The 108,224-nt window shown below is 51.0% G+C and overlaps 2 protein-coding genes across 4 annotated transcripts; one reads left to right on the top strand and one right to left on the bottom strand.

The window, feature by feature from the left end:
• Positions 1-18,117: 18,117 nt before the first annotated feature.
• Positions 18,118-27,347, top strand: FSCN1 (fascin actin-bundling protein 1). Its single transcript, XM_034065419.1, has 5 exons — positions 18,118-18,988; positions 24,013-24,169; positions 24,560-24,681; positions 24,924-25,091; positions 25,182-27,347. Exons 1-5 carry the CDS (start codon positions 18,166-18,168, stop codon positions 25,382-25,384), a joined length of 1,473 nt encoding a protein of 490 aa, XP_033921310.1. The 5' UTR covers positions 18,118-18,165; the 3' UTR covers positions 25,385-27,347.
• A 1,741-nt stretch (positions 27,348-29,088) lies between these two features.
• On the bottom strand, positions 29,089-107,216 carry RNF216 (ring finger protein 216). 3 transcript variants are annotated; one of them, XM_031042425.2, is made up of 19 exons: positions 107,094-107,212; positions 106,660-106,841; positions 96,798-96,901; positions 92,708-92,833; positions 91,052-91,182; positions 89,125-89,964; positions 87,090-87,166; positions 83,590-83,692; positions 82,566-82,730; positions 81,114-81,228; positions 80,704-80,843; positions 79,739-79,789; positions 78,657-78,794; positions 77,103-77,251; positions 76,578-76,656; positions 43,610-43,707; positions 41,019-41,241; positions 32,738-32,807; positions 29,089-32,226 (listed from the first exon to the last, which is right to left on the bottom strand). In XM_031042425.2, the coding sequence occupies exons 4-19, from the start codon at positions 92,772-92,774 to the stop codon at positions 31,907-31,909; spliced, it is 2,766 nt and encodes a 921-aa protein (XP_030898285.2). In that variant the 5' UTR covers positions 92,775-92,833; positions 96,798-96,901; positions 106,660-106,841; positions 107,094-107,212; the 3' UTR covers positions 29,089-31,906. The 3 variants fall into 3 exon arrangements, with proteins under 3 accessions (XP_030898285.2, XP_030898284.2, XP_005141710.2); XM_031042424.2 differs by lacking the exon at positions 96,798-96,901; XM_005141653.3 differs by lacking the exons at positions 96,798-96,901; positions 106,660-106,841 and having other exon boundaries at positions 107,094-107,216.
• Between the last annotated feature and the right edge of the window lie 1,008 nt (positions 107,217-108,224).

Below are 108,224 nucleotides of genomic sequence, written 5' to 3'. Positions count from 1 at the left end.
GAGCTCTCCTTTCCACTCACTTCTTCCATCCCCCCCTGGAACAGAAGCCCTTTGCCCGCACAGGGATGGCATCTGCACACTGTGGGGAGAGGAGGGAAATGACCCTTGTGGCTTTGGGGCTTGAATTCCTGCACATCCCCTCCATCACTGCTCCAGCCGTGCTCTCAAGCCTCCGTTCCTGTCCTCCTGCTGTCGTGACAGCCAGAAAAGAGGTGGAAACCCCTGAAACCAGTTGATGTAAATCAGCGCCCTGCAAAAGTGCAGAGGTTTCTAGAGCTCTGCCTTTCCCCTCCCTTCCTGCTCCCCAAGGGGAAGAGGGAAAGGCGCTGGCCACATCCCCTATTTCGCAGGCCCGGGGACCATCCCAGCACCTTCCTCTTTTCAGTTCACTCCTTGCAGCATCAGCTGTAATGGGAATGAGCAGGAGGTAAAATCCAAGCAGGAGATCCAAGCCCATCTGCCCCTTTGGAGATGTCTGGGGGCCTCATGCAGTCCCCAGCTCTCCCTTTACAGGGACATGTTCAGCATTAAAACCTGCAGCAAAGCAGCCCCTGACATTTTCCTCTCTCATTGTGCTGCATCCCTGGTGCCAGCTCATCTCCAGCGAGCTGCAGACTCTCCTCTCCCCCTTTAAGCATCCCTCCCCACTCTCATACATCCCTCCCTGAGGTTCCTGCTCCTCCGTATTGATCCTCAAGCTCTCTGATTTATCAGTGTCTTTTGCAGACAGATGAAAGCCTTTCCCTCTGCAGGCCCCCAGGTGTAAGGGACCGTTCTCCGCTGATGTGCTGCATCCGCATGGATGGGCTGACAGTGCATCAAGCATCTCCCCCATCTACAACAAAGGTGAATCATTCTATTGTATCGTGCTGGAGAACTGTACAAATTCACCACTTTACACCTTTGGGGCATCAACAGACAACCTGTGCCAGGTTGGGCTGAGGCTGTTGGAAAGGGCACAGCCCTGCCCAGGTAGCAGAGGTGGCAGAAGGGGACCCATGCCTGGTTTGCAACCTGCTGTCCCTTATAACAGGACTTTGCTGGAGGGGTTGAAGCCCAAAGGGGTGATTCGTGTTCACCCATTTCCCCATCAGTGCCTGTCCTCGCTGCCCAGCTCCATCCCTCTGTGCTCCCATGCCTTCCATAGCCCCTTCTTTGCATACCCCTGAGCTCATCCCTCCACCAACACTTCCAGATCAGGATACTGGTCCCGGGGTCCCCCAGTCCTTGCAGGCAGCAGGAGACCAGGGCTTCATTCCCAGCCATGCAGGCAGCCAGACAAGGAGCTGCTAGCCAGTGCCTGGGCTAAGAGCATCCTCTATGCTGGCCCCAGCAGCCATCCCACCTTCCCTGCGCTGAGCTGCTGGTCAGGAGCAGAGCAGAGCCTTCCCTTCCCCCTCGGTTCAATGTGGGGCTGGTGCTGGCTCCGTTAACCTTGATCACAAGAGCCGGAGCCTTGCATTGTTCTGTGCCCAAGGTCATTCCCCAGCACAGCGATTACAGCAGCACAGCCAAGACCCCCTGGGTGATGCTGTCTGTGGCTCCCAGCCCTCCCTGGGGCCACCCTGTGCTGCTGCCACAGCCATGGGGCAGCTCTAAGCTAAACCCCTATTGAAGACACAAACCTCTGTCCCTATTGAAGAGCCTCCCTGCAGGGTTTGAGAGCCCTGCCCCTCCAGCCAGGCCTGGTGTCAGCTTCGGGGGATGTTTCCTCCAGCTAAAAACAGAAGGGGAAGAGAAAAAGCTGATTCTCCCTGGGCTTTCTCTGCAAACCTCAGCCCTCTGGTCCCGCTCATCCCACTGCATCCCCCCACCACCACTGCATCACCCCTCCACTGGGATGCAGGACCTTCCTGCAAAGGATGCTTCATGGGGTTTGGTTCCCTGTGCTGGCAAAAGGCTCCGACACAGTGTTCCATGGTGCTGTGCCGAGCTGGATGGGGTATTTTCAACTGCTTCTTCATGACTTTGCCAATTGATTTTGCTCAGTCGCTGACAATAAAGGCAGGAGGCAGCTGGATGGAGTTTTCTGCTCGTACCGTGCCTAGGAAATGAAACAGATCCTGGGCTGCCCAAGCACGCCGGGAAGTTCGCTTTGATCTCTGCTGGGCTAATGGCATTTTCCATCTGGGGGCTCAAGCCTTTGGAAGAGAGACTTCTCCCACCTCAGGGAGAGCACTGCCTTTGTTTTCATGTGGGGAACGGAGGAGCAGAGAGCAGGATGCCCACTGGTCAGGTTGGTTCTCCCACCCCTGCCAGGTCATATCAAGCACTTCTGACACTGCGAAATTGCTCTGGGTTTGGGGGTGTAATTCCCATTTTTCTCCAGCAATACAGGTTACATTGGCTTATGGATAAATGGAAGAGAGGGAGCTGAGATGGTGCCTCCTGGAGCACCCCTCCATCAACCTGCACCCAGCTCCTCTGCCCGCAGGCACAGGGATGGATGCTCAGGGTGGGTGAGGCAGGGCTTGCCCATTCCTAGAAGGAGGGATGCGGATGGCTCTGGACTCCATCCCAGCCCCATACCTGCCAGGGCTGGCCCTGGGCTCTGTTTGCACAGCCAGGGCTGAGCCCTGACGCAAGCAGCTCACCCCAGGCAGGGAGTTGGCAATGGAAGAGTGGGACCTGCTCTAGTCAATGCTCCATCCACTCCCCGTGCTCCTCTGGGTTAAATAAACCCTCAAGGGTGATTCAGCATGTACCTGTACCCGTACAGAGCACTCAGCCTGTCTGCAAGTCACTGCCAATGTAACCCTGCTCCCATCCATCTCTTCCCTACCTTGGCAGCGGAGGAGGACCAGGAGGTTGTCACCCACCGCCAGGCACAGTGGGCTTGTTTCTGGTCCCCATGGCAGGGATAATGGTGGGGTGATGCTGCTCATGATGGGCAGTTAGCATGGGAAGGAGATGGGTGATGCTGATCCCAACCAGTCCCTCTGGTCCCACTCTCACTGAGATCCACAGCAAACCTGGGGGCAAACCGGTGAGTTTACAACAATATCACTCCTCTGATAACATCCAGAGGCCACGCCACACATGGGGGGCAAAAGGAAACCACCACCACAAAGCCTGTGTGCAGAGGCACCGATCCCCATTGCATTGTATTAGCTTCTCAGCCCATTGCCCCCCAGGTTTCCATCCCTTGCTCCAGACACTGTTTCCATGTGTGCTTTGTTTGGCTCATTTCACACATTCCTGACAGCAGGAGATAAGATCTCAGTAGAAAGGAAACAACAGCAGTGGGTGCCATGTGCTGACTATCCCTCCCTGGCACACTAAGGTACCATCCTCCCTCCTTGCCAGCTCTGACCTGGGACTATCGAGGACACCCCAATGTTCATCTTCATCCCACCACAGGCCGGTTTGTGGGATGGAGATCTGGAAGAAGAAAGCCTGATGGGGCTCAGGTGGTGCTGAGTCATCAGGTGCCAAGGAGGACAGCGGAGCTCTGCTCTGTCCTGGTGCCAGGGTCCCTCTGCCACCCTTGGGTGCCCGCTCTGCTGTCCCAGGTGGGTGATGTGGCCTGGGCAGACACAGGCCCTGCTGGGCTGCTGGAGGTGTTATCAGCTCGGAGGGTATTTGAGCAATGCACTCGAGACCCATTAAAACCCTAAGGACTTGCAGGTGACTCCAGAGCAATGGCAATGCCTTAGGAACTGCCCAGCTGCCCTCGCTTCCCCTAAGGGAGCCTGTGCTGGCACACACAGGTGGTGCAGGAGCACATCTCTCCCTCCTCCAGCCCTTAATGGCAAATGGGGTTGAGATTTAAGCATTCCTGCTCTCTTTCCTTTCCCAGGCTGGAGCTGGAGCCATGTGGGGTTGCAGAAGTGGCTTCCAGACCTCCTCTGGTGCCGGAGCACCAGAAGAAACCAAGCAGATACAGGGCTATGGTGGGGCTCAGAGAGAAAAGGGGCTGAGACATTGAGGTTTTCTACAGCTTCTAAGCCCTTGGAACAGTAAAACCAGCAAGCAGAAAACCCCTTGGGCCCATTCCCATGGCTGTGAGATGGCTGCACAGCACCTTTCACTCTGCGAGCCCTCGATCTTGTTTTGCAAGAGCTCAGCGGGGGGCACAGGCAAGAGGAAGAACCCAGGGAATGAGGAAGCCCTGAGCATGGGGCAGCTCCAGCCCCACACAACCTGGGTTTGGTGCTGGGAGCAGCCTGGCAGGGCAGGGGGGTCCCTGCTTCACCCCAGCATCACCCAGCTGGGTCCCTTGCTCAGAGCTGGCTTGGGGGCTTGTGGTCCTATGGGGCTGGGTGAGCCATGGGACTGGGAAAGGTTTTTCCCTGTCTGTCCAACACAGAGCACATCACATCCAAACCTGGATCCCTTCCCTCCGCCTTTCCCTCTGCTGTCAGTGAAACAGGGGTATTGGGATGGCACAGGACCCCAATCCTCACACTGGGCACATCTTTTAACCAATGCAGAGCGTGGGGGGGACCAAACCACCCAGCAGTTCCCAGCACAGCACCAGCCTGGGGAAATAAACCTTAAATGGCAAAACCTGGCCCTGTCTCTGCGGAACCAGACAGAGAAAGGCAGCGGAAACAGGAAACCAGAGAGCAGCTGAAGCCAGCACCATGCATCGCTTCACAGACCTGAATGCACCAGCAAACTCCCCCTCCTCTGCCCCATCTGGGTGGTGGGTGCCCTCTCGTGGGGTGGGTACCATGGATCATGTGGCATCCTGGATCATCCAGCACCCCCAGATCATCCTGTACCTGCAGGTCGTCCTGCATCCTAGATCATCCTGTACCTCCAGATCATCCTGCATCCTGGATCTTCCTGCACACCCAGTCCCAGGACAGGATCAGGGAGGGAAAAGGTCCCTATATCCCCTCCCTTGTGCAGCAGCTCAAGCAATAAGGATGGACAAACCCCCCCTGACTCCCCACTGTTAGTTTTGCATGTGAACTGCAGCAGATGCCAGGGCAGGAGCTGCTGAAGTGCTTCAAGCCTGTGCTTGCTTCCAAGATAACTCCGAGCTCAGCAGTGAAAGTGCTTCTGATCCAAAACATCCACACACTGTGATGGAAAAGAGCTTGGATCTTCACCCATTCCCTTGGGATTTTGAGGACCCCTTTGAATCCAGCTGCCCATTAAGGGGAGCCACCAATCCACCAACAGCCCAAGCCTCTCTGCAAGGTTGATGTCCCCTATGGGGTTATGTGCAAAGGAGCTCCCACAGTGCAGGACAAGCCCACCAGCATCATGGGTTTCCTCCCATAAATCACCAGTTTCCCCCAGTGAAGCCTGTGCTGGTGCTCAGTGTGCTGGGAGCTCCCACTGTTTGCTTTGGCTGGTTTATTGGCCATCCCAATAAATAAGCACATTGCTTGCACTTGGATCTAATCACATCCTGATAGCAAGCGGGCAGCAGGCTGTCAGCGAGCCACTGAAGTGAAGAACAAGGTCCTTCACCCAGCTGCTCCCCATGGATTCATGGCTCTGGGATGGGAGAGAGCTTGGAAATCTGTGTGATCCCAACACCAGGACTCGCTGTGCTCCATTTCTCAGCCCATAAGCACGCTCCCAGAACCCTCCTTAGTGTGACATCCCATCAAAGCATCCATCCTTGGGGAAACTGGCTTTGCAGGCATGCTTTGGGCCTTGCCCTCTTCCTCCCCACCTTCAGACTGAGCAGTGGGAGCTGAGATACCAACACTATTGGGATACACACAGCAACTCCCTTTGCTGCGAGGGAAAGGCTGCAAAGGGAAAGGCAGAGGGAGAAGTCTGCACACATCAAAAAGGAATCATCTCAGCAAAGTCACGACGATATAAACCATGCAGACAGCTGCCTCCCTGCAGCTTACAGAGGAGATGGGTTCCTCCTGTGCCAGGACCGGTTCCTGAGCTCGCCAGCCCGGTGGGGATGGAGCTTCACCCACAGCCATGGACTGGGAACTGGAGAAGAAGCATGGAAAGAAGCTGGAAACTGGCCCTGGGTGGATTTAATCCCATTTGATTTCCTCTTCTGTGAGCTTCAACCAGCCTTTTCAAAGTGTTTCCATTCCTAAATGAAAGTGATGGTTCCAGCATGGGGGAATCTCCTCATCAAACAGGGAAGCACCAGTCCCTTCATCTTCCTCTGCTACAGAAGTCCTGAGGCTTAATTAAATAGGACACAACCATCCCTGTTGGACAGACACCTTAATCCTGTAATTCCAATGCTGGGTTTGAACAGCAGAATGGGGCTGTGGGACCAGCAGAGCAATCAATCACTGCAGCCATCCAGGGTGGTTGGCTTGCACCATCAAAGGCAATGCCACCACCAGCAGTTGCCTGTTGTCCTGCATCACTGGGTACCTCCGAGCTGCTTCCCATTGCAGGATAACCACATAAAATCAGGCTCTTGAGGACGGAGACCCCACAGGCTGCTTGGGAAGGGTTTCCTCACCTCTAGCCCATGTCTCTGCTGTGGGAAGTTCAGATGAGGATGTCTCTGTCAGTCACTGTGGCCATAGTGGTCCCTTCCTCCCCACCTTGCCCAGTAGCATCACATCTAACTTCTCCAGACAGGTAAGGGGAAGGGAGGGTTCCCTGCAGCCCAGGTACTGCAGATGCTCAGCACATTAAGGCAGATGAGGCTTTTCCAGCCCATCACCGTTGGGTCTGGAGCTCAGGTCCCCCCCATCCCACTCCCACCCTGCTTTACCTCCAGTCTGTCACACACTGGAGGGGTTGAGCATGACAAAACAAGGTGAAAAACTTCTTCAAACCCCTTAACCATATCTCTTCTGAGCCTCAGAGCTTGGAAAGAGCCCAAGCTCCTGGTCCTGAGAGAACCTCATTGTCCTTCCAATGCAGGCAGCAGAACCAAGCCATAGAACAAGGACCTCAGCCCCTTCTCCATGGTTCTACCTCTCACCAGCAGCAACCACTGCTCAGGGAGGTCGGATGCTGGTTTTCCCTATGGGTTATCCTGACCTGGGGTTGAGCTGCCTCTGCCCTCCAGCCAAACCCCATTGCAGCAGCAGCCAGGCCGGGTGCCCACAGGTACCAGGCTCCATCACCCCATTCCCACAGTCCCAGCCTGCACCTCCTCCGAGGCGGAGCGGAGCCTAATGACAAGCAAGGGATGGTGCCCCACCTGCAGAAAGCCATGTTTGGAAGGACACCTGGGGAAGAAGCGATTCCCATGGTGCTGCTCTGTAATTAGCATTAATTACTGGGGCTTGGGAAACCTCTTCCCCAGTTACTTCAGGCAGCACCTGACGGAAACTGTGGGAATCCCATCCAGCTGAGTCAGCCACTGGGATGATGGGGCCCTGTGGAGTGCAGGGATGAGGCCCTGGGGTCCCTCCCTCTGCCCCCACCCCAGCCCATAGGGATGGGGTTTGGCTGGGGGGTTAATACACCAAAGGACAACCAAGGCTCATCCCTGTCACCCTTCCCAATGAAGCACCAAGGTCCTTCTGGGGGGACATCCCATGGCTGGAGGGGCTCCCATATGCTGCCCCTTCAAGCATCCTTGCTTGCCTGGCAAAGCAAGAGCTCATTGCCTTGGGTATTTACCTCTACCCCTGTTCATCGCTGTCAGCAACACCCCGAGGTGTTATTATAGACCAAGGGAAAATCCACCCCAAAAGCCTAACCGCAAGCAGCCTCTCTGTCACCACCAAATGGCAGGGTACCACTGCCTGAGTCACCTCAGCCTTCCCTATGTATCTCTATGTATAAATACATTCATTAGTTGAATGAATCAGGACATTTCATCACCCAGAGCCACTTCGGAGTCATCTCACCCTGCCCCAGTGACTCCTCGGTGGCCTGGGGACACATCCAACCTCCTTCCTGTAGAGGAAAGCTGCTGCATCCTCACCCCCAAAGCAGCACTGTTGGCTTCGGAATAGAGTGATAAAACCAGAAGGAAAACCCCCTCCACACACACAGGGGCTGTTTTCCCCTTGGCTGCTTGCAGTGGAACACTCCAGCATCTTACATGGGTGCTGGGATGAGCCCAACCACCACCCAACGACACAGAGCATCCCAATGGGGGTCCCAAGGGCAATGCCCGGATATCCCTTTACATTCCACACGCTGCGACTCCCAGGGGTGGTCACGGCCCCCCTATGTTCCACATGGGATCCCTGTCCCTCCCCAGGGACTCCAGCATCCCCTTTCACCCTCCCACTTGACCTAACCTCCTGTCCATAAATGGAGAGGTTTGAGACGGTCCCGGGGTGGAGGAGGAGGAGAAAAAACAGGAGAATAATGTCAAGAATGCAGGACACAACGTGAGGAACCCGGTCCCGGCCCCACTGCGGGCTGGGGGCTATGGGAGCCGCCGCCGGGGGAGCCTGGCCGAGCCCCCATCCTCACCCCATAAACCACCCCGGAACTGGAAGGAAAGGTGCTATTTTTGCTTCTCTTTCTGTGCATTTCTCACCACCGGGGACTTTCCGATGTGGGGCTGCCCCGTTTCCACTTCAGCCCCACGGAACAGAGCGGTGCCCACCCCTCCACCCCCCGCGGGGTGTCCCATTGCAGCGATGTGTCCCTTGCAATGCCATCACCTTCATCCCAGCCACACTGGGATGGATGCGGGTGGCCCGGATGGTGCCGGTAGCCCCGGCTGGCACCAAGGGCTGAGCCTGCGCTCGGAGCCAGCTCCTAGAACAGAAAGCGAAAACATTGGGGTGCCCATGCAGGGGAGCCCATCCCTGCCTCCAGCGTCCGACACGGCTCCCCATCACCCTGTCCCCAACCCGGCAGTGCCCATCCCTAAGGTCAGGGTGGGTCCCTTCGGGTTCTCCCGGCTCCTTGCTCCGGCGGCTCGCTGGAATCCTCCATAAAAGGCAAACCAGGCGCAGGTAGCGCTGCCAAACTGAGTCATTCCCAGCCCGGCTCACGGCTCCGTCAGCAGCGGTTTCCTCCCCTCCGCACGGGGGGGGACACAGGGAGGAGCGGCACCGCCTCGGTTAACGCCGTACGGAGCGCACCGCAAGCGCCGCTGCTGGACTTGGGGTGATGCTGCCGTGGTCCTATACTGGAGCCGGGGGGGGGAATGCACCTCTGGGGCCAGGGGAAAGCTCGGTGCAGTGGTAGCCGGTTGGTGAGGCTCCTTCTGCACAGAACCTGGACCGGAGGCATGGGAGTGTAAATGCACCTGGGAGCACCTGGGGTTTGGTGGATGAAGCTTGTCTGCTGCCCTTGTGACAGGCATCAGAGTCCATCACTAATAAAGGACCTCCAGAGCATAGGGACTGACCGGACCCTGATCCTCAAGGCTGGCCCATCCTCCCCCAACCATACTTAGAGTAAGACATGGGGCATCTCTGGGTCCTCCTTACGCCACCTGCATGGAGGAAGCAGGGTTGATGGCTCAGCTTCACCCCAGGCGGTTTAATAACCCCTGGAGAAATGACCGGAGCTCAGCACCGCTCATCCCTAACGGGGATTGCCCGCATGAGGCATTCACCAGGATCACGGTCACTGGAGCGAATGCCCCGGGGCCAAGGGAGGAAACAGCGTTTTCCGCTATCAACCCAACCAGGAGACATCCTGGGTGTGGGTCCCGGTGCATGTGTCACCCACACATCCCTTGTCACCTCACCATGGGGACATGGTAGTGCCCTGTGCTTCACAGCCTTCCCCAACCAAGGGGCTGGGAAGGGATCAGGGTGGTGCCATCGTTGCCTACACAACAGGACAAGCACCCCAAAACACACACAGGAACGCAGCCAACCCTACAAGATTTCAGCTGGGTTCTCACTCCAGAGCAATCCCAAATCTCAGCTAAAGAAACCCACCCCGGATGGGCAGTCCCAGCCAGCAGCAACACCAGCAACACACTGAGCATCCATCCTGCTCCCTGAATGCCCCTTTTGCAACTGACTCTCCACGTGGGGCAGAGGAACCATGGAGCTTCACTCAGGAGCATCACCCCGACCCGGCTGATGGCAGCGGGCCCTGGGTGTTCTGGGTTTCACATGGGGTAAATGATTCACCCCAGTCATAAAGGACCAGGGGAATGTTCTGGTGATGTCTGACAGTATCAAAAGTGCATGTAGGGCCACAAGGTGCAGTGTGCTGGGGCGAAGGGAGCCCCAAGGGGTGGCCAGGGCCGCTTTGGGGGAGTTTGTGCTTTGCTGGTGCAATTCTCCTGCATGCTGTGGGGAAGAGCAGCTGGGGCTGCACCATCCTCATGTCCCACCAGTGGGAATGATGCTGAGAGCGTTGTGTTGGGTCAGGGGCACCCACAGCCTCTGCTGTCCCTGTGCTGGGTACCCCAGTGTGGATCAGGCTGCACTGGAGCGAGCAGCTGCACCACCATGAAATCACAGCACAAGACAAACCAGACCGAGCAACCAGGTTGGATTCCCCTGTCAGCAGCACAGAGCCTGCAGCCTCCCTGGAGGGGCTCAGCACTGAGCACCCAGTTCCTTTTGCTGCGATGCCGGCTCCCACCCTGCCCTCAAATCCTTCAGCACCAGCCCCAGACCTCTGCAGAGCCTCCTTTGTGTTTGATGCACAAGTGATGCACAAGACCCGGGACCTGCCCCCAGAGCCCCTCAGCATCCCAGAGGGGCTCAGACACGCTCCTGCGCTCGCTCCCTCCGCTGCTTTGTCCCTCTCCACACCGTTCCCCGTGCCCGAGGCTAACGGGGGCTGCAGCAGCCGCTGCAGAGCACGGCCGGGCTGTGGGTGGCACTGTTGGGATGCGCAGCGCTGCAGCCGGGACACCGCATGCGGGGTGCGGGCTGCAGCCGAGCGCAGGAACCCCGCACCGTGTGCCCCTGTGCACCGGGATGCAGGATGTATGGGATGCAGGATGTATGGGCATGGTGCGTGCTGCACATGGCATCGCCGTGGGGTCACACGTACCGAGGCATGCACGCGTTGGGAATCACGTGTACCGGCATGCATGCTGCACATGGGGTTGCATGCGCCGACATGCACACAGCACAAGGAATTCACACGCTGCACATGGGGTTGAACATGGCTAAGTGCACACAGCTCGTGAAGGCGCATGTATGGGCACACCAACATGCGTGTTTCACGTGGGATTGCATGTACATACCATATGGAATTGCACACACCGACATGTGTGTTTCACATAGGATTGCATATACATGCCATATGGAACTGCATACACCAACATGTATGTTTCACATGGGATTGTATATACATGCCATATGGAATTGCATACACCAACATGCATGTTTCATATGGGATTGCATATGCAAGCCATATGGGATTGCATACAAAAACATGCATGTTTCATATGGGATTGCATGTGCAAGCCATATGGGATTGCATACACCAACATGCGTGTTTCATATGGGATTGCATGTGCAAACCATATGGAATTGCACACACCAACATGCATGTTTCACATGGGATTGCATATACATGCATATGGAAATTGCATACACCATGCCATATGGGATTGCATGTGCAAGCCATATGTGATTGCATACACCAACATGCATATTTCACGTAGGATTGCATGTACAAGACATATGGAATTGCATACACCAACATGCATGTTTCACATGGAATTGCATGTACAAACCATATGGAAATGCATATACCAACATGCATGTTCCATGTGGGATTGCATGTACAAGCCATATGGAATTGCATACACCGACATGCATGTTTCACGTGGGATTGCATGTACAAACCATATGGAATTGCACACACCAACATACATGTTCCATGTGGGATTGCATGTACAAGCCATATGGAATTGCATACACCAACATGCATATTGCACAAGAAACAGCATGCTGCAGATGGGATTGAACAATGCAAAGTGCATGGAGCACATGTACCAAGGCACAAACTGCACATGGAATCACATGCACCAACATGCATGTTGCACATGGGATTGCATATGATCCCATATGGGAACCACACACACCAACATACACACTGCACATGGGATCATGCACACTAAGGTGCATGCTTCACACAATCACAGGTACCAAGGTGTGCACAGGATTGCACATAGCAACAGGCACATTACACACATGGGAGTGCACATGGGATAACATCGCCCGACACACACTGCACATGGGATTCCATAATCCTACATGCATGGTGCCCATGGGAATGCACAAAGTGCACAATGCATGATGTACTCTGCACATAGGATCACAGGTACCAAGGTGCACACAGCACATGATGCTGTGCATGCCAACACTCACTGCAGAAGGAGCTGCACACAAGTTTCATGCTGAAGATGTGCCTAAGTACTGACCACGGACCCCATCCTGCTCCCGTTACCCCCACACACACCATATGGTCCCTGTTTCCCCGCAAAGGCCTTTGCTTTGGTCCTGCACATCCACCCTCTTCCTGCAGGGCGGCTCTGCACAGGGGACCCAGCGCAGGAAACCCCATCTCTGGGGCACAGCCCATGCCCATGGACCCACTCTGCTCCCCATGGACCCCAGCCCCACAACACCGGGGTTCATTCCCCTCCTCTCCTCCACCCCCAGCCGGGAAGCTCCCACTAGGCTGATCCCTGTCTTGGGAGGGGGTCACCATCCCCTTCACTAAGAGGGGCTCCCCCTATATCCCCCATGCGGGTGAGCATCCCCCCTTCACCCCACAGCCGAGGGGCCCCCGCGCTGCAGCCGGATGCCGAGCCCCGGGGCCCCTGCGCTGAGGTTTTGGGTTTCAGCCCCCACCTCCGCGTCCCGCTCGGCATTCCCGCATTCCCACATTCCTGCCTTCCCGGGGCCTCCCGCAGCCCTTCACCCGCGGATGCAGCCCCTGCGATGGGACATGGGGGCAGCGGTGGGATGGAGGGATGCGAGAGGTGAATCTCCAGCCCTTCCAGCTCCCATTGCCAGCGGTTTCACACCGGGAGCCCCCCTCGGTTTTCCAAGCCTGCAGTCGGATCCTGCAAATGGGATCCACAGTTGGGGTCCCCCCCCCACCTTTCATTGAGTGCCCCACAGGAGGGGGGAGAACCTCTGCTTTCAATCCAGATGTGGTTTTCCACGTGGCAAGCACAGCTGGGCCCCCCCTGCCTCAGTTTCCCCATGTGCACAACTCCAGCTACACTGGGGCCCTGTATGGATGCAGCACTAAAGGGCACGGATGTAGCTAAGGGGAGAAATGAGGGGCTGCAAGGACTCATGGCTGTCCAAGAGGAACACATCCTGGCCTGGGACAATCCCCCCTTCCCTTCTGCAGCCCCCCCATAAGAACATGGCCCCAAACAAGTGCAGGGAGGTTTCTGCTCACCCCACAGGCACCATCCAAGGGGTGCTGCTGTGGGGGGCTCACAAACACATGAGAGAGCACAGTGGGGAGGGGGATATTGACCCGGTTCACCCCTTCCCACCAGCTCCCATAGAGGAGCCCCATTCCCTCCTGCATCCAAGACCAGGGGACACGGTGCCCCAAGGAGGCAGAGATGATCCAGCCTAGCCCAGCATCCCAGGAAGCAGGGGAGGGCCGGGTGGGAGGTGCAGGGCTAATCCCTGAAGGCCCCATTCCTAATCCTGGCTAATGGGCTGTTTTCACCATGGACAATGGAGTTATCCATCTGGAAGGGGATCTCCGGCCCAGGAAGGCACAGCTGGTGTGGTGAGGTCCCCTCCTCCAGCCTCAAAGCACTGCTTCCAGCCCATTCCCTAGGCCAAACCCCCAGCTCCCCCCCACCCCAGTGCTCCCCACTGCAGCTATGGGTGCAGCTATGGGTGCAGCTATGGGTGCATGTGCTGCTGCTGCCCTGCATCCCACCCCAGGGTGCTCCTATCCCTCCACCAACAACCCCCTCACCTCCTCTCCAAGCCACAGCCTGCAAAAACCCCCTCCCTTCCCCTCTCATCCCTTTATGGGATGCCCTGGGGCTTCCCAGCTGGCTGTTGTTACTGCTCCTATTGCTGCTGCTACCTCCTCCCTGAAGAGATGGGCCCCTTGCTGTGGGAGTGTCAGGGTGGAACCTCCTGCTCCTGTTGGGATTTGGGTTTGGAGTCTCTCCAGGCTGATCCTCAGCCCTCACCCTATGGGAGGTGTTTGCACACAAACTTGTGTGGTGCAGCCCTTGAGGGGATCTGCAACAGCATCCTACAAAGTATCCATGCATCCCTTCCAAGCCTTGTGTCTGATGGCAGCAGTGCTGCACCAGTGATGGAACCAGCACCCCAGACCATGCTCACACCCCCTTTTGGCATGCTGTGGGTTTGGATTCGAGCAGTGCCATTCCTCACCCACCAACCCCTTCAGCAGCAGAGGCAGCCATGGGGTCATGCATTGGGAACAGTGCACTCCCTGCAGTGGGATGCATGGATGCGGGCACGGCCCAGCCAGGAGATGGGAGCAGAAGGAGCTGCTGTCGCAAGCTGAGTCACCTGCTCCTCCTGGCGCTGGGTTATTTTGGAGCGCTGTGTGGGCAGATGCTGATAACTCACTTTCTGCTTCCCTGCGGATTCCTGGCTCCGGGATGCGGTGGGAGACAGAAACAGGGATGTGCACTGGGGCTGATGGGCGCTCATTGCACCTCTGGGTGCTGGCATCACCCTCCTGCTGCCATGGACTGACCCAGACCTGGAGCAAACCTCTCTCATCTGGGCACTTCCATGGGTGCCCCATGCCCAAGCAGAGCCCCAGGGACCATCACCCCCACCACTGAGGTTAATCCCCACCACTAAAGCTTTCCCTACCCAGCCCATTCTCCTGCTGGATGAGCTCCGGCCTCCTTCCCACCTCCGCAGGGTCCTCAGGGGGTGAGGCTTTCACTTTAGCCTCTGGTAATGTAAAAACCACACCAGAAAACAAAGTGGAGCAGGAAGAGAGGGACAAACAACACAGACCCAGACCCGGCTGTGTGTGCTTTCCTGTCCCCTTCCTTCGTTTGTTAGAGCCTTGCCTGTGCCCAACACCTGAACTCCTTGGAACAGGGAGTTCCAGCATTCCCATCCCTTACTGCGCTCGGGATGTAATCAAATCAGGCTAATGGGATTAACCCAGCTAATACAGCACTGAGCAAGCACCACAACCTGTACCATCCCCTCTCCTGATGGCCACAGGATACGGGACACACCTGAGCCTCAGTGATGCTCCACCGCTATCCCTTGCTTCCATGCTCTTAGTGCTAAACAAGCCCTCTCGAGGCAGCATCCCATAGGAAAACTGCCCCGGAGCGTGATCCACTGCTCCGAGCCCCTCTCTTGGGGCCGCCCTTTGTTCTCCCCTGTGCTGTGCTGCTGCTGCTCTGTTAAATGCAGCCTAATGCAACTTTAATGAGGCCGAGCGCCTGCCAACTGTTGGGATTGCTGCTGCTGAGCCTCTGCTCAGGGCCTGCTGCATATGGCAGCAAGGCCGGGGTGTCCCCATGGCCCCCCCATGGCAAGGGACACACTGGGGACCCTGGGAAGATGCAGCCTCCAGGCAGGATGCTGGGGCCTGCACTTAGGGTCCTGTGGTCCCCATTGCTGGGTGGTTTTGGCACCAAGCTCACCCCATCGTGGCGTCACCAGACCCTGTACTGGTTGGGGATGGAGGTGGGTGGGGAGATGGGGGCCACCCAGCAATGTAGTCCCCAGTCTCTGCCATGCCCCTCCATGGGGTGAAGTGGGTACCTGTGAGTACAAGGCAGCTGAAGCCACAGGATACCCACACTCCAAGGGGTGACACCAGCTCCACACACCCCAAGACAGCCATACCCCAAGGGGCTCTGTGTGTGTGTGTGAGAAGGATGGGGACAGCCCAGAGCATCCCCTGGGTGCTGCACCTCATCTGGTCCCTCTGCCTCCACCTGCCCCGGCACCCAGGGATGTCCCCATTGGAGAACACGGGGATGAAACAACTCATTGCACCCCTGTATCTCTTCACCATGCCCCCTCCAAGCCCCTTGTGCCTGCTGCTGGCACCAGCCCTGCAAACAGCTCCGTGTTCAACCCATTTCATGACCTAAAACCCCCAGGATCACTCTCAAATGATGCCAATCAGCATCCAAGGGCATCCAGGCGAGCACGACAATCCAAGGGCATTCCCAAGGGCATTCCCAAACCAGGGACACCCCATCCATGACCAAGGTTTCCTTCTCCCTTTTGGAGCCAGGCTTTATCCGAAGCCCCAGCGGGTGATCCAGGCGGATCCTACAGAGGGGGGGACACATCCCTGCTCCCAAGAGCCCTTGTCCTGGATGCTGTGCGCTGGGATTGGGTCTCCTGCGGGAGCGACCTCAGCCGCGTTCAATCACAGCCGTGCAATGCAGAGGGGGAACCCAGCGCCCTCCTCCTGCTCCAGCACACATGGATGCGCTCGGAAGGCATCAATTCGGCCGCTGCATCCTTATCCCGGTCCCGCTGTGCACCGCAGGGATGTGTGGGGATGGCTCAGACAGCGTCCAGGGCCCTCCCGTGCCTGGTGCATGGGGGGCAGGCAGGATGCCCACTTCCATGGGGCAGGCAGTGCCAGGCTGGGGATGTCAGCGCAGCGCTGCGGGCGATGGGGACGGAACAGGATGGGGAATTCTATCCCTGGATAATTGCGGGGCTGTTTCTCGCACAGAAAAGCCGTTTCTTTCCCGGCCTCGCCACCATCTGCCTGCTGCAGATCCCAGCAGCTGCTCGGCCTCATGGCCGGGTCCAAGAGGAGCAGAAGGGGGTTTGTGAGGCAAACATGGATGTGAGGGAGCTCGGAGGCTGTGGGGTTGGGGTTTGCTGCTGTTGCTGTGTCTGCATTCACAAACCCGATCACAGAGCAGGGCTGGATGAGGCATCCAGGCAGACAAACCCCATCCCAGCAGGAAGCTTTGCCTCAGGGTGGCTGTGATGCACCAGAGGCTCCAACCAGTACGGCCAGTGCAGAACCAGTGGAGCCTGAGGGCATCGAGAGGTGGGAGCAGCCCTTGTGAAGCCAGCCCTGGGTGGGCACTGTGGCACCCTCCAACCCACCCATGCTCCAGCTCTTCCCTTGTCCCACTGTGGTTGGGGCAGGTTCAGGTCCCTGATCCAGCTGGAAACCATCCCCAGTGCCCCCCCCCCCAAATCCCTTTTCCTCCTGTTTCTCTGTTTCTGCCCCTTTCCCTCATTTCTCCTGCTTCAAGAGCTCCACATCCGCTCCTGCTCCTCTGTGTTCCCATGTTATAGACAGCAGAAGCATCCCTGTCCCTGAGGAGCAGCACAGGCAGCTCTCCCCAGGCTGGTCCCTTCCCATCTCGGGCCCAGCCCTGCCATAGGTGCCATGGACCCACACGTACAAAGCAGCGCTGCTCACCTACACCCCGAGAAACGGCCTCAACCCCCCCTTGCACAGAGAGCCCTGGTTTGCCTCTGGCTTTGCCGCAGGAATCCAGGTTCCCAAGGGCACGGATGCTCCAGCCTGGCTGGTGCCTGGCACAGGGCGTTGGGATGGCTCAGAGGTGATGGGGGCATTGCTCATCCTTCTTCCCTTCTGCCCTAGAGCCCTGCCCTGGGGGCACGGAGGGGTGCAGGGGGGTCTGGCAATGTCTTGGAATGGGATGGGGATCTGGGATGCAGAGGGAATTCCTGCAGTGCAGGAGCAGGACTTGCAGTTCAAGGGGTGTCTTGCAATGCTGGGGGTGGGCTTATAATGGGGGGGGGGGTCCTGCAATTCAACTGAGCTCTTCCTATGCATGGAAGGGTCTTGTTATCCAGTGAGGGTCTTGCAGCGTGCAGGGGGGGTCTTCTATTCAAGGGGGGCTTTTGACATGCAGGGAAGGATCTTGCCATGCCAAGGGGTCTGGCAGTGTATGGGGGTGGTCCTGCAATTCAAGGGATGTCCTGCTGTGCCTGGAGGGGTCTTGTCATGCAGTGGGGGCTTGTAATGTTGGGGGGTCCTGCAGTTCAAGGGGGCTTTTGTAACACAAAAAAGGGTCTTGTGTAGTGAGGAGCTGCAATAGGGGGTGGTCCTGCAATTCATGGGGGCTTTTGTAATGCGGGGAGGGTCTTCCCATGCAGTGGGGTGCCCAATGGGGTATCCCAATGGGGTGTCCCGATGGGGTGTGCATGTCCTGCAGCTGGCGGGGTCCGGATGCACGGTAATGGTGTGGATGCAGCAGCACGGGGGGGGCCGGTGCGGGATGCTGCGGGCGGGGGTCGCTGCGGGGGGCGGCCCCGCCGGGCTGCGGGGGGCAGGAGGGAGGCGGTACCGGGGCGGCCGCGCTATAAAGGCGGCGTCGGGGCGGGCGCGGCCGTCGGTGGCGGCGGCAGCGGCAGGGGCAGGATGACGGCGAACGGGACGGCGGAGCCGGTGCAGATCCAGTTCGGGCTCATCAACTGCAGCAACAAGTACCTGACGGCGGAAGCGTTCGGCTTCAAGGTGAACGCCTCGGCCGCCAGCATGAAGAAGAAGCAGATCTGGACGCTGGAGCAGGACGGGGAGGACTCCAGCGCCGTGCTGCTCAAGAGCCACCTCGGCCGGTACCTGGCGGCCGATAAGGACGGGCGGGTGAGCTGCGACAGCGAGGAGCCGGGCCCCGACTGCCGCTTCTTGGTGCTGGCTCACGGCGACGGGCGCTGGTCGCTGCAGTCCGAGCCCCACCGCCGCTTCTTCGGCGGCACCGAGGACCGGCTCTCCTGCTTCGCTCCCTCAGTCTCTGCTACCGAGAAGTGGAGCGTCCACTTGGCCATGCACCCCCAGGCCAACCTCTACAGCCTGGCCCGCAAGCGCTACGCTCACCTGGGGCCCCGGCGCGACGAGCTGGCCGTGGACCGCGATGTGCCGTGGGGAGTGGATGCCCTCATCACGCTGCTGTTCGTGGAGCAGCGCTACAGCCTTCAGAGCTGCGACCACCGCCTCCTGCGCTCCGACGGCCGCCTCGTCCCCGCCGCCGAGCCCGGCACTGCCTTCACCCTGGAGTTCCGCTGCGGCAAGGTGGCCTTTCGCGACGGGGAGGGCCGTTACTTGGCCCCGTCGGGACCCAGCGGCACCCTCAAGGCCGGCAAAAGCGCTAAGGTCGGCAAGGACGAGCTCTTCGCCCTCGAGCAGAGCTGCCCGCAGGTCGTGCTCCGGGCAGGCAACGACAGGAACGTCTCCACCCGGCAAGGTAGGAGGGGATGGGGGATACATGCACACGAGCCTCGGCCGCCCCCCTGCATCCCTCGGGCATCGCCTCCTCCGCGGCCCCTGCACTGACCCGGGATCAGCACCTCCGGGTGCCCCCCCTGGAGCGCCCCATCTCGGCAGCATCCCCTGCCTCCAACCCCATGGAGTGCCCCTCTGCATCCCTCCGCCATCGCCTCGTTAGGGGCAACCCTCTTTGATTGAACCCCTTCTTACAATCGTGCCTGCACCCCTCCTCTGAAGTCGTTGTCTTCCCCAGCACCGCTCCAGCATCGCCTGCCTGGGCCCCCCTCCCTCCAGCACCCCCATTCCTGCAGCATCCCCTCCGCCCTGTGGGTTGGAATGGCGAGGGGCCTGCCCTGGGGTGCAGAGATGGATGGGGGGCTATAGGGGAGTGAATGGGGTCTTCCCTTGCCGTCAAGGAGGCAGAGCAGCCATCCCTCGCCTTCCTACCTGCGGAGCTCATTGTTCACCCAACAAAGCCTCCTCCAAACTCCCCCTTCCCCTCCTTCCCCTCGCGTCTCTGAGCTTTGTCCCCTGCAGATCAGGGCCTGCAGTGCCCCCCATGGGGCTGTGTTCTCCGATGGGAGGGGGCTGGATGCGAACCCCCCCCCTTGGCCTCAGCATCCTGCATCCACCCGCACAAAGGCACCGAGCCCTGTCCCCTCCGCTCACTGGAGAGGCCATGGAGGGCACCCCCCCCCCCTCCCAGCCCCATAGGTGCTTGTGCAGGGTTGGGGGGGGCAGGTCCCTGCTCCGCGATGCTGGAGGTGCCCTGGGGCCCATCACCGGCGCGCCGGGTCAGGCCGGCGCACGCCGGGTGCGGGACGGGTGCGGGCACGTCCCAGAGCCTGGGGGGGGAACGGGGAGCGGGGAATTCCTTTTGTGTCCATGGAGCACCCCAAGGCCGCAGCTGAGCCCGAGGGGACCTGAGCCCCTCTGCTCCTGCCCGAGGGGAACCGGCTCCTTAGGGAGGAGAAGACCCCGCAAGGATGAACCCTGGGGCCGTTGGTGCAGGGGATGGAGGAGGAGGAGGAGGATGGAGGATGGAGGAGGATGGCGATGGCGGGAGGCTGCCGCAGCGCCGTGGGGGAAGGGCTGTGCAGCCCTTTGTCACCGGAGATGGGGAAACCAGATGTGGGGGGAGATGTGCGCGGTGGGGCTGCGATGGGGGCACCCCATGGGTGGGAGCTGCTGCTGGCGGACCCGCCGGCTTTGTGTGATGGATGGGGGGGATGGGAAGGGAAGGGAAAGGAAAGGGAAGGGGGGGGATCCAAATCTCCCCAGCAACAGGGGGCTCTGGGCTGTGCCCGGCCCCTTTCCAAGCAAAACAGAGCGGGGAGGGCTGCGCTGGGGCCGCACATCCTTCGCTTCGAGCCCGTTCTGGCTGCAGAAGCCGTTTCCACACAGTTCATCCCCCCCCCGGCAGCTGCTGCCTTCCCTTCTCCCGCCGGGAATGCGCCTTGTCCCAAGGTTATGGAGCAGGCAGGGGAACAACAGCGGCCGGAGGAAGCGGCTGCAGACAGCCCTTGCCCCCGCCGCGCTGATAAGCGCTGCTGGCAGATGTGCCGATGGCTGCAGGGATGCGGGATGTGGGATGCGGGATGTGGGATGCAGGCAGGAGCAGCTGCGCTCGGCGCAGGCTGATGGGAAAGGGCAGCTCACGGAGCCGGGGATGCGGTGTCTGTGTCCCCAGTGGGGGTGAGGCCATGAGGCTGCTGTGGCTCCCCTGGCTGGGATAGCGCTGCCCCATGAGTGCCGAGTCAGCTCCTGGCTCGGAGCCTGCTCCCAGTCCCTGGGATGGCGGCGTCAGCATCCCACGGAGCACCGGGGACCGGGACACGGCCAATGCCAGGATGTGGGGCACGAGGTGGGCGCCAGCCCCTTCCAACGGAGCCGAACCAGGGCACAGGGAGCGCAGCCTCCGCCCGGCTCAATGGCTCCTTTCTAGCCCGGCTGCGGCAACAAAGGGCCCTTTGTGGGCACGAGGGTCCCCAGCGCCTGCCTCCCACCCAGGGAGGAGAGGATGGGAGAGAGGGATCTCGGGAAGCAGGGGGGGGAGCAGGTCTGGGCACGGTGATGGGAGCTCTGCTCCCAAGCCAAGAGCCCTCATGGCACAGGGGGGTGGGTGCTGGCTGCAGTGGGGCTCATCTCGGGGATGCCAATTGCTTGGGGGGTACCACAAAGCCACACGAAATCCATCAGGAATGAGGGGTGGGTTTTCCAGGGAATCCATGCGCCGTCCCCTTTGTGAGCCCTCTGCAGAGGAGCTGCTCGGTCCTGGGCTGCTGCTTTTAGGGAAAACCAGGCTTGGATTCATACCTGGATGCAGCAAAATCCCATGCAGAGAGCAGGGAAGGGATGAGTTTGGGAGCACGTGTGAGGCAGCAGTGCAGGGATGTGGGTGCCAAATCCTGCCCATGAGGGCTTGGATGGGTGGTGGGTGCTGCTGGTGCAGTGAGCTTGGGGTTCATGGGGGCATAACCATGGGGTTTTTGAAAGGGAACCTCTTGGCCTATGGGGAGGTGGAATATGGGAAAGGTGCCAGCTCCCAGCCATGGAAAACCAGCTCCTACTGTGTGGAATTGCCCCCCTGGGCCTGGCCATGGGGCAGCTCCAGCTGGTTGTCCCATGGTCCTCCAGGCTCTTGGCTTCCTCTCATGGAGCATCCCACTGGGTCTCACCAGCATCCTGGGATTGCTCTAGGGCACCTGCATGGGGTCAGTGCAGAGGGTGAGACTTGTACAGCCCATAAATGCCCCTGTGCTGGGTCTGTGGCTCCCCATGCATGGAGGTGGCAGGGATGCTCCAGACTGTGGCTCCTTTACATGGACAAGCTTTGGGAAGCGCATGCTCTGGGGTGCCCAGAACCCTCCATGTGCATCCCCATCCTGGCTGCAGAGCAGTGAGGGCTGCGGGTGTTGATCCTGCAAACCCAAGCGGTTGGCAGTGCTTGGAAACCCCATCAGAGGTTGGGAATCCCTTCCCTGCTCCAGCACGGGCTCCCTCCCCATCCTCCATCTCTGGCTCCATAAGGACCTTGAGCCCATGGGCTTTGTTGGGGGAAGCCAAGGGGACACAAGCATCTCATCCCCAGTCTCTGCCTCCTCCCCAAGACCCCCATAGCATCCCCATGCTGGACATGGGGAGCACCCCACATGGGGGGGGGGGGGGGGGGCACAAACCTGCTTCCCCCCCTCCCCCCAGCTGTAATTAGCAGCTTCATCAAGGTCAGGCTCCAGACTGTGCCTTTACCAGCAGCAGTAATTAAAGCGATTGCATTGGGAGCAATGGTGGGAGAGCAGGGAGGGGATGGACACGGCTCCATCCACAGCCCTGGGCTGCACTATGGGGGGGGCACAGCCAGTGTCCTGTGCCATAGGGACCTGGTTTCTGCCATCCCACCGGCTCTAACCCCCCTGCCCCAGCTCAGTTTGAGCCCTTTGAAGCTGCTCCTGCCCCAGCTGCATTCCTTTCTGCTGACTCAGTGTAACCCAACCCAGGGGGGGTGGGAGACCCTAAGCCAGGCCCTGTGAGGCAAAGCCAAACCTCAGCCCCATGGTGAGAGCATGGACAACTGCCCAGCAATGGGGTTCATTGTGCTCCATGGTGGGGTATTTGGGGTGCAGGGATGGTGTCAGGAGGCTCCCAGTGCTCACCTCCAGCCCATCCCATCCTGCTCCGCAGCACAAAGCATCACCCCCAGGCTCTCCCCATGCTGGTGCCTGCAGGGCAGGGATACCTGCCCCGGGTACCCATAGAGCAAAGCACATCCATCAGGAGCTATGGAAGGTGCTGGAAGGTGCCTGTTGGAGAGGGGATGCTGTGAACAGGCAGCAGCCAAAGGACAGTTCTGAGTGTGGGAGATGAGATTACAGCCAACAAAGCAAAGCCTTCAAAGCCCGAATCCCTTTGGGAAAGGTGGGAGACTGATAATGCAAAGCAGAGGCTGCTCCCTGAGGGCCACTGGATGGGGATGCTTGTTTGGGAGATGGGAAGCTGCCAGGTCTGCAGGATGTGGGGGAAGACATCTCCATTTCTGAGTGTCTGCAGGGAGATGGTCCCTCCCCATGGATGGGTGCAGCTGATGGGACTTACTGGGGGCTTCCCAATGCAGAAGGGTCATGAAGGCTGCAGTCCTGAAGGCATCCCAGTGACCATGTACTGCACAATGGGAAACCTCAGCAGCTGAGAAACTGCAGGGGTTGGATGCATTGAGGGGTTCCTGGCTCTAGGAATAGGCAGATTAGGGCAGAAAGCTGCTTCTGGGGCCCACATCCACTCATTCCCAGACAGGGAAACCAGGGCTGAGGACCATGCCCCCCAGCTCCCTTCCCAAACCCCAGCACAGCAGCTTTGCTTTGGCTCCAGGCTTGTGATTCCCATCCCAAAAGCACTTTTAGGCAGAAATCCACCAAGCTGGAGTGCTCCGGAGGGGATTTGGCTCTGCAGGCCCTGACCAAGCAGGTTTGCTTGGCCTCAGTACCTGTGTGTGGATGTGCTGCATCCACCTCTAGGGCAGATGCTGTCTCTGGTCTCTCTGGTTCCAATGGGGTTTTGGAAGCCAGGGAAAGGCTTGGCTGCTGTGACAATACACAGATGAAAACCAGTGCCACGGTCCTTAAACATGCCACGAATGGGGATTCATAGGTGGTGAAGGTAATGGATTGAATAACCTGCTGTCACCTCCAGGGGAAGAACTACAGCTCTTTCCCATGGGAATGATCTAAGCTGGGTTTACTTGGTGCTTAAATGTGATGGAGAGTCCTGAGCTGGAGCCTGTGGTTGCATCAGCTCAGCTCTGGTTTATGGCCTTAACACTTGAGTAACCAAATGAAACCTGGATTTGAACCCGCAGTGCCAGAGGGAGGATGCACATGAGGGATTCGGGAGTCACCAAAGCTCACGCAGGAACAGGAGCCCCTTTTCCATTGGGGTTCCTGGGATGCAGAGGTGGATGGGCTCCCCATCCAGGACCCCCAACCTCCATCTGCCTCTGCCCCACAGGCATGGACCTCTCTGCCAACCAGGATGAGGAGGGAGACCAGGAGACCTACCAGCTGGAGATCAACAAGGACACCAAGAAATGCGCCTTCAGGACCTACACTGGGAAGTACTGGACCCTCACCTCCAATGGGGGCATCCAGTCCACTGCATCCACAAAGTGAGTCCTGTCCTGGCGTCAGGGACCCCTCTGCATCTCACAGGGGAATCCAAAGGGGATTTTCCAGCCTTGGCTCTCATCCCAAAACACTTCCCGGCAAAAGGAGTGAATTCCCTGGAGAGCTGGGGCTGGATTGGGGCTTTGCCACCCAAGAAGTCCCTGGGGCCACATAATCCTTCCCGGCTGGCTGGGGCTGCTGAAAGGCTTTTCCCTGCAGCTCAACCCTCTACTGACCGAGGCTGAAACCCCAAAGTGCCTTTGGCTGCCTGCCTCCTGCCTGCTTCCCATCGGGATGGCCACCATGACTCAGGGTCTCCCAATCCATCCATGGCCCTTCCCGCAGTGTTCCCCATCCCTTGCATCCCACTGACCACCCTCTATACCCCACAGGAACGCGAGCTGCTACTTTGACATCGAGTGGTGCGACAAGCGCATCACCCTCAAAGCTGCCAATGGGAAGTATGTGACAGCAAAGAAGAACGGGCAGCTGGCAGCCTCCATGGAGACAGCAGGTAAGGGACACCCTTGGGGGACCCCATCCCATATTGGGGTGGCAGAGGATGAATGAGGTCCCCCCTGAGCCAGCTTCCCCCTCCAAGTGATGCTGAGGGATGCAGGCCACGTTTTCCCATGCTGTGGGGTGGGTGGGAAACGGCTGTGGGGCACAGCTCACCCTCCCCACTGCTGCCAGCCATGGAATCCAGGCTCTGCACCCCACAGGATGCACTCACAGCCCCTTTCCCCTCTGACACAGGCGAGACGGAGCACTTTGTGATGAAGCTGATCAACCGGCCCATCATCGTCCTCCGCGGCGAGCACGGCTTCATCGGCTGCCGCAAGGTCACCGGCACCCTGGACTCCAACCGCTCCTCCTATGATGTCTTCCAGCTCGAGTTCAACGACGGAGCCTACAACATCAAGGGTGAGTCCATAGGGATGGGTATCGGGGTGGGATACGGCCACCGGTGCCCCGGTGGTGGCTCACGGGGCCACCTTGTCCCTCTGCCTGCAGATGCCACTGGCAAGTACTGGATGGTGGGGAGCGAGTCGTCCGTCACCAGCAGCAGCGACAGCCCCGTGGACTTCTATTTTGAGTTCTGCGACTATAACAAAGTGGCCATCAAAATCAATGGCAAATACCTGAAGGGAGACCATGCCGGGGTCCTCAAGGCATCCGCTGACACCATCGACGCCTCCACCCTCTGGGAATACTAATGCACTTTAGCTTACCTCCCATTGCCAACTCTGATTCTTCCCCTTCCTCCGTCCTTGGTTTCCTTTTGGGTTTCGTTTTCCTCCTCTCTGTACAAGGATTTTCCGGCTGGTTTGTGCTCCCCTCCTGCTGCAGAGCTGGTGCCTTGGGTGGGAGGTTGGGCTCTGGGAAGGAAGAACTGGAATAGTGCTGGGGCAGCCAATAGGTTTGTATTGACCCCTTCCCTCTGGGTTTGCTGGGCTTGGAAACTGCCCTCCCCCTGCTCCCGGCCCCAAGCATCACCTTAGGTAGTTTGTTTTCCTCTCCTCAGCTGAAGAAAGGGAATAAGATCACCTCTGTGCTTGCTTCTGCCATATCAGCACTGCACCGCCTCAGGCTGTGCTGTCCGTGTCCCCTGGAGCTCCCATCCCATCCCACCCCATTCCAGCCAGGGGCAGAGCCACGGTGCTGGGCTCAGCCAGCTCCCCCCCAGCAGCTTCTCTTTGCTCCTGGCTCATCAGGGTAGGATTCATCTGCAGCTGAGCCATAAGAGGTGACCTTACATATGACAGCATCCCCAGGGCTGGCATGGGATGGCATGTATCCCTGTAGAGGGGCCAGCAAGCCGATTCCCTTCTTCCCCACACACCTGGAAATGAGTTTTGAGGGTGATCCCATCTGGGAAACCTCAGCTTTTCATCTCATGAAGCCCCACACTCCTTGTGTCCTTGTGCTGGGGAGGGGATGCTGTAGCAGGGATGCAGAGCAAGCCTGTGCTGGGTAGGGAGCTTCATCCAGCCCATGGTGGGCTTTGGTCCCTGGCTGATGGAACCTCCCCTGGGTGATGGCTGGAAGCATAAACTGCAGCTTTTGGTTTACAGAATAGAGAAGTTCCTTAGCAAACTTTGCACAGTGATATTTGCTCAGTACCTTGTTTCTTTCCTCTCTTGTCAAATACTGGAACAGTGAAGGGAATCACTGCACACCTAATGCTGAATTGGGAAGCGCCCGTTCCTGTGGGCTCCCCCAGGGAGGGCAGCTCCTGGTCCTGGGCTCTTGTGCCATCACAGCTCAACTGGAAAAGAAAAGAGAAAGACCAAAACAGTATTTTTGTTAGTCTCTATTTATATATGCTCTCCATGGCACTGTGTTACCAGCTGTTCTCTGTACTAGGTCTGCATTAGAGTATAACGCTGTTTGTAACGGGTGATGCTGACGTGTTCGTTAGGGTGTTGAAAGGCACTTTATCCTTTGGGGCCTTCCCGGGGCCGGTATTTGCTCCCTGCAAACACACCAAGGAGCCTTTTCCCCCCTGCCCCACACCAAGGGTGCTCACAGCATCACTGCCGTGCCAAAACCACCGGTCCCTAGCGCCGGAGGCAAGGCAGGGGCTCCTCAGCCTTAAAGCCATGTGGAGGGGGGAAACCCTTCCCTAGGAGCTTGGTGCTATCCCCAGCTGGGAGAGCGAGCAGCCTGTCCCCTGCCATGGGGACAACCCCAGGCCGGGGTCTCTCACCCTGCAGGGGATCCCATTGGGATGCTACCTCGGCTCTGCGCTCGCATCCAGGGGCTGCCTGTGCCCACCCGGGCCCCGCTCTGCCCCTCGAAGGACCGAGTGTCTTGATGAAGCCCTGAGTGACCCTGTGACTTGGCACACACTTTCTGCTGGCCTCCCCCATCCCTTTGCCCTGTGTCACCTCCTCCCTGTCCCCCTGTTGCAGTTGGAACCGTGTAAACCCTGCTTGGGCATCTTCCGTGTGACACTAGGTCAAGCATCTCTCCTGTCTCCTCGTAGCGGGTGTCGTGACTCTGACAAACATCTCACTCTGAAAAGTTAAGGTTTGGGTTTGGGTTTTATTTTGGGGTTTTTTTTGTTTTGTTTTTTCTTAATTATTATTTTTTTGTAAGTGCCATTTGTATAACTTAAAAAGAAAAAAAAGCTTCAAATGGAGAAAGATGAGTAAAAATAAAACCTGCATTCGGATATGAACAGTGTGTGCTGTGTCTGGTGGCTGTGCCTGGAGCTGCAATGGCCTTTCAATGGCATGAGCCTCAGCATGGAGTATCCGGGGGCTAGACTGGTTTGCTGTGATTGAGCTGGCTCTAGAGGGAAGGGAATGGAGGCCAACAGGCTCATCCCCACCAAGCAGCTCAAAGGGATTCTTACCTGGCCAGGAAATGCCCCAAGGGTAAGGGCTGACCATAGGCTATGTGATGGGTAAGACAAGGGGGGTGGCTTTAAAGTGAAAGAGAGAAGGTTTAGATCAGACATTAGGAGGCGCTGGCACAGGGTGCCCAGAGAAGCTGTGGCTGCCCCATCCCTGGCAGTGCTCAAGGCCAGGTTGGACACAGGGATTGGAACTGGATGAGCTTTAAGGTCCCTTCCAATGCAAACCATTCTGTGATAGCCAAAGCTGGCTCAGGCTCCTGGGATGCTCAGAGCAGCCCCAAACCATCAAGCCCCTGTGTGCCTTAGAGGATGGGTGACCTCTGCATGGCTCAGGGACATACACCAGTGAACCAGCTGCCCCTGCAGCCAGCAGTGATGCTGTGACCCTTCAGCCTGGCAGTGCTGGGAAGGAGATGCTTTTTCTCCCTCTGGTTCAGGTATTCCCCCCCCATAGGATGGCCCTGATGGGGAGGGACCTGCTGGGCAGGAAGAACAGTGGGATGCTGGTTTTGGATGCATAGCATGGCAGAGGGCAGTGATGAGGCCCCTCCTCCTTTGCTTGGTGGGGTGGAGAAGGGGAAGGTAGAAAAAGATCTGAGATCTCAGGCTGGAAGGAGGTGGGAAGCCCATCCACAACAGCCCAGCCTGAAACACAGCATCCAAATGGAGCTGGGATGTGCCCCCAGCCCTCTTGGGACAGTCAAAACCAGCCCTAAAACCCAACCAGCGCTCTCAGGCTTGATGCTGGGGCCAACCTCAGTTTTGGCTGTGAAGATGGGGTGCAGCTTATGGAGGGGCTGGGGACCAACTCCATCACCTGTGCCACGAACAGCCAGACCCTTTGCTGCCCTTCCTCTCCTGCAGCAGGCTCAGGGCTGCTGGTAGGCTCATGTTTGGCTTGTACACATCTAAAGCTGGCTTGGGAAAAGCAAGATCTGGGGAAGGAAGGGGTGCCCAGCTCTTCCCTAACCACACATCCCAATGGGCACAGCGGGAAGGGCATTGCCTGGAGGGACCTTCAACTTCAGGCACGGGTTCAAGCAGCACAGCAGGGGTGGAGCAGAGGAAGGATGTTCATTCCTCACTCCAAACAGGGTGGAATGAACGCAGGAAACACGGAGCAGCTCCAATTCACCCCCAGTGACATCCACATGGGCACGAATGAACCTGGCTCTGACACCCATGGGCTGTGGCACCCAGCCTGGGCATCCTTCCCTTCTCATGCTCACCAACACTTCCCTTTGCTTTCAAGCAAGGAGGGGGAAAGCCCCATTTCCTCCCCCCAACACACACATCCTGGTTTCCATTTAAAGCAGTGCCTGGAAACCATTTTCTATCCCATCCACTTTTTCCTCGGGAGCATGTGGAATATATTAAGCTTTTCCTGCAGGGTCCAGTGGGTTTTGCCTTGCGACTTACAGAGTTCTCAACCACAACAGCCCTGCCTGCTCTGCTGCCTGCCATTGGCCCCAGCATCAAGCTGGCACAGTCGGGATGGGAGGAGGAGGATGATGATGATGATATTTCAGCTGGAATAAAAAGCATAGAAGGTAAAAGTCAGAGTGCACAAATTTATTTACAAAATAATTCAAATTACAATATAAGACAGGAACTTTTTACACACTGGATATTAGAATGGTTCTAACTACCAGAAGGTAAAGAAAAATATCCCTTGTTTGAGTTGGGTTCTTTCATAAAACACCTATTTCTGTTCGGCTATTGTTATACAAAGTGGCAGAACATGCACATCTGTACAGGGCTTTTCTTTTACCAGAACGTTTGCTAAGTGCAAATACTAAGTTTCTCTTCTCCCACCTTTAAGGCAAGTAAAACGGAACACTGCAATTATAACCAGAAGTACCTGTTGGGCACAGCAACCTCCCTGGATGGCTTCAGGGACTGCAGGGCAGGAGGGAAATGGGGTGGAGGAGTTGGAGACCAGATCAGGAGGGATTTGGGGGGGGTGCAGTAAGGTTTGGGGTTATTTCCCTTTCTATTTGTATATAAATCAACATAAGCCCTATCAGAAACCTGTGCACCAGACACCAAGCAGAGGCACCTTCTCTCAGACACAGACCAGCTCAAGGCTTTCTCCCCTTACATCCATCACAACTCCAGGTCCATGATGTTTGTGCCACAGCAGCAGAGTAACCTCATGTCCCAACCACAAGGATGGACCACAGACACTTCCCACCTCTGCCTGATGCTTCTCCATCCCTCCTGCTCCACCTCTGTGCATCCCTGTGCCAAAGCTTTACTCCTGATGCTCACACATCCATAGACACACACCAAAGGATGCCCCCTTTGCACAGATGGACAACCCCAACCACCCTGTTGCAGGAGGGAACACGCTTCAGGAAGGGCTCATGCAGGACCTGAGCATAGAAAATCCCAGCTATGAAACAACACAGGATTTCCCTTCGGTAAGGGGAAGGCACCCACTCTTCTATTGACCTGGGTCCATCTTCCCACCACCTCTTAACGCTGTGAACACAGCCGTCCTGCCCCAAATCCAACGGGATGCTGCTCCTGGCTACCACAGGAATGACTTGGTGCAAGGCAGGATGTAAATAAAGCTGTCCCAACCCCAGCTGAGCAGTCAGGAACAGGTTCCTGCAGCCCCAAGGCTGCTCCCAGAGGTAAACTGAAGGAAGAGATGACAGCAGGAAGGGAACACCACTTGGTTCTTAATGCTAGAGAGGCCATGGCACGAGAGCTGGAAGAGAGCACCCCACAGGGTACGTTCAACCCATGGGCAATGCCCAAGCATGGAGATATTGCTGACTCAGCTCCAAAAGGCATGGAAATTCCCTCTGGGAGAGCCTGCTGGGGACAATGGTCCAGCTTATCCTGGGAGCATCCCCCTGACAGCCCTGAGCCCACCACTTGCTGCACTCCCAAGGGGATGCTGTGCATGAAGCACTTACAGAGCTGTAAGCAAGGGATGGGCAGAAGCTGCGAGGTGGAGGCAGAGAGTTTTACCTAAGAAACCCAAATACAACAGGGAATAATGGGAAGGTCACCCAGATGGTTACCAGTAGGACAAAGCCCAAAGCAAACCACCCAGGGAATGATGGCAGCAATGGGATGCGGCAAGCTAGCCCAGCATTGCTGGGAGGGAGGGTTTTATCCATTCCAACCATTTTCTGTTCTAGAGGGGACCTCTATGAGACAGAGCACCCAAAGAGAGGTGAGGAAAGGGCTTTGGGCCACAGCTCCTCCTGCAGCCCAGCACCTACACCCTTTGCTTCTCATAGGGAAGCTTTGCTGCTCCTAACCCCTCACTTCCTAAGCCCACCAATACTCACCTTTGCTGTTCCAAATCAGATTAGGCTCAAACACACCCTGCCCACATGCCATGGCAGCAACCAGCTTCCTGCAACACAGAGCTGCAGTGCACACATCACTACAAGGGTAATCCCAGTTTTCCTGCCCCATCACACAGCACTGCCTGTGCATCTAGCAGGGTCCTAACCCCAGTAGGTTTTGCTATGATGGGCACAGCTTGGCTCTGGGTGCTTCTCCAGCTGTCTGAGAACCATGGCCAGAAGCAGGGGGAAGTTTGGGCTATCAGATGGGAACAGCAAAGCAGAGGCCACGTTTTGGAAGCTGAGCCACCCTCCTGTGGGATAAAAGTCCTGAGCCCTTTCAAGGGGGCAAGTTCAGTCCAGCCAAAGATCAGGGTGCCTGAGTCTTGTCCTACTTGCTAAAGCCCCAGGACAGAACATGGCTCTGGGCTTCCCACTGAGGTCTCAGCAGGGAGATGGCTGCTGCATCCCATTGCCCCACTTGGAGAGTGAGAAATGCTAAGAACACTTCACTGACTTGGTATGGAAAAGTGTGTTTCTGTTGGGAGGTGCCGGTGGGTTACAGGGATGCTGGAGAACATGGGAGCATCAGCCTCTGCAGGCAGAGAGCAGCCAGCTCCTGTTATGTTACTCCTGAAGGTCTTACTCAGATGCAGTCTCCCTCTTTACCCCCAGACCCACTTGTCTGTGCAGCAGCTGCTCCAGCCAGCAGGAAAGTAGGATATTTGGGAAGTCCCCAAGGAATGGCTGCATCCCTGCACTCCACAAAGTGTCATGTTCCCTCCCAACAGCTGCCTGAACAGGCTTTGCCAAATCAAAATCATCTGGATGCCCAACAGAGGGAGAGATCCATTGGGAAATGCAGCACCAAGGCTTGCTGCAGCACAGGTTGAAACGTTTGAGTGCAAAGGTTCCTAGAAGCTCTAGAGAGGGATACAGTGCAAAGACAGGCGACTCAGGGACCCCTGGCAGCTGGATAATCCAAGAGGAGTTGGAGAAGGAAGGGAGGTGATGTTCTAGGGTGGCTTTGCCCTGCAGTGACTATGTCAAGTGCTGTTTGAAGCAGGTCAGAACTGCTGGCGAGGCTGAGGGCCAAAGTGCATAGGCAAGTTGTGCTCCTGCCGAGCATTGAGCTGGGGAAAGTCAAAGTTCACCCTCATGTTGGGTAACGGGGGCACGTAGGGAGCAGGGACCGGGCGGATGTGGAGCGGGATGTTATTGTACAGGGGACGGACGGGAGGGAGCTGGAAAGGAGGGTGCATGAAGGGGTAAGGGCACATCCGGGGCTGATGGAGGTTCTGAGGAACAGGTCTGGGGATGACTTCAATCCTCTGGATTTTCTCCATGGGCTTTTCTACAGGAGGGCCAATCCGCTTGAAGCTGTTCTCTGCAGAGGGGAGAGAGACAAGGACCAGTCACACCACGAACAAGGCTTGCATTTGCAGTCAGCAGCCTCCATCCCTGCACTCTCCTTAAGCAGCACTGCTTGCCCCTTCCATGCTGCAGGCACAGCTTTCCACTTTGGCCCCCTTCACCACACCACAAAGGTTTTGCTGCCCTTCAGCTACTTGGCCAAGTGGAGAGGAGACAAGTCCATGCATCCATCACACCCGGCACCAAGGGAGCTGGACACAAGCCTTGTGCCTCCTCACTGTCACAGCAAAAGCCTGTAGGCAACAGCACTTTAAAGCCAGACAGGTTCCCAGGGTGATGCCTTACACTCCTTTCTGGAGCAGGTTTTGGGTGATGCTTGGTACAGCACAGAATGCATGGAGGAGCCTGCACACAGCCAGGCTGTGGGGAGAATCCAGTGCAGGTGCAGACTTGTCAGGAGCTGGGATCTTTGCTTTCCCATTGCCCTCAGCTTTATACCAAAGCACAGGTACAGACCAACTTACCTCCATTTTTCTTCCTCTGCTCCTCTTCTGCTTCTTTCTGAATCTCCTGGATTATCTTCTCATCGTCTTCCTAGAAATCACAGGAACACAAGAGTCCGTGGGTTAATTCCTGCTGCATCAACCTTGTATCCTCTCAACACTGCCTTTCTTTCCAGCACGTTTGCATGGGGAAATAAAAGGTGAATTCAGCTGAATTGTCCTTATTTGGGGTTGACTTAGATTTAGTCCAAAGCAAGGCTGTGAAGGGGGACTGCAGCACAGAGCTAAGCCTACTCCACAGAGCAGCACCAAGAGGTTTAAGAGTGGTTTTCCTGGGAGATCAGTGCTAAAATCCATTGCCTGGATGGAGACCAGAGAAGGGCAGCCCAGCTCCTCCCATGTGAAGCATTGCTGAAGAGCTGTTAATCTTTTAAATGGCAATAGTCTATTAAATATTTACATTACCCTGGCACTTCCAGAGCTTTTGGCCCAACAGCTGGAATTAACACAACTTAAATCCTGGCTCTAGTAGCTAAACTACCCTGACGAGGCCATTTAGATCTTATCTGTAACTCAGAGGAGGGCATAAATCCCAATATGTTTCTTTAATGTCTATCTAGAGGTTATAAGAAGTATATTCAGACCCACTGCTCACCAAGGACACAAGGACAAGGCAGAAGTGGAAAGCATCATTCTGCTTCTTGTCACCTTTGGTTTTCCCAACCCAAAGGAGCAGCACAGAGACCAAACAATGCAGAGAAGCTTCAGGTAGCTTAAGGATGGCTTTTATGCCACCAGTTACCAGATCAAGGGATGCACAAAGTCCTGTGCAACTCCTGAGCTATTGACTATCTGCTCCCAAGCAGAGGTGTGAAAAATGAGTTTCTTCACTGCACCACAGCATGCAACAGCTATCGGGGTAACAAACATCACACCCACCAACTCAAGAGACAGCTCCCTTTCAGTGCCAGGCAGCAGATGCTGCTGCTGGCCATATGTGTAGCGATGGCAACAGAGGTCCCCCTGGTCTCTGCAGGGTTGCATCTGCTGCTGCTCCGTGTCCATTGGGATGAAACATTACCTGGCACTTTCAGAAAACAAATGGGAATAGCTAAGCTGCCTGGACAGTGTTTGTGCTCTTAATGTTAGTTATTAGGGAAGAAGGCCAAGAACAGGAGCTGCTGGTGACACACAACACCTGCATCAGGCACTGGGATGCTCTGGTGCTAAGGAGCACTTAGTGCTTGCAAACCACCAGTGGGGCAGGAGGGAAACCCCAAGCCCCCCTCAACACACAAGACTCTGCCTCAGTTTATCCATCCTCATTTCAGCTCTGCCCATCCCGATACATTTCTTCCTGAACACTCTTAATGTGGAAAATAGCCTTGATTTTAATGAGTGCTGGAACTCAACTGGAAATACACTTCATGTGTGCAGCTACACTGAAGTTATTTTAAGTCAAGCCAGCTTCCCAGTTCCAATCTCAAGGTCCTGCACGTGTCCAGCATGGGAAGCTTGTGAAGATGTGCCCTTCTCCAGCCTCCAGATAAGGTTTCCCTGGGAGACTGAAGTTATCTTAATCTGCAGAAAACCATCCAGCTCCATACTTGCCTCCCTCTTATTCTTCTGTGAGTCAACAGTTAAAATGAAGACATTCCAGGACATGCTTTTTTCTTTCCCAAGCAGGCTGCTTCCATGGACTGTTAATTACAGCCTATCTATCTCCATAAAAACTGCTGAAGAATGGCTCTTCTGAGCCTATACAGAACTTCTAATTACACCCCAAGCTTCAGACTGTGATGTTCCCTGGCTGGAAAACAACGTGGGCATGCTCTGCAACAAGCACCAAACATCCTCTGCTGCCTGAGCAGACTCACAAAGGGTGGCCCAAAACTTCCAAGACTTCATTTTCTGTTGTTCTCAGACTGTATTTTGCAATGCTGTTGACAACGGAGAGAGCCACGTCTCCCATTTTATTGCCACTTACTGGAAAAGACTTACCTGAAAGGTTTTCTTTAGTTATAGGACAAGAAATGTATCTGAAGCTCAACTGAACAAGATCATCCAATCTCCATCCCTCACACAAAGGCATAAACCTCACCTTAAAGCCTAGAAACATGCAGAAGTCCCTTCTAGCTTCAACAGAAAAGCTTTTACTTTAAGTCTGTGATGAACCCTCTGAAATGGTGCTTTCCAGGGACACCCCATCCTGACACCACCCTCTGTGATGCTGCAGCTCCTGCAAATGCTGCTGTTGATACTGGTCAGTCCTGGTTGACATCAGGGGAATAGGACACATCAAACAGAACAAGATCCTCCTGCAGTGAGGGCTACTCAACCCTCCCAGTTTAAACTGCAGCTGACCTCTACACTAATGAGGATCCACAAAGCCATGTGCCCCCAGGGCCGGAGAGCCAGCTGCATGCACACCAAGGTGATGCTGGCTTCAATTACTGCAGCTCCCAAGGCAACAGGGAACTGCAGAACAGCAAAGCCCATCTGCCAGAGCTCTGAAGTGATGTCTGTCTTGTAAGGACAATATAAACCACATCACTTCAAATACAGCATCCAGAGATCCCTACTGAACTCCATATCCCTTCTTGGTCTTCAAGAGGGGCTACACCTTACAGCACACCCCCTAGATGCAAAAAACATGCCAAGAACAGACCCAAATCAGGATGACAAGTTGCTGACCACTTCTATGACTGTAAATCCCAGCAGAGATATAACAAACTACATAGAATCATGGAATGGTTTGGGTTGGAAAAGACTTTAAAGCTCATCCAGCTCCAACCCCTGCCACTGGCAGGGACCCCTTCCACTGGAGCAGCTGCTCCAAGCCCCTGTGTCCAGCCTGGCCTTGAGCACTGCCAGGGATGGGGCAGCCACAGCTTCTCTGGGCACCCTGTGCCAGTGCCTCAGCACCCTCACAGGGAAGAACTTCCTTATATCCAACCTATTTCTCCCCTGTTTTGATTGAGCCCATTACCCCTTGTTTTATCACCACAGCCCTTGATGAAGAGTTCCTCTCCAAGGACAGCTTCATTACTTCTCTGCTGATAAAAGTGCATTCTCACACTGGAAGGTTAAGGTATTTACATTCAATCCCACATGCTGAACCTTGGCTTTGATTTTTTCTTTGCATCAGGATTCCTGAAGCACTGGTATCCATTAATACAGAAAGAATACCCTGCACAACGTGCACCTTCCTACCCAGGAAGCTGACATTACACTTGGCAAGTGCTGGATACCGAGCTCAGCTCAATACCTGCAGTGTTTATGAAAGACCCACATCCCAAACGGAACAACATAAAAAGCAATGTGCACAGCGAGACAGTTTTAGGGTATTTGTGAAGGGAAACCGGTGCCACAAGTTCTGCTTATTCCAGTTTACATCAATGAGAAGCTATGAGAAGCCAAGGCAGGGTTTTGATTCCGCAGTAACCGGAGGGAGGTGACAGATTCATCTAGGGGTAAAGCATCCACACCGAAGATTAAGCTTTCATTAGCACACTTAGGGATAGCTTTTATGGTGAAAACCCCATTTAATGTCACATGGGGTGGAGGCTGCAGCACGAGCTCAAAAAGCCTCTTGTGTCCATTTGCCTGAGTGGGTTCAAGCCCCTTAATAAAGGATTAGATTATGATTCTAATAGCCCATTCAGTGGCTGCATGGATTGAAGGGACTGATCTTGTCATGTTAACAGTCATCTTCCTGTCAGCTGCCTTGCCTACAGCAACAAAGAAAGATAAAAGGCTAAAAGCAACCCCAAGCCCTGGTGGGTCTCAGCACTGCCCAGCCTGCATGGGTTTGGAGGAAGGATGCTGCTTGCCTCTCCTGAGAGGAAACACACAGGGCAATGCTATAGCGTGGCCCTTCCCCATCCTCTGTTGCATCACGGGAGAAGGGAGGTGGCCAAGAAGAAAATGTAAAGGATCTGAGATGTATTCACCCTTCTCATCTGCAAACACCACAGAAAGCAAACGTGGTTATGAAGAGCAGCTGCATTTTAAAGTGGCAGAACAGGACCCTGCTTTGCTCCACAGCTGATGGTGGAATGCTCTTTGCTGGAACCATCCCCAGTTCTGCAGCCAAAACCACCGATGTTCATCCCTGAGAGCCTGCCCTTATGATCCCACACCCACAAAAGGGTCTCGGCATGGAGAAGGCTTTTCCTTTCATCCCTCTCCCATTGAATCCAGGGAATGCAGTGAGCACGGAGCCAATCACAGCAGAAAGGGTGGCTCGGGTCTGTGGCTGGATTAACTAAAGCGCTGGGCTGGGTTGCTAAGCAAGGCACCTTTTCATGGCCTGTTTCAACAATGCTGCATCCAGCATCCACACAGGGCCCTGCACACAGAGAGAAAGAGCTGCTGGAGAAACAAACAGCCCATCAGAACAGGGAAACACAGCAGCAAAGGAGATAAAAGCTCTGCAAATCACACAGACACAACCTCCCCAAATAACCCCTTCCTCTGCCCTGAACAAAAGTGCCATCCAGGGAGCTTCTGAGAGCTCTCCTTATCTGTAATGATGAAGTGTCACAGGAAAGCTGCTGCCTGCCTCCTGAACCAGGGAAAACAAGAGACCTGGGAACCATTCCTGGGCTGCACAACCCCTCCCCTGCCTTCAGGCTTCACTGTCTCCCCCTCTGTGGCTCTTTTCAGCTCTCTTTTTCCACGTGTGTGTGGCTGCAGCCGTTCCTAATAAACTTGAGCTGCTTTTTTTCACGACGGAGGCTTCCAAAGGACTAAAGGGGTTTTATTGCAAATCATTCCCAGATCAGCTGCGGAGATCCTGAGCAAGAACAGGCATCGGCTGTCTCCGGCATGTTCCTCCATGCAGCAGGAAGCAGGGGATAAAAGCAGGCTGTGTTGTAACTGGAACAGAGCATCCGCAGTGCTGCAGGAAAAGGGGGGCCAGGACGGGGATGAAGCACACGCTGGCGTTTAAGACATGCAGAGCTATTTTAGCAACAGGCATTCCCTGTGAACAGCCTGAATTAACTGTATGCTTATGATTAAGGCATTTTATAGGATGTTAAAAAAGAAGGGTTTAGGGGTGTTTTCCCCCCTCCAAATCCTAAAGGCAGTGCTGTGTCCTTCCTGCATTACCTTAATGCATTTGAAGTTTTACACAGTCTTTGCTCACCATCTTCTTTTTATAATGCTAGGAGGAGGAGTCATTGCAAACACCTTATAATGATTAGTCTTCTGCTTTGAACTTTAATGATGGGCCTTTGGGAGTGTTTTAAGAGTTTACTGAAAACATCTTAAAGTTTAAAGCCAAAAAAAGCTGCTATGTAATATGCTGATAGTCCAAAGAGGAGTATGAAATGAATACATATGAGAGCAGCACCTGGTTTACCAAACCAGGCAGAATGCATTAGCCAAACTGCACCACAGGATTTGTATGTACCAGTTAAAACACACAGAGCTTTGCTATGGATATTTGAGAGGAGGGAAATCACAGCCCTGAGTCCCAGAGCCAATTCTCACTGCTCCATCCTGAGCTTTGTCTCCGGCATTATTGCATCAGCCCCTGCAGCAGCCAGCACCGTCTCAGTGAGCTGAGCCAAGGCGAGCACGGGCTTTGCAGGAGAGGAACATGAGGAGCTCTGGCCAAGTGAGAATCGCTCTTGGCCCGTGTTCATACCCTACAGGGGTGCAGGGCACGGATGAGCTCCAGAAGAAATGCAGTGATTAAGTGATGACTGCCTGCAACCCTGGAAGCTGCTGACCACAGCCCGACTGCAGCTTGTTTCTGAGCCAGCAAATATTGCACCACTGCTTTTAAATCAGACTCGAGCCTCATGACAACACAGGCACAAGATTCTAACTAACCTTTTATGATGGGAAATTGTGCCTGCTTTATTCTCTCAAGATCATTGGAGACAAAGACTTACAGATGCTGCAGTTCCTAGAGGGCTGCCCTTAATCTGGTTTTAACCCAAGTTAATGAATAGGTTCACTTCTGCTTTCGCAAGAATCATTTCAGCCTCAGAAAACGTTAAACACTTGGAAAAGAACAAAGGCTCCCTACTTAAAAATGAATTTTGCTTTAAGTAATGGGGAGTGAGACCCAAACCAGATCCTTCACAAAGGCAGGAAATCATCCAGGTCTGACAGAAAGCTCTAACAGCAATGAAACATGAACAGACAAGACCGTGTTACCGTGACCATGGCACCAGCCTGCTGTGAAGATGGTTCTAAGTTAAGGCTGTACATAAATCTATCAGAAATCACAACAAAAACATCCTGCCACCCTCTGGAAGCCAGGCTGTGGTGTCATACGTGTGGTGTCACACAGAACCTAGTCCAGGGAGAGGAGTGTCTGCTCCTTAGTGATGGGCTGCAGTTTCACAGGCGATGAGACAACCCATCTTCTCTGTACTCACACGTGTGGCTGCAAACGTGTGTAAGCTCCCGGCAGATACTCTCTTCCTATATATACAGCATCAGCTGTCTACTGATTTCAACAGAATAGAAGAAATTGAGCCAAAAGAGGAAACAGAGGAGTTGAGAAAAGTACAAGAACATGCCAATGCAGCAGCCAGCAAAACTGGGATGGGGCAATCCTTTGGATGTGCATCATCCCTGACAAAGGACAAGCCATTCTCTCTATGGCCTCTTGCTCTTCCATATCCCCATGCCAAGATTCAAATTCATTCCCCCTCTTCACACCTACCACGTTAATCCCAGTTTCCACGTCCCATTTGAGCGTGCAGATCACCCAGGTGGGATTGGGTTAGTGTCACTAAGCCCCTCACAGAGTGGGATAACGCACACAGATCTCCATCACTTGAACCTCAGAAGCCCACACCTGAGTTTCACATCACTCCTTGCAGCGAGGAGACTCACCCAACTTCACCTCCCCGGCCTCCAGCACTCAATCAGCCCAAAAGACAAGAAATAACAATAGTAACTGATGAAGAGCAGTGCCAGCTCTTTGCTGACAGTGGGAAGGTTTCTTTGCCACAACATTGGTTCATTAGAGAGCTGGCAAGGGCCTGGTGACAGCGTCCTCTTTGTGCTGCCTATTTATTTCTTTATTTCTAAGTACAGTCCGGGTCTTTTGAGAGGCCTCATGTTTTCTCTGGCTCTGAACAAATGCCAGCACCCAGCACAATCAGCAGCCTGATGGGAACAAAGGATGCCAGCACTGCCGAGCCCTGAATCACATCCTGGTGGAAAGAGAGGAGGAGTGGGACAGGAATCTGAGGAGTGCATATCCAGGTGCCAGAAACACTACAGGGGTGTCTAGAAAGAGAAGTCTGTGTTTAGTTTAACACCTTGCATTGATAGGATAATGCAGGGAATAAAAGCAGGCAAGCAGAGGACTGGGAAATCGGTTGCAACACAGCTGGGAAATCCCCAGGAGCCTGCAGATAGAAGGGAGAGATTTAGAGTGGCTTTTCCTTGCCTTTGTGCAAGCCTGGATTGTGCACATTCCCTGCAGAAAGAGGGGCTGGGAGCAGTCTGGCAACTGGAGCAGCCCGAGACAAAGACGTGTTGGGAACAACAAAGCTCAGACAAGCCCTGGGAAGGCAGATCCACAATTCACTGCCGCTTTGCTGACACAAGGAAATGCAACTCCTGCTCCTACCTACACTCCTGGATCTCTGGTATTGAAGACCTCTATTTACAGAGACACTGCACTAAGTTTTCCCATGCTCATCACAGCTACAAGCTGTATTAAGTTACTACAGCTTCCCTTAGAGCTCAGTCTCTGCTTCAGTTCCCTCTCTGCAGCTGTTGACAACAGCCATGAGAACAGACCCAGCTCTAACTCCTCATTGTTGGCTTCCAGGCAGTTTTCTCCATGGGTCCATCTCTGCACAGGGATTTGCAGAGCCAGCAGCTGGATTTTGGGCAGCAAAAAGACACAACCCCCTCCTTGCCTCCAGATGCAAAGCTGAACCAAACAGCATCTCCGCTGCAAAATGAGTCCAAATAATCCCAATGCTGGCTACTGTGCCTGGTGCCAGCACACGCTCTCCACCAGCATTTTCCACAAGCCCCTGAACAACGCTCAAAGCACTTCCAGCCAAACCCCTTGCCTAACAGGAGCTGTTTTTCCATAAAGCAGCAATGCTCCCTTCCAAGTTGTGGTCAGAAGTGCCTCTGTGCTGATGTAGGCTTCTCCAGTGTGTTTTTTAGCTGCCTTGGGAGAGGAAAAAAGCTGGGCTGCCTAAAGCCAACCCTCTTCCTCTGGTGGAAAGCACGGACTTCAACACGCTGGCATGGAACAGTAGCTGGAATCAGGGTGAAAAAGCATTCACAAAAGTCCTCTGTTACTTACTGTGGGATCTGTCCAGAGAGAGCACTTGTCACAGTCATGGCAGGGAACACCTGGAGACCGCAGGTGTTGGCAGAAGTGGTCGTACCCGTTAATGGCAACCCGGCAGAGGTAGCACATCTGAGCGCCGCAGCGGCAGGACATGCGGTTGCAACCCTCCGACTTAATGAGGCTGGTGCTACACTTGTGGCACTTCCGAATCCGGGCTGCTGTCATTTTCTCTTCTCTGCAATGCAAGAGAGAGGGAAGGGGCGTTTGAAGCCATCAGCCTGTGTTAAAGCTGCTGTTCTGCCATCCCAGCCATGCTTTAACCCCCATCTCCAACCCTCTCCTCTTGCCTCCTACGCCATCCCCATGGCCCACCCGCTGTTCCAAGGAGGTCTGGGCTCAGCTCCACTTGGAGCTGACCCATGACAACTCAAGAACAAATGAAGTGAAAGAACGTCCATCACTGGCTGCATGCTGCAGACCTGATCCTGGTTTCCATGTGAGCCAAAACACCACAGCGCCGGGCTTTGGCTTGGGAGGAATTTAAGCTGCAAGTCAAAGGGCACATGGATGCTTGACTTGGCTGTGGAGAAACAGAGCCTGGGAGATAAAGCTCAGGAAAAGCAAACCCTTGGCTGTCATCTACGAGCTAGTTTTATGTTTGCCTGTTGCTCTGGCTACAAAGCTGCCACGACCATGGATTTTCTTCCCCAAGCCTGGCTGCTACGCTCCAGATTTATTTGGTTTTTGTTAGATTTCAATCAGTAACTGGAAAATAATCCCATCTGTCCCCACAGAGACTGGGCTTTCCCCCTTTCTCTTACAATTCCCTGCATGCATTTTCCAGAGGTTATTGCTTTAGGTTCAAGAGATGGGTTTTAACAGAGCACAAACAGGAATCCAGGACAAAGCACAGCCTTTGTCCCCAGGAGACATCCTGGCAGCAGCCCACGCTCCAGTGCAAGGGCTCAGCTTGTGGCAGTGCTATTTTGGCACAGAACTGGAGGAAAGCCTCAGTCCTTTAATTAAAAGACTTAAGAATATAAGCTGACATCCTAAGGGCCAATTTTCTGACCGCTGGAGATCACGTTACAGTTTAATTCACAACCTACAAGTGAAATCTGATGACAGAAGAGTAAAAGGGCTGTGTTTTCATTGAGGGAAGCACAGCTCTCTGGCTGTGCTGCTCTGGCAGTGGGGAATGATCTTCCTTAGCCAGGCATCTCCACCCAACTCCTTTAGAGGACCTGCAAACTCCACATGTGTCTGGGGGATGACAGGGAGGTATTTTAGAGGAGGATCATAGCAGCAAAGCAGGCACAGCCCCACAACCAGCTCCATCAGCACAGCCGGAGGAGGAGGGAATGGTGAAGTGGGAACATCAGCCTTGCAGCTACCCAAAGCTCCCATGCACTTATACCTGCTATGATCTGCACCCAGGCATTTGGAGATGTGCTAAGAATAGAGATGGAGGGGGGGAAACCCCCACTTGAGATGACTTTCTGAGCTGCAGCTGCTCTTCCCTCCGCTCCTCAACAGGATGCTGCTGCTGCAGATATTTTTTGGGAAGCTTTGAGCAAGGCAGGAAGTTTGGCCTGAGCTCCAGCTGCGCTTCCCTTTCCTTACACAGCGCTTCAAAAGGAAGCTTTTACTGTAGCAGGCAGTGAGACACATCTCTCCCCAGCAATGCTCTGCTAAAGGTTTTCCAACTGGTATTTTTCCTTATTAGGGACATGACAACTCGCTCCTCCTCAGTCCTCTTTCCTATGGGGAAAGGAGTGGCAGGGAAAAGAAGTCACAGCAAACGTGTAAAGGTTTTGTTCTCAATTGGGGATTGCAGGATGAGCAAGCAACAGTCATTCAGCCTCCCAGTGGTGAGGCTTTCCAACCCCTACTCATGCCAGACAGACTCTAAATCAGAAAGGAAAGGATTAGGCAACGTGGGCAAGTCCCATTTGACTGCTCCATCCCTTATTCCCTAAAGGCAGAGGATTTTGTCGTTTCCTGTAGCAATGAGGGTGATCAATAGATTCTAGGGAAGCACTGGGGATTTACACCTGAAAACATGGCTCCATTCTGGAACAATTCCTACCAACCAGCCAGAAACAGAGACAAGCTTCTGTAAGAAAACACATCTCCTCCCACAAAGCCAGCAAGCAGGAGCTGAGCAATCCACACATCATCTCCTCTCAGGAATCTCAAAGGGCAATCACAACTTACTGTGACTCTATACACTTCTTTGCCTCGGTGCAACATCTCCCTTCTCCCCCTGGAAGCAACACTAATGGGGTTTTCTCACCTCTGAGGACTAAGAGACACTGGGCTAAGGCAGAGGAGCAGGCTGGTCTGGTGACAGCTCTCCCACGTTCTCCTATTACCTGCTGGATCCATTGCCAAGTATATTCCACAGAAAGAAATCCTATCCTGAGAGCCTTCTGACTCCTTGGCTTTGACATCCCTAGGACCTCCCTGATGGAAGGACACCCAGCAGAACTTGAGGGCCTTTGCCAGCTACAAGAACAGAGGGGTTTCTCACCCCCTCCACACCAGAGTGTATTGGGGGTTCATCCACCCCCTGCTGTTGGTTGGTTGTGGAGTTTACTTACACAGATGTCCTGTATTTGATTTCATCCTTCTCAGCCAGCTGCTCGCAGGTGAGGTTTATGTGCTCCTTCCACAGCACTTGGCAATTCCGACATGTTTCCTGATGAGGATAACAAGCATTAAAGGAAGAGAAGACCCAGCACACCATTATCTGCATTAGGAATTGGGAAAATTCCACTCTTCCCACACCAAGCTACAGGATATCAGTGGAGGATGGGGCTGACAGTTTGCTATGGAGGTCTGTTCTCCACCAGGGATCAGAATAAGTCCATCAAATAATGGCAGCTAAGGGTTTTTCCTAGGCACAAGAGCATAGGTACAAAATAAGTCTATAAGTTCCAGTTCACTTAAAACTCATGGAATTGCTACCAATTTCACCAGCTGCTTCCTAGAGGAGACTGCAAAGATGAAAACATGGTGCTACAGGACATCAGGTTCATTGTTTCCTGACCAAAATCCTTCACCTTCATTTAAAGAGCTTTAGCTGAGCAGGCGATGGAAACCTTGCAGCTGCATCAAAACCTCTGCTTCACCATGCACACAAGCAAAGTACCCACATTATGCTTTGTAAACCCCCCCCAAAACAAAGCTCTTTACAGAAGGAAACAGCTTTAGAAGGCAGGATGTGGATGAATGTCCATAAACAGAGGTGGAATATGAACAAATATTTACAAGTTTAACCAGAACTGCTGAACTAAGCTTACAGCAAGGGTCTGAATTCCCCTGTTCTTGTAAACTCTTTAGCAACAAGGCTCTAATCCAGGACTGGTAAAGCTGTGCGGAACAGGAGGGCTGTGGAGGCACTGCTGGCAAGGGAACTTGGCCTAACACTGGGGAGAAGTCGGTTCGTTCAGTTGGTTGGCCAAAGAAAACATCAGTTTGTTTTGGGTCAAACAAGAGATTTTGTTTTTTTTCCCTTTTAATTTGAGGAAGATTAAAAAACATCCAGATCAAACTTGGAAGAAAGTACACGTTTCACAGTCCAACTGTTTCATCTCCAGGATGGCTGGAGCTCAGGCTTTTCAATCCAACTTTCTCCCCCTTGGCAGGAAAACCCATCTGGTTATGGAGCATCCTCTTCCCTTCCACACCAAAGAAGGTCCCAAAAGAGCTCTGTTCACACTGTTACTGAAAGCTGATGTCTGCAGACACAGATCTTATTTGATTGCATGACCTTCATTTTATTTTAATGAAGAAATTGGGCACTTGTATGGAACAGAATTAACTGCTTAAAGCCACGCGTAGGCAGCAACACTCTTTTGATCACGCATTGGACAAACAGGATGAAGGCCAAAGCTTCCAAGGAAGCTACCCCTAGGAGATGGTGCACAATGCTGCCTTGTTTGTAGTTGTGCTCGCTGGGAGATGTGCAAGAGCTTGTGCTTTCATTGCAGAATTAAAGGCTCCTCATCCTGGCTGGTAAACCAGACACGTCTGCAGACTGCAGGGTAAAGGCTATAGTAAGATGAGAGCCAAGTGTGTGACTGTGTCCTGAAAGCTCAGCGGAGGATTTTGGGATCACTTACCTTGCAAACACACCCTTTGGCAGGCTGGTACTAGCTTTGAGGGGCAATAAACACCACGGTCCTATTGATCCTCATAAACCATACATCATACCCTGTGTTTTCCTGCTAAAGCTGTTAAAACAGGCACCATTTCGGGTGTGTTGTTGGCAGGTCACATCTGGCTGTTATCAGCGCAGGAGGATCAGACCTGGAGCTGCTCATGTACCTCAATGAGGACCCACCTTCCCCTTTCACTCTCAACACCTGGCCATATGCCATTCCAAGATCAAAAGTGCTGTAAGGCTTTGGGTAAGTTTTACATCCATCAAGGGTTAAACCCAGTCTTTGGAGCCTGGCTACACAGACCCACGTTCACATGCCAGCAACAAAGACTGAACAGCTTTTTGCCAGAAGGGTTGGCACACATTCCAGCCAGGAGCCTACTATTCCCAATTACTGAACTCCAGGAGCCTCCTTCGCTGCTGAACTAGAAACGATGTCCTTTGGAAGCAGATGGTGCCACTTAAGACTTTCTTACCAAGCCATTCCCTTTGCCTTTTGCCACTGCCACCACCCTTGCTTTGCACGCTGCAGCATTAAGCACAATGCTCTCCCTTGAGCTAAGGCTGCTGGCAGTTGCCAAACAGTTGTCTCCTGCACTCAGGAAAAGGGATTTCAGTGCAGGGAAGGAGAAAGGGAAGAGGCACAGCAATGCAGATTCCCAATGCAGATTCCCAGACACGATGGGATGGTGTGAGATAGCAGGTATCCGGTTCTCCTCCTTACTGCTACTGCTGCACAGCAAGTGCCACGGCAGCTGTGCACATTCCTGGGATCCTTTCCAAGATATGTTGGCCACGAGGAGCTGCAAAGCCCACAGGCAGCTCTGCCTGTTCCAATGCACCCCATGGAGACGTCCCCATGGCTTCCCAGCTCCGAGCATCACTTGGTGCTGCCTCTGACCCAGCCACATCCTCTCCAGAGCAGAGGAATGGACAATACATGTGCCATTAGCGGAGCAAAATGCCACTGCTCCTCTTGTTCTGCCCAAGACAACTGCACATTGTTGGCACTGACAGGAACCTGTGTTGGACCCCTTCACACAAAAGCAGGGAGGAAGCCCATGGATCAAAGGCTTCAGCCTATAACCAAGGTCACAGCTCTGCTCCATGAACAGGAAAGTGACTTGAATTTTCACTCCCAGTCAAGTCCATCCCACTTTGCCTGATGAGGGTTTTGCACATCTCACGTGTGACCACTGTGATCTCTCCAATTTCCAGAGGGCTTCTTTTGTTTCAGAAACAGCTTTTCATTTGAGAAAGAACCACACTCTGCCATTACCATATTCATTAACCTAAACACACAGCAGGACAGCTGACTGCTTGCAAGCAGCTTAGATTATTTGCATTGAAAGAGCAGCACATGGCATTAGGACTGGCTACTCCAATATAAGGCACTGCCTTAAACCAACACAAAGAGGGAATGAGCCCTGAAATCATCTACCCCAAGTGCAGCATCCACAAACCAAGTCAATACACCAAAACCAGCCCCCTGCCCAACTTCTTCAGCACCTTGTCCATTAGCAAACCCTGGCCTAATGACTGGGGAAAGCAAGGTTTAGTTTTAACAGCTTTCCGGCTACATTCACCATGTCTGGATGATGGGAATCCCGTGTTGCTCCTGCCTTTCCCCAGCCTCACAGGCAGGCACAGCTAACGCAGCTCATGCTTTTGGTGCAAGGGCTGCTGTGCTTGCACAAGAGCCTTAGCATCAGCAAAGGGCTCCAGAGCAGGCACGGATGCAGGAGATGAAGTATCTGCTGCCTGTTACATCTGCCCGAGCTTGGCAGGCAGCCTGGGACAGTCCATGAATGCGCCGTGCTGGGACAGCAGGGAGGAGGATGTGATGGAGAGGGTGTTTAATCGCACACTGTAATCTCCTCACTGTACATCTGTTAGAGGTAGTGGCTCCGTTTCCTCTCGCTGGCCGCCAGGAAGCAGCCGGGATTAACACAAACATGTTTGGGTTCAGGAGGATCCTTTGTTCCCAGGGTCAGCAGTGCGGATACGCAGCTTTCTGTGCTCAGGGCCAGCCTGGCTAAGGGTGGCCAGTTTGCTTTTAGCAAGGGCAGCACAATCCTTAAACATCCTTGTTCATTGTCCCAGCACCTCAGGAAGGTAGAAGGGAGTGTTTTATGTGAACCTACCACCTTCCTCAGCTGTATCTGCAATGGATGCTGCAGGTTTTAGAACACAGCTTAAGCATCTTTCACTCTGCTACCTGCTGAACAACTCTCCAAGGTCCAGCCCATATACCAAGGAGGGGAAACCAAACCAAACCCAAAACACAAGTTATTGACTGCTCCCTGCCTGTCTTCATGTCCTTTTGGCTGTTGTATGCACTGCCAGCAATGTACATCATAGAATCATGGACTGGTTTGGGTTGGAAGGGACCTTAAAGCTCATCCAGTTCCAATCCCCTGCCACTAGAGCAGGTTGCTCCAAGCCCCTGTGTCCAACCCAGCCTTGAACACTGCCAGGGATGGGGCAGCCACAGCTTCTCTGGGCAGTGCCTCAGCACCCTCATAGTGAAGAACTTCCTAATCCCTAACCTAAATCAACCCTCTGCCAGTTTAAAGCCATCACCCCTTGTCCTTTCACTATGTGCCATGTAAAAAGCTCCTCTTCCTGCTTCCTCGTAGGCCAGTTTTCCTGCTTTCAACCCATAGATGCCACATGGACAAACCCATCAGAGGATGCACACGGATCACAGCCTGCCTGCCCACAGCACTGCTGCAGGAACTCACACTCAGCCCTTTCCTGACTGAGCAAAAGGCAAAGGGAGGTGGTGGTGGTGATGGTGAAGCTCAACTCCAACAACAACAGGCAGTGGCTGAGGCTGTCGTCACCGCCCTCCAGCTCTCAGTGGTGGCTCTGAGCGCAGCCCAGCGCCTGCCTTAGCTCTCCATATGCTGGTTAATGAAATCCTTGTGCCTGTAACTCCCTGCATCCCCCAGGAAGGGGGATGCACACTCCAGCGGTCTCTGCTGATTGCACACCCGGGGTTTGCTGCTGTGCTCCCTGCTAGGAGTGAGGGGAAGGTAAAACACGCTGCATATCCCTCTGATGCTGGCTGGGGATGGAGCCCCAGGGATGGATTCTTTGCTTCTTCCCACTTTTAGGCACACAATAGCACAAGCTAACCTCAAACAGGCCAAGTTTTACCCAAAAGCAGATGTGAATGCAACGGTCTTAGAATAGCACCTTGGGGCCAGTCCATAATGCGCTGGTTTAATTAAAGGGCTGCAATGCCCAAGCAGACGAGTTAATGGGAAAACAAAGAACCACAGAGCCTTCCTCCCCACAGAGCCCCCCCTGTCCCTAAAGCTGCACTGACCTTCACTAAAAATGGATGCAGAAGTAGCTGAATGAATACAACATTTAAGCATGGATAAGCTCTCATGGGCAGACCTCTTCGAGGCTGCTCCAGGGATTTCCTATACATTATGCAGGGATAAAGTGGCTATAATCCAGCCCAAGACAATTCATTTTGATGAGAGACCCCTCTTTAGAGATGTACAAACATCCACGCAGGGAAAAGGGACCCCAGTACACCCAGTACAGATTGCTCCTTCCAGCAGGAACCGCTGCAGTTCTCTGCTCCCAGAGCCACCAGCATCACTGCACGCAACGGGTGAGATAGGCAGCAGATACCAACTCCAAGCACATGGAAACCAATACAGGATGGAAAAGCAAACACTGTGCCTTGGATGGGTGGTGGGAGGACATCCCTTGGAGCCATGGGGGTTTGGTGCTCCCCCCGGAGCTGTGCTGGGTCCCAGGATGGGATGCTCCTGGGCAGGGCTGCCGCTCAGCGGCTGTTGGCCACAGTGCAGCTCCTGGCAATGGGACAGAAAGGAGGAGACCAAGATTGATTCTGGGAGGGGAGAGGCTGCAGGAAGACATAAAGCAAAGGGAGAAGCCTTGGATGAGGCTGTAAGAACGTGCCAGGGCGTAAACGTAGAGAACTGTGAGTGATGGAGAGTGAAAAGCTGGATGAGAAAAACACACGTCTGTATCCAACAGCTGAGGGGTGGTTAAAGCTTTTATGGCCATATATTAAACCCCCAAAAACATGACTTCAATCAATGCTTCCTCTGTTTCACATGCCCTTATTAAATCAAGCACGTTGTACTCCCTTCCCCACCTTTAAGATGCTCTTTTGCTCCCAGGAACACGTTGGCAGGCCAGTTCCACAGAGATCTGGGTCATCTACATTAGCCTCTTAGAACCAGAAACACATGGTAACTCGCACCCCATGTTTGCCTAGGTCAGTAGCACTCTCTACAACCTGGCAGTTCCTGAAACACATACACCAAACCAGAGCTTGACTTTAAAAGGCCAGGTCAGCTTCTGGCTGGGTGGAGTGGTTAGAGACCCATAGAGCAGGAATACCTGAAGCTTCACACAAGTGCTGCTCAGCATCAGTATCATCAGCATCACTGAGCTCATGCTCGTGTACTGCAGGGTCATTGGGGTAAGAGAAACAGTGAGAAGCATGATTTTGTACAAAACTTTAAAGTTTGGGTTTTTCCCCCCCATTATCTGGGATGTTTTCAAAGTATTTTTGTTTCAAAGCTACTTCCTCTCAAGCTCCAGAGGGGTGAGGAACGTATCACAAGCTGCAGGTTGGCTGCATGAAGAAGCAACTGGAGTATTTGCATCACACATTCACCACACCAGGATCCCTTCTTTAAGCTGAGGAACAAGTGTTTCTCATAAGAATAAGCTTGTCCCCCTAAAATGGCATTTATCAGGAGCTAGTCTCCTGCCTCAAGGGGATTGATACCACACACAGCATCTCTCCAGCAGGTCTGGATACGGTCAGGGTGAATTGCCTTTGTACCCTACCCAGAAGTGGTCACCCCTCATCCTGCAGTGCAAGCAAAGGAAACCACCTCTTGGTCCCTTTATAAAGGCAGGTTACATCCAGACACACTGAAGATGCTTAAATCAATATCCCTGAGGTCATATTGCTCCTTTCCAGCACAGAAAGTTAAAAGGAGCTCAGTCCATGCTACTGAAAACCTGTCTAATTGTTAACCACAGTTTTCAGCTCTATTGGAAGGATTGCAGACAGCAGCTCCGTGCCTGCACAGCCAATGTAAATAATTGAATACTAGCAGATTAGCTCAAAGCACTCAGCAGCTGACCCTCCTGCCTCTCCTCCCAGTGCAGACTGCCTTACCCCATTCAGCAGAGGAGATCCAAGGTTATCCATTCAATCCTACAATCTCACACAAAAAGGGATGCTGGAACTCTAAGTGATGAAATCTAACAGGGCTAAATAACAGGAGTAGTAATTGTGGAACTGGGAGAAGCAAAAAAGACTTTAGGAGAGGATGAGATGTAGGTTTCAAGACAAGGAGCCTGATTCTTAAAGGATAACTCTGGAAGGTCAAAGGGTTGCACCCAATCACCTCAGTGTTAAGGCACTAACAAAAGCAAGGTATCTGCTTTGCAGAGGTACGTGCTAACAAGGCATTGTAAGCCTGAGAGGAGGAACAATCACTGAAGTTAACTGTGAAACTTCCCTCTTAGACCACCACATGACAAACAAATCACCCTCAACCCAGCCACAAACCCCAACCCAGGGTGGCAGGAACTGGAGGAAGCTCCTTCAGTGCCATCCATCCTATGTGGTTCTCTCTCCCCCTGCTGTCTCCCAGATCTTACTGTATTACAAAAGGATGGCATGAGGAACTCTTACAGATATCCTCTCCTCTGCCAAGAGCTGCGTGGAGACCCACATTTATATAACATACCTACAACCGCTTGCAATGAGCCTCTGCAATATGGCAATTTGGACGGTAATTTAGCAGCATTAACACACTTCATTTCCAATTTTAGAGCCTTTGAAACCGTACTCGCTACCTACAGCAGAAATTAGCACTGCAGGTCATTATAACACCAGCAAGGGATGAGAAATGTGATCTGAGCAGAGCTATGCTGGTGAATAGCTTTGTTCTAGATACAGATACACCCTCAGAAACTGGGAGAGTACAGCTTGCTTTGGCAGGGAAATTAAACCCAAAGGAGGAGAACTGCCCAAAGTAGGGTGCTCCTAGCTTTAAACTGGCCATAGGGAGAGAAAAGATGTTGGATAAAGAAAGGATAAAGACATGACCAAGACAAATGAAAGCAAAGTAATATGTGGCCTTCCTGAAATCTCAGCAGTGCATCTGATTTAATAGTTTAATGCCTACGTGGTACAGTGACCTCTTACCTGCTGCTCCCCATGAGATCTTTGTGCAGCCCCTGAACTGAACTGCATGGTTTAAGGGCCAGAGTCCAGCCCTGTAACAAGAGTATTTATAGCTATAGCATTTCCTGCAGCTAAACTGAGAGCAGTGCAGCCCTCTGCACTGGTAACCTCCATCTCCCAAACTCACCAATGTGACAGTCAGCTGCAGCTCAGTTGCTGCACTAAAATAAGCCAGTGGTAAAAGCAAGGCTATCCTTGAGGCTTTGCAACAACAGAGGAATACCCAGCACAAACCTTCCAGCCCGGACAAGAAGCATGGCTGAGGGAATACAGTGATCCAAAGCCATGGTACAAAGTGCTTCCTTACCCCCAGAGCAGCCTAATCTTGACCTTAACTCCTGAGGGATGCTGGGCAGGTTAGTAACAGTGCAATATCCTGCCAAACAAGGGTAACTCAGGACATGTTGGTCTTTTAATTAGAAGAGTTGTTTAATCTGTAATTTGATTTTCCTCTAAGTCATATAATCCCTTTCAATTCACCTTTCCTTTAGTTACAGAAAAATGTGGAGCTTGGAAACAATTTGGAATAAGAGGAAAACCGTCTCAGACCTGCAGACACTGAAGCTAAACTGAGTTAGCACATCCATGGGGGGCCTCTCTACCTGCACCAGCTCTGAAACAAAAGCTGATAATCCAGCAACAGGCTCACTTCTGCACAATCACATGGGACTGGGCAAGAGGCAGGGAAAATGAGACTGAAAACTCCTTGGATCCTGAAACTTTGGTGAGGTCCCAGTGTGACACAACAGAAGAGAGATGGGAAGAGCGCGCTGCAACCCTTGCTGTTGTGAAATGCCAAGGCAAGTAGTTCCCTTTCTGGCACACTTACAAACTCTGATCAGAAAGACCGGGTTCCCCTCTTCTGCCCTTGCTTCAGTAGAGCCACCTCATCCCCAGGGATCCATTTGAAACCCAGCAAGTCATTCCCAAGTAGCTCCAATCCATTTCTGCCATGACCCAACCACAACAGCAAACCAAACTGGGATATCTCACACTATATCACTGATGTTAGTTCAGTTTTATCTTCTGGCTGGTCCAGAGGAAGGAAAGCCATCATACCAACCCAGGCCACCAAGGAACACTGCTTCTGGTGCAAGATAAGGGTCCACTGGTCACCTTTACTGCACGCAGACCATCTCCATCCTTCTACATCCATACAGGAAGAAAAGAGTTAAGACAACTGCAAGCATGGAGTGCTTTGGTGTGGTCAAACTTAGGTAAGGATCAAGAGTGGTGCTTTGGGGGTTACCTTATTAAAAGGGTGGATTAAGTTACCCTGTCCATGCAATTCCTCTGACAGGATTAAGTACAATACCCTCAGAACCACAGACATGCAGAATATGGGATACTCAAAGATTAAATCAACAGTTTTGGCAGCACATGGTAAGGATTTTAGGAACAGGCCTGGCTTTGGCCATTTCCCCAGGGCAGCTTACAGGTCCTGTGCTCATTTTCATAGGATCTCTATTGGAAAGACAAGGAAAAGAAGGAGAAAACACCAAAGTGTGCTCCAAACACACTGTAATCATTAAAACAGAGCTGAGGAACATGTGGATGCCACTGAAAACCACTTCCAAAGTGCTTCCCCAACACATGAGGAAATGGTTAGCTGCTACTGTCCAGCTGGTAACCCTGGGGAAGAGGCCTTCTGTGTCAGCAAACACCACAGCAGCCAACCACCAAAGGATGGAGTCTTCAGAACACCTTTCCCTAGAAGAGAAGCCTCAACCATACACCCACAACTGGAAATGGTGACTTAGTGAGAGGTGGCTGGAATGAAACACAAGATAGATAACATTGACATGGTTTCAGTGAGCCCACATCCACTCTTGCTTCAAATGCCAGATTCAGCTGTTCGAAAGTGCAAGTAGGGTAATTACAACCAGTTGGACGAGGGTAGGAATAGTGTTTCAGCTTATGACCTTTTCCAGCCCATAAGGGAACCATTTTGTTTCAGTCAGCAGCTCTGGAAGAGAAGGATGCTCATGGACAGTCCCGAGGACATCATGACAGACTCTCCTAACCAGTTACTCTCTTTTTCCTCCTCATTTCAGAGCTCAAGTGCTGAATAAGAACTAAAGTGTCAGCCAACAGGTTCTGCAGGGGAAGAAACATGAGCTCTACCACTTAAAAAAGAGCAGTTTAACCGATTGCCAAGTAAGCCATTTGCATTAATGTCGTGAAACAGGATATGAAGCACTTTGTAGCAAGAAACAGTAGATTCACTTTATTGGAAAAAGACTTTTAAGGTTCAAATCCATTGAACCATTTGCATCCACGGATGATTTGTAACAGACATTATTGGCTGACAAAACTGCTTTTGGCTTACCAACACCATCAGCAATTACCACCCAGAGGGACATTACCTGCTCTCAGCTAATGAGTGAGGCCAGTGCCAAGTGTTAGGCACCAAGGCTACATTAACTGCTGTAGGAAATGGCTTTTTAGGGTCCAGAAGAAAACCATTCTGAGACAACCATAGGAGGCCAAGGCATCTCACTTGGTTTAAAGGACTGAGGGTGATTGTCAAAAAGAAGTGGGTATTGTCCTATGCTCATGTAGATTCAATCAGAATTATCTAGACCCAATCAGACTACCTGAAAACCATCTCATGTTTGGACTAGATAACCTCCCCATGAAATGAAGGGAAGGCAGCAATCAGGGACTGTGACTCAAGCAACAAAGCTAAGGCACCCCTCGAGCAAACAAACCCAGCACCTCTGGGTGGATGTTGAAACTCGGCTGATGTTAGCCTAGAATTTCCTATGTCGCAAATCACATCCTCACCCAGCGGGAGCTGGTAAAACCAGCGCCTTCCCCCTGCCTGACTTCTCCCTTCCACTTCTGACCCAGGATTTGACTGCAAAGGGAAACCAGCACTATTGGCCATAAAAGGAAAAGAGCCATCTGTCACCTTTGTGCCGAGGGAGTCATCAAGGAGGAACTTCAGCAACTTCCTTAAAACTGCGGAAGCATCAGAGGCTGCCACCGTCCTGTCCCCCCCCTGCAAGGATTGAAGGTTTTTCTCCCTCTTCCATCAGGGATGCACATGGGATGTGACACCAAACAGTGGAAAGAGGCAGATGTGTCGTTTTTAAAGGAAGACAAAAGGGAAGGGAGCGAAAAGAGATGGGAGCAAACAGGCAGGGTTGGGAAGTGCTCATGGGCTCCTGTACATAGACCAGGAAGCCTCAGTGAAGGCTTTGCACAAGCACTGTTTTACCAGGTGACCCAAAATGCTTCTTTCCACACCACCTACTTATGCATCTGCTGAAAAAAAGACACTTAACAAGCCAGGAATTTCATTTAAATCAGGAATGCACTTGGCCTTTTAGTTATGGCATGCTTATGTTTGCTTACCAAACCCCTACGTTTCTTCCATCAGATATTATTCTGCATTCCTGAGCTTCAACACAGATATGCTCAATCCATAAATAAGAGCAGCGAGGAGTGATTTCATTCAGGAACAGTAACTTTGCTTCTATGTCCCTTCCCCTTTTTCTTAAATGAGAAAGTTTTCTGTTACCTTTACACCATTAAACACTTGATGTATTTAAACCCACTCACACCAAGATGAAGGCTAAATGACCCTGCGCTGATCCTGCACTGGCTGCCATCAGCACTTAACTCCTTGCCCTTCAGGATACCTCAACAACAACAGCTGAGAGGACAGTTTCAGTTTTGTTTCACTTTCAGAATCACATAGAACAATGCAGCAGCATCGGGTGGAACCCACAGGGCTGATTGTGCCTTCAGGAGTAAAAATGAACCCAGGCTTCAGTTTGTCTTAAGGGTGATGATGTCTGCACAATGGCACTGGGGGAGAAAAAGCATCATGCTTCTAGTGCATGTTAAGATACCAAGACATCATCCATTGCAGTTTTAGGGGGTAGGCTGTTATTACTGAGGGAACCACACAGTTGGAGCTTATGTTATAAAGGCATTTTAGAGAATGTCAAAGAATCACCTCTTTGTATTCACTGCATCTCTAAGCTTCTTCCTTGCTGTGGTTGCCACATGCATGATGGGTGCATGCCCCCCAGCACCAGCCTCTCGACTACAACAGTTCCAGACAACACTGAAGGATCTGTGTCCTTCCCCTTTATACCAAAGGGGATATTGCTCTGCCCCACACCAGACCTTAGGACAAGCTGCTTCACTTCAGGCATCTCCCAGATGGCTCCAATTGCTCTCCAGCAGAAAGTTCTACCAGTAGAGCTCCCAAGACCACTTCCAGGTTTTATCTTGAGTTTTGTTCAGCCTTTTCCAGGTGTATAAGCTTCACCTTTGGTAATATACACACTACAACTGAGTACCTTTGTGAAATGGGTTGGTGTGATAGGTTAGATGCTGCCCAGCAGCCAGAGTGAGCAGCTATTGAGATCTGTAACCCTCTCTCCCTTTAGTATATGAATACCCTTAACTGACTTCCCAGGAGTGCAGAGAGGATATACTACAACAGAAACCCCACAACACCAGCACCTTCTGGCTTTGGGCACCAATCTGGAACCTCTTCCTTGGAAGAGCAGCTTTCCAGACCAAGGCTGGAAAACACCCTGTCTTACAGGGAAGTCTCATTACAGAACAAGCAAAGTTACCCTCTCCAAGACACAATAAACCACCCAAATTAAACACAGAGCAGATAGACATCACACAGCTTCAGGCTGCAAGGTTTCCTTGGGTGCATTGTCTGAACCAGGCTCTTCTTAAATCAGATCTTCACTAACCACTAAGTGCATGGCTGGTTTTGGGTCCCATTGCTACACCTGATGCTGATGTCCCTCTGCAGGGAAACCAAAGGGCTGTGAGCTGCCCCAACAACTTCCAATGCCAATCTTTACATGAACCAAGACCCTCAGTACGTATCATACTCAGAGAAAAGCAGGTATAATACCTCAATTTTACTGTTTTCTGATGCAAAACCTCACGGTGCTGTTCGACAGGAGGCTGCTAAAAATAACTCATCCTTAAAAAGTCCTGTTATTTTTATACAGTCACAAGAATCACCGGATTGCATCTAATGATGCCATCCTTCCTTGGAATGTCTATTTGTGCTCAACAAGACACAACAGGCTGCGACACCAGTGCAATCATCACCCATCTTGAATGACAAGCAACTGGATAAGTTTAGTTTCTCCTTGGGAGAATGACAGTAAGAAAAGTCCATTTCACTGTGGTCTGTGGAGTCTACGATAAAGAGGGATGAAAGGACAGCTTGGTGCCAGGCCAAAGCAGATCTCACACTGCTTGAAAACAAAACTGGACTCCACTGTCGATTCACAACAGGATTAGAATGTTCTATCTAAACAGGATCATCAAGGAGACTCCTAAAAAGCCCCTAGAGAAGGATGAGGTCTATTGGACTTCACTATCCCTCGTCTAAATACATCCTTACTGTTTCTGGCTTCCAGGGGACAGTGGTAACACAGAGGAATCTGCTCCAGGCACAACAGTATAGATAGTTAGCCATCTGCACTGTGCCTGGCTGTTCCAGACTGGCAGCTGTATCCTCCCTGGGTGCTCTATCAGTCAGTGCACGGTCCCTGCTTGCCCAGCATCTCCCACGGTGCGAGTCAGCACTCAGCTATTACTGGAACTCATTACTGCAAGTGCAAATATTTGCATGGAAAACTTGCTGGACACTTACTCACAGGACGCCTGGCTCCTGCAGGATGATCTTAATGCTCCCTCAGCACCCCAAGGGGAAGAACATCTCCTGAATCAGCACCTACAGCCCCACGTCTTTCTAGCAAGCTGCATCTTCCTGAAGCTAGAATTCACCCCATATTTCAGCTGCTATTACTTTACACTGCCTCTTTTTTCCCTCTCCCTTGGAAAACATGATGCTTTTATCTGAAGAGTCATCCATTGCAATTTGCATTGTCATGGCAACACAACTCCCTCCCCTGCCCCAAACCTCATCCCTGAGTCTCATTGTGTTCATCACCAGACAGGCACGCAGCACACTGCATACAGATGATCAGCAAGCTCTCAAAGTGGCCTTCTCTCTGTACAAACACAGCTCCTGCTATGAGGGTAGAGTTGCAACAGGAGAAGGGAAGGAGTCTGACAACATCCAGTATCTCTATTCAAATAAGATGTAAGCTTTACTAGTACAAGGGATGCTTGTAGTACATACAGCTATGCTGGTTAAAATGAAGAGATCGGGTTCATAACCAGTGTGAGCAATACAAGAGAGAAAAGAACTACTGAGAGCAGGTGTAAGAGGGTTTTGCTAAGGCAGTTTGGGCATACTGGTAAGGAGAAAGATCAGTCCACAAAGGACTGCAACTCAAGAACAGGGCTCTGGAGCCCTCTTATGGCAGCTTGCTCTCAGCTTCCTCAGAGCCAAATCCCACATACACACACATCATAGGATCTCTGTGTATTAAGGCTGCAATGCCACTGAGATAGGGTGGAAAAGAACATCATCTGGCTGGGACTGAGGTGCTGAGGCGCTGGCACAGGGTAGCCAGAGATGCTGTCCCATCCCTGGCAGTGCTCAAGGCCAGGTTGGACACAGGGGTTGGAGCAGCTGCTCCAGTGGAAGGTGTCCCTGCCTGTGGCAGAGGTTGGAGCTGGATGAGCTTTGAGGTCCCTTCCAACCCAAGCCAGGCTGGGGTTCTAAGAAATGTTAAAACCCCACGTTTTCAGCTACTTAACTGCTCCTGGTGAGTGCAAAGAGTGAGCAAACCCCCTTGTTTAAAGGGGGGGACAGAAGACAGTGAGGGCAACCTCACCTGAAGCTACTGTGCTGCTTTAGCAATAGAAATGGATGAGGAGTGCTAAGGAAGTCACTAAATCCACTGCTCCAGTACTAACAGCAGCTCCACAGGGATGCCAGGCTGCCCAGTGCCATGCACAAAGGCCAGACTGGTTTCATACCAACCCTTTCTCCACCTCTCCGGGCCGGTGAAGTCTGACAGACCCCAGGGCTCAGCATCACAGGTCAGGATCTGCCCAGCAGACAGTGGGCAGGCAGCTCAGTAACAGCAGGGAAGAGCACAGCTGCTGGGCTCCAAAGGGGTTAAAGAGCTTGAGCAGCAGGGAAATATTTATGGAGCAAAGATGCTGAGCTGTGCATGTTTCCCAGGCTGGAGATGGTTTTAATTTACCTCTTGCAACGGCTGTGATTATTTGCTGCTGGTTTTGGTTGGAAGCAGCTATTTCAGGCTCACTTGCTCCCTCTGGTGTCCCAGCTCTGCAGCTGATAAGGAATAAAACTTCCCAAAGCCACGCAAACTACAAGGAATCTGGTTTTTGGCTCTGGGAAAGAGGGAGCATTGGCGATTACCAAGGGCTTGCCAGGCACAAAGCATTCTTTAACTGTAGCACACTAACAACATTACAGATATCTCCTGCAGCCAGGAAGTGTCCTCCTCCTTTTCCTGCTCTCCACCTCGGAAACTGGTCTCTGCCTGACTTTGGCTGAACTGCAGCACCCACCAAGCTCCTCCAGTGCATGGTCCTGGTCAGTGCTCACATCCTGCTGTTAAAGTCTTCGCCTGGACCTTTTGATGAGCACAGAGAACTATGGAACCATCCTCACCATCAGCTGGAGCGGAGCCTGGTCTGTTCCTCATTAGCCCTCTTGTCACTCCCTGGACTCCAGAAACCTGCACAGCCCCACAGAGAAAAAGGACCCAGTCCTCACCATGATCAAACCTATCACCTCCCAACCCAGCGCTGCTTCCTCAGACAGTCACTAGATGCCACCTTGCTGTATAGCTCTTTCCTCCAGCCTCAAGCTGCTCCTCCTCTGCTTTGCCTTTGTTTCTTCTCCTTCCTCTCACTACCGAGTTGCTGTATGATGCTGCTATAGCACCAAAGGCAACTGAGACACTGGTCCTTATCCCCCCTTTTGCCTTTGTGAGCTGCAACTGCTTCTCTCTCCATTCTCATCTGGGGGATGCTACATCAGCCCCTGTGTCATAGAATGGCGTGGGTTGGAAGTGACCTTAAAGACCATTAATTTCCAACCCCCCTAGCTCACGTGAGCAAGGTTTTAAAGCTCTCCTTTGAAACCCTGCTTCATGCTCTCAGATTAATACATACCTTAAAGGGAACCATAAATACTTGTCTGGATTGTCTGTTCATCTTGCTCTGACACAGCTATTACTGCGGCTTGATAAGCAATGGGATGGGTGCTGGAGTGTTTCAGGAGATGACAGTAACCGTCTCACTGTATTTTACTGAAGTAGATGCCTTGGTGACCTGTGCTAATTCACTTGGAAAGTTACTATGAGGGAATAAAGAGTCTTAAAATATGAAGAGGGAAGTGAAGTGCTGCAATGAGTTTATTTCCAGAGCAGCCTTTTCTAAGTATATGCAGAAACATCTGTGTTCAGTGCCAAGTGGAGAGTCACTAACAGGAAGAACCCAGAGGACCTTCCCCTGTGGCAACATCCACATGCATTGGTTCAGCAGTAGTAGCACAACCTCTCTCTCAGTACACACATATAGAAATGACCACTTTTAGCCTGGAACAGCCACCATTTAACAAGCCACTGTGCCAAAGGGAAGGCTGTTTTGCAGGGTCTGGGCCAAAAGTGGAGTTTTAGATGCAGGGATTACCTACAGCCCTTTCCATACAGATCTCTTACTCCTCAATATCAACACAGTGCTAGTTTTCTCCACCAGCATAACCAGTACAACCCAGTGTGGCATCACTGGAAGTCCGTCTCAACCTATGTTGTTTCCAGCACAGGAAAACAGAAGCCAACCTTCCTGACAGGGCAGGAATGGTGCTCCTGCACCCTGCTCTCCATGGACCAGGGACTTTCTGCACCACCAGCAATACTTCATCTAATAGCTCTCTATTAATCCCTCCTCTTTGAGTTTGCACTGTGGCCTTTGAATCCCACGTGGGCCAAGGCTGTCTCTCCCTGTACTGCTAATTAATACACCACACGATCCCTGGGAGAGCATTACCTATTGAATCCAGGCTACTACTGCTCCCAGGGCTTTGGCTCCTTGGCTGTTGGCCAGCCCTGTCTGTTCACACCTAGTCACACTCAGTCTGGACAACCTAGCTGAATCACAGCTTGAAATGGTGGGGCCACGGATTGCACTGATGGTAAAGCAATAGACTCATCGCAGAATGAAGCCAAAAGCAACCGTTAAAGTAGGGAGTCCTAAAAAAAGCATCTATTCCTTATAGGAAAAATTCCATTCATGACTAAGTTTAAAATCTCTCCCTTCCTCCTTCATCCAACCTGATCCAAAGGCGCCAAGCTGACTCAAAGCACTGGTTTTCAATCAGCTTTGCCTTTTAGATTCTAAATGCAATCTCATTATTGCCCATTAACATTAAAGATGTTACACACAACTCTAAAGCGTGCACTTACAGACTCACCAAGTGACCCCGTAACGTTTTTCCTTCAGAGTTAGCATTAACATCTTACCAAGAGGCAGATCTTTACACTGCAGAGAAGACCCCTTAATTCTTTCTAAGGGTCTTCTACCTTCCTGCCATTCTCGACTAAGAACCAGAACAAAACACTTGGTGTCACTAATGCTGCAATAGAAGGAAAATAGGCTCTTTGTCTGGCTCTACACGCCCCAGCACGCAAGTCCAAGGACTACAGCAGCTTTCCTGGTATTTGCACTGCTTGCTTTTCCTTCTCCATGGTGATGGGAGGTACTTTGGAGGAACTAACCAGTCCAAAGGGTTAGGACCGCATCTGCCATCAAGCCCATAGAAAGCAGTAGGAATGCCCACTGGTACACCAAATAGAGAGCACACGGAGCAGAAAGCAACCTAGAGTAACACACACAAACACATCACAGGAGTTTTGCATGTTCCTGACAAGCACTCGTAACAAATCCATGGGGGAGACAAGTCAGAGGGCCTCAGTCTGCTGCAGTACAGCTGTGCAGTTGCACAACTCAATACATTACAGTCCGCCCTATGTATTGAGTAAATCCCTTTCAGTTTTACATAGCCAAATGAGCCTTTCCCCCACCCTCTCCAACTCCCCAGTGCCTTTGGGCTTCTGAGGGTTGAGGCTGTTCATCCAGCCTTGAGGCAATGAAAAAACACAGAGAAAAGGCACAGAGGAGCATCAGGGGAGTGTGTATGTGCAGGTACACACACACTATCAGACACATTCTGGGTGCTGGAGGTGACAGATACCCATTTCTGCTGCAAAAACCCTGAAGAAGAACCCTCTGTTGCAAAGTCTGATCGATGTCTCAGCCATGGCAACTCGCCACATAAAGGGATGCAAGCGAAGGATAACGTGTCTCATTCAGCAGCTACATCATTCCCATTTAACTTTCAGAGCTCACAAGAGGGAATAGAGAAGCTAACAGCTACAGCTAATGTACAGCAGCTTTTGGCTGCTCAGGTCATTCATTCCTCAGCCTGTCTTTGCTCACAGCTGGACTTTAAGGCTGCCCCTTGCATAGGCAGAGATTTAAGCCAAGTGTTATTTGAGAGCACATAGAGTTATACATATGTGGCACAGCTAGCACTTGCCAGTCATTTTCCTCTGGTTCGGATGGGACAGAGACAACTGATTATATACTACCCATTTAAATTCATCTATTTATGGAGGTAAAGCATGAGGAAAGCAACTGCAAGTGTCACAGCAGTACCTGTCAGACAAGAAACCGGAGCCACATTTGAGGAGTACTCAGGACTCAAACCTGGTTCATAGGGAATCACCTGCATTCCTCCATGTGGTCATCACTTGTCATCATTGGCAATCTTTGAGTTCATCACAGTGCTTGGATCAGGAAAAGGAAAGCAGATCTAGTTCTAATAAGGGAGGCACTGGCTTTGGAAAGAGCAATGCTTGTGGTTTTAGAGCAGGGGTCAGCTTTGACTGGGTAAAGGGTGCTCTGCTTTTAGGGGAGCAGCTCAACCCAGCTGTGTTAAGTCTCACGTGCAGCCCATGGTTTAGTCTGGCAGATGGAGATGCTGCAGTAAAACTCATTAATCTGCTATCACTTTCACGCACCCACAAGAATCCCAGTGGCCTGAAGTCATGGTTTTCGGACACAGAGCTAGAAATGTATAGCTTGTACAACAGCTGCAACCAGAGTAAAGGTCCAGGAAGCACAAAATGCTTCATTTCATGACAGGGGTAGGTCAGAGTTTGTCAAGAGGGGGATCTCAGTAAAAGGAATTGGTGTCTGTAAGTATCTGTGTGCTGGTTTATGGTACAAAACTGGAAGAGTTACCCAATGACTCCTGCAAAGTGCCTGTTCTTCACCCTGCACACCTGAAACACACCTCAAAGGGTTAAAACCACAGGAGAAAACCTGCTTTGTGGAGTGTTTGGTTATTTAAAGGTACCGCAGCTTTCACCTGCAGACAGAACAGCTACAAAGCCAACTCTTGTGCACATAACCTCATCTGGCTATCCTCTGTGAGGCTGGGAAGGGCAAGGACCAAGGCTGAAAACAACAGCTAGAAAGCTGAGTAGTTGGCAAGCTGTTGTTGAGAGCTGGTTGGTGATGTGCCTATCTCCATATCTAGAAAGGTTCAATGCCTGCATTCTGGGAGGCCAAAAGAAACTAAATATAGTAAGAGGCTACCAGCAAACACACAAACTGGCACTGCCTCCAGCTACCTGCAAGCTCCATCCCTCTCCTCCCAGGCCACTCCGATAGCTGCAATCCTTTCCCTTGTTTGGGGAGAACATGCCCTGAGAGCCACTTTCAGGTTTTACTTACATGGATAACTGCACACACAAACTTCAGGATGGAAGTAATGCAAGAACACCATCGATACCCCTCTCCTGCCTCACCCTGGGGATCATCTGGCTCTTTCAGACTGTTTCTTTCATTAAGCCTGCCATCCACTTTGCACTAGGAGGTAGCATCCTTGCTTTGTGTATCAGGAGCCAAGGCCTCTTAGCAGAGCAGAGGCATCATCCAAGAGCATCTGTTTTGTTTTAACCTCTGCCTCTTAAGGAGGACCCAGAAAGGGGAAGAAATACCCAAACCCCATTCTAGCTGCAGACTGGCTTTGTTGGGGGATGAGGCTGGGGTTCGTGGTGAGGCTTTTCAATACACAAAAAGCCTTGGGGAGAGATGCTCACCTCTTGGCTTCTGAATGGCATCTCTGTCGCTAACAGCCCACGGATATTGTGTTTTAAGCAGAAGGCAGACCCCAATTCCAACTGGGCTCGGAGATGTAGCTTAAAGGCACACACGCTTCCAACACAAAAAATGAGGTCAAAGCAGCTTCTTTTGAGAAAATAAATAGAGCAATAAAGCATTCTTTCAGATTAGCCTCACAGGGGATAAATCACTGAGCAAACACAACCATCTTATCTTGTTGGCAAATGGCACGTTACAGGGTCCAGCTTTAGGGGGAATATGGTGGTTGGTCTGCAGAGCAAATGGACTTTTCATTGCCTACAAAATGCTGCTCTTTACTTCGTACAAGATCTGTTTGTTTTTAAAGCCCCCATATGATCTCCGAGCAGAGCCAAGCCTGCTTCGCCTCCTGGATGCCTCAGGATTTCCTAGCAACCTCGTGCCAGCACCACAATCCATCTCCTTTCACCAGAAGGACAACCTGTTTCAAACAAGACCCTAACTGCCCTCCTGCCATTCCCCAAACAGGGATGCAGTAACCACGGGACCCACAGACAGCAGGGGGAAGGCAGTGAAGCAGGCAGGGCTTTCCCAGCACATAAAGCTTTTCCCAAACCCTTCATTTTCAGCCTCAATTTGCCCCTTCTAAAGTCAAGCACGGAGAGCACCCAGTGAGGAAAGCAGCCACTGAAGAGCTAATAGGCGGTTACAGAGACATCGCTGTGGGATGCAGCGGTAGGATGCCTGCTCGCTAGTTTGGCACTGATTTATGACAAGTGTACTTGTGTTTCCATTAGCCGTGGCTCTCTCGGTTGACCCCTTGGCTCGCAGAAGCAGAGACTCGACATTAAACTCCCATCAGCTTTCAGTACCACTGACCTCATCCCCAAAACTCGCAGCCATGTTTCACATCAGCCGGGGCCGACACATTCCATTAATGCTCCCCCGGCTCGGGGAAACATCTGCTCTGTTTACACTGGTAGCAGCATGAAGACCACTTAAAGCATCACCTCTGCTCCCCACGCCCACAGGCCAGGCCCTGGACCTCCTGGCCCCCAGCACGACAAGCCAGGCATTAGTTACTCGATGGGGCAGAGGTTGCTTAAATCAAGGGGCAGGGGAGGTTCTGTGGAGTAGCAGCAGAGAAGGTGGTTTCCTTCAGGCCAGAAATCAAGCTTGAGAGGAGTATTTGTGCTGACTCCAGCTGAAGACCATAGAATCACTGTGTTTTCATAGAACCCCAGACTGGTTTGGGTTGGAAGGGACCTTAAAGCTCAGCTGGTTCCAATGCACAGGGACATCTTCCACTGGACCAGGTTGCCTTGAACACTGCCAGGGATGGGGCAGCCACAGCTTCTCTGGGCACCCTGTGCCAGCGCCTCAGCACCCTCACAGGGAACAGCTTCTTCCTTATATCCAACCTAAATCTCCCCTATGACAGTTTAAAGCCATTCTCCCTTGTCCTATCACTACAGGCCCTTGAAGAAGCCCCTCTCCAGATTTCCTGTACATGCCTTTTAGGTATTGGAAGACCTATAAGGTCTCCTGGGAGCTTTCTCTTCTCCAGATTCACCCAAAACCATCACTCCAGCCACCAGCATACACACCACAGCAGCCACCAGCTTCTCGCATGAAAAGCCTGACAGCTCCCAAATACCTGCTCATGTAGAGGATGCTTATCTATCAGTACAAAATACTGTTTGGTTATGGCAAGTTTCCATCCAAAGGGATGCTACTGCTTATTTTCCCAATGATTTCTGCCAGCTAAGACCTCTACAAGTCAAGCCCCTGAATCACTTGTTGCTCCTGTTGGTTCAATGTTAGATGTGCATGAAATTAATCCCCCAATGTCTTTTGTTGCTGCTGGAAGCTTTCCTTTCTATTATGCATCCAGTCAAGGCTATAGTTGCTAACAAAGCCATCAGGACACAAAACCATGCCTTGGAATATCCCATGCATCTGCCACAAACAGAGATGGATCACACCAGATGGATCTGGGCTGTAGCATGCAGTTCAGTTACCTGCCATCACATTCAGGAGCAGTGAGGTTTAGTTATTGGGGTGGGAGAAGAATAGATCTCATATTTGCTCTCCATCTTCTACAATACATTAGGGATGAGTGACGTGATGTGCACAAACACTCCCTGTTTTTCACCTTATTCCTAGTGTCCAAGGCACTGGCAACTCCAATTCCACCACAAAGCTAAGGAAGCATTTGCATCTAATCCTCTTTCAACCGGAGATGAAAAATCAATCCAAGAGGAAGAAGCTGGCACTGAAGGAGACAATTCAAATTGTCCCTTTCCAGCTCCTTGATTCACATGTTAAGGGACAACCAGAGCTGGGAAATGCAATCTCTGGAGCAATTAAAGAAAATGCAATTCAGGGCATGAGGCTTTTCTGCACTTAAAGCTTCATTAACCCGGACGGCTTTTAATTAAATACGTGCACATGGAATTTTGGACAGGGAAAGCATTTGCCTTGCTGCTAATGCTCGAGTTTAATGGCAAATCAGTACTTGCCTTTGAGAGAGTAAAAGAATACTGGGGTCACAAACTTAGACCTCTCCAGCTCCACAATGGCTTTATTAAATAGGAATTACTGCCTATCATCAGCTCCCACTTCACGGTGATGCCTGCTCTCCCCCAAACACTCTAAGCTGTACTAGCAAAGCTCTGCTTTGGGCTCACTTGGAGGTATCAGGCAGCTCCACCAATGCCATGGATAAAACATGAGCCAGGATTTAAGAGCCCTATACTTGTTATGATCAGTTAGAGAAATGAAGCTGGCTAGCTCCAGCAGGATAGGGGTTTACAGCCCATGGAGCAGAGAGCACAGGAGCCAGCCAGCCTCTCTTTTAAGTACTGTTCATGCTTACCGAAGGCTCCAGCAGGCACCAAAGGCAGTGTGCGACGAGGGTAGTTTAAAGGATAATCCTTGAAAGGGGATATTGTCAAGTCTGCCCAGCCTAAATCTCCAGCTTGCTTTGTGTGTGAGTTACCATCTGACTTGTGAGGCAGTCACACTGTTCCTGTGCTGGCTCCAGCCTTGGTCCAGAATATAAATGAAGCACGTCACTGGTTCATCCGGATGCGTGGCTGCCCAGCAGGGACTGAGCACAAACTGCTTTGATGCTTTCCCATCTTCATCCCAATCTCAGCTGATGCACACACAGGTGGTCATGGGTACCAGGAGCAGCAGCACAGAGAGGGAAGAAGAACACAGTCCCCATCTCCAAGAGACTTCCAAGGAATCTGCCACCTTGAGCCAACCAGAGATGGGCTCTTGTTCCCTCAACAAGCACATGTACATATCTGGGAGAGACAAGACTTCAGTTTGTCCTTTAAAAGCATCTTTCAGGGAGATAGACTTGTCTTTTGCCAGCACACACTGGCCCAGTTTATGTTCTTTATTGCTGACCTATGCATTTTAGCTGTTTTAGCTATTTTAAAGACAACAGCATGCATTTGAGGATATAACTTTCTCTAACTGTCACTTCCCATAGGAGCTGCTACATTTTACAGTAAATGACACTTCCCTTTTCACACTTGCCCCCTCTCAAGAAGCAAGCTAACATGACAGCACAACTGTTCACACAAGGCCTCCAAGGAATGCCAAATCCCCGAGCGGATGCTGTGTCCAATTGAGTGAAGAGGCACAGCTCCATTAACCAGAAACAGGTAATTCCTTATGTTTACAGCAGCCCAAGATTCACAGGTTAATGGCTGCATCCCCAAAATAACATTCTTGTTCTGCTTTCATAGCAGTCATGTTAGCTTACATGGAGTGTGGAGAGCTGTTTGCTGCTATAGGATGCCCTTGGTAGCACCAAGGACAATCTGAGCGCATCGAGTGCGACAGGCTCTCACTGAATGCACAAGTAAATGCAGTCACTTCTGCTTCCTCAGCCTTTTGACACCAACAGGGGAAGGGGCTTCCTACTCCAGCACCAGCAATGAAGAGCCCATGAATTCCGTGATGCTCAAAGCTCTACCAGGCAGAACACAACCTAGCCCTCCACTCCTCTGCTCCTGGAAATTACAGGTCTGTTATTAACCTCTCTGTGTGTGAGATGATCTTCCCATCTGCAAGCAGCAAAGCAGCACACGATGGATGCACTCAGGTATGCTACTGGGTGAAGGAAGCCATTTCCAATGCAAACCTGCTCACATAGGAGTTCTGCTCCCCAGTTCTGATGCTATCATTTTATGACAACATGTCCTGACCCAGTTTCTACCTTGCTCCTTGCTCCTCTGCTACGAGGAGTAATCGGTAATGTCAGTGTTCTGGCTGAACTGCTTCAGTCCCATTAATAATGCAAGAGTAGTAACAGAGAAAGCAGGAAAAAAAGAGGCTTGAAGGTTAAAAGCAGTAAGAGAATGCTTTTTGGGGGGCACAGGAAGGGGAGGGAGGAGAAGAAATGCTGGCCTACTGAGATTAGAAACCATAGGCTTCAAAAACATACCGTTCCTTTCAGGTGGAAGCAGTGGATGAGTCAGTCAGGGCTAATTAGAAGATAACATGCAAATAAGAATGACACACTGAGATGGTTTTGACTAAATTAGAAGAAAACTTGTGTTTCACCTTCCCTTTCCCCTCCCCATCCTGCTGCCTCACCACTTCGTGTGCCCTTTCTCTGTTACTCATGTTTCAGAGGTCAATGCTCACCTGGCATTCCACACATGACACATACTGAAGTTTCCTCTCTCCAGAGACCAGCCCATACCTGCCCATCTATAGCCAAACCTTTCATACCAGTAATCAGGCTGCTCAGGGTGCACCTTAACCTGAGGCTCTGCTCAAGCTGTTTATGACAGGTACTCTGAACCTAAAGCAGTGCTGGATTTCCATAGGTAACCCAGCATCTCCAAGGCCAGCGAGTCTTGTCCAGAGACAGCAGCTCCAGTGACAGCAGTACCTTCACCACCACATAAGGCACACAAGCCTCCTGACCACACAGAATAAAGCTGCATCCTCAACTGCATCACCTGGAAATGTTCTTTTCCCCTTCCTTCTGCTAAGTTCAGCAGAGAAATAACGTAATAGAGACCTACAGGTTTGGCATTGACTCCTCAGCTGTTCCTATTGCTGAATGAAAACACACATTGACAGTAGAAGGGCTAAACTTTCTCCTGCACTCCAGGAAGGTGATTTTTTGGGGCTGACTGTGGTTCAGCACAGAAAAGCAGACCTCTTCCAGGGACTGGCAATCCCTAGTTTGTGTTCAAGGCCAGGTTGGACACAGGGGCTTGGAGCAACCTGATCCAGTGGAAGGTGTCCCTGCCTGTGGCACGGGGCTGGAACTGGAGGAGCTTTAAGGCCTCTTCCAACCCAAACCATTTCATGACTTTTAAGACCCAGGAGCTAACTTTTACATACCTTTCAGCAGAGCTGACCAGCCATACTATTTCTCTCCTATTGATGGCATTTACAGTTTCCTATGTGCTACCAGGCTAGTGATGATGTATGAACTGAAACCAAACACATTCTCTTTCCACTAGCTGAAATCACACACATATCTACCTCCTGCAATACATACACCAATAGATGATCTTATCAATGTTACTATTTAACAACAGCACAGCTCACGCTGCCCCTGAAGAGAACTACTCCAAAGTCCTCCAGCACAAAGGGCTTGCTCAGGTGACCACCCAAAGGGATAAAAAGCCAAGCTCATTGAGATGAGCTCATGAGAGTGGCAAAGGAGGAAATCAGGATGGGAAGATCAGCTTCAGAACTGCACTGCTTTTCAAAGAGACCTTTCAAGTCTCACTTCCTCTGCAGAGAGGAAGTGAGAGGAGCTGGAGGTTCTCTGCTCCACACAGCTTCCCCTCCAGGACAATGATATAAAGAGGATGGGTGCTTTAAAAGAGGAAAAGAAAAGGAGAGCAGCCCTGAGCACACTGTGACCAAATTAGGAAACAAACTCTACTGACAGCCTCCAAAATGGACATCATCTGCAGCAGCCTCCTATTAGCTCAGGAAGTCTGATGACTGTGTCATCTGCTCCCATCTGTTTATATGCAAACAGAAAGGAGAAGCAAAACACCTCCTCGCATTGCACATGCCAGGTTAGGCCAGCTCAGGGCTCTGGCACAGAGAGAGGAGTCATCAGCTGCCCTGACACAATCCAGCTCAAAACCTCTGCTGCTGACTCAGACCCCTGCAAAGACAAGGGCCCTGGAAGCACAGAGGTACAGCAAGATGAGGTGTATGCAGAGCCAGGGGGTTTAATTGCGTTTCTGAAGTGGTGAGCCTGTGGCAGATGAAGCTGGGGTTAGAGATCAGTGATTACTACACCAGGAATGTGAGGGGGAGGAAAGAGAGAGCTTCTTGAGTAAGGGCAGAACAATGTTTTTCATTTAGCTTAGGAACGGCCTTGTTTCCATCCTCTCCAACCTCCGTTTCCACTGCAGCAGCAAAGAGATAACCCTGCTCTGGTGCTCTGCAAACACAAGTAGCACTGGGCAGGGTTTTAACCTTAAACTCAGAGGGTTCCTGTACCAAGCCCCCACAACAGCTCAGTGGCATCACATCCTATCATGAGGACAGACAAGTGACCCAGGGTGAGTTACCTCCCTGCTTAAAAACAACCACACAAGCTGAGCACGCTGGTCCATACAGAGATTTAGGGTTTCCCCCTGATGCTGGGGTCATCCCGTTGTATTACTTCTCATTTCCTGCATGAAATAGAAGAACACCCTTGCTCCTCCTCCCTTGCTCTTTCAAAGGGATCTAGGAGGAAAAGACAAAGCTTAAAGCTCAGCCTGCAGCAAGTCTCAGCCTCTGCTCCAGGGTCCTTCCAACCCCAGCAACGTGGCTATGGGATCACTTAAGCCATGCTCAGGGCATCTGAAGACCTTTCAACTGTGGCACCGCCAACCCAGGCTGCTCTTATCCAACCCCTTGTGATGCCCATCACTTCATCCCCAAAGACACTGCCCTGGTACTGACCACTACAGGTCTGCAGCTGCTCCCAGTGGCTCCTTTGCCTAAATGGCTGCAGGCTGTGCCCAGGGAGAGAGGGTGAGACAAGAGTGCTGAGGGTGAAGCTTCCATCCCTATGTGAAGCTGTGTTCAACTTGTCACCTCTGGACCCCTCCTTGGCAAAGGACAAAGCTACAGAGGGAAGACAGAGCTGCTGCCTCTTATGGACCTGACACAGAGGTATTCAGTGGTCAGGGAACAGCAAGGGAATTGCTTTTTTCTCCTGAATGAATATTGCTATATAAGGCAGAAAGACAGCACAGGAGTAGGCTTTGTTGCTTGCAACTGCCCTGACTTACGTGGTCTATTTTTAAAGGGACTAGGTTGAGCTCTTGTTTTCAGCAGCTTTTTTTACCCTCTAAAAGACAGACACCCCATTTAAGCTGACCTCTTTCCTCAGGTCCATTTCCAGGCTGGGCTTTGCCCTCTCCTCCTCTGTCAGACTCATTTATCAAGCGAAGCATTTCCACATACCACTGCATAAATAGACTTGACCTTGTAAAAGCAGCAGCACCACCTGAGCTCCCACTGATGGAGCCTCTCCACTCCACCATAGCAACTAAATCCAGCCCACTCCTGCCCTCTTTTCCAGGTGAGGTGTTCTCGGGGCTCCTCCTGCCCCTTCTTCTGTGCCCCAAGGAAGGGTGGCAGGTACAGAGATAAGGCAAGGAGTGATTTTGGGCTGATCATTGTGCCTTTCTGGAAAGGGACATTTAGGAGCAAGCTGCTGCTGGCACCACTCAATTCTTGTACTGCTCCTAGCCCAGACCAAGCACACACCTAAAAGGAAGATATGGGACAAGTTGTTCCCCCCTCTCTGGCTTTCCTGGGTGCTCCTCACAACCAGGGATCAAGGGGATGATTATGAACCATCCAGCCTCTAGGGAAGCAAGGAGAACCCCTGGTACATGGCTTTCCCTTGCAGCTCCCCCCAGCAAGATAAAGCTGATGAGGAGGAGATCTCCTAACTCTCAGCACTCCCAACTTGGACCCTACACCCCTCAATGGGACGCACCACGTGGCTTAGCACGCACGTATCCTTCCTACACAGGACTGGACTTCTAAGGCTTTGCTGCAGCAGAACTCTCCTGTTATCTCTCTTCCTTTAGGACTTAGCAATAAAAACCTATCAGGGGGTGTTATCTGCTGCCTACAATCACCTCAACCCCACCTTCGGCCTCGGTCCCTCCCTCCTGCTGATCCCTTCGAGGTGAGATGCGTTGATGCACAGCGCCGTGCGATAGCGTCGCCGCTCGCCCTGCCTGCACGTCTGCAGATGAGGAGATGCAATGGCCTTTTAAGGAAGAAAAATGAAAATGGGCTGCCCAGCCTCGGAGCTGGGATGACAGACGGAAACTTGCCATTTGTTGTGGGTTTGGCAGCAGCAGAGCAGAGCGCGCTCCCCTGTGTGCCGCTCGCTTCAACAGGCGCTGAGCTGGAGGAGAAGGCTGAGAGTGCTGGAGCAGGAGGGTTTAGGGATGCAGTGCTGAGGGGGAAGATGGCACAGACATGGAATGATGGGGCAGACTGCTCTGCTGGCCTGGACAAGCAGGAGACAGGCCTCCGGATGAAAGCATCCACAGCGCAAGTGCTCCATCCCCAGTAAGATGCACTGGTTCCACACCACATTCCCCTTTCTTCCTCATCCCGGTAAATTCTGCTAAGCTGCATTCACACAGGCACAATTCCAACGGGAATTGAAACACCAGAGTTGGGCCTTGAGGTCATTGCCATCAAAAGGAAATGACAGGGGTCTGCCATAAGCAAGTGCCACCTTTGGCTCTGCGCGCCACTAAAGCTGCGGGGTTAAGCTCTAAGTAACAATTAAGTCCAAATAAATAGCTCCAGGAAAAGCATAGGGAGAAGAGCAATAGGAATGGCTGAAAAGAGAATGAGGCAGGGCCATGGGACCTTCAAACTGTTTGCTCTGCTGTCAGGAAGCTGAATGAGACAGCAGACTCCCAACAGCTGGGAAAACATGTTGCAAAACAAGGAGAATTAAGTAATTCTCCACACGCTCATCCGACTCTCAGGCATTTTGGACAAGCTCAGTTTCTCCAACCAGAGCTATTTATTTGGTTCTATCATGTTGCACACTCACCCTGCCACTGACAAATCTTGGTGTCATTTAAGCCTAAAACCATGGCACATCTGGAGCTGGGCAGGGGAGCCACAGGCCAGCCTCTAGCACAGAACTAACGGCCCCTATGGCATGTGTTGGATGACATCCTCGGAAGGCTGTGTCATCCTGAACACATCCCCTGCTGCTGGGTACTTGGTTACACAAACATCTCCCCTTGCACCCTATAAACCACTTGTAATGGGACTATGGGGCTGCCTCTGAAGCACAAGCAGCTGCGTGCTCCGTTATCACACCAGGTACAAGGAGATCCCAGGCACTGCAGCTCACCCCATAGCTCCTGTTCCAACTTCAAGCCTTGTAATCGTGCAGTTTACTTGAGCAAGGCCACTCGCATCAAAGTTGCTGCAAACTGTACAACACGACTTATGCTTCTTACCATAGGTTGTGGATGCAGTGTTAGCACCCTGCTAAGAGAAGCCGTGTTCAGACACAGCCTGCTAGGCAGAGCCTCTGTACAAGCTTAAACCTGTCTGGTTTCCAACAGCAAATGAAGGTTAAAAGCAGCTGGCTGCATGTGGTCTTCGCCAGCACCTTGAAATCAATCCTGAGATATTCTAGAAGCTTTACAAGCAGTCCCCTCAAACACTAAGTCTCAGTTCTGTAAATTAAAAGCACACTCAAGGATGGCTGTGGACAGAAACCTGACCTGAAAAGTAATAAATACATAGAACTGGAGATTTCATCCATCTGCCACAAGCACATCAATGCTCATCCTAACAGTGGGACAGTTCAGATGCCCAGCAGGCAAACCCAGTCCCTACACACAACCTCAGGGATGCTCTCAGCTGCCCAGTGTGAGGGCAACGTGATTTAGCACCATACCCCCACACACCATCACCTCATTGCATCCAGCCAGGCCAGAGGCTGGTACAATGAAAATCCCATGCTAATCAAAGGAGTTTTAAGGAAAAGTCTTGGAAAAGCAAGTCCCTGCAATGTGGCACCGGAGGGACAGCTCTGCTCCTTGCATGCATCATTTCCATGGCAACGACAGCTTTCACCTCCCCATCTCTTCCCTGGCTGGAAGCCCTGCAGTGCTTTGTGCTGAGACTGCAAAGAGGGGAAACCATCTCCCTTCACCAGCAATGCTGGGGATAGCAGCAAACAGCCCAGGAACAAAAGCCCTGTTTTCATCAACACTATGGGGTCCTGGGAGGAGGGATATTGAGCTGAAAGGATGGACTTCCTTTTCTGATGGGAAACAGTACTTCCTCCAATGTGTAAAAGTGCAGGCTCACTTCCCAGAGCTGCACAACGTGTGCCTTTCCTAGTTTAACACAAGTGCCAGCTTTGGTTTGCTCTCTCAGAGCACCAGAAGGAGGAACACGCATCATGAGAGGTGAGAAATTCAAGTGCTGCTTCCACACAGGGATCCTCATGCATAGGAAGATGGAGGTTGACCAACAGGCTGACAAATGCTCCCTGTCACCAGGAAGCCTGGCTCCATGCATGGTCAGGAACCTGTTTTGAGAGCAAAACCTCAAAACTCAGGTCTGAGCCAACACTGCCTCTGCCCCAGCACCAGCTCAGCCTGCAAACCCAGAGAACACATCCATAGGGTGGCTTGGGCAGTGTTTCTCCTTGGCTAATTTAAGCTTTTTCCTCCACCCTGCTGTTTGTGATATTATGATTCAAGCCCTGGCCACCTAACTGGGAGCCAAACTTCACAGCACACAGCTGGAGCCCTGGCAGATGGTGCAGCCTCATCTGCATGCTCTCTGTGCAGCCCTTCACTCACAGAAGGCAAAGAGCAGCTCTGCCCAGTGCTCTGGCTATAGTTGATGCATTTTGGTCCCTTCAAGGTGCAAACGACTGGAGCCACAGGTGAGATCATAAGCAGGGACATGGGTATACCCAGAACTCCTCTTATTGAGCCCAGCATACATATATACAGCCAAAATGAAGGCTTCCAGCTGGTTCCCATCACTTATTTCACAATACATCCATAGCTGGCCCAAACACGAGTCAACTTCTCTGCAAGATTTAAAGGAAAGCCTGAGAGTATCAACATGAAGTCTCAAAGCAAGACAAAAGATGCAGGTGATGGAGCACAGGTCCACCATCTGGTCCTCCTCTCGCCACCCTTGAAGGGCCTTGAGGCTTCAGGAGAGGCACATTTTGACCTTTCCCTTTCCACACCCCCCCTTGCTTTAGGTTCAGCTGTGCAAGTGCAGTCCTTCCAAGCAGAGAGGGACTCCTTCCAGGTTCAGTCATCACCACCACTGAATCCATCAGAGGCACTGCTAGCAAAGCTGATGCATCCTCTCCAACCTCTGTAGAGTTCCCTGGATTAGCCCTTTCCTCCCTAAGGGCCAGAGTTTCCTGCAAGCAAGAGCATTAACTGAAATTCCTCATTCTGGGCAGAGGAAAGATAGCTGGAACACAAAGAACCGCTGCAGTTGATGCTGTGAGACACCACATCCTGCAATCGGAATTCCTCACCCTCCACTTCAAATCCTAAAGTCATTCAAGATTTCTAAGAAGAGCACTAAGCTACTCAGCAGATTTTCAGCTAATGAATCAACACAAGCTGTCCAGGAAACCAGAACTCCAGCCCGCTGGAATGCTGAGCCTCCAGAGATGGGGGACACAGCAGTACGCTAGGAAGGAAATGAAACAGCAAACCAGAAGGAAAGGAACATTTCAGTGCTGACCCTTCTCACCACAGTTACTGTGCTGCGTTACACATTTTAGGGGGAAAAAAGCAACTTTTGCACATGGAAGTGCTCATGTTCTTCAAGCCTGGGGTTTGTTCTGTGGCGCTGACCTGTGTACATCTGGAAACAGCTCCTTGTTTGCAAGAACAGCGAGGAAAGAGAACGATTTAAACACGAATCAACATTGCCACCTAGTGACTGGCAAACCTCCTCGCTCCTGACACTTGGAATCCATCAGAATCACGTTTCTTTCCCAAATGCTAGAGGGAGGTATCAGCAAAACGGATTTGGAGATCAGGGATCTCAAATGGAATTGTGCATCTGTTATAAGCAGCTTTCTCCCCCCAGTAAGTTTGATTTTTCCACTACAAAACCCAACTTCACCTTCTCCAGACAACAGAATTTGACTTCCAAGTAATTCCTCCCTCCAGGCAAGCAGTCAATACCAGAACACAAAGCTAGGGCAGCACAAGCACAAGGTTAATGTCCTCGAGAGGAACTGCAGTGATTCGCAGCAATCGCTGCTGGGGGACAGGCAGTTCCCTCAGTATCACATGAGAACTCATTGCTGTGGCTAAGGTTGTGCAAGACCTTGTAGCATCAGTGCTAAGCACTGATAGGGTGCAGCCTTGGCTCACTGGCACCAGATGTAAGCAGGGCTCTATGTACATTCAGGAGCCTGGGCAACATATTTCCTTGCTTCTTTTCCCCCCCAGGGCAGGTGGTGCAGAAGCAGCAAGTTTCCCCTGCTCCATCCCCCATTGGGCCTGACAATTCTCTTGTTATGGCCATTAGCAGACTTGGAGAGAAGCACAAGGATCTCCTGCCCTTTGACTGGCTCCTGTTTCAGTGAGCTCTTCCAACAAGTTCTTTGTCACTTCCAACCGAATCTGTATTCAGGTGACAGTGTAACAGGATAATGCAGATGCTCATTCTCTTCAGGGCAGCACTAAGGTTGTTTCAGCTCACTTTCCAGAAGTTTCGTTACATAAAAGGCTACAATTTGGTTTTATGCCTTTTAAGCACCCATCTCCCTGTTCACCTAACACACTTCTGTACATGCAAGACAGCAACTTATGGCATCCATAAGCTTTTTTAGCCAATATCTTCCTAACAAAGGAATATTGGTGCCGTTATCAACAGTGCCCTGAAATCCATCTGTCCAGCCACACACTTGTATAGCACAGCAGTAGGATGCAGCATTTTGACTGCTGCCCCATTCAGCCACATCCTGCTCCTAGGAAGCATAGGTTGTCCTCCCAACACTCCAAAAGAGACCAAACAGCAAGTATCCCCCAGTTACCTTTCTGCAGCAGGGATTGGGGCAGCTGAACCTCTTCACATCATGGTCCAGTAGAGCTGGGAAGTTACAGAACGGACACCTAGAGCCCAAAAGAAGATGCCATCAGTGCAGAGTGCCAAAGGTATCTTTGCTGCAAGGGGATTCAAACAGTTCTGTGGTAGTTAATAAGGCTGCCAACCAAATGCCTGTCACCAGGATGTGCTGACTACTGCCTTTTTTGCTCATATTTCTTCAGTCATTCATAGTAAAAACATTTTATGCTCAGCACTGCTTTTGACCATGTAATTTAGAGGATCAGCACAGAGCTGGCAAGCAAGTCTTAAGGGAGATGAGTCTATTGAATTTTAATCTGCTCCTAGCCAAAGGCAGACCAACCTGAATACAGAGAGCTTTGGACAGCCAGAAGCCTGAATGTATAATACAGCTCTGAAAGCTCCTCATCTCACAGTGAGCATACATTTAGGGTTTCAGGGGACAGTTCTGAACATCAGTAAGTGCAGTCTGCATCCTCTGCTGGACACTTACCTGACAAGCTCATCTGCACAGGCAGCAGCCACCTCCTCCTTAGCTTTCCGCTCATAGTACTTGTTGAGGATGTTCTCTGGAAGCACCTTCTCCAGCTCGCTGGTGGGGAACGAACACGTGCAACTGCCTTCCATGCAGCTGAGCTCTGACTAGGGTTGGAAGGAGAGAGCTCAGGTTCAGGGTGATGCTAGCAAAAAGCAAGACTTGGTACCCGGAACATTTTCAAACACACCAGCGCAGAGCCTTGCTTAGAGAGAATAGAGCTTAAGTTAGCACATGGCTGCCAGAGAATGGGTTTGCTTATGGAAAGAGCAAGGCTAGTTAACAAATCAGGCCTCAAACAGACACTGGGCATGAAGATGGTGTTGATGCCTGGGATCACAGCTCACTTAAAGCCCACTGTGATCACATAGCAGTCCATTATTACTGTATGGTCTCTGCTGACCACTAGCACTCTGCTCACAAACAGCATGTGGCATTCTTTAGGGTCATATCAAACACAGCTGCTAGTTTATGTTTATATAGGTCTCAGACTACAGTTGCATCCCACAGTTTCATCCTCATATCTCAAGGCAAAGGCACATGCACATCTCAGAGCATGTTAAGGACTTGTTTACAGCTCAGCTGAGTACTAGGGTAAATGCTTTCTAAACAGGAGCTTAAGCAAGTTCATAGCATCATAGAGGAACCAACTCCCAGTTTAAAGTTGGGAACACAGTGACGTTATGTATGACAAACACTCTTAGGTAGGAGGAGACTGGTCAAGTCAGACAAGAGTGCTCTCTGTGCAAAGAGAGTGTCTTATTAGGAACAAAACTCAGACAAATGCAAGTTATTGTTGTCACTATAAATAGTGTGGAAAGTTCTCCTAATAATCCCAAGTTGCTCAGCATTGAGCACAGAAAAGGGAGGTTGGCAAAAGTGAAATCCTGTTCAAAGATCCCACTTTGATGGAGAGACTGACTTAATGGATTTGGATTTCAGGACACAATTCCATTTGAGTATTTCCTTGGAACTGTTGGAACAGGTCCAGAGGAGGCCACGAGGATGATCAGGGACTGGAGCACCTCCCATATGAAGACAGGATAAGAAAGTTGGGGCTTTTCAGCCTGGAGAAGAGAAGGCTGCGTGGAGACCTCAGAGCAGCCTTCCGGTATCTGAAGGGGACCTATAGGGATGCTGGGGAGGGACTATTCAAGGACAAGGGGTAATGGGTTCAAACTGAAACAGGGGAAGTTTAGATGGGATATAAGGAAGAAATTCTTTACTGTGAGGGTGCTGAGGCACTGGAATGGGTTGCCCAAGAAAGCTGTGAATGCTCCATCCCTGGCGGTGTTCAAGGCCAGGTTGGACAGAGCCTTGGGTGCCATGGTTTAGTGTGAGGTGTCCCTGCCCATGGCAGGGGGTTGGAACTGGATGATTTTAAGGCCCTTTCCAACCCAAACCATTCTATGATTCTACATCCAATTTAAGCAACAACATTACACAAACAGCACTGTGATCTCCCAGCAGCAATTCACCCATCTTCCCCTCATCCAGGTGGGAAATTCTTACCTTCCCAGAGCCAAAGACTGCCTCCTGAGCATATTTAATTAGGCACTCCTTGCAGAACAAGTGACCGTCTGCACACTGAGTCAGCTTCTCAAATGCAAAGTCCTCATAACAACAGCGGCACTCTATCATCTGCCCATCCTGCAGCCATAAAGAGGTATTGGCATCATCATCAGAGCATCAATAGCTATAGCAATACACAGACACATGCAACTGCAAGCTAGAAGCACTGCCAGCATTCATTCTAAAAAGAGCCACAGATGTGTACCATTCCATTAGTTACCCTGTTTGGTTGTCAAAACTCACTAAGCACAACCAGAAACTCAGTTTTAAGTAACTTAATAGCTACACGTCCTGCTTGAGAGGTTCTCAAAAGCCACAGAAAACATAGCATTTAATAGCTCTTAGCTTACAGGCAGAGAAGCACTCTGGGTTCAGGAAGGTGAAATTGCAGGGAAGCAGCATTCCGACCACTCTTATGGGCAAAAGGAAGCTTTGGATCTAATGCCCTCTCAAAGACCATTTACCCATCTGCTTGGAGAGACCTCATCTTGGTCTCTTCACTACAGGGGTGAAGAAGCTTGCCTCTTAAGTGTGCCCACACCTTTAAAGGTCCAGTATCTCCAACGTCTGAAGAGAAATGGGCACTGAGAATGCCACTTTTCTCTCTTTACTTCAAGGGAAAGACCCAATTTTCAGGCTTTTAGAGTCCTTCCTGCAAATGATGAGAGCCTGCTGGAGTCAGAGCTCCAACAGCAGCATCTCTGTTTTAAACAGCCATAATGGTGGGAGCAAGGCACTATTCTATTGCAATGTTTGCTCTGGCCAGTCAAGATACAAGCAGCAGCTAAGTGAATTACTAGAGATCATTACATGCATCAATACTGTCTTGCTGGACTCAGCTCTTGTCTACCTTTGTGAAACGCCAGCCAACACACACACTGCAGGTTCTGCCAGCTCAGCAAACACAGCACAGTACAAATGCAGCTTCAGGAAAACTCCTTTCCAGAAGCCAAAAGAGTCTGTGAAGAATTTAGTGTAAAACAGCATCTATGCTGAACTTGGATCACATTATAGATACTGACCTTCTGATACTGCTCCTCATTCATCTGCAGAGCAAGGAGGAAGTCTGCATGCTGTAAGAGAGACATGAGCACCTGTATTTATAGCATAGGTAAAGCAATTTTACAGCCTCTACAGTCTTTTACATTATCTCAGGATTTAGAAACCACCATAAAAAGCTGTCTGCTTACACCACCACTCAGCCCATCCTTCCAACCCATTAAGCTATTTATGATTCAGCTAAAACAGATGGGAGAAGCGAAGGATCAGGAATAAAGACCTGAATTCTGTATTAGAGAGCTGCTGGTTCAGGTTTCCACAGGCAGAGATGATCTCACCCAACGGGCCCCTCCAGAGAAAGCCCCAAGGAACACTAGCTTTGTGATTAAAAGGAGACACTATCCATCTGCCTAAAAGACAAGGATCTTTAACAAAGGACTGTAAGTGCAGAGCTGTGAATTCAGTCTTTCCTCAGACTAGAGGAGAAGACAACACCACAGTGGGTGTTGCAGTGTTCTGCCTTGAAACACATGGCCCTCAGCACAGAACAAGATGATCTGGAGATGCAGGACTGCCAACCTGTGGAAGGCAGAGTGAGTGGACAGACTGCTCTGGGCCTGGTCATTATTCACTACCAACACTGAGCTGCAATTACAAGGCCTGAAGCAGCAGAGAAGCCTGCTACCAATTAGAGGAGGAGTTAGTTAGCAGAGCTTTTCCTGCCTCATAGCAATAAAAGTCCAGAACAGTGTTTGCAAAAGCAGCAGATGTAGTTGAGAAAATAAGAAAGCCTGTGCTTGGCTTTTTGCCTTCAAAAATCAGTAATTTGGGAAGAGTCATCCACGTAACAAGTAGCAAAAGGGCAAATGTAGTCAGTTATTCAGTGTCTGAACTGTAGCAAGAGGCAGATTTCCATGTTTAGGGCCAAGGCTTTTCTAACAGTTGAAGTTGCCTGCAGCATGAGACCAAAGCAGCTCCTACCACTCACCTCTGCCATCTCTTTCACCTTCTGCTCATAGAATTCCTGCTCCCGTAGCACCAGTGGGAGGAGGGAACACTTGTCATAGGACCTCCAGTGCCGCCTCTTGTTCTCCAGGAAGAACATGCGCTTCTTAATTTTCACATCCCCTAAAGCAGAGTTAAAGGCACAATGAAATGGGATGGAGCAGCCAGAACTATCCTTAAATCCTTTTTCTCCACACATCACACTCAGCATCTCAAGCAGCACTGTACCAAGCAGAGGTACTAAGGAATATCTCCAAAACTGATGCTAGACACTGACAGGAGCATCTCTGTTTTGGGACCACATCCCTTTTGAAGAACAGCACTTTCTGCTGCAAGCTGGTTCTGCTTACAACAATGATATGGAGAGCACAGCACATACAACTTGCTATTTACCTTGCTCAAATTTGAAGTCTATATATGAATACTGATTCATCACTTTCTTCCTTTTCCGTTTCCCACTGGTTTCGGAGGACAGCTCCTGCCATTTTTTGATAGCATCTGAAAAGGCCTAGAAAACAAGAGAAAGACTTCAATGCTGTGCTCCTGGAAGAAAGCAAAACCACAGACTTCAAATCAAATCAAAGCACAGTACAAACACGCACATGATGCTGATCCAAAACTGGAAAGTCAAACACCCCATACAGAGGCAAATATAGCTCCTCACTTTGCTCACCTTATTGCATTATGTACTCATAAAGCAATCATTCCATAAATCCAAATAGGCTGAATGATACTTCACACCACCTATTGTGTAAAGCTATTTCAACTCCATCTGGTGTCCCCTTTGATGCAATGGAGCTGGTTTGGCTCTTTTTTTGTTGTTGGTGTTTGCTTTTTAGTTAAAAAAAATGAAGCTCAAATACTCAATTGAGCAAGTGAAGGGATGAGGGATTTTTGTTTGAGACCTGGAATAGCAGAGAAAGAAGCTCCAGCATGAGGAGGATATCAGAGCAGGTCCAAGTCAAATGCTTGAAGCCACATTTACATTCAGTTTGCTGATATATAAACCAAGTGTCTATGCAGCTTCATTACAGTGACACTCTTTTACAGGGAACAGACCTCAGAGCAGCCTTCCAGTATCTGAAGAGGGGCTTATAGGGATGCTGGGGATGACTATTCATTAGGGACTGTAGCGATAGGACAAGGGGTAGTGGGTTGAAACTGAAACAGGGGAAGTTTAGATTGGATATAAGGAAGAAATTCTTTACTGTTAGGGTAGTGAGGCACTGGAATGGGTTGCCCAGGGAGGTTGTGAATGCTCCATCCCTGGCAGTGTTCAAGGCCAGGCTGGACAGAGCCTTGGGTGCCATGGTTTAGTGTGAGGTGTCCCTGCCCATGGCAGGGGGGTTGGAACTGGATGATCTTAAGGTCATTTCCAACCCTAACTATTCTATGAGTCTAATACAGGATTTATTCCACAAGTCATCATAAAAAGAACCAGGACAGGGAAACTGGGGCTTCATTTCAATTCCATGCAGTCAGTTAACTAATAGCAGCAGTTAAATGTTAAATGTTTTAAGACTTAGCTAAAAGTCTAGGTTTTACTGACAATTATATGACACTTCAGCAGCAATGTATGGGAACACTTCTCAGTTTAATGCATCACCTACCATCAACCAGCCAGTTCTATCAGAGAGAAGTAAAACCTTCCTGCAGCATTCTGTCTGACCAATATATTTTGCAAGTCTCTACTAAATGGATTAATACTTCTTAAAAGGAAAGGAAGAGCATTAAAAAGCCCATAACCACACGCTAACAGAGGGCACAGTGAGGCAAAAGACACAGCACTGCTGTGCAGAGATGAGGGATAACCCTAGGAAAGGAAAGAGACTTGAAGCAGAGAACCTTTCGTGTGATTGCATAGTGTCCCTTCAGTTCACGTAGTGCCCACTTGATGTCTTGGCTGCTGAGCATTTTGAAGTCTGCCATGAGGAGGTCAGCTGCCTGAACAAAGCACCGCTGATCGAGTGGGGCAAGCTTGAAGAAATCAAAGTAGTCCACTTTAGGCACCTAGGGAGAGAAGATAAAACATGTAAGAAGACTGCTATAAATATATACACAAGAACACCACAAACCACTCTTCCAGTTATCAGGACCTTCTGCAAGACCACCCCAAGTTCAGGTTACACAGCACCCAGTTCTGAGCATCTATCTAAGCATCAGCTCAGAGCACAGCATGGCTGGGAAAGCCTACTGGCCTATGCACTTGTGTGGGTAACCTGCCCCGACCTGCAGTTCTGCTCCTAGTAGGACCCACAGCACATAGTTTAAAGCCATTGTGCATGGCTGCATGAGATAGCTCAGAGAGGATACATTTAGGTTACTATAAAGCCATTGTTATTGGCTTGAGGTTGGGAGATGCTTCCAAGAGTAGAAAGAGTTGAATACCCATTCGATGTTTCTCTCTTAGGCCACACACAGCTATTTTGATACACTCAAAGCAGCTCAGAAGGAATGCTTTGTCAAATGGACTGTATAACAGATGAATAAATAGAAAAGCCAAGAAGCAGGCTGAAGGAGAGACACAAGGTCCAAGTCTCCTTCATGTGATAGAATGACCATGGAATTCTTGTATCAGTTATCACAATGAACACTTCAGATGGGGTGGCTAACAGGCAGGCAGGGCAGAGGGTCTCGCTGGTGGCCAAAGAGCAGCCATGCTGCAGCTACACAACAGCCAACCAGGAGAGACTTAGAAGGCGTCTTGCAAGCAACTCTCACTACTTAACACTGTTTTAAATGTACCCCCAAAGGCTTCCTGTGAAAGTAAAGCTCAACCAGGCACTCATAAAACCAGACATCCCAAGCTCAGCTCAGGTTGAACAGACTGGACGAGAGACATGCTGCAGATGAGGATACTCTCACTTGCCTTTGTCTCATCTTGGCTGGGAAGCAGGCTGCTGCTGGGATTTAAAACCACGCTGCCTTCCTTCTTTGGGTAATCTGGATTCTCCAGAAGAAAGTTACAAAGCCTGAAAAGAGAAATACGGTTACTTGAGGGCCTGGGAGCTCAGGGGCATCCCTCACCTGTCTGATTCTCAGTATCTTCTTATGAGGCTGGGCAGGCAAGTCCCAGCCTGCCCTGTAAGAACCAAGGAAGGTCCTAGACTGGAGCAAACTGCAAGCAAATGCCTTAGAATTAGGTAAAGAATGTCTGGCTGTATGACTGCAGAGGGAAAGCAGAGATTTGCCTTTCTGCAATTAAATTCATACACGTGAAGTCTATATGGGTGAGGTACTAACCAACCTACATCTTTTTCCATGGCAGAGGTGAACAATCAGGCTTCCTTCCTCACTCCCATCCATGTGAAGTGGTCCCTGGACTAAGAGTTAAGGTGAACTAACTTTCTGCTACTCTGGAATTCACATTATGAAGACCATACAAGAAAGAAGAGTCCCAGCATCAGCAGCACTCATTGAAATCTGTGGCTAACACAAACACATCTATGGCAAAAGCAGCATGCAAACCCTTACAAAACCCAGGAAAGGCTGAAGTCTTCCTCAAGGAAAGGTTACAGACTCAAACTGGAATTAAAGACTCCAGTCTCGATCTACTTCCAAACAGAGCAGAGACAGACACATGTTTAAACTGTGTGACCATGCAATATGTACTCTGAATACAGGTTTCATTGTAATATAAGCCTGAAATCACACCAGATTCTCCAGCTTCCACTAGAAACTGGTCTAATGAGAACAGCATTCAGAAAATAATCCCTAAAACTTGCTAAAGCAATTGCACACCGGCCTGTGAATGCAGCAGACCTGAGCTCCTATCACAAACAATCCTAAGTGGCAGGTAAATTGAAGGAAGACTCTAACAAGCAGAATATCCTATTGCTGGAGAGCCACAAATACTTTAGAAGCCCTTTTGGAAAGGGAAGCTTGCTGGAGGCTGTCTGAAGCAGGCTTTCAGTGCTTATTCTCCACCATCACTACCCAGTGATGTGCTGGCTGGGTCAAGTAACAGAATCTGTTCCTCAGTTTCCCCAGCTGTAGAATAATATGCTTTATAAAGAGCTTGGACAAGCATTAGCATTTGTAAAACTTGTTGAAGGAGAAGGTGCAAGGCTGCAGCAAAGCCCTAATAGGAGGTAATTCACATTCCTGATGTCAGAAATCAGTCCCCCATTAAGAAACCTGGACTGGTTTGAAGCATTAACCCACTATCAAGGCATGATTACTTTAGCTCTGCTTTCACATTCAAAGCAGAAGCACTTCTTTCTGGTTAATCAGGTATTGACAGATTGAGACAGAAGCTTTTGACTGAGCGTGAATGCTTCTGCACACAAAAGCTGAATGGATGATACCCTGCTAAGAGCAGCTCCCACATCTTATCTTCCACATCAGCCGAAAGTTCTTATGATGATAAGCTTGGAAAGCAACAAAAAACCCTGGCACTGAGCGTTTAACAGATCCCAGCTCTCCCCCTTCGCATCCTTTTGGTCAAAGATAATTGTTCTTATCCAACAACACAGAAACTTCAAGGAGCTCAAACACGAGGGTATCAGCTGGGGCTCAGTCAGGATGCATCTGAACTGGTCTGCATGTTGCCATCTCGATGCTTGGGATTTCCAGAGATGTTAACCTTCAGTGTCTGACAATGAGGGAAGTGGGTCCCAGCACGCAATGCACGCACGCTTGCAGCACTGTTCATTAGTATCTGCACCACAGGACACAGAGCCACTTAAAAGCCTCATCCCTGCCCAAACCCAGCCACCCTTATTTATTGTATTTCAAGCCTGATTCAGCTTGACACACCATGGACATCAAAGGGACCCTGCCAGCGAGGCTGACCAGTGCTTTGACCCATGTGTCCTCACACAAAAGATGCAGGGGCAACTCAAAAAAGCTGGTTTGGTTAAAGGGATAAAAATATGGAGAGGAAATCTTTATCATCCAATGAGTGGGTAATGCGCTGCTGAGCAGACACTGTAGATGGCCTAAAGGGAAGCCTGTAAGCACCTTTTCATCTCACTGGGTCTGTGGCACACAATGGGAGACATTTCAGGAGCAGAAGGGAAGGAACACATTAAGACTGATAGAAGCTGATACTGTGATTTAATTCCATCAAGCTTCACTGAATTGCCCCAGGACACAATAACAAGTTGACCAGTGAGAGGGTCCTGCAGCCAGATGTGTAACTTCAGCAGCCCCACTGCCCCAAGGAATGGCCTTATTGGTCTTCTACACCCAACCATCTACATTGAGGTGCCCAAATATGTGGTATGGACACCCAGAAGTTTCTCTCCTGCTGACCACAGCACCACTGCAGTGAAAGCACTTTAGAAAGACAAGAAAGAAGTTAGCTTCTTGCTAGCCAAGAAGCCCTGCTTTGGAGACACAATAGCACAAAGGCAGCAGAATAGGCAATCTATGCCCGATGGATTGGATCATCCTCATTTCCTTGCCAGTTTACTTATTTATGGTCCAATAACTAATTCCAAGCCTCATGCACTTAAATGCTGCTTAATTAGTGGCCTAGTTAATGGGAAAGGGGCCTTGGAGTAATACAAGAGAGGGAATACTCTGGCAACCAACACCTATTCTTCATTCTTGTATCACACAATAACTAGTTTCAACATGTTTGAGATAGCAGTGACAGCTGTAGAGACAAGAACACAGAGAGAGAGACCACCAAGCATCAGACCCAAGTGATTTACTTCAAACCACTCTCCCCTCTGTGTTGCTGGTGCCAACACAAGTAGGAAAGCAAATCTTCACCCTCTTTTGTCATTCCTTTTATTGCCCTTCTTGGCTCCTGTTTCTGCTCAGCTTGACCAAAATCAGTCCCTTAACAGGTATTTAGAGCCAATCCTACCAGCCCTTAAATGTGTTTGCTCTATTCTAGCTGCAAAAAGTGATGCAAGAGACCTCAAACAGTACTGCTGCTACTGGATTAAACACAGGGCACAAGAGACACCATGGTGACAATAAGTAAGGGAGTCCAAACCAGTGTCATCCCTACCTGGAAAAAGCCAAAAACCAGTGAAATGAAGAAACAGGAAACTCTTCTCCAACTCAAAAGTCAGCAATCTACCTCCTTATGTTTCACAGAAGTCATCTCAATACCTTAATCCTGACACTCACCCTTTTTAAGAAGCCTAGTAACAGTTAAGACGTGATAAGTGATCTTTAAACAAGTAAATGATCTTAAAAGCAGGGAAGCTATGGCACAAATGTAAGAATTAAAGAGAATTTAAGAAAAGCTCTAATAGGAGGAAAAATCCCAACAAATTCCCTGCTCTTTGGCACTATCAACACAGTGCTGCCTCCCAGCCTAGGTATGCTTTACAACAGTGTGGGGATATGGAAATGTGACTGCAGCCAGCCTGCTGTACGATGCACCCTGGCTCTTAGCTCTGTACTTACACATTTAAGTCATAGCAGTTCCTGATGATGATGAGCTCTTCAATGTAGTCCTCCTTCACATCTGGGAATCTTGCTTCCTGCAGTAGGAAAAGCTACAGGTTATGGAGGTATTAGAGGGGCTGTGTAGCCCAACCTAGTGAATAGCACCAAAGACACAGATTTATGGGTGTATATCACTCTCATGAGACAAGGGCCAAAACAGGTTTCAAGAGACCACTTCTATCCATCCAGCATGGATACCGGAAGGTGCTGGCTTCTGGTGCATCATGGACTGGCCAGAGGGCAAAGATTTATGGAATACCTCTTTGGCTAGCCTGGGTCAGGTGTCCTGTCTCTCCTTCCTCCCGGCCTCCCCTCCTCCCTGGCAGAGCATGAGCTCAGAAAAGGCCTTGGACAAAACCAAACATTTGAGCAGTAACTCAAAACATACTTGCTATCAGCAACCGTTCCCAGCCCGGAAGTCACAACACAGCACTGCACCAGCTACCAAGGAGAAAAATGACTGCTACTGCTCAAACCAGGACACCTTTGCTCCACAGGATGGTTGCTAACACCTCTATTCTCACAAGAAGGATATGGGTAGTGAGGTTAGGCATGAGCAGCTGGCCTAACAAGTGATTCAGGCTCAATGGAAAGAGGCAAGGCATGTAGGTATGATCTACAACACAAGAAAAAGCTAATATTTACCTTCAGCCTGAAGATTAAGGAGTCCCAGACTGTGGGCTGAAATACAACATTCCAAAGCCAAAGGAAAAAACCCAACAATACATATACCCACCCAAAAGCACCCAGACACATTAGCAACAAGATCAGACCAGACAACAAACCTTTCCTGGCATTTCTGTGCAAGCTTTCCCAGCATTAGCCACGTAGCAAAGAGCACCCTTTGCTGCTCTCTTGATGGGTTCCTGCACAGGTATTGCAACTATTGCACCAGATGGATTCTGCTTTGCAAGACTGGACTGGTCAGGGTTGTCAAGCAACTCCGACAATGCAAAAGTATCTACTTCCCCATCTCAAATCATCAACAAGGTCTGGCTTGGAAAGAACTGAATTTTGTCCCAGATACAGTAAGATACAGGATGTGATGGGAGTGGTGGTGTAAGATACAGACACAGTAAAATACACTTGATTGCAAAATAAGCATTCATAAGGCATCAAGAGAGATCCTTTCTCCCTAACAATCAAGGGGAGGAACATGCATTGGAAGGGAAAACACAGAAATGTGAAGCTTCACCACACTTCTGTTTTTGAATATACATAAGCTGCTGAATGTCCCAAAGGTGAAGGAATATCCCACCTGACGGTTCCATTCTTGTGGCTAGTGCCCCTCGAGCTCAGCTGCACAGGCAGAGTCAGAAGGGACTGGGTGGAGTTAACTTCTGAGAGTCTTCCTGCTGCTTATCCAGTAATCCCTCAGTGCTACTGCCTGGAAATCCACACTGCAAGGGCAACCATCACCCCCTGAGCACCATGGTGACTTTAACACAGCCATGGACCACACTGCTTTAGGAGAGGCAGCTGAAAGCAGCCATGGCTCTCAGTCTTGTGTCTCTAAGCCTTCTCTACCTCACCCTCTATCCATCTGCCAGTGTTCAAGGTCTCTTTTGCTCCTTCAGCTCCACATCCATTCCTAAGCAGCTCTATAGTGTTGGGCTAGGAATCAGACAACAACAAAGTAGCAGAACCAAGAGGGAAGTAGTCTTTAAGACTCCTGTTATTTCACCCCACTGCACCCTTGAGACCCTGCCATCAGCTCTGCGCTATCTCTCTGGCCAAGAACCCATCCCAGAGCAAACAGTGCCCTCAAGATTGACATCCTCTCAACGCTTCTGTTTGCCTTTCAAAGCAGTTTCCCAACAGTTCCTTGTCTGCTCTTCACCTGCTGCATAGCTGAGTCTCAGCCAAAATGAAGAGGATTTGCAGCTGAAGTCAACAGGGCTGTGGCTTGAGCATGCGAAACACTACACACCTTGAAAAACCTGTCTGGGAATACCATGCACACAGAAGGCAAACAAGCCCTGGGAATACTTACTATCTCTCTGATGAGCAGTGTGGTGAGGTCCTCGTCCTGCCCAGCAGCTCCTTGCTCTGGAACATTACTAGAGCCAAGCTCCTGGCAGCCCTGTGCAGGGAATGCTGGACCTGGCTGTTCGTTGTCTACCGCTGCCTGGGGACCCGTTTCTTCTGGTGGATGTGCTGGTTGGGGTGAAGCAGGACCTGGAATCCCATCCTGCTGTGGTTCAGGTCGGGGGAAGGCCGGCCCAGGAGCCTTCTCTCCATATGCCCTTAAAGATCCTGGGTCTGCTTCAGGCTGTCCTTGCTGAGGAGCACAGCTATTTACTACAGCATGTGGCTCTCCTTCCGATGGCTGGACGTGTGGGTGATCCAGCTGGCTGTCCTCATGGGTCTCCTGGTTTGCAGGACCTGCCTCAGCTGGTTCTCTGAGGTTTTGCTCTGGCTCCAAGTCCTCTCCCTGGGTTTCCAGCTTTTCTTCCTGTTGTGGTGGGAAGTCTGAATCCTCCAGAATGATACAAGCCCCAGGCTGTGGGCTTGTAGTTACTGCTGGAAGCAAACTTGGACCAGGCTCCTGGTTACTTGTAAGTTCAAACCCAGGGCCATTAAGATCTGATGATCTGGGCTGTTGCAATGCAGAGTTCATATTCTCATCCTTGCTTGGTCCAGCACTGCTCTCCACCACATGGTTATCCTGGTCTCCCTGGCTGGGCAGAGCTGGGATCACATCTTCAGGAGATGTGCTCTTCAAGGGCTCAACAGCACTTTTAGATCCTCTTTCTCTCACAGCGTTTGCACACTGCCATTGAGCAGCAGGTCTGATGACATTGGGACGTGGAAGCTGCTGATGCTTTGGGATCTAAAATGAAGATAGAGAAGAGTAAGTAAGCAGGAGTTCTTGTCTGCATGGCAGAATCCTTGCTCCAGGTGATCTTTTGAATCTAATCAGGTTTCTGATGGGAAACAGATGAAATCTGTTTAGCAAAGTCCTTAATAAGGCATAAAACTGCAACCTACGTACCTTTGCTGCACTGAATTCCAGCCTCAGTCTATCCCCAGGTGCTAAGAGAACGTTAGGCAGAACTGGGTGTGCACAGGACTTTCAGGGTGGAATAACCTCCTAAACTCACCTCAGCTCCCATTTCCTTCCCATTAGCACAGTCTGGGAAGGAGGAACTAACTGCTGGCATGTTTGCATTCTTCCTGATTTATCTTAACAGGCAGAAAACAAAGCTCAAAGCATTAATCTCTGGCCTTGTTCTTACCGCTGGCAAACAGGCTGCTGTATGCCAACAGCCTGAATACTCTGCTACTGTTTCCAACTAAGAAACACAAAGGTCAACTTTGGAACCCATTTTCTCAATGCCTCTGGTTAATTCAACATAAAAGGGGAACATATTCTTCATATAGCTTAGATATGAAGTTAGACACTTAATCTATGTAAGCTAAAGCCTTTGGCCCTCCTCTCTGTGACTGCCTGTGCCAGTGGGAAGGTTACGGGTGATACAGGTGGGCTGGCTTTGTAAATATGCAAAAATGTAAGTGTCTGCAACAGCCCAACAGGAATCTGGATAGAATAAAGGGATCTAAAGCACACAAGGCCAAACAAGGCATGGTTTGAAAACCTGCCTCTGAAGGAACATCACATCCTTTCATGAAGCACTCCATCTTTCTGGATCTCAATAGACAGCTTTACAGAAGCTATAGCCTTTGTTAATTAGAACTTTAAATACAATGGAGTTTAATAGTCTAGATCTCCCCTCCCGTGCCCAAAACATGATTAAACAGAGGCAGCAAAATGCCATCATTTCAACATCCATTTCAGGCATCCTAAGTAAATTACCACAGCTGGACCAGACTCTCAAAGGAACACATCAGATATTCACAGGAAAGCTGGCTATAAAGGCCATGAATAAAGCAGGGCGAGCACAAGAATGACAAATTACCTCCTCCAAGATGACTACATCATCATCATCTTCCTCACACTGCTGCTCCGCTGGTGCTTCCAGCAGAAAAGGTAAGTCTTCATCCGAGGAATCCAATGTCAGGATACCTTCGTACCTGCAGTCTGTCCGATCTGTGGGATACATGAAGGAGCTATTTACCCAAGGTAAATACCTGCAGCCAGAGGGCACAGGCACTGATACAACTCAAAAAGCAACCTGCACATTTGCATTGTGGCAATAAGGAAGAAGAACTCAAAAGTCCCTGATTCCTCTGCAAGTGCAGTTGTGGCACAGTTACAGCCTCTCCTGCCTCCCTCAGCCCTTCTGAGCACAACCCCTGCACAAACTACAGCTCTCCACAACAGTCCGTGACACTTACGCAGAGCTGCTTCTATTCCAAACCTCAGGACAAGTCAAGCTGCTGCAAAATGTATCCTGAACACACAATGCACAGACTGCTTCCCAGTTTCTGCACAGAATTCCTGAACATTCAGTAATTCAGGGAAGAGACATTTTCTTTTATTAATGTGCAGTGTGTTCTAGAGGAGAGAAGCTCCTCTGTGTAATTCTGCTTCTGAAAGGGTGTGATTTTGCAGGAGTACCATATGCAAGGCTGAGATAGTGCTCCTGGCTGTGGATGCTGAAGGTACCCTGCTATTAAATAACAACCCCGTTCCTCAAGGCTTGTCAAGAATGGAATAAAAATACTACTGAACATAGCTGCTGGAATCGTAGAATTGGTTTGGGTTGGAAGGGACCTTAAAGCTCATCCAGCTCCAACCCCTGCCACAGGCAGGGACCCCTTCCACTGGAGCAGCTGCTCCAAGCCCCTGTGTCCAACCTGTCCTTGAGCACTGCCAGGGATGGGGCAGCCACAGCTTCTCTGGGCACCCTGTGCCAGCGCCTCAGCACCCTCACAGGGAAGAACTTCTTCCTTAGATGCAACCTAAATCTCCCCTGTTTAAGTCTGAAGTTATCACCCCTTGTCCTGTCTCTACAGTCCCTGATGAAGAGCTCTTCTCTGGCATCCTTATAGGTCCCCTTCAGATACTGGAAGGCTGCTCTGAGGTCTCCACACAGTTTCTCTCCTCCAGGCTGAATGCAGGAGAGACACTCACGGCAGAAACAGAGGGTTTCTGTACTGCAGAGACAGCACACAACCACACTTTCCCTATGATTTGACACATCATTTTGGCTTATGCTTTAGCATACGTATTCATGAGCATCCAGTTATCACCTTTCAGGCATACACAGAAAGCATCATTTTGCATTCCACTCTTGGAGGAACTGGTGCCAACGCACACAGTGGATAGGAACGCAGAGCCAGGCTCTCTCCTCTGAGGTCCTCAGAAGGGTGGAACACCACAAGCCCTTCATCTCTATACGGTGTTCCCAAGAAGTTCACAATCTGCCTTGAGGCAGTACAACAACAGAAAGGCAAGAGCCAAATATTTTGCATGTCTGCATGAAAGGAAAGACTTTTCAGTGGGTGGCTGTGAAGGAAGTGTAACAGAGCAGCGAATGACATGGCAAAACAGACCACTAGCAGCTTCCCCTTAACAGCACTCTTCCCAGTTTAGTATCGAGGAGCCCTGCTGCTTGTAAGCAGAGTTTTCACAAAGAGCACTTCAGGAAGACACACAAACCAGTACTCACCTTTCCCTCTGTGACTCTGGAAGCTGTTCAAGTTAATGGCTCCTTCACTTCCATCTCCCTCTGCCATTTTAAGGAGCTGTGCTCAGAAGTGTCAGTGTTCAGGCACAGGCAGGCTCACGCGAGGAGCTACAAGACAAAGGAAAGCCAGAAGAGTGTAAGACAAACTCAGCAGCATCCTAATCCGGCTTCCCCAAGACTAAGGTGTCAGAACCCTGGGGGTTCTCCTGGCTCCCCATGCACAGCCTCTCCATAAAGGTGTTTTCCTGTGCCACCTCTAAAAGCAGACATGCTTCTGTTATTTCCTGTTCTGACACTTAAGACAGCCAACTGAGGAGTGCAACCAGGCCCAAGAAGCCTCTCTGCAGAAGACACAAAGATGCCTGTAAAGGGGTGGATGGGGAGATGCAATTCTGTCCAGCCAGCACTCCAACCCTCCCCAGATGTGCATCTCCTGTTTCCGAGAAGTCAAACCCCTGATGCATCAACTCACACTGTGGTACTTCTGCCACCATCTAACAATGAGGAGCAAAACCCACTTGCCTGAGCTGCCGCAGGGCAACACCACATAAGCCGGCATCTTGGATGGACCAGTTGATGTCGTTACAACCACCCCCATGAAGTCCTACCATGCACAAGTGCTGCAGAAACACTAGCACTGAGGTGAACAGTCATTATTATGGGTCAGATCTGACAGCTCTGCTGCTGAGGAACAGGACCATTGATGAAATGGAGACACCAGCATCACTTGAGTGCCACCAGGCTGAGGCACAACTTCAGAGGGACCAGAGATGCTGTGAGCTCACTACCACGATGCCCATGTTGTTGGCACATCAGAAGGGAGCTGCAGCCCTGGCAGGGCAGTGTAGAAGTGTGTGATCTGTTCACAGTGCAGGCACAAAACACATCTGCAGAGCACACTTCCTTGCCACAAATAGCACCTCTGCTCTGGAGCCAGGCTGAGAAAGCTGGGCTTGTTCAGCCTGGAGAAGAGAAGGCTCCTTAAGGGAGACCTTGTAACAGGCTTCCAAAGGAATGCTGAAGTAGCCTATAACAGATCTGGAGAGGGGCTTTTTACAAGGGCCTGTAGTGACATGACGAGAGGGAATGGCTTTAAGCTGACAGAGGGGAGATTTAAGCTGACAGATGGAGGCAGCTTTTTCTCCATTTCAGGGCAGGACACTAGCTTAGCACACACATAAAAGGTGCCAGCAGCACGGTGCAGTGCTGAACCAGCCTTCTCCAAGGGGAACTTCCACCATAAAGGTTTTCAAGGCTACAAACAGCCCCATTCACCCGGTGAATGGCCCAAACTGGAGTAGGACATTGGGCTAAAGGAACTGCAAAGGCCTCTTTAATCAGCATTACTATAAACATGCAACTACTCCTACATATTTGAGCCCTGTAGCCTTAGTAGCACACCCGCTTTCCAGTAAGCACAAGAGAATCATGGGCGTATTGATGCTTCAGACATGCTCCAAAATCAAGCTTTGGGGAGTGTTTTCACTGGGTTCTTCAGCTTCTGCTTTATAAGCAAGGAGAAATCAATCTTTGTTTGCTAGAAGGGCATGGAAGCACCATTCTCATCAGTGCAGACAAGAGCTGGAGCTGCAGTTCAGCAGCTGGGGCACTGTCAGCATACTTGGTATAAAAGCCTTGTGAACTCACTCTTCAAAGGAATGCACAGCATTTTTCCACCCTTCACCCTCTCAGTACTTCAGAAAACAGGATCAATGTGCTTCTTGCCATCTAAATGATGGAGAAATGGAAGCACAGAAAGGACCAGCATGGCCAAGGGGACTGAGCAGGCTGGCAGCAGTGTCAGGAGAGGCACTCAGGCCTCTTGTACCCACGCTAACCACTTCTGCTTCCCAGCAGGTTGGTCCTACAAAAGCACCCCTCGCAATAACCAACAGCCCCTGCATTGCTATCACCCACCTCTCTCAGCCTCCTTCAGGCAGGCTCCTGCTCAACCAAGGAACCTCTTGGCAGGCAAAAAGAGAAGGATCATTCCAAAACTGGCTGTGAAGGAACAAGGATGCTCATGGAAGCCACAAATCACCTCTTGCAGCATCAAGTGGTACAGACAGCGGCTAGACAGATGTCTGCTTGGATTTGCTATGTGCAAAGCTAAGTGGCTTGGATACTTCTCCCTTACAGTGTGTTAGCAGCAGGGGAATGTGTGTACTTGTGAGTGAGTCGACACCACAAGTGCTCAGCACAGTCACCAAGAAGTCTTCTTCCAAACAGTGCTTTCTCCAACTAAAAGCCAGAGCTGTTCACAACCAAGAACAAGGGATAAGCCACAAAACTGAGGTTAAAGCCATATTCTCCATAGATAATACTGGTTCCTGTAGACAGGAACTCAAACACTTCAACCTTGTGCATCAAGAAAAGGCACAGGAAATGCCTTTGTACAAGATGCACACACACACACTATCAGAAGACCTATGGTGGTTTAAAAGCAGGAATAAATAGTATTAACTGCAAGACACAGTCAAGGCAACAACAACAAAAAAGCCAAGGCTGGGAAGAACTGGCAATATACCACTTCTCTATTTCAAAACAGCCTGCAGAAGAACCCAAGCAGCTTAATAAAGCACTGCTTTGAGGGGAAAAGCCAAGCTTCCAAAGAGAGCTAGCAATTCATTTTGTCAATAACTCAGCGCAGAGCTCTAGTTTAAACAACTATCTGTGAGCATGGGCCAGTTCCATGCAGTGGCATGAATAAGAAGTTTGTTCATGTTTCTAGCACTAGGCTGCCAAGAATGTGAAGTAACAAGATCAAAGCCAGGTCTTTGCCTACATAAACAACAGAGCAAGAAAGCAAGACAGATGGGAAGAAGCTATTCCACACTACCTCAGTGATTTCAGTGCCTATTTATAGGTGAAGAATAAAGCTATGTAAGTAACCAAGCTCTAACATGCCCATCAGCTTTTCGTTCAATACAGTCAAGTACAGGATACTAGAACTGCTTCAAAAGACCTGGCTGCAGGCAGACACTTTGCTTTATTGTTGTTGGTTTTCCCTTTCCCCTAAAGGCTCCCATCTGCATTACAGCACAAACTGGATCTGGGACTCGAATCCCCTATACAGTACCCTGGGGACACAAAGCCCTAATCACAGTTTCAAAGGCACCCAGTGAAGCGCAGTGAGGACCCCCAAAGCTCCCCTCTGTGTTCCACATTACTCCATGTATTCATGACGCTGCACATCCAAGTTGTTCCACTGCCCAGGCTGTAAAATCCTCCCCATTAAGGTTTTTCCTAGAGCAGCTTAAGAGAAGAATCCATTAACGGAAGAGCTAACGGGAAGATCAGAGGCCATCAGGGATTTGTGTGTAACTGTTCTCTGCACCACATCTCAGACCTACAACTGAAGTCACCCATTCTTCCCAAAGGAGCTTCTCACACATGCCAAAATGTAAGTCACAAAATCACTGGTCCCAAACACTACTAAAAGCTGATGGATCAGCTGCAAGAGGTGGAGCAGGTCTCAGGTGCACACAGAATGGCTTGGTTTGGAAAGGACCTTAATATCATCTCATTCCAACCTCCTGCCATGGACAGGGATGCCTCCCAAGGATTTCCAAACCCCATTCAAAATCCCTGCAAATCCCACATTGCATATTTTTAGCCTAACCTAAAAATAGCAAGCATCAGTACTGTGAATATATTTAAACTCCTGGTATATGCAGGCGTTTCTGGACTGCAGTAATTGGAGCAGAACTCCAATCTGCTCCCTCCACCTCACATTTGTGCTGCAATGAGCATCTTCTGATGGAGCTGGAATTGGAAGTGACAGTTGAGGGGAGACCCCCCTCCTAGACACACAGTAGTGTATTTTTCCCCCCTACTTATACTATTTGAAATCTTGAACTCCCACATCCCCAAAATGGGATTAGATTCAAAGTGCTCTTTTCTAGCTCTAGCTCAAGGCAACAGGAGTAGACAGAAAGCACTGCAGGGGAGGTAGGAACTGAAATCCCAACCGAATGGAGGGAGAAAAAGAGCGACTTAAAAGAGATGTCAGCAACATCAAATCATTGTGTGTTTTAGCCTCTCCCCATACAGCAACACCACTGTTGCTCACCTATGTTGACAGAAGAGTACCAACTCCTACTTTCTGCCTGCGGGCAGCAAACGTGTCTCCTGGTAGCCTGCGAGCAAGGTGAATTCCTGGCTTGTTTCAAGCTGCTAAAACAAAGAGAAGGTGCTTAAATAATGCATGGCTTGTGACAAGCAGCAAAGTGAAAAGCTCAAAATTCAGCCCTTAAAACAAGAAAAGCTCCACAGAAAGGGAATAAACCAGCCTGGCTTACTGTCAGCATTGCACTGAAACCTTTCAAAGGGTTCACAATGCACTGGGGGCTGCTCCTTCTAACAGTCACTTAGAAAAAGCAGGGAGAGTTTAACATCATGTCAAGCAACAGCATCCCAACTGGAAATCAGAAATCCCCTGATCATAAGCCTGACAAGAACCACTGGGCTCAAACAAGCTCTGTTTGCTATGCACAAGGCAATGATCAGCACTGCATCACACCTTGCAAAGGAATAACAGCAGAGGGTAAGATGTGGACCTGCAGCAGGGCTTCTGCTGAGCAGGCTGGCACAGAGGCCAGCCCCCAGCTCAGGCAAAAGTGGGAAATGCCACCAGAACAAAAGCACTGCCCTCATCCCAAAGCCTTGCTCCTGCCCTCATCCCAAAGCTTGCTCCTGGCCTCATCCCAAAGCCTTGCTCCTGGCCTCCTAAAGGTAGGGGAGTGTGGGCAGCGACTTGCAGGCAAGGACTCCTGGCTTCCTCCAGGAAAACAACACAACCAGCTACAGCTATTGCCCAAAAGCTTCTCTTAGGAGCACAGAACAGGCACAGACTTACACCAACTGCATCCATGTAGCTCTGCCAGCAATGTGTGGACATGTAGCATGTGCTGAAGGGGCACAATGTTCATTTATCGAACAGGGTTTGGGGCAAGCTGCTCCAGTGGAAGGTGTCCCTGCCTATGTCAGGGGGTTGGAACTGGAGGAGCTTTAAGGTCCCTTCCAATCCCAAACCATTCAAGAGAGTCAATACCAGAATTTCCCTGTATGTTTTAACTCCCCCCCCCCCCATTTCACAATGAATTAGCAGTTGGCTTGTTTTACCCAATGATTTAGGTCAGACACATACACCCTCTAAGGAGACAGGATTCCTGAGATCTGAGAAAAATCAAGGAACAGAAGCTGAAATGAGCCATTTTTTCCTCCACAAAGAGCCAGGGAGCACAGTTCTACTGCAGAAAGGCAGAGAATTGATTTTGCCACACCAAAACATCAGGAAACATAAAGCATTCTGTGGCAAGTAAATCCAAGCTGGACTTCACCTCCCAGCACATAGGAGATGGGCAACACACAAACTGCTCAGAAGGTATCTCAGAGTAGCCCTGTTTCTGCAGCCACACCAGCACCATACCTGGCTCCAGAAGCAGTGCTCCAGGCTAGAACATTACTAAGCTGGAGAAGAGGGACAGGGAGTCTTCAAACTTCTCTGGGAGCAATCACAACTCTGCATTCCCTATCCCTCCTCCTCTCCTACTCAAGGAGCAGCACCTGTACTCTGCGTAGTAGCCTCATTCAGATCTCTGCTGTGCATTTTTCCAGTGAATCCTCAGTCAGCAGCATTCCAAGAATGCATCAGAGAGTATATTGGAAAGAAAAGATGGGGATTAACAGGGTATGAGCTGCATCTGTGTGTTACTGCTTCAGCCTCATGAATACTGTTTCGTCAGGAGCCATAAAAAGAGCAGATATTTAGGGATTACTTGGGTTTCTAACAGTACCTTTCCCATTTTGCAAGTCAGCTTTGGACTGCCAGGGAACATCTCGATAGTGTGTACACCACTGGATTTCTCATCCACTTCACCACCCCATTAAGGTCAGGGTATCTCTACTTTCATTGCATCTATCGAGTACAAGAGAAAAGAAACCTCTCCTGTTTTATCCTATTTACCTCCAATGATACCAGTTTTCCCCAGCAAAACCCATATCTGGTCTGCTAGTTCTTCTCTAAAATACAAAGACTGTGTTGAAACAGATTTATTTGGTGTCCAAAAAAGGGCAACTGCTAATCCAACTCAACTCAAAGCTCCTGATGCCTCCAAGCTATTCCCTGATGACCAGCATCAAGGTCAAGTGGCAGATGCTCCTGTGCCTTCTCATGACCCCTCTCAGTCCTGTTGACTAACAGGGCTCTGTATCCTCACATCTCTGACCAGCTCGAGGCTGCTCATTCTGATGGATGCAAAAAGCTCTGCACAAGAGGTGGGGAGCTCTGGATCAGGCATTAGCCTCCCCTATCAGACTGAGCCCTCAATGAGGCATTACATTTACAAGGTCTGGTTAGAAATGGAGTTAACGCCATTGCCTTGAGCAGCTCATTTTAAGAGCAAAGGGAAAATGTAAGGCTTTGAGGGAAGAAGAGGTGTCTCTCCTGTGAAAGGGACTACTCTGCCTGCCTCAGGCTATTGTGGCACATGCAAAACCATCCCTATAATCACCACAATCCCAAACCTCCCTCCCCACCACAAACACAGGTGCCAGCATTCATGCTCAAGCCACAATTCAGACTCAAGCAGCTCAGCCCTTCACTGCAGCAGCACAAACAGACAAAACCAACCCCTCTGGGCTCAGGCTACCTCCCAGGGCATCACTTTAATTGTTCTGATTTTGCAGTGTAAGGGTGGGGACAAACAGAAGAGCACGTGAAACCATGGGATCTGCAGCTTTGCTGCTCCCACAATGAGTTCTGCTTTCAGTTTTCTTGCCCTGAACTCATGTGGATCCCAAGAGAAGGAGGCAGAGGCTCCTTCCTGTGAGCAGTACCTTTATTAAACCTATAATGTGTGGGTTTAACACTTCCACAACTACCAGCTCTACATAACATGAACTGCGACTGCCTCCTCTTCCCATCAACCCAGCGGCCACACAGAAAAGAACAAGGGAAATGCCCTGCCTGCCCCAGGACATACATGAGAGTGCTTCTCTGTTGTTTGTACTTCACAGAGCTCTCCCAAGAAAGGACACAGTGTTTCCTCTCCAAATCCTTGGCGTTTTCTTCCCTTTCTGAAGGGATCTTGAATGTCACCTTTAAAAGGTATAACAAAGCAAACCAAGCACAAGCTTTTCAGTAGTGAAGAAGCTGGATGCACATCTTCAGGAGCCTTCAGGTTACCAACTCCAGTTTTACACTGGGAACAGAGAAATAAAGGAGTTTAAGGTTGCTGGTTCACCTTCACACAGAGAGCAACCAGTAGCCTGCTCTGCTCGCAGCCCTGTTTGGTGGGGGCACTGGGAGCAGGAAGAGACAGGATACACACAGCAAGCAAAGTGATGTTAAAAGCAGCTGTAAGGGACTAGCTAGACCAAAGCCAAGAGGGTTAGAAAGCACAAAGAGCCAGTTTTAGTTGCAGTAACAGCCAGAGGACTTTAAAGTCATAGAATCATGGAATGGTTTGGGTTGGAAAGAACCTTAAGATGATCCAGTTCCAACCCCTGCGATGGACCCCTTCCACTGGAGCAGCTGCTCCAACCCCTGTGTCCAACTTGGCCTTGAACACTGCCAGGGATGGGGCAGCCACAGCTCCTCTGAGCACCCTGTGCCAGCGCCTCAGCACCCTCACAGGGGAGAGCTTCTGCCTAATATCTAATCTAAACCTCCCCACTTTCAGCTTAAAGCCATTGCCACTTTTCCTGTCAATACATGCCCTTGTAAAACAGCACTGCAAACAAATCAGGAAGACCTCAAAGCTCAATCCCAAACTTTCTTACTAAGAGGGGTACCTACATCATGCTTTTACATACTGCAGAAACCCCATCAGCTCACAACAGCAGAAGGACCCCAGTAGGAGCAAATGTGGAAAGGAAGGGGGTATTTCTTACTCTCTTTTGTTTTAGACGTGCCTTAACCTATCACAAGAAACTGCTTCCAAGGCTGCAGCCTGCAAAAGGCATCTCCTTTCACAAAGCTGCTGACAAGATAAATGCCCACACTTGACCTTGAGTTGGTACAGAAGGGAAAGACACCCAGATTCCTGCACCCCTCCAAAAGGAAGGTTTATGTGCTGATCTGCCCAGTCCTTTTAGAACTATCGACTTCAAAGCTTGCACCAACCATTCTAGTGTCAAACATCCCAGAATGAGGAGCTTCCAAACAGAGTGAAGCTTCCCAGGTCACGTATGCTGGTTATTCCAGCCGTGCCTTATTTATGAGCCATGTTAAGCATCTGCACTGCCACAGTTCCAAAGGTCAGTGGCCAGAAGCTGTGGCTTTATGTTAAGAAGGGTTTCACTGCAACACCTGCTTAAGATGGTCATGTTCCAACACTACAGATTGTCACCTCCTCTCGTGCTGAGCTACACCAGCATCTGAAACACCTTTGAAAAGAAGTGGCCTGGAAAACCATTCCTGAGGGTTCAGATCAGACCCTCACACATCCACCAGGGCAGAAACAGGAGAACCAAGATGCTGACATAAACTGCAACAAGGGGGAAGATCTTAAACTGCAGCCTGACAGTTGACACTATTCAACCACAGCTGATACCTAATTAGCACTCAGACTCTACACACTCCTAAGTCCAAGATCCAGCCCTGCCTTTCAAAGGTGCCTTTGCACATCAGTTGAAGGGTTTAAATGTGTATAAGAGCCAGAGTGAGCCAACAGGCCAAGCTCTGCAGTGAAACAGGTCTTAAATTGCCTTATTTACCACACAGAACACCAAGAGAAAGCAGCAAATCCACACTGCACAGATTCCTAATGGAAAGAGACAAAAAGAGCTGCCTATTGCACCCAAGAACTGCTGCAGGAGGATGGTCACCAACCCACAGTAACTGTGTCCTTACTGCTCAAATGACCACTTGGGATAAGATTTTCCAGCCCTTACTGTTGCAAAGCTGGGTTGAGTTTCATTTGCAGCCTTGTGGCCAGCCAATTCCAGCCCAGCAAGCAAGAACCAAGGGCAGCCATCCAGGCTCCTGACAGTTGTCCAGCCTGACCTCATCCACATCACATGGCAGTGGCTACTGCAGGGTTGAGGCAGAGTATGTTAGAATAGCAGAAAAGCAAAGGGGTTGTATTGGAGGGAGGTGTACCACTGCATCAGGATTAAACCCAGTGAAATCAGCTCATAGTCGGATTTAGAGATGCTCTATGTGAAGCTTTATTCCCTTCTGAGATGGCTACAGCTCACAGATGAATGTATTATCAGCTGGCCAGCTAAAAAGCAAGGAAAGCAGCACTGCACATTAATTCTCCAGGTCCACAGCCACACAGATTTAGGTACACAACAATTTGAGCCCATGGCAAACCACCATTTCACATATGTAACACTACAAAAGCCACTACAGGCCACTCCTAAGAGGTTACACAGGCTACAGCCAAACCATTTGCTAAGGACATGCCTGTTTCCAGGATGCAAATTTGCGTGCTACCCCTTAGTCATCACAGTCAAGAGTCCAACACTTCAAGCCTTCACAGAAGAGCATATAAATTCTTTTCCTGGGTGTTGCAACAGTACATCAAACATTATTTCACCATCTGGGATGGAGAGACAGTAAAAGCAGCCACAAACTGCTAAACAAACACATAAACACTAAGCTGAGGAGCACTCCTCAGACACTGTGTTTGAGGTGCATTCCAGCTGGTCTCTGCTAGTCCTGGCTGATCCAAGGGCACCTCCCAGTTTATACACAATGAAGCCTTCCCCACTACAACAGGATTCTGGTTTAACAATATATATAGAGAGAGGACATGAACTATTTATGCTTGGCCAAGTTACTGCTGATGGCTCTTGCTGGTCTTGTTCATCTGCAGCTGGAAATGTGAGCAGCAGGGGAGGAATGAGACATCCTACACCGCTGCCTTCCTGGGAGGGAGAGCACTGCTCTTCCTGCCTCTCCCCATACTGCTGCTGCTGTCACCTCCCTCAAACTGAATTACAGAACACTACAGTGAGAGCAGGGAGAGAAGGAAAGTCACCATCATTGCCTGTGCCACCCTACCCCACTGCAACACCTTCAGCCAACAGTGTTTTGTACTCGCCACGGGTATGGAGTAAGCGCTCCTTCTGCTCCTTCTGGCCTCCAGGTGCCTTCAAGCAGGACGCAGCAGGGAGAGGTTCCTCTCCCTTCCTCCATCAAGTGTACAAATGCAGCACGTCTTTGGGATGGTATTTGGGGAGTAGAAGTGTAAATGTGCTCCCCCAGCTCTGCTTCTGCAAAGGCTGCAAAATACCAACCACTGTGCTTCCTATCTCCAATCCAGAAAGAGCAATAAGTGCCAACAGCTTGATAAGAGCACGTCAGTACTGACAAAGCAGCACAGAGGCCTTGTGTGAGAAGTTCTTTAGACAAAATACATTACCATGAGGCTCTTTTCTATCCATATATTCCCTAAACAAAGATTCCAGCCAGTACAAATCCTAACCACCTCATACTACAGAATAACATCACATGCTGCCTCTGCACATCTTGTCCAAATGTTTATCTGAATAACGCAAACAGTAGCTTGGCCTCCTTACAGAGGTAAGCAACCGAATGTCAGCAACACAGTGCTTGGCCTCGGAAGCCAACTGAAAACATTCCAGGTCACCCTGACACCTACATCTGCTCCCAGATTGATTTCAGCTCCTTGACTTTGCCTCTTGTAATGAGTGATGAGAGCAGTGACCAGAAGTCTTGCTCTGACCAGACAGGCACCGCTGGTGACAGCAAAGGAGTTGGGCTCCCCCCCAAAGCCAGCAGGAAGCCAGGTTTCACTTCAGTTCCCTAGGTCAGAAACACTGAGAGGGCAGCAGGACTCACAGCTGCCATGTGTTGAAATCTCTCCCCAAAGCCAAGTGCTTTATCCACTGAGAGCTCCCCTCCCAAACACAGGGAGGGAACAACAGCAGCGCCGGTGGGTAGGACAAAGGTGCCATAGAATGGTTTGGGTTGGAAAGGACCTTAAGAACATCCCGTTCCAACCCCTGCCATGGGCAGGGACACCTTCCATTAGAGCAGGTGGCTCAAGGCCCTGTTCTTCAGAAGGAACAGTGTATGTAGCCCTCAGGAATTCAGCTCTCAAGGATTTTTAGGATTTGAAGACTAGTTCTTCAGCTAGTTTAAAAAAGCTCTTAAGCACTGACCCAGTGGAAAAAGAGCACTCCTGAGATATTCCAAAATAAACCTGAAATTCAATGAGAGAGATATGAATGCAGCTGAGGACAAGATTATCCCAGCTCAGAAAACACATTCCTTACTATCTCACATTGCAGTGCTTTGGCAAAGATAACTTATCCAAGCCACCAGGTCACTGCTAAGTGGCTTTTTTTCCTGTTCTCCCTGCCCTGCCACCCCTCATTTCCCAGTTTTCCCAGTAACCTGCTTAAAACCAACTCCTCAGCAGGCTAATGCGGATCAGCACATTATGCAGCTCCGTTTCAAACACAGGAACTACCACATCACACACAAATGATCTTATCTCCTGGAAGATAACTGGAGTCAGCTGCATGTTTCACACCTTCCACTGCTTATGGAATGAAGAAAAGGCACTTTCCCACTGGGGATAGATACTACTAGGAGTAATTGAAGACACCTGTAGCAGCTTGGAAAGCCCACCCATCTCCCCACAGCAATGCAAACCACTTTAGTGCACACACAGACTACTCATGCCTCTCCTTTAAGTAGTTAAGATGATGTTTGAATGCAGTGATTTAAATAGAGGCTTAAAATATCTCTGCAGACCAAATCCAAGTGCAGACACCCCCCTCCAAGCTTCTCAAGAGAGGAATTAGCAGCACAGCTCTGACTGTCCCAAGAAGAATGCAGGCAGTGGTGAGCCCCAACGCAGCAAACCACTCACAATGGCTTTAAAAAGAAATAAAGACAACTAAAGACACCCATTCCAACTTCATGAATGGGAGCTTCTTCCAGCAGGCACTCAAAGACACCCAAAGGGCTCCTCTGCTTCTCCCACACTTGGGTTTGTGCTACTCCTGGCCCTTGGGATATGCTTCCTGCCTGTCTCCGGCTGCACTGGAGTTCTGTGCTCGCTCCACCTATTTTTGCCACAGGACTTTTTAGGGCTGTGCATCCAATTTCAAAGCACAGGCCCCGGTGCCAGTGCTCTCAGTGCTCTCCGCCGGCAGTAACGCCCACTGCATTCTCCAGCAGACAAAGCACTGCTCTGCCCAGGAATTTGGACTTCGGAAGCAGGTCCTGAAGCACAGGCTCAGGAACAGGCTGTCAGCACCCTGCTGGACCCCAAGTGTACCTCATCATCAGGAAACCTGCCTCAAATGCTCTTCCAGGTGCTGTTATTTATGCCCTGACTTAAGGAGGGATGCCTGCAGCCTGGCCAATAGGAAAGCATCCTAGAAAGGAAAGGAAAAGAGATGGAAGAAGGCCCGTTACCAACACACAGTGCTACCAAACACACTGAACATCTTTACATATCCCCTTCAGGAAGCTGCTCCGAGTTCTTTCCCAAGTCTTGGTATTCCAAGCACAAACTCCTGTTAAGATGGTTGTGAATAATATCTACTCACACCACGCAGACACCCAGCACATGAAAGCTATTAAGATGTTTACAGCATGGAAAAGCCTCATGGAAAGCAGTGGAATTTTTGCACAGCATTCAGCTTGGAAATGGAAAGCTCAGATTAAAGCTGTAAATCCCACAGTTCTGTAAGGAAAAGCTGTCCCTGCACTTCTGCTAGTCCTAAAGGAGATGGGTACCACCACAGGGTTTGTGCTGCACGCTCCCAAAGCCCCAGTACAAGGATGTACCACAGTTTGCTCAGGATTTGGTCTGCAGAAGGATGGCTCCCAAATATCCCCCCTCAGCTTCCAAAGAGGTTGCTGGAGGGAAATAAAGAGCCCTTGCACCATCCCCTCTGGAAGAGGGAGGAGGCCACTTTATGGCTGAGCATGCAAAGTCCAATCCATTCACCTGATGGGGGAACACCTGCCTTCTCCTGCAGGAAACCTGCAACAGCTCCAGAGTACATCCATGAGATAGCAGAGACTGGAAGGAAGAGGAAGCAACCAGCAGAGACAGAACAAACAGGGATCTACTCAAAGGTCTTAGCATTAAGGCTCCTCTGTGCCTTTCAGGTACCAAAGAAATCAGCTATTGCTTTTAGGATTGTTGCCTGGAATAAAGCAAGAGGAGTGTGCTGTTCCATAAGGCTGGAATAGGAATACAACAGAAGATGCTGGGAAAAGCACACACACACAGAACTGAGCTATAGCCCCTCAGTGTTCTGCCTAGGAAATGGAAACAGAAAGTGAAGAGCAGCAGCATCAGCAACCACAGAGGCCTCAGAGCAGTGCACAAACCATAACACTTTACCTCTGGAACTGCCCCTTGCTTAACCAGCAGCCAGGACACTGAACAGGAGCATCCACAACTGAACTTGTTCATACAAAACCCATGTTTCTGGCATAAGTCTCTTGTAGTAAGGCTTTCAGTACTAGAAGGCATCTGAAGACAACACTTCAGCTCACGAAGCAAAGGTGAGATATAAAGAACATACTGCGTATCTTTCGAACAGGCATTCCCAAACATTGGAGATATTTGCTTAAGGAAAACGTATCCTGAATGCAAACCTCCCGGCCCACACCTGTGGCCACAAGCAGCAGTTGTGTGCCCAGTGAGCACAGCCTCAATGCCAGTGCATCCAGTGGCTCTTTAAGCCGACTGTCACCCATCCCAAAGCACTCTGCAGCCCATGCAGGAGCACAGCTCCTGGGGCATGGAGCTCTCAGCCCCAGAATACCTCAGTGAAACCCCGACCTTCCTCCAGCCATGGAGAAGCACCCATCAGTCACCTCTATTACGGACATCGAAGCTCCCAGCGCCGGCTCTCTGCCACCAAGCATTCGAATGGATAGGGATAAGGGGGAGGAAGAGGAGAAGGCAAGGGAGGAAGGGGAATACCTCTTACACAGCGCTGCGCCCCGTGTCCAGCCGTGTTTTGGGTTCCCTTCCCACAGCACACGTCTGCAGTGTCCCAGCGGCACCAAGCGTTCCCACAACAAGGTCGGAAGAGCAGCAGCACAGTTTACATCCGCCTTTCCCCCCCAGCTCCGGAGCCGACGGCGGCTTTCAGCCCACGGTACCTACAACGAGCCCGTCAGGAGACCCCATGGAGACAGAACCCCCCCCGCCATTGCCTTATTACTGTTCTATGGGGAGCCGACAGCGGGACCCGCGGCCTGAGGGCGGCCCTGAGGTAAACGGGGAGCGGCGCTCGGCGCTGAGGTGAACGGGGGAGGGAGGACCCCGACCCCAGCCCCCAAGGACCCCAACCCCGGCCGCAAGGACCCCGCTCTGAGGGGAACCGAGGCCCAGGGGACCCCGTCCGCACTCACCGCACCCGCTTCATTGAACCGCCGCGGCCCGGCTCCTTCCGCCCGCCCCGCACCATAGAGAGCGGCGGAGGGGAGCGGAGGGACAGGGGGACAGACGGGCAACGCACCCCCACCGAGAGGAGCCGGGCTACGGCTCAACTTACCATAGAGGCGGCGGCGGCGGGCGGTCCTCCAGGCGGCACCGCCCCCTAGCGGGCGGATAGGGAGGGGCGGGGTATAAGGGGAAGGGGCGGGGAGAGGAGCTGCACGTGCTTCCGGGTGGGGGGGTGGGGAGGGTCCCCGTGGGGTGCTCTATGGGGGGTGTAGGGTCCCTATAGGGGTGCGCATCGCGGGGGAAGGTCCCCTATGGGGTGGAGGACCCCTGTGGGGTGCTTACTGGGGGGGAAGGTCCCCTATGGGGTGGAGGACCCCTGTGGGGGTGCTTACTGGGGGGGGAAAGTCCAATATGGGGGTGCTTTGCTAGGGGGGTGGGGGTGCAGGAGCCCTATGGAATGCAGGCACCCTATAGGGGTGCTCTGCTGATGCGGGATGCAGGTCCCCTATGGGGGTGCTCCACTGTGGGGGGAGTTATAGGACCCTTATGGGGTGCCCTGCTGTAAGAGGGGAAGTCCCTATGGAGTGCAGGTCCCCTATGGGGGTGCTTTGCTATAGGGGTGGGTGACAGGACCCAGGCTGGTTCCAAGGACTCTTCTCGCCTTCCTAGGATCCTTGAGCTGCCACCCCAAAAGCACCCTCAAACACCACCACCACCCCACCCCATCTGGGGCAGAGCGGGTTTGGGGATAGGACATCACTGAGTTCCTGATTGCATTCAATTCCTCTTTGGAGAGCTGGTTATGGGGAGCTGAACCCCGCAGGGAGGATGAAGGCAGTGCCACATCCCACCCCATGAAGCTTCCCAACCAGTGGGAAAGGCTGAGGGCAGAGGGGCAAATCCCACTTCCATTGAGACTGGTTTCTCAATGCATGTGGGGAAGGCCAATGGCTTTTCCAGGCAGCACTCAGCAGAGGGGCTGTGGATGCCCCATTCCTGCTGCCAGGGCAAATGAACTCCATGTCATTTGTGCACACCCCGATACCATCCTCAAACCCACCCCATCCTTCTCCACCTGTAAGACATGGGTTGTTCTG

The sequence above is a fragment of the Melopsittacus undulatus genome, chromosome 8, assembly GCF_012275295.1.
Source record: "Melopsittacus undulatus isolate bMelUnd1 chromosome 8, bMelUnd1.mat.Z, whole genome shotgun sequence".
Taxonomy (NCBI): Eukaryota; Metazoa; Chordata; class Aves; order Psittaciformes; family Psittaculidae; genus Melopsittacus; species Melopsittacus undulatus.
The sequence above is the reverse complement of the archived record's forward strand: the minus strand, read 5'-3'. Positions and strand labels throughout refer to the sequence as shown.

Coding starts and splice junctions, on each gene's coding strand:
- RNF216 (XM_005141653.3), bottom strand. CDS start 92,774: ATGGCAGAGGGAGATGGAAGTGAAGGAGCCATTAACTTGAACAGCTTC. Junction 91,183..92,707: donor CCAGAGTCACAGAGGGAAAG/GTGAGTACTGGT, acceptor TGTATCCCACAG/ATCGGACAGACTGCAGGTAC. Junction 89,965..91,051: donor ATGTAGTCATCTTGGAGGAG/GTAATTTGTCAT, acceptor TCTTCATTTTAG/ATCCCAAAGCATCAGCAGCT.
- FSCN1 (XM_034065419.1), top strand. CDS start 18,166: ATGACGGCGAACGGGACGGCGGAGCCGGTGCAGATCCAGTTCGGGCTC. Junction 18,989..24,012: donor GAACGTCTCCACCCGGCAAG/GTAGGAGGGGAT, acceptor TCTGCCCCACAG/GCATGGACCTCTCTGCCAAC. Junction 24,170..24,559: donor CAGTCCACTGCATCCACAAA/GTGAGTCCTGTC, acceptor TATACCCCACAG/GAACGCGAGCTGCTACTTTG.